At 39.1% G+C, this 134,398-nt stretch overlaps 2 protein-coding genes across 6 annotated transcripts; both read right to left on the bottom strand.

Annotated features, from left to right (window-relative positions):
• Positions 1-12,744: 12,744 nt before the first annotated feature.
• Positions 12,745-91,384, bottom strand: LOC122724426. Its single transcript, XM_043959375.1, has 3 exons — positions 91,285-91,384; positions 14,078-14,448; positions 12,745-13,265 (listed from the first exon to the last, which is right to left on the bottom strand). The coding sequence occupies exons 1-3, from the start codon at positions 91,382-91,384 to the stop codon at positions 12,840-12,842; spliced, it is 897 nt and encodes a 298-aa protein (XP_043815310.1). The 3' UTR covers positions 12,745-12,839.
• A 1,495-nt stretch (positions 91,385-92,879) lies between these two features.
• Positions 92,880-96,073, bottom strand: LOC110621331 (protein SLOW GREEN 1, chloroplastic). Of its 5 annotated transcripts, none has more exons than XR_006351823.1 (3): positions 94,912-96,073; positions 93,300-93,385; positions 92,880-93,209 (listed from the first exon to the last, which is right to left on the bottom strand). XR_006351823.1 is itself a non-coding variant. In XM_021765580.2 (2 exons), exon 1 carries the CDS (start codon positions 95,977-95,979, stop codon positions 94,933-94,935), a length of 1,047 nt encoding a protein of 348 aa, XP_021621272.1. In that variant the 5' UTR covers positions 95,980-96,073; the 3' UTR covers positions 92,880-93,209; positions 94,912-94,932. The 5 variants fall into 5 exon arrangements, 3 of the variants coding, with proteins under 3 accessions (XP_021621272.1, XP_021621273.1, XP_021621271.1); XR_002488969.2 differs by having other exon boundaries at positions 93,333-93,385; XM_021765580.2 differs by lacking the exon at positions 93,300-93,385.
• Between the last annotated feature and the right edge of the window lie 38,325 nt (positions 96,074-134,398).

The raw sequence follows: 134,398 nt of genomic DNA, 5'->3' as shown, positions 1-134,398 counted from the left end.
CTCAGTTCACCTCCAGGTTTTGGTGGAGTCTACAAACGGAAATGGGCACAAGGTTGGATTTCAGCACTGCTTTCCATCCACAGACAGACGGTCAGTCAGAAAGAACCATCCAGACCATTGAAGATATGCTGAGAATGTGTGTGTTAGACTTTGGCGGTTCTTGGAGGCAGCATCTACCTCTGGTGGAGTTTGCCTACAACAACAGCCATCATGCTAGCATAGGGATGGCTCCTTATGAAGCTCTATATGGGAGGAAGTGCCGAACACCTGTTTGCTGGGAAGAGGTAGGAGAGAAAACTCTTGCCGGGCCAGAGTTAGTTGAGATAACCAGCAAATTAGTACCTATCATTAGAGAGAGAATCAGAACAGCTGTAAGCAGACAGAAAAGCTATGCAGACATCCGTAGGAAGCAGATAGAGTTCCAGGAGGGGGATATGGTATTGCTTAAGGTGTCTCCGATGAAGGGAGTGGTTCGGTTTGGAAAGAAGGGTAAACTGGCCCCACGGTACATTGGTCCCTTTGAGATCTTGCAGAAGAGCGGACCTGTAGCGTATAAGCTAGATTTACCGGCTTCTATGGAACGAATTCACCCGGTATTCCATGTTTCTATGTTGCGAAGGTTTGTGTCAGATCCAGAGAAGGTTCTTAGTGAACCTGAGGTGGAAATCTTAAGTGATCTCACCTATGTAGAGCAGCCAGTGCGGATCCTTGACACCCAGATCAGAAAGCTGAGAAACAAGGAGATACCAATGGTGAAAGTTTTGCGGAACCACCACAACCTAGAAGAGTGCACGTGGGAGACTCGGGAGTCCATGCTCCAGCAATACCCATATCTGTTTTAAGGTTAGTTTTCCCCTTTTCTATGTGTTGATGTTGTGTTAGGGACATTCGGGGACGAATGTTCTTAAGGGGGGGAGAATGTAATACCCGGCTCGAGTCCGGCATCGGAATTCCTGTAGTCCGGTGGAATCTCGGGTGTCGGAACCCTCGAGAAGGGTAATACATATAGTTTTTCCGGTGTTTTTACTTGTTTTCATGTTTTGAAGTGTGAAAAGACTTGAGTTTTGAAAGAAAAGCAACAAGGGAGAAATGCAAAGGTTCGGCCGCCGAAGGTAACTTTCGGCCGCCGAACATTGCATGGTTGCGGCTTCACGTTCGGCTGCCGAAGGTGGTCTGGCCAGCCACCTATAAAAGGGCCAAGGGTCGGTGGAAGGAGGGTATTTCTCCTCCACTTGCAGCCAGAGGTGAGTTTCAGCCTCTCCTACGTTGACTTTCATGTTTTCCATGATTTTCATCAAATCTTTCAAGAGTTTTAAGAGTTTTGGTGATTTATGAAGGTTTTGAGCAAAAGAAGCAAGTTTGGAAGTTTGGAGCTTTGGAAGAGCTTTTCTTCATATCTCCACGTTAGGATCCTTCATCCTCAAGTTCTTAAGAGGTAAGTGAAGATCCTGAGCTTCTTTGATGGTTTTGAAAGGTTTTATGAAGTTTGTATGGGTAGTTTGCATGTTTAGGTTTAGGTGAGGTTTTTGGTGCTTTGTGGTGTTTCAGCATGTTGAAGTGTTATGTGCTATGTTTGTTTGGGGTTTTAGGGTAGTTTTAGACCCCTTTGTGCATATATATGAGTATATGCTAGTTGGGAGTAGTTGATATGCATGTTTGTAGGTTTTTGGGCAAAGTTTGCATGAAACAGAGCAGGGTTCTGCCCTTCGGGCAAAACCAGGTTCGGCCGCCGAAGGAAGGTTCGGCCGCCGAACCCTTTGTGGAGGCAGTTCGGCTGCCAAAGGTTGCCCCCGAAAGCTAGGCTTTCAGTTTAGAAAGGGACTTTCGGCTGCCGAAAGAGGGAGTTCGGCCGCCGAAAGTGTGTGAGTTTCGTCTCTGGACGAGACCTTCGGCTGCCGAAGGTGCCGCCGAACATGCATGAGTTTCGTCTCTGGAGTGGGGTTTCGGCCGCCGAACCTGCCGCCGAAAGTGCCCTGTCCAGCTTTCTTTTGCATGTTTTATGTGATGGTTTGAGGTTTGTTTAGAGGGGTTTTGGGGAGTTTCTTAGAGCTGTTCTTGAGTGAGTTTAGTCCCTCATTTGAGTCCACCTGTGTAGGTACGGACCAGAGGAATCAGGGACATCAGCAGTGAGTCCAGAGTCAGAACCTGCAGAGTCAGTTCAGAGAGAACTACAGGTGAGTGGAATTAACTTAATGTTTTAATATGAGAACTGAATATTTTCTCATGCTTCATGCATCATGAATATGCTATAGGGTGAGTGCATTAGTGTACACAAAGATGATGCATTGCATTTATCCTTGTACTTGGCATTGCTCCTTGTACATTGCTTATGTGAGACGGCACGGACTTCGTGAGGATTCATTAGCCCTCAGAGGAAAGACCTGGAACAGCCCTACGGGGACCAGGCACATGGTACTTAGGTACCCCAGATGAGATAGAGGGAGTTTTGATCCGTCCGGCCGAGGTTATGTGATTATGTGTTGCATTCCATGAGAGCATGTTTTATCACCTGTATTTGCCTATTCTACTCACTGGGCTATTGTAGCTCATCCCTCTCCCCTAACTCCAGTTGTGTAGGTTCAGAGGTCAGAGAGAACTCAGCAGGGTACAGGAAGAGTACAGAGTTTTGTAATAGCTAGTGTGGACATGTATATGTAAAGAGATCGTGTATATGTACAGTGTATAGCATAGTGCTTGATTTATAAGACTTGTAATCCCTTTGTGGAGTCACATGATCAGTTTATATATGTTTCTTTATTGTTGTATGTTTATGAGCAAAACCAGGCTTAACATTATGAGATTGATCCGCCTAGAGCCATGAGGAGCTCTAGTAGGGATTGGTAAAGCACAGAGAGAGTGCATGCACAGGTTAAGCCTTGGAATGAAGAACAGTTTTATGTTTTTACAGCAAATGTATGATCATGTATGGGATTTCACAGGTATACAGCCAGGATAGCAGGCTTACTACGGGTCCCGGCGACCTTAAGTCGATCTGGATCCTAGTGCCGGTGGCAGTTCGGTTTCCGGGCTGTTACAAGAGGGATCTGAATCTGAGGCAGAGGAGATGGGTAGAGCTGCTGAGTGACTATGATTGCAAGATTCAGTATCATCCGGGTAAGGCGAATGTCGTGGCAGACGCTCTAAGCCGGAAGTCACTAGGCAGTCTATCCCACATCTCGGCAGAGAGGAGGCCAGTGGTGAAGGAGTTCAACAAACTTATTGAGGAAGGTTGTAACGACCCGGAAACTGGTACCCCTCTGTAACGGCCCGAACCATCACTGGCACTAGGATCCAGATCGGCTTAAGGCCGCCGGGACCCGTAGTAAGCCGACTATACTCTCTGTGTACCTGATAAATCCCATACATGATATAAAACGACTTAACAATCCTGTAAAACTCTGTAGGCTTAACTACTGCTACTCAGATATGTTAATCTGAAAGGGCCCTCAGGGCCTATACCAGGGACTACCATCTCTGTGGTTCAAGGGATTGAAACCCTTTTCATCTGTAACACAATCCACTGGTATCTCATCAAAGCCATACATAAAGCCTACTCACACATTTCTCATCAAGAAACGTAAAACAGGATTCATGTACAAAGGGATTAATCATACATTACACTATAGCAGTGACACTAGGGAAAGCACAAGTCTATCCAGTATATGACAGTACATATCAATACATTACAATTAATCATTTAATTACATCATGTCCACTTTTCTATTACAAACATACATTCATGCATATCCTTCCTCTTTACTCTTGCTGACTTTGACTTCTCACAGCTAATCTCAGAACCTGCAAAACTGGGGTTAAGGGAGTGGGATGAGCTCTAGAGCCCAGTGAGGAGGAACAATAAAACAATTCATTCATTACATGCTCTCATGGAATGCATCACATCACAAACATATCATCTCAAGGATGAACTTGTCACCAATACCCCTCTACTACATGTTACAATATGTCCTGCTGTGCTAAGGAGACTAGGTCATCACCTGGACTTCTCTTATTTCTCTCATATCATAACATGTCCCACTGTGCCAAGGAGACTACGTCATCACCTGGACTTCTCTTATCTGATCTGACAGCCCAGCTGTCTAACTCATAGTACCAGGAGCGACCTGGACTATCCAGGGGCGACCTGGTATGGCTATCTCATGCCATATCTCATATGCTCTCATGGTGTCTCAACTGATATCAAGGGCTATGGATCATTCAACATTCATCCACACAAATATCATCTTATGCAATGCAGCATATTCGTGGATTCTAATGCAACACAACCTAATATAAAACATGGCATTGTATGATGCATGGATCATGCTAAGATATGTCATTTCTCAAGTTAAAACATTAAGTTAGTTCCACTCACCTGTAGCCTCTGCTTGGCTAACTCTGGGCTAACTAGCTCTGGACCAACTCTAACTCTGAAGCAGCTACTACTGCTAAATACCTCGTTTCCTCGGGTCCAACCCTACAATGAAGGACTCAAATGAGGTACCAAACATACTCTATATTACTGCTAAACATCTCCCCAAAACCCCTCTAGAATACCTCAAAACAATCACACTTAGCATACAAAAGAAAAACTAGACAGAACACATTCGGCTGCAGGTTCGGCGGCCGAATGCCCTGTCCAGAGCCGAAACTGGCATACCTGCGGCGGCCGAATCTCCACTTTAGGCGGCCGAAACTTCAAAAACACTCAAGAGCAAGCTGTGGCAGCCTAAGCCACCATGCCAGGGGTTCGGCGGCCGAATCCTCCCTTCGGCGGCCGAACCTGAGTTCATCCAGAACTCAGCTTCGTGCACTACCATCTTCTGCCTATCAACAACTCCTCTCTACGAGCATAACTCAACACCTCAACTTGCACATACTTTGGTATATGCACCAAGGGGTCCAAAACTACCTATTAACCCCAACAAACAGTACACATAACACATAATCATGCATAAACCATTAAATACATCAAAAACTAAACTCTAAAACCTAAACATGCAACTCTACCCTTAACCTCTTTAAAAGCTGTTAAAAAACCATTAAAACAAACTTAACGACTTCCCTTACCTCCTGAAATCAGAAGAGGAACAACCAAACTCAGCAACTCCTCCTCCAAAGCTTCAAACCCTCACAACTCTTCTTTTCTCTCAAAAACGTTCAAAACCTTTTGCAAATGATCAACCCTCTGCATGAGCTGCTTAAAAGCTTGCAGATGAGTCAAGGGAGACGTGGCCTAACCTCTGGTCATGATCTGGAGGTGAACACCTGGCCAAACCACGGACTGAGGAGCATGCACAACTAACCGACCACCTCAGCTTCGGCTGCCGAAACTGCATGCAAAACCATGCAACTTTCGGGGGCCGAACATAACCTTCGGGGGCCGAACATTGGGCACTTTCGGCGGCCGAACTTAACCTTCGGGGGCCGAACATGACAGAAACTCCTTTGGCCAATTCTCCACGAAATTCAACTCGTTTTCTACGCTAAACCTTTAAAACACTTGCAAATATTTTAGAAACCTTTCTCTTACCCGTCCAAAGACCTTTGACATCCTCAAATGCCACCGGACGGTAGGAATTCCGATGTCTGAATCTGCCGGGTATTACATTCTTCCCCCCTTTAAGAACATTCGTCCTCGAATGTTCACACAACAAACACATAGGCAAATAAGCAATTAAGGAAAGTCTAACACTTTCCTCTAAGAAGAGACACAGATATTACTGGAGTCAAACTCCTGGGTTATCTCCAATTCCTGACTCTGCTGACGCTTAACTGCTGAATCTGTGTCTATACTCTACACTGATTGCGTCTCACTGTTTCCAGTACCCAACTGACTTGGTTCTTTCATTTGATTACTGACTTTTCTCTTTTTTTGACTCTTCTCATCTTTTGTCACACTAGTCTGGTTACACTTTGCGTTACTCAACCCAGTCAGAGGAGCCATACCTCTAAGGAAAAACTAGATGCCTTGCCCGCCTTTCTTCTTCTTTCCTATACTGATTTTTGTTTTCTTTAACTCTCTTTCTAACTCTCAATATCTAGTTCCCAATTCTAAGATCTATCGTGGAGGATACACAGCTCCTCCTCGTTGTCTCCACAGAGCATCAATCCTGTGTGGGAACACCTGTCCTTGGTAGTGATTTTGTTCAACTGCTCACAGTCGTTACAAAATCTCAAAGTTTCATCCTTCGTTTCTCACACCGACACTGGAACATTCCAGAGTGAGGTACTAAGTCGAATGTAACCTTTCTCTACCAAGCTTTCCTGTCATACTCTGATCATGCTCTCTCTCTCTCTTTCTGTAGGTGCCATCCTGTCGGGTAGAAGGAAAGAAATGGTTCCGCGTCCAAACACCATTTCTATTCCACACTCTGACTCCCTGACAGATGGTAAACCTGACAGCTCATCTGGGAAACCATCTAGAGACTACGGGTATTGAGGCTAATTCCCCGATCTGACTACTAAACTCACTCACACGAGCTAGAACCCTCTGGTAACCTTTCTTGTGTATCTATGAGCCTGCTGGGCTGACCTCAAACCTCTAGGCACCTATACTCTGTCTCTTCCAAGGACTATTTCTGATCCATCCTAGCCTCTGAACTCTCCTACCTTGTCTCTACAGACACAGGTAGTATAATGAGTAAGTAGCCAATCTGCCCTAGAATGACATCAAATAGTCAACTCTAGAACCATAAGGTCAGCTGGATAGCTTCTACTCACTACAACTCTAAACTGATCTGATTAACTGACTCTGCTTCAGATGGATCATACCCGGGTCCATTAACCCAGAGAAAACACTCTAAGCCTAGAAGTTATCAAACCCACTCTAGTAACAGCTCACTAAGCCACAAGGAAGTAAAAACATGCGGGTTCAAAACAAACAGCATACACATCCGAACATCCACAAGTGAACATACTTGATGTCACTGTGTTCAATGTGATAGCTTCCGACTGAGTCAGGGTGAAGATCCGAGCTAAAGCTAACGGAACTTCCCTCGGGAATTTACTACTGGAAAAGCTAACCCTTTCCTCTGCCTCAATTACCACCTAATCCCAGACTAAACTGAACTTACTCTTAATCTTACTCTTTTCTTTCTTTGTTCTATTCTAGTTTACTTATTCTTCTCTTTTCCTTAAGCTGCTCACTTTCACTTACCCTTTTATTCTTTTCTTACTCTTCTATGTCTTACTCTATTCTCTGCCTTATTTCTTTTCCTTGAGGGCTGCACTCGGAGATGAGAGATCACTCTCCCTATACCTGGATAAAATCCAAGGCTATAGCATCTCATAGCAACACTCTCGAGTATCTTTCCTAGCTTACGAACCACTAGCTATTACTCAGTTGGCTTTTACCATCTCACTTATGCTACTGGTACCATCCTACAGAGAAGACTAGAAATGATGGGTATAAACACCATTCCTATCTCTCATTGAACTCTCTTAGCAGGTGGTAAACTTGATGACTTGTCTGGGTCAAAATCCAAAACTTTTCTTTAACTGCGGGCACTAAAATTGGTTCCCTTCCTACTCTGACGAACTGCTATACTCTCTGACAGAAGCACGAAACCTCTGATAACCTCTCTTAACTAGTTTACGAGGTTAGAGGGCTGATATTACATTTCAGGCATCTCTACACTGTCCCCTCACCATACCACTTGTGAGCCACCCTAATCTCTAAGCCTGACGACTCTGTCTCTGCTATCTCAAGCAAGACTATGAGTAGCTAGCCCATCCACCCCTAGAATGATGTCAATCAATCACTCTAGAACCACTAGGTCAGTTGGAAGGCACCTACTCACAACTAACACTGAACTACCACTGAACTCAACTGGCAGACTACCTCTGCCGCTGATGGATCACACTTGGGTCTATTAACCGAAAGAGGACAGTCTAATCCCTCAAGCACGAAGGAAAACAAAGCATCAGAGTCTCTAAGAGGAGACACATCAAAACATATGGAAGTGAAAAGTATCTGTTACCGCCCTGTCCGATGTGTCAGCCTCCTGCTGCGTCAAAGCGAAGATCCGTGCTGGTACTGACGGACCTTCACCTGGGGAACTTGTGAAAGAAGGAGTGATTCCGCTCCCTCTGCCTCTGCCCTGCGCCATAGCTAGCACTCCTGGCTGAACCACTCTATCTGAGGCTGTCTGATGGGACTGTGTTATCAATGTCACAGTGGAACACTCACGTGCTATGTGTCCCTCCTGTCCACACCTGAAACATGCTGTTGTCCCCACTAGACAGACTCCCTTGTGCATCCTACCGCACCTCGTACATCTAAACCTGTTCCAACCAGAACTTGAGCCATCACTAAAACCCATACTAGACTTGAATCTGTTCCAAAACTCTTTTTTCTTTGACCCTTTCAGGCCTCTCACTTTCTTTTTCTTCGTTGCAGCAGCCTTACCCAAAGGGAAACGATCACTATTCTCTGGGTCAGTTTCTATACTCATGTTTTCTGTCTGCCCTGGCTGCTCACAGTCACTCTCTTTATGCTCCCTTGCCCTATCTGGAAATGCCCATCCTGCAAACTCTGTAGCAAACTGCTCCCAGGATAAGCTTTCTATCCTCGGGTTTACATATTGGGTGAACCATTCTCTCGCTTTTTCACATTTCAATGTGACCCCTGCCATCTGAATGGCTCTACTCTCACTGGCTCCCAACTCATCAGTTATTAGCTTAACCATTCTAAGATACTCAATAGGGTCATCACCAGTCTCAAATCTGGGAACATCTAACCTCAAATAGTCTGTCATTTGCACCATACTTCCTCCAGGTGAATTAGGCCTAGGTCTTTGGACAACTGGGGCTACTGGTTCTACTGGTGGTGGTGGTGGAGGAGGTGCAACATTTCCTGGATTAAGGTTGACTGTACCTGGATAACCATAACCAAAGAAAGATGGAAACATAGCATACTGTGGATGTAACGGTGGATATGGCGGGTAAAAAGAAGGATAAGGCATCAAGGGAGGATATGGGTTATAACTAGGGAAACTCACTGTACCACCCATCGGATACCCTGACCCCCACGGGTAGGACGGATACTGAGGTGGAACGAATCTCGAGGCCTGAGTGCCTCCTTGGGACTCACCCACATCTCCTCCTAACCTAGTCATGCCAAAGCTACCATCTCTGCTCTGCTCATCCTCCTCTACGACTCTCACAAACCCTGACATACCACTCTGAACAACTCCCCTTCTACTCGCATCAACAGACCTCCTAGGGTCCCTTGATGTACCTTCTCTGCTTAAACTATCTGACATTGCCCTTTGCAGAACATGGAGATGAGCATCCATGTCCTCATCCTCCGGCGGAGCTCCATTCAATCTCATAGATCGACGAGTTCCTCTCATCCTGCCTCTGAAAAGCACAACATCACACAAAACATCAAATGATCCATGTGAAAACACATGAATCCTCAACACATATAGCTAACATATCAATAATGCACATGCATCTTATCATGGCATTTCACATCAGCATGCAAAATAGGACTACACATCTTATCCTAGTGGACATGATTGTACCTATTGTGCTTTCCTTCCTATACAAGACAACACCTCTTTCCGATGTGGGAGATCTCAACACACCGTACTCTTGAGGCCCTATGCTCTGATACCAATCTGTAACGACCCGGAAACCGGTACCCCTCTGTAACGGCCCGAACCATCACTGGCACTAGGATCCAGATCGGCTTAAGGCCGCCGGGACCCGTAGTAAGCCGACTATACTCTCTGTGTACCTGATAAATCCCATACATGATATAAAACGACTTAACAATCCTGTAAAACTCTGTAGGCTTAACTACTGCTACTCAGATATGTTAATCTGAAAGGGCCCTCAGGGCCTATACCAGGGACTACCATCTCTGTGGTTCAAGGGATTGAAACCCTTTTCATCTGTAACACAATCCACTGGTATCTCATCAAAGCCATACATAAAGCCTACTCACACATTTCTCATCAAGAAACGTAAAACAGGATTCATGTACAAAGGGATTAATCATACATTACACTATAGCAGTGACACTAGGGAAAGCACAAGTCTATCCAGTATATGACAGTACATATCAATACATTACAATTAATCATTTAATTACATCATGTCCACTTTTCTATTACAAACATACATTCATGCATATCCTTCCTCTTTACTCTTGCTGACTTTGACTTCTCACAGCTAATCTCAGAACCTGCAAAACTGGGGTTAAGGGAGTGGGATGAGCTCTAGAGCCCAGTGAGGAGGAACAATAAAACAATTCATTCATTACATGCTCTCATGGAATGCATCACATCACAAACATATCATCTCAAGGATGAACTTGTCACCAATAGCCCTCTACTACATGTTACAATATGTCCTGCTGTGCCAAGGAGACTAGGTCATCACCTGGACTTCTCTTATTTCTCTCATATCATAACATGTCCCACTGTGCCAAGGAGACTACGTCATCACCTGGACTTCTCTTATCTGATCTGACAGCCCAGCTGTCTAACTCATAGTACCAGGAGCGACCTGGACTATCCAGGGACGACCTGGTATGGCTATCTCATGCCATATCTCATATGCTCTCATGGTGTCTCAACTGATATCAAGGGCTATGGATCATTCAACATTCATCCACACAAATATCATCTTATGCAATGCAGCATATTCGTGGATTCTAATGCAACACAACCTAATATAAAACATGGCATTGTATGATGCATGGATCATGCTAAGATATGTCATTTCTCAAGTTAAAACATTAAGTTAGTTCCACTCACCTGTAGCCTCTGCTTGGCTAACTCTGGGCTAACTAGCTCTGGACCAACTCTAACTCTGAAGCAGCTACTACTGCTAAATACCTCGTTTCCTCGGGTCCAACCCTACAATGAAGGACTCAAATGAGGTACCAAACATACTCTATATTACTGCTAAACATCTCCCCAAAACCCCTCTAGAATACCTCAAAACAATCACACTTAGCATACAAAAGAAAAACTAGACAGAACACATTCGGCTGCAGGTTCGGCGGCCGAATGCCCTGTCCAGAGCCGAAACTGGCATACCTGCGGCGGCCGAATCTCCACTTTAGGCGGCCGAAACTTCAAAAACACTCAAGAGCAAGCTGTGGCAGCCTAAGCCACCATGCCAGGGGTTCGGCGGCCGAATCCTCCCTTCGGCGGCCGAACCTGAGTTCATCCAGAACTCAGCTTCGTGCACTACCATCTTCTGCCTATCAACAACTCCTCTCTACGAGCATAACTCAACACCTCAACTTGCACATACTTTGGTATATGCACCAAGGGGTCCAAAACTACCTATTAACCCCAACAAACAGTACACATAACACATAATCATGCATAAACCATTAAATACATCAAAAACTAAACTCTAAAACCTAAACATGCAACTCTACCCTTAACCTCTTTAAAAGCTGTTAAAAAACCATTAAAACAAACTTAACGACTTCCCTTACCTCCTGAAATCAGAAGAGGAACAACCAAACTCAGCAACTCCTCCTCCAAAGCTTCAAACCCTCACAACTCTTCTTTTCTCTCAAAAACGTTCAAAACCTTTTGCAAATGATCAACCCTCTGCATGAGCTGCTTAAAAGCTTGCAGATGAGTCAAGGGAGACGTGGCCTAACCTCTGGTCATGATCTGGAGGTGAACACCTGGCCAAACCACGGACTGAGGAGCATGCACAACTAACCGACCACCTCAGCTTCGGCTGCCGAAACTGCATGTAAAACCATGCAACTTTCGGGGGCCGAACATAACCTTCGGGGGCCGAACATTGGGCACTTTCGGCGGCCGAACTTAACCTTCGGGGGCCGAACATCACTACAAAAAAACAGTGATTTAGCGACCAAAATTTTGGTCGCTAAAAAGACAGATTTGGTCGCTATTACGAAATAGCGACCATTTAGCGACCAAAAAAATTGGTCAGTGTTTGGCCAGTCGCTAATTGATTTGCGACAATTTGAAAATTGGTCGCTAAAATAGCGACCATTCAGCGACCATTTTTTGGTCGCTAATTTGGTGTCCATGGTTGAAAATCAGTCGTCAAAATTTGGTCGCTACATGGTCGCTGATTTGGTCGCTATAATTTGGTCGCTAAATAGTCGCTGATTTGGTCGTTATACGTTGGTCGCTAAATGGTCGCTGATGTGGTCGCTATAATGTGGTCGCTAAATGGTCGCTGTTTCGGTCGCTAATTTGGTCGCTATTTCGTTGTTATTTGATCGCCTCAAGGAAGAGTATTTAGTCGCTGTATGGAAGTAAATTGGTCGTTAATTTTTGGTCGCGAAATGGTCGCCATTTTGGTCGCTAATTTGGTCGCTATTTCGTTGTTATTTGATCACCTCAAGGAAGAACATTTAGTCGTTGTGTGGAAGTAAATTGGTCGTTAATTTTTGGTCGCGAAGTGGTCGCTATTTTGGTCGCTATTTCTTGAGAATTTAGTCATTAATCTTTAATCGCAAAATGGTCGCTGTTTTGATCGCTATTTCGTCGCAAATTAATAGTAAAATCAAATATATATTTAGATTTTAATTTGCTTATGTGGCTGATTAATCACTAATAAATACTTTTAAATCTGATTCATATCATTTTTCCAATAAATTCATAAACCTGCTGAAATATCAATATGTACACACATTCCAATACATAAAACATCAAAGATAATATATAAACATCAACTTCATTTCATAATTGTGCAATCTAAAAATCCAAAACATTACTATAGTTCAAGACTAAAAAACTTAAAATATCTCAAAATACATAATTAATCCAAATAGTATCAAATTCATATCATAAAATATATTATTAAAGTCAGTGAGAAATGATATCATGCTAATCTATATGTGAATCACCAGGGGATCTTTGAGCTGGAGGCATATCAGATGTTGATGGCATCAATGAGGAAGACTGCTGTCCCATCCTCGTTGCCTGTAGTTCATCACGCATTTGAGCTATTATCTGATTTTGGTCTTCTACAAGTTTCTGCAAACTATTATACTTCTCATCAAACTTTGCTTCAATTTCCTTCTTCCATTCTGGTGATTGTGATGATGGAACATCTGTTGTTTTTCCCACAGTTCCTGTTTGAGAGAAGGCAGAAGATGCAGCACTACCTAAACCATAAACTCGACTTCCTTGCCATCCTCCTGCTGCAGCAATGAACAATTGATCCTCATTAATATTTCCTCCATCTCCTTCCACATGATCTGATCCCACATTCTGGCTTGAATGTTGTTCTTTTAGCTTCAAATAATTTTCCTAGAAAATCACAGAATAACAGTTCAATTTGAATACTAAAGTAAGGAATAATGGTAATACCTACAAGATATGACAATTATAATACCTGCAAGATATCACATTTACAATACTTGCAAGATATCATAATAGAAAAATCAATCACACAACTGAGAATCATAAACAATTTCCTTGTGAGAATCACCTAGATATCAGAATCATACTTGCAACTGAAAATCAATCAACAACTCATAATCAATCACACAACTGAGAATCATAAACAATTTCCTTATGAGAATCACCTAGATATCATAATCATACTTGTAACCGAAAATCAATCACACAACTCAAAATCAATCAACAACTAAAAATCAATCACACAACTGAGAATCTTGAACAATTTCCTTGTGAGAATCACCTAGATATCAGAATCATACTTGCAATTGAAAATCAATCACACAACTCAAAATCAAACATCAATCACACAACTCAAAATCAATCACACAACTGAGAATCTTAAACAATTTCCTTGTGAGAATCACCTAGATATCATAATCATACTTGCAACCGAAAATCAATCACACAACTCAAAATCAATCAACAACTCAAAATCAATCAACAACTCAAAATCAATCACACAATTGAGAATCATAAACAATTTCCTTGTGAGAATCACCTAGATATCATAATCATACTTGCAACTGAAAATCAATTACACAACTCAAAATCAATCAACAACTCAATCAATAACACAACTAAAAGTCAATCACATAGACATCAAAATCATACTTGCAAGATATTACTTAGAAAGACAACTTGTTTATATAGAAACTTACATAAACAAGTTCAGCTCGTTTATCAACAAATTTGTTGCGATCACTCTTCTTTGTATGGGTGTGGACAAACAACTCAGCTGCTGTTGGAGGAACTTTGTCTGTCTTAGCATTTTGTATGCGTCTTGCATGCTCCTCATGTGTTATGGACCCACCTGTATGTGTAGAAGGACCAGCTCCTGCACCTCCCTTCTCTGTTAGGCGGTTCTTTGAGTACTTCACTGACTTTGCTACATACTCTGGAGTACTCCAATCTAAATTCCATTTATCCCAGACTTCATTTGATATATAAGCACTCCTCTTTTTTTTCTTCTTTTTATTTGTCAGAAAGTCTTTGTATCGGGTAGCTGCTTTTTTATTCCATGCCTTCCTCACTATGATTTTAATTACAGTCAATCAGTGAAGTGTTGTTGTTCACAACAGTAGCTCAGACTGCATTTGCAGTAAGTGCTGCTGTGCATAGTGCACTGCCTGCAAGTGCATTGCTGGGAATTACCTTTTCCCAGCGAGAAAATCGTTTACCGGGTGAAGTCAATCCGTTGCCTCACATTCAAGTGTTTGGAGATAGTGAGTTTGTCTTAAAAATTTGGCAGAACGCCTTCAAAAAGAGAAGAAGACAAACTAGAGACCCTAAAGCAGCCCATACCAATCTCATGCACTCCAAATTCACAACAACAAAAACACAACTTCAGGCGGAGGTAAAATACTCATTGACTTTTCTGTAATATCCAACTAAATTTTTGTATTTATATTTTTATTTTTGACGGAATCTACATTAAAACTATATGTAATTATGCATTCTTTATAAAAAATATATATATATTTATCATAATAATTATGAAGATTAATTAATCAAATGTTAATTAGGTTGAATGTTGTTGGTGTACTATCCTCTTAATTAGGTTGCTGCTTTAGAAATAAGGGTTGGAGACTTTTACTACTTTTTATGATTTAAGAAATCTAATGTAAGTAGTTGAAAGTACTGTTTCTTGTCTTAGCTTTTGGATTTTTGTACTACCTGTTAAACTTTTATCCGTAAATTAGATTGGTTCAATTTATTTTAATATTATTTTTAATTTGAGATTTTTATGATTTAAATTTAAATTTATTAAATTAATTATTTATATATTTTAATCAAATCAAATTAAATTAGGCTAATTTCACAAATTATGCAGTCTTGTATAGTGTTTTTTATCAATCAAGATTTTGCAATTGCGGGATATTCTATGTTGCTATAATGTACTTGTAGATGAAAGAAAGAACTCAACAAATTGCATCATTAATTGAAAAATAAACATGATAATATCATCTCTGGAAATAAAAAAAAGAACTCCATGAAAACTTGCAAAATAAAAAGCATAACATATTTAAGTTGAATTATCAGCATTGCTAAATAATAAAATTTGTCATAAGGAAAGAACTCACAAATATTGAAGCTCTGACAAGTTTCCTAGTTCCCCTGGAATTAGGCCACTTAAGTAGTTACCCTGCAAGTATCTGTAGAAGACATATTTACAATTCACTTTGCAACCATTTAAAAGAAAAAAATGTAAATAAGATATTTGTAGAAGACATATTTATCTTGAAGTTTCTGGTGGCTCTCACATTTTACAGTCACTTCTTTGTGCTTACCTGGATTCTTTCTAACTGGAAGAGAATATTATAAAGGAAATGAGGGAAGTGGGACATAGACACACAGTTGCTTTATTAAAGAAAAGAGTATTTTCTAAGAGCTTAAAAGGAAGCATATATTAATTTGTGGTGGGAACTGTTTTCTTCTTGCACAGATTCTCGCTTGGGGAAAGGAGAACCACAGAAAGCAGAGTGGCAACTTGTCATTCATTGCCTTTAGCTGAATTCAGCCTTCAGGTAGCCAAGCAGCAGGCGAAGAACTCAATTTTTGTGGTAATATATAAATGAAAAAGAACCCACTTTGCAGTAAAAATGTTTCTTTCTTTTCCTTTGATTAATTAACCTAGCCATTCACTATGTATTCTAGGGTTTCACCAAGAGTCAAGTTTTAACTTTTTTAGCTTCTCAGCAATTAATTTCAATTCTAGTATTATCCCCTATTTCCTTCTTTTAAATGGGATCTTTCCCAAGTGGAATTTTTCTCAAGGGGAATCAAATCTAAGCAAGGACACAAAAGTATCATATCTAAGCAGACAACAACAACACTCTTGTACCTTTTCTTTCTGATATCCACTATGATAATAATGAAGGAATTAAAGTTATTAAATCATAAAGATATCCACTATACTGGGGGATCAAAGAAAAATCAAATTAGAGATCATGAAGAGATATGGAAAGATAGAGGGAAAATTGAAGACCTCATCATCTAGCTTTTCCCAAGTCTTCTACTTTCAATGATACATCTAGGTATTTTGGTGGTGTCCTAAAGTACATCGTAAAAAACAAAAATAAAAAAAAAAATAAAAAAGCAATGGGGCTTCAGCTTTCCCTTTCCCCAGCCTTGTACAGCCACAAACATCTTAATCTCACGTTTTCTCTAAATTGCAATTTAAGAAAAGGACCTAAAAAAGTTTGGATCTTTTGCCTAAAAGAGAAGGAAAATGTAACGCCCCGGAAATCCGGACCGCTACCGGCGCTAGGATTCAGGTCGGCTTAAGGCCGCCGGAACCCGTAGCAAGCCTACATACATCCTGTTTACCTGTTTAATCCCATACATGATCAACAAACATACATAAGAATTAAAAACTTTTCTTTTTCTTCATCCACCAAACTCAACCTGTGCATGCACTATATTCATCATATACATAAACATTAATCCCTCTGTGGGATTTCATCAAAGCCTCAATGGGCAATATATATCCTGTGTTGAGTTGGTTCACATATACATCATAAAATAAGATCATGTACATACCAAGGGATTAACATATACTATGGTCAAGCACAACTCTATCCTCAATAACATAATTACATAAATATAACTGTTCAAAACTTTACATTACATTCTTATCATTTGTCATGTCCACATACTCTAGCTATTACATACATATGACTTTTCTCTTCTTTTCTTCTCTATCAATCCCGTACCTGCAAACCTGGGGTTAGGGGAGAGGGGTGAGCTAAAAGCCCAGTGAGCAGAAACTAAAAACATTATATTAAAATTCATGCTTTCATGGAATGCATCATATCACAAACAATTCACATCAAGGGTGAACCTGTCACCAATTAGTCCCAACATAGTCTCGTGCCAGGCCGTAGCATGGGGTCCTGGTCTTCCTGTCATAACATACATAAAGTCTCGTGCCAGGCCGTAGCATGGGGTCCTGGTCTTCCTGTCATAACATATATAAAGCCTCGTGCCAGGCCGTAGCATGGGGTCCTGGTCTTCCTGTCATACATACATAAAGTCTCGTGCCAGGCCGTAGCATGGGGTCCTGGTCTTCCTGTCATACATACATAAAGTCTCGTGCCAGGCCGTAGCATGGGGTCCTGGTCTTCCTGTCATAACATATATAAAGTCTCGTGGACTAATTGGATCATACAGCATTCACCCACAACCACAAAATAAAATGCAATGCGACATATTCGTGAACTAATGCAATCAGCCTATTACATGTCATCATGATGCATGAAACATGCTCAAAACATTTAATTGCTTGATTTAAAACATTAAGCTTGTTTCCACTCACCTCTGGCTAGCTCTGACCAGACACTGAAGCAGCTCACTCACTGCTGGGGTCCTCGGTTCCTCGGGTCCGAACCTACACAGGTGGACTCCAATGAGGGACCAAACATATATAAACACAACTCTAATATATCCCCCAAAAACCCCCTAAAACATCATGAAAACATCACAGAAAATATGCATGAAATGGCTGAACAGGGCACCTTCGGCGGCACCTTCGGCGGCCGAAAGCCCCAGACAGAGACGAAACTCAGCTAGGTTCGGCAGCACCTTCGGCGGCCGAAAGTGCCAGACAGAGACGAAAGTCTCTTTTCGGGGGCACCTTCGGCAGCCGAAAGCTGCCTCCACAAGGGGGGGTTCGGCGGCCGAAACTCCCTTCGGCTGCCGAACCTGGTTTCTGCCAAACGGCAGAAACTTGGTTCGAATGAACCTCCTGCCTCCCAAAACCATAAATCATGCATATTTCTCAACTAAAACACACATACAAGTTCCTAGGGGCCTCAAACATGCATATACCCCATCTACAACACTTCATTCACACACAAACAAGCTACATTGCTCAAAAATCACAACTTAAACCCATAAACCTACACATGAACTAAACATGCCTTTAATCCCCAAAGATCTTCATAAAACTTGTGTCAAGCATAAAAAGAGTTCAAGATCGACCCTTACCTCTTGAAGATCGAGAGTAGAGGCGATCTAACTTGGAGTTGGAAGAGATTTAGCTCCTTGGGTCTCCAAGCTCAAAACTTGCTCAAAACTCGATTCAAAAGCTTAAAAACTTCAAAGCAAGATGAAAACTTGTTAAAACCATGAAAGATCTAGAGGAAACACTCAAGATCGAGGGAGGAACGGTGGAGACTCACCTTGGCCGACAATGGGAGAGAAAAAGCTCGCCCGTGCGGACCAAGGGGACCCTTTTATAGTGGCTGGCCAGGCCACGTTCGGGGGCCGAATGTGCCTCCGCATCCATGCAATGTTCGGCGGCCGAACATAAGGTTCGGCGGCCGAACCTGCACTTCCCTCACTTAGACTTTCGGGGGCCTAACGTGCCTCCCAAAGTCCATGCATGTTCGGCGGCCGAAAGTGAGTTTCGGCGGCCGAACCTGGGTTTTTCCTTAAAGAATTTTCATGCAAAAAACTTATTTAAAATCATACTTAAAACATTAAAATACATGAAAACATTTTATAAAAACATGCTTTTACCCTTCTAGAGGTTTCCGACACCCAAATTCCACCGGACGGTAGGAATTCCGATACCGGAGTCTAGCCGGGTATTACATTCTCCCCCCCTTAAGAACATTCGTCCCCGAATGTTCCTCAACTAGTACATGCATAGCGAAACAAACATAACATACACACATATAGCACATGGAACACATCTCAACTAACCTTAGAAGAGGTGGGGGTACTGCTGGAGCATGGACTCCCGGGTCTCCCAAGTGCATTCTTCCAAATTGTGGTGGTTCCAAAGGACTTTCACCATCGGGATTTCCTTGTTCCTCAACTTTCTGATCTGAGTGTCAAGAATCCGCACTGGCTGTTCAACATAAGTGAGATCCTCTTGGATCTCCACATCAGGCTCGCTAAGAACCTTGCCCGGATCTGACACGAACTTCCTCAACATGGAAACATGGAAAACCGGATGGATTCTCTCCATAGAAGCAGGCAAGTCCAGCTTGTACGATACATTCCCAATCCTTTGCAGGACTTCAAAGGGTCCAATGTACCGCGGAGCTAGCTTACCCTTCTTACCAAATCGAACCACCCCTTTCATCGGAGACACCTTGAGCAATACTAGATCCCCCTCCTGAAACTCTACCTGTTTCCTGCGGATGTCTGCATAACTTTTCTGCCTGCTGGTGGCAGTCTTTATCCTTTCTCTGATAATGGGCACCACCCTGCTGGTGATCTCAACAAGCTCAGGCCCTGCTAAGGACCTCTCTCCAACCTCTTCCCAGCAAACGGGTGACCTGCACTTCCTCCCATACAAAGCTTCATATGGAGCCATCCCTATGCTAGCATGATAGCTGTTATTGTAGGCAAACTCCACCAAAGGTAGATGTTGCTTCCAAGAACCGCCAAAATCTAGCACACACATTCTGAGCATATCTTCTATGGTCTGGATGGTCCTCTCTGACTGTCCGTCTGTCTGTGGATGGAAGGCAGTGCTAAAATCCAACCTAGTACCCATAGCACTCTGCAGACTCCGCCAAAACCTGGAGGTAAACTGGGGCCCTCTATCTGACACTATAGATACCGGAACCCCATGTAGTCTGACAATCTCCTCAACATACACCTGCGCTAACTTATCCACAGAGTAGTTGCTCCTAACTGGAATGAAGTGAGCAGATTTGGTGAGTCTGTCCACAATCACCCATATGGAGTCTAGTCTGTTGGATGTTGCCGGTAACCCCACTACAAAGTCCATAGCTATGTTCTCCCATTTCCATTCTGGAATAGGTAGCGGGTTAAGCATTCCAGCCGGCTTCTGATGTTCCAGCTTCACCCTCTGACATATTTCGCAGGCTGACACGAATTGTGCCACTTCCCTCTTCATAGCTGGCCACCAATAAACCTTCTTTAGATCTTGATACATCTTGGTGGCTCCAGGGTGAATGCTGTATCTTGCATTATGAGCCTCTCTCATAATGTCTCCTTTAAGCCCGATGTCATCTGGTACACATAGTCTGTTCCCATAGCGGAGGATCCCCTTATCATCGAATCTGAACTCACTATCTTTGCCTGACTGAACAGTCCTGGCAATCTTCACTAACTCTGGGTCCTCGTGCTGTTTCTGAGCCACCTGCTCCAGAAACACGGGGGTTACTTTCATCTGTGCAATCAAAGCACCTGTACCAGACAACTCCATCTGTAGACCCTCCTCAATGAGCTTATAAAATTCCTTCACCACCGGTCTCCTCTCTGCCGTGATGTGGGATAGACTGCCAAGTGATTTCCGGCTTAAGGCATCAGCTACTACATTAGCCTTACCCGGATGGTACTGTATCTTACAATCATAGTCACTGAGCAGTTCCACCCATCTCCTCTGCCTCAAGTTCAAATCTCTCTGACTCAAGATGTGCTGCAGGCTCTTATGATCTGTGAAGATCTCACATTTTACCCCATAGAGGTAATGCCTCCACATCTTGAGGGCAAAGATAACCGCTGCCATCTCCAGATCGTGTGTGGGGTAATTCATCTCATGCCTCTTTAGCTGTCTTGAAGCATAAGCGATCACCCTACCATTCTGCATCAACACACAACCCAAGCCTACTCTGGATGCATCACAGAATACTGTGAAGTCCTCATTGCTGGTTGGCAGAGCTAACACTGGTGCTGAAGTCAACCTCTTCTTGAGCTCCTCAAAGCTTTCTTCACATCGATCGGTCCACTCGAACCTCTGATTCTTTCTGGTCAATCTGGTTAAAGGAGCTGCAATTTTGGAGAAGTCCTGTACGAACCTCCTGTAATAACCAGCCAAACCCAAGAAACTTCTGACCTCTGTCACTGTGGTGGGTCTGGGCCAGTTAGTCACAGCCTCTACTTTCTTGGGGTCTACCTCTATTCCATTCTCTGACACTATATGCCCCAAGAATGATATGCTCCTTAACCAGAACTCACACTTGGAGAACTTGGCATACAAGCCATGTTCCCTCAAGGTCTGTAAAACAATCCTCAGATGATGGGCATGCTCCTCTGCATTCCTGGAATACACTAGGATATCATCTATGAAGACAATAACGAAGTGATCCAGGTATGGTCTGAATATTCTGTTCATGAGGTCCATGAATGCTGCAGGGGCGTTAGTTAACCCGAACGGCATCACAAGGAACTCAAAATGCCCATATCTGGTCCTGAAAGCTGTCTTTGGTACATCCTCTTCCCTGATCCGCAACTGATGGTACCCCGATCTCAGATCTATTTTGGAGAAACAACCCGCTCCTGCTAGCTGGTCGAATAGATCGTCGATCCTTGGCAATGGGTACTTATTCTTGATGGTGACTTTGTTCAACTGCCTGTAGTCGATACAAAGCCTGAGGGATCCATCCTTTTTCTTCACAAGGAGTACTGGAGCACCCCAAGGTGAGGTACTCGGTCGGATGAAACCCTTGTCTACCAGTTCCTGCAACTGTTCTTTTAACTCTTTCATCTCGGCTGGTGCCATCCTGTAGGGAGGGATAGAGATCGGTCTGGTACCAGGCATTAACTCAATTTCGAACTCTATCTCCCTAGCAGGTGGTAACCCTGGCAGCTCGTCTGGGAAAACATCTAAGAACTCACTCACCACAGGCACTGAGGCGGGCTCTCTAACATGACTATCCAACTCCCTCACATGAGCTAGAAACCCCTGACATCCCCTCCTAAGCAACCTACGAGCCTGAAGAGCTGAAATTAGACCTCTAGGTGTACCCCTCTTGTCTCCTCTGAAGACGACCTCTGACCCATCCTGACATCTGAACTTAACTACTTTGTCCCTGCAGTCCAAGGTAGCACCATGGGTAGATAGCCAATCCATCCCTAGAATGACGTCAAAGTCTGTCAAATCTAGAACCACAAGGTCGGCGGACAAGCATCTTCCCTCTATAAAAACTGGACTACACTGGCAGACTGACTCTGCAACTGACGGGTCACACTTGGGTCCACTGACCCATAGGGGACACTCTAACTCAGAGACCATCAATCCTAACCTCTGAACGGCTCTCGGTGCAATAAAAGAGTGAGATGCACCCGGGTCCATTAATGCATACACATCAGAACACCCAATGATGAGATTACCTGACACCACGGTGTTGGATGTGTTAGCCTCCTGCTGCGTCATGGTGAAGATCCTGGCTGGAGCTGATGGACCTTCACCTCTGAATCCTGCTGAGGAAGAAGCTGACCCTCTCCCTCTGCCTCTGCCACTGGCCTGTGTAGCAGCTGGAGCTACTGGCTGTGCCACACTTCCTGAAGCTGTCTGCTGTGTCTGTGCCGTAGGAACTGCTTTAGGGCATTGCCATGACATATGCCCCTCTTGCCCACATCTGTAGCAGGTCGTCGTCCCATACCGGCATAAACCCCTGTGTGGTCTACCACACTTCGCACAAGCTGCATTATCTGCCCCAGAACTAGAACTACTGCCAAATCCCAGACTAGACTTGACCTTGTTCCAGAACTTATTCTTCTTACCCTTGGGCTTACCCCATCTCTTACTGCCTGAAGCTGCTGCACTCAAGGTAGAGGGATCTAACCTTCCCCCTCCCGGAGTTTTAGAACCAGAAGCTTGTGCCACTGTCTGTTTGACTGTCCCCTGAACGATGGCACTAGCCTCCATTCTCCTAGCCATGTCTACTATGGCGTGAAAACTCTCTCTATCTGCTGACTGTACCAAGGAGGAATACCTGGGATGGAGCTTCATGATATACCTCCTCGACTTCTTCTGGTCTGTGCTAAGGTCTTGCCCAGCAAAAGGCAGCAACTCCATAAACCTGTCAGTATACTCGTCTACACTCATGTCATCGGTTTGCCTCAACTGCTCGAATTCTATCATCTTCAATTCCCTTGAACTATCAGGGAAAGCCCATCCTGCAAATTCATTAGCGAACTCCTCCCATGATAGGCTATCCACCCTCGGCTTCACATAGTTTTTGAACCATTCACGGGCCTTTTTGCATTTCAAGGTGAAACCAGCCATCTGAATGGCTCTACTATCATCGGCCCCAATCTCCTCTGTGATCATCTTGACCTTCTCCAAATACACAAACGGGTCATCACCTGACTCAAACTGGGGAGCACCCAACTTCATGTAATCTGTCATTTTAGCCTTACTTCCCCCAGATGAGCTAGGCTGAGGTATCTGGGTATCTGGGCATGTAGGTGCTGGTGGTGGTGGAGGTACAGCATCCCCTGAGGTAGGGTTTGCTGGATTTGGATAGTATGGTGGAGGTGGGTACACTGGGTACTGTGGATATGGTGGGTAGTATGGTGGGTATGGCATCTGTGTGGGGTAGGGGTTAAAACTAGGGTAATCCGATGTACCTCCCATCGAATACCCGGGATTTTGGGTGTAGGGCGGATAGTGAGGTGGCTGAACAAATCCCGAGGCCTGAGTGCCTCCTTGGGATTCCCCCATACCCTCTTCTGACATACTGACGCCCAAACTGCCATCCCTCCTTTGATCAACATCCATCTGATCCCCCATATCTTCTGACATACCTCCCTGCACTGTTCCTCTGACTGATCTGCTTCTTCCCAGATCTAAAGACCTTCTAGGGTCTCTCACTGCTCGGTCCCTGTTGGACCTACTTGACATTGCCCTAGGCAATGTTGAAGGACGGGCATCAGTGCCCTCGTCCTGAGGTGGTATTCCAGTCAATCATGCAGATCGACGGGTTCCTCTCATCCTGTTTTCTGAGAAACAGTAAACATCACATAAACATCAGCATTAAATGGTTCATGTCGGCAAACATGAACCTATCAGCTACATTACACACATAGCATAACATCATGGCATACCATACAATCATACAAGACAGGACTCCACATCCTATCCTAGTGGACATGATTTTTGCCTATTGTGCTTGACCTTCTATAACATCTATGAGCCCGACACTCTAGGTCCGACCATATGAACCTAGGGCTCTGATACCACTCTGTAACGCCCCGGAAATCCGGACCGCTACCGGCGCTAGGATTCAGGTCGGCTTAAGGCCGCCGGAACCCGTAGCAAGCCTACATACATCCTGTTTACCTGTTTAATCCCATACATGATCAACAAACATACATAAGAATTAAAAACTTTTCTTTTTCTTCATCCACCAAACTCAACCTGTGCATGCACTATATTCATCATATACATAAACATTAATCCCTCTGTGGGATTTCATCAAAGCCTCAATGGGCAATATATATCCTGTGTTGAGTTGGTTCACATATACATCATAAAATAAGATCATGTACATACCAAGGGATTAACATATACTATGGTCAAGCACAACTCTATCCTCAATAACATAATTACATAAATATAACTGTTTAAAACTTTACATTACATTCTTATCATTTGTCATGTCCACATACTCTAGCTATTACATACATATGACTTTTCTCTTCTTTTCTTCTCTATCAATCCCGTACCTGCAAACCTGGGGTTAGGGGAGAGGGGTGAGCTAAAAGCCCAGTGAGCAGAAACTAAAAACATTATATTAAAATTCATGCTTTCATGGAATGCATCATATCACAAACAATTCACATCAAGGGTGAACCTGTCACCAATTAGTCCCAACATAGTCTCGTGCCAGGCCGTAGCATGGGGTCCTGGTCTTCCTGTCATAACATACATAAAGTCTCGTGCCAGGCCGTAGCATGGGGTCCTGGTCTTCCTGTCATAACATATATAAAGCCTCGTGCCAGGCCGTAGCATGGGGTCCTGGTCTTCCTGTCATACATACATAAAGTCTCGTGCCAGGCCGTAGCATGGGGTCCTGGTCTTCCTGTCATACATACATAAAGTCTCGTGCCAGGCCGTAGCATGGGGTCCTGGTCTTCCTGTCATAACATATATAAAGTCTCGTGGACTAATTGGATCATACAGCATTCACCCACAACCACAAAATAAAATGCAATGCGACATATTCGTGAACTAATGCAATCAGCCTATTACATGTCATCATGATGCATGAAACATGCTCAAAACATTTAATTGCTTGATTTAAAACATTAAGCTTGTTTCCACTCACCTCTGGCTAGCTCTGACCAGACACTGAAGCAGCTCACTCACTGCTGGGGTCCTCGGTTCCTCGGGTCCGAACCTACACAGGTGGACTCCAATGAGGGACCAAACATATATAAACACAACTCTAATATATCCCCCAAAAACCCCCTAAAACATCATGAAAACATCACAGAAAATATGCATGAAATGGCTGAACAGGGCACCTTCGGCGGCCGAAAGCCCCAGACAGAGACGAAACTCAGCTAGGTTCGGCGGCACCTTCGGCGGCCGAAAGTGCCAGACAGAGACGAAAGTCTCTTTTCGGGGGCACCTTCGGCAGCCGAAAGCTGCCTCCACAAGGGGGGGTTCGGCGGCCGAAACTCCCTTCGGCTGCCGAACCTGGTTTCTGCCAAACGGCAGAAACTTGGTTCGAATGAACCTCCTGCCTCCCAAAACCATAAATCATGCATATTTCTCAACTAAAACACACATACAAGTTCCTAGGGGCCTCAAACATGCATATACCCCATCTACAACACTTCATTCACACACAAACAAGCTACATTGCTCAAAAATCACAACTTAAACCCATAAACCTACACATGAACTAAACATGCCTTTAATCCCCAAAGATCTTCATAAAACTTGTGTCAAGCATAAAAAGAGTTCAAGATCGACCCTTACCTCTTGAAGATCGAGAGTAGAGGCGATCTAACTTGGAGTTGGAAGAGATTTAGCTCCTTGGGTCTCCAAGCTCAAAACTTGCTCAAAACTCGATTCAAAAGCTTAAAAACTTCAAAGCAAGATGAAAACTTGTTAAAACCATGAAAGATCTAGAGGAAACACTCAAGATCGAGGGAGGAACGGTGGAGACTCACCTTGGCCGACAATGGGAGAGAAAAAGCTCGCCCGTGCGGACCAAGGGGACCCTTTTATAGTGGCTGGCCAGGCCACATTCGGGGGCCGAATGTGCCTCCGCATCCATGCAATGTTCGGCGGCCGAACATAAGGTTCGGCGGCCGAACCTGCACTTCCCTCACTTAGACTTTCGGGGGCCTAACGTGCCTCCCAAAGTCCATGCATGTTCGGCGGCCGAAAGTGAGTTTCGGCGGCCGAACCTGGGTTTTTCCTTAAAGAATTTTCATGCAAAAAACTTATTTAAAATCATACTTAAAACATTAAAATACATGAAAACATTTTATAAAAACATGCTTTTACCCTTCTAGAGGTTTCCGACACCCAAATTCCACCGGACGGTAGGAATTCCGATACCGGAGTCTAGCCGGGTATTACAACAAACCCCATCGACGGAATTCATATAAAGAAAAGGACACCATGATTAATAGTTTCTTTCAATCTGTAGCATGTACAAATACAGTGCTCAAGTGAAGAAGACGCTCAATAGAAGTTTCCGTTAACCAATAAAAGAAAATCTCAACTCATAATTAACTTGGAAAAACCAGTAAGCGAAGTGGGACATAGACTCACAGCGTTGAGAGCAGATGGACTGGAGAGCGACGGCCCAAGAGTACGTGAAGAGCGACGGTTGTGTGGAGACTGGAGAGAGAGACTAGAGAGCTACAGAGAGGTACAGTCGGCGACTCAGTGTTGCAAGCGAAGATCGATGACCCGAGTTAGCCGCAATGGTTAATCGGTCGATGATGTCGGGAGGAGAGTGGAGGTTGGAGGTTGGACGGTGGACAGTGGTGGAGCTCAGTGCTCAGAGGAGAAGAGGCACAGGGATGTGTGATGGGAGGGTGAGGCGGCGTTGAATTGAGATTACAGATTAGCGTCTCTACTCTCAGTGACTGAGTAAAATGGAAAAATAAATTAGGGATTTAGGGTTAGTTTCGTTAGTATAGCTAATTAGAGGGATTAGGGATTAGAGATTAGGAATTAGGGATTAGTAGGGGTTAGGGATGTAAACGGGTAGGGTATCCGCGAAAATTAAACTACCCGAATCCGAACCCGAACTCAATTTATATTAGTAATATTCGAACACGTTCCGAACCCGATTAAAAATTAATTTAAACTATCCGAATCCGTCCCAAATCTGATTATTATTGTCCGAATAAAACCCGAACCCGTTTAATCTTATATATTTTAATTAATAATTTGTATAAAAAATATTTTTCATTAATAATTTTCATTTAAAAAAATCTAATATTTCTAAAGAATATTTAAATTTAAATTTTTAAATAAAAATATATAAAAAAAATTTATAAATATTATTATAAAATATATTTTTTATATTAAATTAATTATTTATATAAACGGGTTCGGATAGTGGATACCCTGTACATAAAACCTGAATCTGATTCGAACCCGCAACGGGTATTATTTTTAAAACCCGAACCCATCTCAAACTCGATTATAACTACCCAAATCCGTCCTATTAGGGTTCGGTCGGATCGAATACCCGAAAATACCCGATCCGTTGCCATCCCTAGTAGGGGTGAACATTCGGTCGGTTCGGTTTAAAATCAAACCGAATCAAATAAATCGCAAATTAAAATTTTAGTGTTTATGAAAATCAAATCGAACCGATTTGGGTTAGAAATCGAATCGAACCGTACCGGTCTGATTCGGTTCGATCGGTTTCGATTTTAAATAATTTTTTAATTTTTTAAACTTTATTTTTAGTATTTTAAAATTTAATTAAAATATTTTAATCTTAATATAATTTAATTTCTCTATATTATTGAAAAAATATATTATTATCATTAATCGGTTCGGTTTGATTTTTTCATTTTTTCTGATCAAAACCGAACCGAATCGAAATAATTAAAAATTTTAAAATTAAAAACTGAACCGAACCGAAATATATAAAAAACTGAACCAAATTTTCAAAACGGTTCGATAGGATCAGTTTTTTCGGTTTGAACCGATTTCTGCTCACCTCTAGGGATTAGAGTTAATTTTATTAGGAATTAGAGATTAAAGATTAGGAATTAGAGATTAGAGATTAGGATTAGGGATTAAGGTTAGGGATTAGAGATTAGAGTTAGTTTTGTTAGGAATTAGAGATTAATTAGGAATTAGGGTTAAAAATTAATTAGGGATTAGAAATTAGAAATTAGGGTTAATTTTATTAGGGATTAGGAATTAATTAGGAATTAGGGATTAAAATTAGGAATTAGGTTAGAGTGTCCTTAAATTGTCAAAACGACGTCATTTTGTATACCGAATTAAAATCACTTAATATAAAATTTAAAATTTTAAATTAAATAAAATTTAATTAAAAATTAAATTAAAATTTTAAAATTGAAATGGTTGCTGATTGGTCGCTATTTAGCGACTAAATCAATTAGTCGCTAAATATGGTCGCTAAACATTCGCGCCATTAATTCCCGCTAAATTTAGCGACCATTTTATATTTGGTCGCTAAATAGCGACCAATTAACGACCAAAAATTGGTCGCTAAGATTTTTGTTAAATAAATGTATTATTTTGTTCATTTAGTCGCAGAATGGTCGCTGATTGGTAGCTAAATAGCGACCAAAAAATATGGTCGCTAATTTTGGTCGCAATTTCACAGTTTTTTTGTAGTGCATGACAGAAACTCCTTTGGCCAATTCTCCACGAAATTTAACTCGTTTTCTACGCTAAACCTTTAAAACACTTGCAAATATTTTAGAAACCTTTCTCTTACCCGTCCAAAGACCTCTGACATCCTCAAATGCCACCGGACGGTAGGAATTCCGATGTCTGAATCTGCCGGGTATTACAAAGGTCTACAGATGGAGTTGTCTGGTACAGGTGCCTTGGTGGCCCAGATGAGAGTAGCACCCGTGTTTCTGGAGCAGGTGGCTCAGAAACAGCATGAGGACCCGGAGTTAGTGAAGATTGCCAGGACTGTTCAGTCAGGCAATGGTAGTGAGTTCAGATTCGACAGCAAGGGGATCCTCCGCTATGGGAGCAGACTATGTGTACCAGATGACATTGGGCTAAAAGGAGACATTATGAGAGAGGCTCATAATGCAAGATACAGCATTCACCCCGGAGCCACCAAGATGTATCAAGATCTAAAGAAGGTTTATTGGTGGCCAGCTATGAAGAAAGAAGTGGCACAGTTTGTGTCAGCCTGCGAAGTGTGTCAGAGGCTGAAGCTGGAACATCAGAAGCCAGCTGGAATGCTTAACCCGCTACCTATTCCAGAATGGAAATGGGAGAATATAGCTATGGACTTCGTAGTGGGGCTACCGGCGGCGTCCAACAGAGTGGACTCCATATGGGTGATTGTGGACAGACTCACCAAATCTGCTCACTTCATTCCTGTCAGGAGTGGCTATTCTGTGGACAAGTTGGCGCAGGTGTATGTAGATGAGATCGTCAGGCTGCATGGGGTTCCTGTTTCGATAGTGTCAGATAGAGGGCCCCAGTTCACCTCCAGGTTTTGGCGGAGTCTGCAGAATGCCATGGGTACTAGGCTGGATTTCAGTACTGCCTTCCACCCCCAGACTGACGGACAGTCAGAAAGGACCATCCAGACTATCGAAGATATGCTTAGAATGTGTGTGCTGGACTTTGGCGGTTCTTGGAGGCAACATCTACCTTTGGTGGAGTTTGCCTACAATAACAGCCATCATGCTAGCATCGGGATGGCTCCATATGAAGCTTTGTACGGAAGGAAGTGCAGATCACCTGTTTGCTGGGAGGAAGTTCGAGAAAAGGCCTTGGCAGGGCCTGAGCTTGTAGAGATCACCAGCAGGGTGGTACCCATAATCAGAGAGAGAATCAAGACCGCTGCAAGCAGACAGAAGAGTTATGCAGACGTCCGCAGAAGACAGTTAGAGTTTCAAGAGGGGGATTTGGTATTGCTTAAGGTGTCTCCTATGAGAGGAGTGGTTCGCTTCGGAAAGAAAGGTAAACTAGCCCCACGATACATTGGACCATTTAAAATCTTGCAAAAGATCGGGAATGTGTCGTACAAGCTGGATTTACCTGCTTCAATGGAAAGAATCCATCCGGTATTCCATGTTTCAATGTTGAGGAAGTTTGTGTCAGATCCGAGCAAGGTTCTTAGTGAGCCTGATGTGGAGGTCCAAGAGGATCTCACCTATGTTGAACAGCCAGTACGGATCATAGACACCCAGATCAGAAAGTTAAGAAACAAGGAAATCCCGATGGTGAAAGTCCTGTGGAACCACCACAATTTGGAGGAATGCACTTGGGAGACACGGGAGTCTATGCTCCAGCAGTACCCTCATCTCTTTTAAGGTTAGATCTCTTTGTGTTTATGTGCTATGTATGTATGTTATGTGTGATACCTTGTTGTGTGCTAGTTGAGGTACATTCGGGGACGAATGTTCTTAAGGGGGGGAGAATGTAATACCCAGCTAGACTCCGGTATCGGAATTCCTACCGTCCGGTGGAATCTCGGATGTCGGAGGCCTCTAGTAGGGTAGAATCATGTTTTCATAAAATGTTTTAAGGTATTTCATGGTTTTAAGTAAAATGGAAATGAGTTTTCGCATGAAAACAACCTTGAAGGAAAACTCAGGTTCGGCCGCCGAACCTCAAGTTCGGCCGCCGAACATGCATGCCTTCGGGAGCGCCTTTAGGCCCCCGAAAGCATAAGTGAGGAAAGTCCAGGTTCGGCCGCCGAACCTCAAGTTCGGCCGCCGAACATGGCATGCATGCGAAGGCACATTCGGCCCCCGAACGTGGCCTGGCCAGCCACTATAAAAGGGTCCCTTAGCCGAAAACGGGCGAGCTTTTCCCCATTTTCGGCCAAGGTGAGCTTTTCCGCCGTTCCTCACCATCCTTGAGTTCTTTCCTTCAAATCTTTCAAGATTTTCACAAGCTTTTACTTTGTTTTGAAGATTTTCAAGTTTAAAGCAAGTTTTGGAGCTTTGAGGTTCAAGAACTCAAAATCTCCCACCTCCGAGTTTAGGACGTCTCTCTCTCGATCTTCAAGAGGTAAGAGCCGATCTTAAGCTCATTTCATGTTTAAAATAAGTTTTATGCAAGATCTATGGGGTAGAATGCATGTTTAGCTCATAGTTAGGTTTTTGAGTTAATGATATGATTTGAGCAATGTATGTTGGTTTGTGTTGTTGTTGTGTGTTGTAGTTGGGGTTTAAGTTAGCTTGAGGCCCCTAGGAACCATTGTATGGATTTTTGCATGATTAGGATGAGTTATATGTATGTTGGTAGAGTTAGGAGGCAAATGTGCATAATGAGAGCCAAGTTTCTGCCCTTTGGCAGAAACCAGGTTCGGCAGCCGAAGGAGCTTTCGACCGCCGAACGTGGCTGGGGAGACAGGCCTTTCGGCTGCCGAAGTTGCCCCCGAAAGGAGACTTTCGTCTCTGTCTGGGACTTTCGGCAGCCGAAGGTGCCGCCGAACATGCATGAGTTTCGCCTCTGTCTGGGAGTTTCGGCCGCCGAAGGTGCCGCCGAACCTGCCTGACTTTTGGCTCTGGAGGGACTTTCGGCCGCCGAACCTGCCGCCGAAAGTGCCCTGTCCAGCCATTTCTTGCATGTTTTTATGTAATTGTTTTATGATGTTTTAGGGGGTTTTTGGGGAGTATATTAGAGTTATGTTTATGTATGTTTGGTCCCTCATTGGAGTCCACCTGTGTAGGTTCGGACCCAAGGAACCGAGGACCCCAGCAGTGAGCCTGCTGCTACAGAGTTTGTCAGAGCTAGCCAGAGGTGAGTGGAATAAACCTTAAAGTTTTAAAATAAATGAAGTATGAATTTTGAGCATGATCCATGCATCATGAATGCCATGAGATATAGTAGGTTGTTTGCATTAGTATTCACGAATATGTTGCATTGCATTTATGATGTTGATGTGGATTGGTCATTGGATGATCCTTTAGTCCTCATATGATATGATGATGTTATGGCATGATATGGTATGGAAGTCCAGGTTGTACCCATTCTACGTCCCTGGCACGATGTAAGAGGAAGTCCAGGTTGTACCCATTCTACGTCCCTGGCACAGTTGGACTGTATGATATGTTATGTTAAGAGAAAGACCGGTTGTACCCATTCTACGTCCCGGCACAGTTGGACTATGTAGAGGACTATTGGTGACAATACCATCCGAGATGTGATTAGTTGTGATGTGTTGCATTACATAATGGCATGAAATTTTAATATATGATTTCACTATTCTGCTCACTGGGCTTTGTAGCTCACCCCTCTCCCCTAACCCCAGATGTAAAGGTACAGGGTAGACCAGGAGGTTAGCCAGAGTTTTGAAGTATGTGTATGTAATAGTTAGATGGTGGACATGACAGTTGTACTAATGTAATGTAAGAGATTACAGTATATTATGTAATGAGGTATATTGAGGTTATAGATGTGCTTGACCCTGTGAGTATTGTAATCCCTTGTTGATGCATGATCTTAGATATTTGATGATACAGATGTAAGCCAACTCATCTCATGTTATAGTGCTCATTGGGGCATTGTTGAGATCCCACAGAGGGGTCATGTTTATGGTTATGTAATGTATGTTCAGGTTGAGTTGGATGTATGAAAGAAAAGTTTAAATTTTTATGCATGTTGTTGATCATGTATGGGATTATACAGGTTTACAGGTTTATGTCAGGCTTGCTACGGGTCCCGGCGGCCTTAAGCCGATCTGGATCCTAGCGCCGGTAGCGGTCCGATTTTCGGGTCGTTACATCCTTGTTCCTTAGCTGTCTGATCTGCGTGTCCAGAATCCGCACTGGCTGCTCTATATAGGTGAGATCCGTAAGAATCTCCACCTCAGGCTCACTCAAAACCTGATTCGGATCTGACACAAACTACCGGAGCATAGAAACATGAAATACCGGGTGAATTCTCTCCATAGAAGCAGGTAAATCCAGCTTATATGACACATTCCCGATCCTCTGCAAAATCTCAAAGGGTCCAATGTACCGTGGAGCTAATTTACTCTTCTTCCCAAAACGAACCACTCCCTTCATTGGAGACACTTTCAGCAATACCATACTACCCTCCTGAAACTCTAATTGCTTCTTGCGAACGTCTGCATAACTTTTCTGTCTACTCTGAGCTGTCCTGATTCTATCTCGAATCAAGGGCACCACTCTACTCTGAGCTGTCCTGATTCTATCTCGGATCAAGGGCACCACTCTACTGGTCATCTCTACTAACTCTGGCCCTGCAAGAGCCTTCTCTCCTATCTCTTCCCAGCAAACAGGGGATCTGCACTTCCTCCCATACAAAGCTTCATACGGAGCCATCCCTATGCTAGCATGATGGCTGTTATTGTAGGCAAACTCCACCAAAGATAGATAGTGCCTCCAAGAACCGCCAAAGTCTAACACACACAGTCGAAGCATATCCTCTATGGTCTGGATGGTCCTCTCTGACTGTCCATCAGTCTGTGGGTGGAAAGCAGTGCTAAACTCTAATCTCGTGCCCATCGCACTCTGCAGACTTCGCCAAAATCTAGAGGTAAACTGAGGTCCTCTATCTGAGACTATCGACACTGGAACACCATGTAATTTCACAAGTTTTGAGCTTTTAAAACAAGTTTTGGAGCTTGGGAGACTCAGGAGCCCATTTGCTTGGATCTCCGAGTTTAGGTTGTCTCTCTCTCGATCTTCAAGAGGTAAGAGCCGATCTTGAGCTCAATGTATGTTTCTAACAAGTTTTAAGTTGATTTATGGGTGGAGATGCATGTTTAGGCTTATTGATGAGTTTATGGGTTTTGATGCTTTGATGAACAATGTAGCTTGTTATGTGTTGTTTGAAGTGTTGTAGATGGGGTATATGATAGTTTGAGACCCCTAGGTGTAATGTATGTGAAGTATGCATGTTGTAGAGCAAGATTATGCATGATTAGAGGTTTTGGGAGGCAAGAGGTTCGTTTGAACCAAGTTTCTGCCCTTTGGCAGAAACCAGGTTCGGCAGCCGAAGGGAGTTTCGGCCGCCGAACCCCCTTTGTGGAGGCAGCATTCGGCTGCCGAAGTTGCCCCCGAAAAGAGACTTTCGTCTCTGTCTAGGGCTTTCGGCCGCCGAAGGTGCCGCCGAAAGTGCCTGACTTTCGGATCTGTCCAGGACTTTCGGCCGCCGAAGGTGCCGCCGAAAATGCCCTGTTCAGCCATTTCATGCATATCTTTATGTGATTATTTCATGATGTTTTAGGGGGTTTTTGGGGGTATTCTTAGAGTTATGTTCTAGTATGTTTGGTCCCTCATTTGAGTCCACCTGTGTAGGTTCGGACCCGAGGAACCGAGGACCCCAGCAGTGCTAGCTGCTTCAATACCTTGTCAGAGTCTTTAGAGCCAACCAGAGGTGAGTAGAATAAACTCTTAAGTTTTTAAAGTAATGAAATATAAATTTTTGAGCATGTTCATGCATCATTTATGCCATGTGATATTTTAGGTTGTTGCATTAGAAATTTCACGAATATGTTGCATGGCACATTATGTTATTGATGTGGGTAATGCTGGATGACCCAATAGTCCCTGACAGGAAGTCCAGTGAGCCTTTGACTACGCCCTGGCACAGAGTTATGATGACAGGAAGTCCAGTGAGCCTTTGACTACGCCCTGGCACAGAGTTAAGATGTTATGATCACAGGAAGTCCAGTAAGCCTTTGACTACGCCCTGGCACAGAGTTAATATGGGACTATTTGGTGACAGGTTTACCCTTGATGTGGCTTGTCTGTGATGTGATGCATTCCATGATCGCATGTATTTTAAATGTTTTATTATTCTGCTCACTGGGCTCTTGTAGCTCACCCCATTCCCTTTACCCCCCAGGATTGCAGGTTCTGGCTAGACCAGGAAGTGTAGAAGAGTAAAGTTTCCAATTATGTAATAGAATGGTTAGATGTGGACATGATGATCTGATGTATATTGAAAAAGTTTTGAAAGGTCATGTAATGTAATGATATGATTTTGAGGAATAGAGTAGTGCTTGACCATATGTGTTTGTTATCCCTTGATACATGATCTATAGATTTTATGATGATGATTATGTTTAACCAGGCTCAATGTATGTATGAAATACCCCATTGGAGTATATTGATGAGGGCTCTAGTGGAGGTTTATGTTATGTTTATGAGAATGCACAGGTTGAGCTGGTTGATGTATGAGAAAGTATACAGGTTTACGAGTATTGTATGATCATGTATGGGATTGAACAGGTTCGCAGGTTATATGTCAGGCTTGCTACGGGTCCCGGCGGCCTTACGCCGATCTGGATCCTAGCGCCGGTAGCGGTCCGGATTTCCGGGGCGTTACAGAGTGGTATCAGAGCCCTAGGTTCATATGATCGGACCTATAGTGTATCGGGCTCATAGAGGTTATAGAGGGTCAAGCACAATAGGAAAATCATGTCCACTAGGATAGGATGTAGAGTCCTGTCTTGTATAATTGTGTGATATGCTATGATGATATGCTATGTGTGTAATGTAGCTGTGAGGTTCATGTTTGCCCACATGAACCATTTAATGATGATGTTTACGTGATGTGTGCTGTTTTTCAGAAAACAGGATGAGAGAAACTCGTCGATCTGCACGATTGACTGGAGTACCACCTCAGGACGAGGGCACTGATGCCCGTCCTCCAGCATTGCCTAGGGCAATGTCAAGCAGGTCCAGCAGGGACCGAGTAATAAGAGACCCTAGAAGGTCTTTGGATTTGGGCAGAAGCAGATCTGTGAGGGGAACAGTTCAGGGAGGTATGTCAGAAGATGTGGGAGATGATATGGATGTGGACCAGAGGAGGGATGGTAGTCTTGGAGTAAGTATGTCAGAGGAAGGTATGGGGGAGTCCCAAGGAGGCACTCAGGCCTCGGGATTTGTTCAACAACCTCAGTACCCACCCTTTCCACATAATCCCGGGTATTCGATGGGAGGTACATCGGATTACCATAGCTTTAGCCCTTACTCCACACAGATGCCATACCCACCATACTACCCACCATACCCACAGTACCAAATGTATCCACCTCCTCCCTACTATCCAAATCCAGCAAACCCTACTACAGAAAATGTTGCACCTCCTCCACCACCAGCAGCACCTACTGTCCAAACAAACCAAGACCCTAACCCTAGCTCGTCTAGAGGGAGCAAGGTGAAGATGACTGATTATATGAAGTTGGGTGCTCCCCAGTTTGAAACAGGTGATGACCCGTTTGTGTATCTGGAGAGGGTCAAAACAATAACAGATGAAATTGGAGCTGATGACAGTAGAGCCATTCAGATGGCTGGTTTCACTTTGAAATGCAAGAAGGCCCGTGAGTGGTTCAAAAGCTATGTGAAGCCAAGGGTGGACAGTCTTTCATGGGAGGAGTTTGCTAATGAATTTGCAGGATGGGCTTTCCCTGATAGCTCAAGGGAACAGAAGATGATAGAATTTGAGCAATTGAGGCAGACTGAGGAGATGAGCATAGACGAGTACACAGACAGATTTATGGAACTGTTGCCTTTTTCCGGGCAGGATCTGAATACAGATCAGAAGAAGTCAAGGAGGTATATCATGAAGCTTCACTCCAGGTACTCCTCCTTGATTCAGTCAGTAGAGAGGGAGAGTTTTCATGCCATAGTGGATATGGGCCGAAGAATGGAGGCTAGTGCTATCATCGAGGGGAAAGTCAAGCAGTCAGTGGCACAGCCTTCTGGTTCAAAGACCCCAGGCTCTTCTTCTTTGAGTGCAGCAGCTTCAGGTAGTAAGAAATGGGACAGAGGCCACAGGAAGTCAAAGAAGAACAAGTTCTGGAACAAAGTCAAGTCCAGTCTGGGATTGGGGAGTGGCTCAAGCTCTGGTGCGGACAATGCAGCATGTGCAAGGTGTGGTAGGCCACACAGGGGAGTATGTCGGTTCAGGACGACAGCCTGTTACAGATGTGGTCAGGAGGGGCATATGTCTCGAGAATGTCCAAGAGTAGCCCCGATGGCACCGTCCCAGCAGACAGCTTCAGGGAGTGTAGCGCAGCCAGTAGCTCCAGCCATGACACAGGCCAGTGGCAGAGGCAGAGGGAGAGGGACAGCCTCTTCTTCAGCGGGTTTCAGAGGTGAAGGTCCATCAGCACCAGCACGGATCTTCACGATGACACGGCAGGAAGTAGATGCATCTAACACCGTGGTGGCAGGTAATCTCATCATCGGGTGTTCTGATGTGTATGCATTGATGGACCCTGGTGCATCTCATTCTTTTATTGCTCCGAGGGCCGTAGAGAGGTTGGGATTAATGGTCTCTGGGTTAGAGTGTCCTCTCTGGGTCAGTGGACCCAAGTGTGATCCATCAGTGGCAGAGTCAGTCTGTCAGTGTAGTCCAGTTTTTATTGAGGGGAGATGCATGTCCGCCGACCTTGTAGTCCTAGAGTTGACAGACTTTGATGTCATTCTAGGGATGGACTGGTTATCTACCCATGGTGCTACCTTGGACTGCAGGGACAAGGTAGTCAGGTTCAGAGATCAGGATGGGTCAGAGGTCGTCTTCAGAGGAGACAGGAGGGGTACACCTAGAGGTTTGATCTCATCTCTTCAGGCTCGTAGGTTGCTTGGGAGGGGATGTCAGGGGTACTTGGCTCATGTGAGAGAGCTAGACAGTCAGATTAGAGAGCCCGCCGCAGTGCCAGTGGTCAATGAGTTTTTAGATGTGTTCCCAGACGAGTTGCCAGGTTTACCACCTGTTAGGGAGATAGAGTTCGAGATTGAATTGATGCCTGGAACTAGACCGATCTCTATCCCTCCCTACAGGATGGCACCAGTTGAGTTGAAAGAGTTGAAAGAGCAGTTGCAAGAACTGGTAGATAAGGGCTTCATCCGACCGAGTACCTCACCTTGGGGTGTTCCAGTGCTGTTTGTAAGAAAGAAGGATGGATCCCTTAGACTTTGTATCGACTACCGGCAGTTGAACAAAGTCACTACCAAGAATAAATACCCATTGCCAAGGATCGACGATCTATTCGATCAGCTAGCAGGAGCGGGTTGTTTCTCCAAAATAGATCTGAGATCTGGGTATCATCAGCTAAGGATAAGGGAAGAAGATGTGCCGAAGACAGCTTTTAGGACCAGATATGGGCATTTTGAGTTCCTTGTGATACCGTTCGGGTTGACCAACGCCCCTGCAGCATTCATGGATCTCATGAACAGGGTTTTCAAACAGTATCTGGATCACTTCGTTATTGTCTTCATAGATGATATCCTAGTGTATTCCAGAAGTGCAGAGGAGCATGCCCATCATCTGAGGATAGTCCTGCAGACCTTGAGGGAACATGGCTTGTATGCCAAGTTCTCCAAGTGTGAATTCTGGTTGAGGAGTATCTCGTTCTTGGGGCATGTAGTGTCAGAGAACGGAATTGAAGTGGACCTCAAGAAGGTGGAAGCTGTAGCTAACTGGCCTAGACCCACTTCAGTGACAGAGATCAGAAGTTTCTTGGGTTTGGCTGGTTACTACCGGAGGTTCGTTCAGGACTTCTCGAAGATTGCAGCTCCTTTGACCAGATTAACTAGAAAGAATCAGAAGTTTGAGTGGACAGACCAATGTGATGAAAGTTTTGAAGAGCTTAAGAAGAGGTTGACTTCAGCACCAGTGTTAGCTCTGCCATCTAGCAATGAGGACTTCACAGTGTTCTGTGATGCATCCAGAGTAGGCTTGGGTTGTGTGTTGATGCAGAATGGCAGAGTGATCGCTTATGCCTCTAGACAGTTGAAGAGGCATGAGTTGAATTACCCCACACACGATCTTGAGATGGCAGCAGTCATCTTTGCACTCAAGATGTGGAGGCATTACCTCTACGGGGTAAAATGTGAGATCTTCACAGATCATAAGAGCCTGCAGCACATCTTGAGTCAGAGAGATTTGAATTTGAGACAGAGAAGATGGGTAGAACTGCTCAGTGACTATGATTGCAAGATCCAGTATCATCCGGGCAAGGCTAATGTAGTAGCGGACGCCTTGAGCCGGAAATCACTTGGCAGTTTATCCCACATCACGGCAAAGAGGAGACCAGTGGTGAAGGAGTTTTACAAGCTCATGAATGAAGGTCTACAGTTAGAGTTGTCTGGTACAGGTGCTTTGATAGCCCAGATGAGAGTGACACCTGTGTTTCTGGAGCAGGTGGCTCAAAAGCAGCACAAGGACCCAGAGTTAGTGAAGATTGCCAGGACTGTTCAGTCAGGCAAGAGTGAAGAGTTCAGATTTGATGATAAGGGGATCCTCCGCTATGGGAACAGACTATGTGTACCAGATGACGTGGGATTGAAAGGTGACATTATGAGAGAAGCTCATAATGCAAGGTACAGTGTTCACCCAGGAGCCACCAAGATGTATCAGGATCTGAAGAGAGTGTATTGGTGGCCAGCTATGAAGAGAGAAGTGGCACAGTTTGTGTTAGCCTGCGAAGTATGTCAAAGGGTGAAGCTGGAACATCAGAAGCCGGCTGGAATGCTTAACCCGCTACCTATTCCAGAGTGGAAATGGGAGAATATAGCTATGGACTTCGTAGTGGGGTTACTGGTGACGTCCAACAGATTGGACTCCATATGGGTGATTGTGGACAGACTCACCAAATCTGCTCACTTCATCCCTGTCAGGAGTGGCTATTCTGTGGACAAGTTAGCGCAGGTGTATGTAGATGAGATCGTCAGGCTGCATGGGGTTCCTGTTTCAATAGTGTCCGATAGAGGGCCCCAGTTCACCTCCAGGTTTTGGCGGAGTCTGCAGAATGCCATGGGTACTAGGTTGGATTTCAGTACTGCCTTCCCTCCACAAACAGACGGACAATCAGAGAGGACCATCCAGACAATAGAGGATATGCTTAGAATGTGTGTGCTGGACTTTGGCGGTTCTTGGAGGCAGCATCTACCTTTGGTGGAGTTTGCCTACAATAACAGCCATCATGCTAGCATCGGGATGGCTCCATATGAAGCTTTATATGGAAGGAAGTGCAGATCACCTGTTTGCTGGGAAGAGGTAGGAGAGAGGTCCTTAGCGGGACCCGAGCTAGTAGAGATCACCAGCAGGGTGGTGCCCATAATCAGAGAGAGAATCAAGACAGCTGCAAGCAGACAGAAGAGTTATGCAGACATCCGCAGACGGCAAATAGAGTTTCAAGAGGGGGATTTGGTATTGCTTAAGGTGTCTCCAATGAAAGGAGTGGTTCGGTTCGGGAAGAAAGGTAAGCTAGCTCCACGGTACATCGGACCCTTTGAAGTCCTGCAAAGGATTGGGAATGTGTCGTACAAGCTGGATTTACCTGCTTCAATGGCAAGAATCCATCCGATTTTCCATGTTTCCATGTTAAGGAAGTTTGTGTCAGATCCGGGCAAGGTCCTTAGTGAGCCAGATGTGGAGATCCAAGAGGATCTCACTTATATTGAGCAGCCAGTACGGATCATTGACACCCAGATCAAAAAGCTGAGAAACAAGGAAATCCCGATGGTGAAAGTCCTTTGGAACCACCACAATATGGAAGAATGCACTTGGGAGACACGGGAGTCTATGCTCTAGCAGTACCCTTATCTTTTCTAAGGTTAGTTCCCTGTGAGTGTTTACGTGCTTTATATGTATGATATGTTGTATGCTGCTATGTGCTAGTTGAGGATCATTCGGGGACGAATGTTCTTAAGGGGGGGAGAATGTAATACCCGACTAGACTCCGGTATCGGAATTCCTACCGTCCGGTGGAATCTCGGATGTCGGAGACCTCTAGAAGGGTAAAATCATATTTTTATGAAATGTTTTAATGTATTTCATGATTTTAAATATGATTTTAAAAGAGTTTTTGCATGAAAAGTCTTTGGAGGAAAACTCAGGTTCGGCCGCCGAAAGTCAGGTTCGGCCGCCGAACTTGCATGCGCTTCGGGAGTGCTTTAGGCCCCCGAAAGCATGAGTGAGGGAAGTCCAGGTTCGGCCGCCGAAAGTCAAGTTTGGCCGCCGAACATTTCATAGATTCGGAGGCACATTCGGCCCCCGAACGTGGCCTGGCCAGCCACCTATAAAAAGGGGACTTAGCCGAAATGGGTGAGTTTTCTCCCATTTTCAGCCACAGCTAGCTTCCAACCTCCCTCTCCCAAATTTTTTTTTTTTTTTTTTTTTTGTTCTTCCTCCAAATCCCCACCATTTTTCTTAATTTTTGAGCTTGCATTGAAGGTTTTGAGCTTTTAAAACAAGTTTTGGAGCTTGGGAGACTCAGGAGCCCATTTGCTTGGATCTCCGAGTTTAGGTCGTCTCTCTCTCGATCTTCAAGAGGTAAGAGCCGATCTTGAGCTCAATGTATGTTTCTAACAAGTTTTAAGTTGATTTATGGGTGGAGATGCATGTTTAGGCTTATTGATGAGTTTATGGGTTTTGATGCTTTGATGAACAATGTAGCTTGTTATGTGTTGTTTGAAGTGTTGTAGATGGGGTATATGATAGTTTGAGACCCCTAGGTGTAATGTATGTGAAGTATGCATGTTGTAGAGCAAGATTATGCATGATTAGAGGTTTTGGGAGGCAAGAGGTTCGTTTGAACCAAGTTTCTGCCCTTTGGCAGAAACCAGGTTCGGCAGCCGAAGGGAGTTTCGGCTGCCGAACCCCCTTTGTGGAGGCAGCATTCGGCTGCCGAAGTTGCCCCCGAAAAGAGACTTTCGTCTCTGTCTAGGGCTTTCGGCCGCCGAAGGTGCCGCCGAAAGTGCCTGACTTTCGGATCTGTCCAGGACTTTCGGCCGCCGAAGGTGCCGCCGAAAATGCCCTGTTCAGCCATTTCATGCATATCTTTATGTGATTATTTCATGATGTTTTAGGGGGTTTTTGGGGGTATTCTTAGAGTTATGTTCTAGTATGTTTGGTCCCTCATTTGAGTCCACCTGTGTAGGTTCGGACCCGAGGAACCAAGGACCCCAGCAGTGCTAGCTGCTTCAGTACCTTGTCAGAGTCTTTAGAGCCAACCAGAGGTGAGTAGAATAAACTCTTAAGTTTTTAAAGTAATGAAATATAAATTTTTGAGCATGTTCATGCATCATTTATGCCATGTGATATTTTAGGTTGTTGCATTAGAAATTTCACGAATATGTTGCATGGCACATTATGTTGTTGATGTGGGTAATGCTGGATGACCCAATAGTCCCTGACAGGAAGTCCAGTGAGCCTTTGACTACGCCCTGGCACAGAGTTATGATGACAGGAAGTCCAGTGAGCCTTTGACTACGCCCTGGCACAGAGTTAAGATGTTATGATCACAGGAAGTCCAGTAAGCCTTTGACTACGCCCTGGCACAGAGTTAATATGGGACTATTTGGTGACAGGTTTACCCTTGATGTGGCTTGTCTGTGATGTGATGCATTCCATGATCGCATGTATTTTAAATATTTTATTATTCTGCTCACTGGGCTCTTGTAGCTCACCCCATTCCCTTTACCCCCCAGGATTGCAGGTTCTGGCTAGACCAGGAAGTGTAGAAGAGTAAAGTTTCCAATTATGTAATAGAATGGTTAGATGTGGACATGATGATCTGATGTATATTGAAAAAGTTTTGAAAGGTCATGTAATGTAATGATATGATTTTGAGGAATAGAGTAGTGCTTGACCATATGTGTTTGTTATCCCTTGATACATGATCTATAGATTTTATGATGATGATTATGTTTAACCAGGCTCAATGTATGTATGAAATACCCCATTGGAGTATATTGATGAGGGCTCTAGTGGAGGTTTATGTTATGTTTATGAGAATGCACAGGTTGAGCTGGTTGATGTATGAGAAAGTATACAGGTTTACGAGTATTGTATGATCATGTATGGGATTGAACAAGTTCGCAAGTTATATGTCAGGCTTGCTACGGGTCCCGGCGGCCTTACGCCGATCTGGATCCTAGCGCCGGTAGCGGTCCGGATTTCCGGGGCGTTACAACTCTACACTATTACAATTCTCTTTTCTTTTTCTGCACTTTGCTGAACCTTCCCTGTACACTGTACATTGAACCTGCAAGACTGGGGTTAAGGGAGTGGGATGCTCTATAGCCCAGTGAGTAGAACAGTAAAACAATTCATTAAAATATGATCTCATGGAATGCGTCATAACACAGACAAACCACATCAAGAGTAAACCTGTCACCACATAGTCCCAGTAACTCTGTGCCAGGGCGTAGAATCGAGCACCTGGTCTTCCTGTCATATATGTATATGTGCATATAACACCTCTGTACTTACCATTGCCAGGGCGTAGTCAAAGGCTCCTGGTCTTTACTATACCTGCCAGGGCGTAGTCAAAGGCTCCTGGTCTTTACTATACCTGCCAGGGCGTAGTCAAAGGCTCCTGGACTTCCTGTCTGAGACTATTGGATCATTCAACATTCACCCACATCAACAATAACTATGCAATGCAACATATTCGTGGATAGTAATGCAATCAACCTATTGTATAATTATGATGCATGAGATATGCTAAAACATTCCATTGTGCAATTAAAAGAGTTAAGTTTAGTTCCACTCACCTCTGGCTATCTGGACTGACTGACTCTGCAGGCTCTGTACACTCTGGAGCAGTACTCACTGCTGCTCTCTCTGGTTCCTCTAGTCTGTACCTATACAGATAGACGCAAATGAGGGACCAAACTAGCTTATGACCAACTCTATTAAACTCCCCAAGAATCCCCTTAAACTCACTCTAATATCCATGCAAAGCATGCAAAGGAAAGCTGGACAGAACACTTTCGGCGGCAATTTCGACGGCCGAAAGTCCTCTCCAGAGACGAAACTCAAGCACCTTCGGCGGCCGAAACTCTACTTTCGGCAGCCGAACCCTTTCGGGGGCAAGTTTCGGAGGCCAAAAGGCACTCCAGAGACGAAAGTCTCTAACCTTCGGCGGCACCTTCGGCGGCCGAACTTCCCTCCAGAGCCGAAAGTCCAAAAGCTTGGGGGCAAGTTTGGGCAGCCGAAACCACCTCCTCACACCTCTTCAGGGGTTCGGCGGCCGAATGTACCTTCGGCAGCCGAACCTGAGTTCATCAGCAGGGCAGAAACTTGCCCTGCCTCTCGCTCAATGCACAAAACTCACTCCACCTCACACACCTCAATCCTTCCACTTGCATACACTCATGTATATGCTCAAAGGGGTCAAAAACTACCTAAAAACCCCAAACACACAACACAAACAACACAGAAACAAGCTCTATGCACAAAATCATCAAAACCTTACAAATACATCAAAACCTTACAAATAACCCTATTCATGCAACTCTCTCCATAAACCCCATAAAACCTTCAGAAAACATAAAAACAAGCTCAGGATCTTCACTTACCTCTTGAAATCAAGAAGATGAACGATCCTAACGTGGAGTTTTGGAGCAACTTGCCTTCAAACTCTCCAAACTTCAAAACTTTGAGTGTTTAGCTTACAACCTTCAAACAATCATGAAAACTAATCAAATCTTTGCATGATTGAATGAAAACATGAAGAAAGACTCACAAAGGGCAGGATCTCACCTCAGAAGACAAAAGAAATGGTGTTCTTACCGCTTCAACCGACTGAGGGCCATTTATAGGTGGCTGGCCAGACCACCTTCGGCGGCCACACGTGAAACCGAAAGCCATGCATGTTCGGCGGCCGAACCTGGCTTTTCTGCCTTGGTTCATTTCACTCAAAAACTCACTTCCTTATGCATAAAACTTGATAAACATAGCAAAACATTATAGAAAAACATAAATCTAACCCTTCTAGAGACTTCCGACATCCCGGACTCCACCGGAAAGTAGAATTCCGATGCCGGACTCTAGACGGGTATTACACTTTTCTTCTTTTTCAAATCAGAAATATCACTATCATCACTAATACAAAGACTGTCTAACTCTGCACTAGTTGAGTCTATAATACCCGACTAAACTCTGGCGTCAGAATTTTCACTTTTTGACGGAATTTTCATCAGAATTCGAAATCCCGAAACTGAAATCTTTATAAGGGTAAAATAAGATTTTCATAAAATGAATTTGAAATTTTTGAATCGTGTTAAAAGAAAAGAAAAGAGAAAAGAGAAAAGAGTTTTAGAGGAATCTCTAGGTTCGGCCACCGAACCTTCAAGTTCGGTCGCCGAACGTGGTTTCTTCAGCCATCTATAAATAGCCATCAGCCCGAAAATAAGAGATTTCTTTCTCTATTTTCGGGCATTCTCTATTTTCGGACAGAGGTGAGTTCATACACCACCTTTGTCATTTTTGCTGAATGTCTTCAAATCCCTCAAAGAATTCATATTTTTTCTACTGTTGTTTTGAAGATTAAGTGGTGTTTCAGAATCCTAGCTCTTAGAACCCTCGGAACTCTTTTATCCATCTCCAAAACCTCCCATTGCTTGCTACCACCTTAGTGTTCTTCAAGAGGTAAGTTGGATCTTCACCTTTCTTCTACTTTCTAAAGGTTTTAGCAAGTTCAATAGGTGTTTTAGGGGGTTTGTTGATGCATGGAAGTTAGTTTTTCTTTTAGTTGATAGGTTTGAGCATAGGGTTGATATGGACGTTTTTCTCTTGGGTTTTGATGATGCATGTTGAGGTTTAGACTAGATCTAGATATCCCTTATGCATGTTGAGGGTGTGTTGTTGCTTTTAAGCTTTTGCATATGTGTGTGGAGGATTTTAGGAGGCTGCATGTTTAGGACAGAATCGGGTTCTGCCTTGCTGGAGAACTCAAGTTCTACTGCCGAACCTGCTTGGGGAGGCAACCATTTGGCCACCTAAACTGCCCCCGAAGGTTTCAACCTTTGGATCTGTGACGAGCTTTAGACTGCCAAATATGCCCCCGAAGGTTTTTGACCTTCAGATCTGTAAAGAGTTTTAGGCCGCCGAACCTGCCCCCGAAAGTTTTGACTTTCGAATTTGTGAGGGACCTTTGGCCGCCGAACCTACCGCTGAAAGTCCCCTACCCAGCCTTTTTCTACTTGATTTTTATGTATTTTATGGTATGTTTTTAGGGGTTTCTTGGGGGGTTTTTTAGAGTATTATAAAAGTTATGTTTGGTCCCTCATTTGAGTCCATTTGTGTAGGATCAGATTTGGGAGACCGTAGAGGCCTGCAGTGAGATAACTATTTCAGTTTTAGGCAAGCGTCAGCCAGAGGTGAGTATAACTGAGCTGATTTATCATTTCAAAGGAATTAAAATTTTATAAGTATGCTCATGCATCAGAATGCCATATATATGTAATTAGGTTGTTTTATATTAGAACTCACGAATATGATGCATTGCATAGTTATTATTGTTGTGGATGGATGTTGGATGACCCACTAGCCCTCGAGTATGTTATGATGGATACAGAAGTCCAGGTCGAGGCTCATTCTACACCCCTGGCAATATGTAAGAGAAAGTCCAGGTCGAGACCCATTCTACGCCTCTGGCATTATGAATATGTTATGATATGTTTAAGAGGAAGTCCTAAGGAGCACCCATTGTGGGCCATGCACTATTGAAATTTGTAAAGGGTTACTGGTGATAAATCCATCTTGATGTGAATTGTTTGTGTTGTGATGTATTCATTTGATCATACGTTTTATTAAACTATCTTTTTTATGTTCTGCTCACTAGACTCTTATAGCTTATTCTTTTCCCCTAACTCCAGGTTTGTAGGATCAGAGTTAGTTCGGGGAAGAAGACTAAGTTGCTAGTATAGCCTTTTGTAATAAGATAGTTGTGGACATGTATTGTTTTATGGATTAGAATTGCATTTTGCCCTAGTATTTGTCCTTATAACCCATGTTTTCATGATCCTTTATTTAAAAGTTTTAAGTATGAGTTTATGTTTGAACTGAGCTTGAGGCATGTTATGTTGACCATACTGGAGCATTTGATGAGGGCTCTAATATGGGTTTTATGTTTTCATTTATGATGCATGCATAGGTCGAGCCTTGGTTCATGAAATGATTAGTTTTTTTTATATCGTGTGATAATGTGTGTGATTTTATCAAGTGTAACAGGATGTATAGTAGGCTTGTTACGGGCTCCGGTGACCTTAAGTTGATTTGAACCCTAGTGCCGATAGCGGTCCGGTTTCCAGATCGTTACAGAGTCATCATATTCACTAACAACTTCATCTTCATCACCAATATGTGTGCAATCATTATGGACAATGCACCTTATTATCACCTATATCATCAACTTTTTAAACCCTATATGACTTTCTATTTTTCATTGCAGCTATAAATTCTTCATCATCAGTAAGAAATTCATCATCTAAAATCTCATTAGATGAGTTATCCTCTTCAGTGTTACTATATGGAACATATTCATCATCCTCACTACTATCATTATAAATGGGTGCATCATTTAAAGATAATTCAGTTTAATTTTCATTGCAAGTGTTTTTACCCATTCCACCCTCAACTTCTGGGGCATTACTATTGCTACCTACTCTGGTGGACTTATTAATATTTGTATTTTCTCTAATGCTATCATTGTACTCCCTAAACTCTATGAAAATCTTGAGAAAACCAAATTCTTCACCTTCTTCCCACATTTGCTTCACCTCAACATCATTATAAACTAGGATTTGGTAGTCTCAACTACCCTTAAGTTTGTAGTACACTATCTTACATAACTTACTATATCCAGTCTCTCTACACTTTTTAACTATATTATTATAACCCATTTTACTCGTTCCCTCCAACCACCAGCAATAATTGTCCCTCCACTATAAGTATATGGTGGACTCTTAGTAAACCTACCACCGATGTGAACCTCTATAGGGCAACAGTCACAATGATGCAAATAATAATAATAAAAAAATTTATTAGTAAGTCTACTAATGGCTAACTTCATACAAACAAACAAAAAAGTACAACATCAAAGGATATAGTAACAATGCATGTTGAAAATCAATAAACAATTGAAAGCTACTTTATTTTGTAACAATGCATGTATCCATGTGTATAAAAAACTAAATAAAAATATTTATCCTTTCTTGATTTTATTTGGATCAGGATTCTTAATCATGGTGGTAAAGTTTTGGATCATTTCTGCTTTGTAGATCACTCACCACGACCTTGTACCCTCAAAAGCTTATCCTTCACTAAAGATGCTCTACCTTCTGTGGTTTTTAATCAATGTAAATTCAGCTAAAACCTTCGATTGTAGAGCTTTCTCTCCTATTTCTATTTTTGTTCTCACTATAAAAAATCTTCAAATTACCAACGGATTTTACCAACGGAATTTAATCCGTTAGTAATTTTAACGGATTTAGAAATCCAATGGTAATTCTTAAGATAAAAAATTTTATATAAAAATTTATTAATGGATTTGAAATCCATTGGTAATCTGTTGATATTATTAATGGATTTCAAAATCCGTTGGTAATTTATAAATATATAAAGTAAGTAGTGTTAAAATTTACAAATGAACTTAAAATCCATTAGTAAATTCGTTAGTAATTCACTAATGATTTCAATCTGTTGATAAATTTAAAAAAGTGTTTCAATTACTAACAGTTCCAAATTCATTACTAATATGCTTAGAAAATTAATAATAAATTTAGAAACCTGTACTAAATTTTATTATTAAATTAATAAGTAAAAAAATATTGAATTTATCCATGGATGCCATCCATTAGTAAATCCATTGGTATAGAATCCATTGGTAAATTTAAAATAAAATCTCGCATAAAATTTTCACGTTCTTCTATTAAAAACTCATATTTTTTTGTTACCAACGGATTTTAAATCCGTAGTAATTCTTGAAGGAAAAAAACCTTTTTTTTTTTAATTTAGTAACGGATTGTGTCCGTTACTAAATTGGTTTCACGTTTATAAATATAACACTGCATCCTTGCCTTTTATCGTTCATTCATTTTATGTTTTCCTTCCTTTCATTTTCTTTCCCTTTATCTTGTTTTCTTTCTCTTTTTATTACTTTCTTTCATTTCACTTTCTCGTTTCATAATTTTTTTTTATCATTTTTCTCTATTATTTTCCTTTCATCTCCTATCTTTTTTTTATCTCATTCTCTTTTTCTCTTCTATTATTTTCTTCATTTTTCTCCATAATTTTCCTTTCACTTTCTCTATTTTCTTTTCCATTATTTTCTTCTATTTTCTTTTCCATTATTTTCTTCTATTTTCTCTCATTTTCTTCATTTTTTCTATAATTCATTTATATTAATTTCTCTCATATTATTTTATTCTATCATTTTCTTTTTATTGATATTTTCTCTTTATTTTTTTTCTTCTATAATCATTTGTTTCTTTTTTTTTCATTTAACTAATCATCTTTTTACTCTACTTTCATTTTGTAATACCCGGCTAGAGTCCGGCATCGGAATTCTACTTTCCGGTGGAACCCAGGATGTCGGAATCCTCTAGAAGGGTAAGAATTATGTTTCTAAGTATTTAAGTATGTTTTATAACTTATTTTAGTATGTGTTCCTGTTGTAAAGAAAATGAGTTTTTGAACGAAAAGCACCAAGGAGGAAATGCCAGGTTCGGCCACCGAAGGTAAAGTTCGGCTGCCGAACATTGCATGGTTTTGGTTTCATGTTTAGCCGCCGAAGGTGGTCTGGCTAGCCACCTATAAAAGTCCCTAGGTCGGTGAATGGATATGATTTTCTTCCATTTTCACAGACAGAGGTGAGACCATGATCTTCCTTGGGTGATCTTCATGTTTTCTTCAAATCTTTGAAAGTTTTGATGGGTTTTATGTTGTTTTGAAGGTTTTGAGTTAAAAACCCAAAGTTTTGAAGTGTGGAGACTTTGAGGGTGAGTTGCTCCATAGCTCCACGTTGGGATCGTTTATCTTCTTGTTTGTAAGAGGTAAGTGAAGATCCTGACCTTCTTTGCATGGTTTATGAAGGTTTTATGGAATTTATGGGTAGAGATGCATATTTAGGGTAAGTTGAGGTTGTGGTTGATTTGTGGTCAAAGCATGTTTATGTGTTGAGTTGTGATGTTTGCTGGGGTTTTAAGTGAGTTTTGGACCCCTTTGTGCCTATACTTGAGTATATGCAGGTTGTGGAATTGTGGTTTGCATGTTTGAGGGAAGTTGGGTAAGATTTGCATGAAGCAGAACAAGTTTCTGCCTTACTGGAGAATCCAGTTTCGGCCGCCGAACATGCTAAGGAGGTGGTTTCGGCTGCCTAAACTTGCCTAAGCTTGCCCCCAAAAGTTTGGACTTTCGGCTCTAGAGGGGGGTTTCGGCCGCCGAAGGTGCAACCGAAGGTTAGGGACTTTTGTCTCTGGAGAGGACTTTCGGCAATCGAAGTGCCGCCGAAAGTGCTTGAGTTTCGTCTCTGGACGGGACTTTTGGCCACCGAACCTGCCACCGAAAGTGCCCTGTCCAGCCTTCTTTTGCATGTTTTATGTGATTGTTTTAGGATATTTTAAGGGGGTTTTGGGGAGTTTTATTGAGTTGTTCTTGAGCTAGTTTGGTCCCTCATTTGAGTCCACCTGTGTAGGAACGGACCAGAGGAACCGAAGAGAGCAGCAGTGAGCACGGCTTCAAAGTCAGTTCAGAGTCAGCCAGAGGTGAGTGGAACTAACCTTAATATTTTAAATTGAGAAATTAAATGCTTTTAGCATGTTCCATGTATCATGATATGAAATAGGTTGAGTGCACTAGAATACACTAATGTGACGCATTGCATTATTCGATACTTGTACGGATCAGACATAGTTTGGATTCATTAGCCCTCCGAATAAAGTCCTGAGGAGCCCCATTGAGGGCCGAGCACAGAGCACCATAGGGTGCGGAATAAAGTCCTGAGGAGCTCTTTCGCGGGCCGGGCACAGAACAGAGGGATTTTTGAATCTGTCCGTCTGAGATGGGTGATTTACTTATGATGTGATGCATTCCATGTGAGCATGTTTTATTAAATTGTTTTATCTGTTCTACTCACTGGGCTATAGTAGCTCATCCCTCTCCTTTAACCCGAGTCTTGCAGGATCAGAGTTAAGGGGATGTTCAGCAGGGTACAGGAAGAGTAAAGAATTTGGTAATAGTATAGTGTGGACATGTACTATTGTAAAGAGATGTAATAGTTTTGTATAGAGTTTAGTATTGTGCTTGACCTAGTTGTTTTGTAAATCCCTTTGTATATACATGGTTGGTATATGTTATTGAAATGTTTGATGAGACAGGCTTAACATTGTATGAGTTTAACCCGTCTAGAGCAAGCTCTAGTAAGGGGTTCTTTAGTATAGAAATAATGCATGCACAGGTTGAGCCTTAGTACAGAGAAAAGTTTTATGTTTTGACAGAAAATGTATGCATGTATGGGATTTTACAGGTCCACAGAGAGTATAGCAGGCTTGCTACGGGTCTCGGCGACCTTAAGTTGACCTGGATTCTAGCGCCGGTAGCAGTCCGATTTTCGAGTCGTTACACATTTTTTCTTCCTTTTTATAATTTTTATTTTTCTATCATTTTCTTTATTTTTCTCTTTTTCTCTTTCTCTTTTATTATTTTCTCTCATTTATTTTTCTCTTATTTCCACTTTCTATTTTATATATTTCTAATAAATATCAGATATAAATTAAAAACTTAGTAACAATAATACTATACTTTTATATTTTATTAAATTAATAATAAATAATAATATTAATAAAATTTATTATTTAATTAAAATAATAATTATTTTTAAATTATTTAAATTTCTAATAGATTTTAATTTGCTAACGGATTTATCAACGAATTTCAGTAAATTATTTTTCTCTCAATTTACTAATAGATATAAAATCCGTTAATAATAGTAATAAAAATTCTCTTAATAAAACTGTTAGTATTATTAATGAACTTGAAATTCATTAATAAAAATTTATTCACGAGCTTGTAATAATAAATCATTATTTTTATTGGATTACCAACGGATTAGTATGAAAATTTCTTGGAACTGTTCTTTCAACTCCTTTAACTCGACTGGCGCCATCCTGTAGGGAGGAATAGAGATAGGTCTGGTATCAGGCAGCAATTCTATTTCAAACTCTATCTCCCTACCAGGCGGTAGTCCTGGAAGTTCGTCTGGGAAAACATCTGGAAACTCTCGAACTACTGGTATTACGGCTGGTTCCCTAACCTGACTGTCTAGCTCTCTCACATGAGTTAGAAACCCCTGACAACCCCTCCTAAGCAAACGACGAGCCTGAAGGGCTGAAATCAAACCTCTGGGTGTACCTCTCCTGTCTTCCTTAAGTTTTCTTCATGTGTTCATTAAATCTTGCAAAGATTTGATTGATTTTGATATTCTTTTGAAGGTTTTTGAGCTAAAAACTTGAAGTTTGACGTTTGGAGGGTTTGAATGAGAGTTGCTCCAAAACTCGACTTCAAAATCAATTTTTAGGGATTAGATGAATTAGAGATTCTTTAGGGGTTTTTTTAATTTCATCTTAATTTTATTTTCTAACCACAGTTACTTTACTAATTTAACTATGGTAATTAAAAATTATGATTAAAAAATAATCATAGTTGATTATGTGTACAAAGAGGTCCACCTTTAAGATTTAAAAATGCCATGCGGTAAACCACCTCAGCAAGGACACTCTCCTTAAATAGGATTTTAAATTAAAATAAAATTTATAAAAATTTTAATTTAGATATAATTTAATTTTAAGATTAAATCGCAAAAAGACGCAAATTCAACTTTAATTTGGTAGTAGAAAGTTTGGTCATTTGATGGTTGTAGATTACGAAAGCAAAGGCCGTAAGTAACAAATCAATCTGTTTTATTTACTTTACGAAAAATATTTACACATTTATTGATATTTGAGATTATTAAAAAATTTAATTAATAAAAAATTTTTAATTAAAAAAATAATCATTTAAAAAGTAACCTTTTAACACAAAAGTAAATTATTTTTCATAATTTAAAAATTTTATATTAATACTGCTATATATAAATTTATTAATAACTTTTATTTTAAAAATTACTATCAAACAATAAAAAAAAAGTTATTAAATTAAAAAGTATTTTAAAATATTTTTCTAAATTCAAGTTATTTTTCGAAAAAGAAAAATGATGGCTAAACATAATTTAATATTTTATTTTTAAAATTATTGTTAAATATTTACTATATATGTTTCTATTAAAAATAATTGAATTAAAAAAAATAATTAATTAAAATTTTTTTTTTCGAATCATAAATTCTTAAAGAAAATGATTTTTTTTTTTAAAAAAATATTGTTAAAAAAATAAATAGAGTGAAAAATAGGAAAAGAGGTTCCAGTTTATCTTATCTAATTTTTGGAGTTAACCCCTAGTAATATCAGATATAACATTTAAACTAGAGAACCAATACAAAATTTATATTTTGTGTAATGGAATATATTTTTCAGAAAATATTTTTTATATTATCAGTGTTTGTACACTTAAAAATTAGTTAACAGAAAATAATTTTTATCAATAAAAAATTAAATTATTTTTAAAAAATTAAATTATTTTAAAAAAATAATAAATTTATCTATTAAAAAAATAAAGTCATTTTTCGCCTCTTAAAATTTTTATTAAAACATTTATTTATAAATTTATTAATAAATTTTATTTTTTAAATTAAAATTAAATAATAAAAAATAAATTATGTTGTTGAAAATATTTTTCACCGAAAATATTTTTTATAAATATAAATTATTTTTCATAAATAAATAAAATCTTATAAAGAAAAATACTCCTCTATTCATTATACCATTAAATTAATATAAACCTAAAGCTCAACTACAACTTATAATAATCCGAATTTTATTATAATCTCTTTGAATTCTATTAAGACAATATTAAATAATATGAAATCGGTTAAAATGTTAAATTTATAGTAAATAATAAAGCGGGCTAAAAATATTAATTTTTTAAAATTTATTTTTAAATTATTATTAATAACTATATAAAATCCCACATAGGTACGTTATATAAATTAGATTCAATTGAATTTGAATTTAAAATTAACCATAGTAAAAGGTAAACATAAAAAAATAATGAATTCTAATATTATTTGAATTTAAGATGGATTTGAAGAGCTATTGCTAATTTATGCTAAAATCAGTTGGATCTCGATAATAATAATATTGATCATAACAATTTTAAAATTGTTATTAAGTTCTTCGATTTCTAAAAAATTAATTAGTTCATTTTTAATTCACTCAACTACAATATTTTTATATTTTTAAAATTTAATTCTTTAATTTTTTTATTTAAAAAAATCATTAGTTGAAATGAAATATTTATAATGTTTAAAAAAAATCATAAAAAATATAAAGAAATTTGTGAGCACCAGATGAGAAAGTTGGCATTAGTAAGTTGGTAATTCTAATTGAAAAATATTAAAAGATATTTAAAAAAATCATTAAACAAATTTAATTGAAAAATATTACACTATTAAATTTAGCATTAGAAAGTTGAGTATCACTCAAAGATTTAATAAGTGCATCTGAATAAATTTGAGAGATCTCATATTTTACTCTTTTAATTTTTAATTTTTATTTCAAAAAAAAGTTAGAATAATTGGTTTTAGATTTACAGAAACAAAGACTGTATGTAATACCCGGCTAGAGTCCGGCATCGGAATTCCTATAGTCCGGTGGAATCTCGGAGGTCGGAACTCTCTAGAAGGGTAATAGGTATGTTTTCTAAGTATTGTGAATCTGTTTTAATGTGTTAAGTATAAAGCAAATGAGTTTTTGACTGGAAAACACAAAGGAAGGAAATGGCAAGTTCGGCCGCCGAAAGTGAGTTTCGGCCGCCGACCCTTGCATGGTTTCGGAAACACGTTTGGCCGCCGAAGGTGGTCTGGCCAGCCACCTATAAAAGACCACATGTCGGTGAAATGGATAGAAATTTCATCCATCAGCCGCCATAGGTGTGTTCCTCTCCTTCCTCATGTGATTTTTATGTTTTCCCGTAAATCTTTCAAGGTTTTGAAGAGTTTTGTGTTTGTTTTGAAGTTTTGAGCTACAAGACCAAGTTTGAGAGTTTGGAAGCTTGGGAAGGTTGGTTCTCCATCTTTCCACGTTAGGATTACCTATCCTCACGTATTCTCAGAGGTAAGGGTAGATCCTGAGCTTCTAGCATGTTTTCTAAAGGTTTTATGGAGTTTTTATGGGTAGAGATGCATGTTTAGGTTAAGTATGGTTGATGTGAGTTTTGTGCAAAACTATGCTTATGTGTTGTGTTGATGTTGTTGTTTGGGGTTTTTAAGGTTAGTGTTGGACCCCTTTGTGCATGTACATGCGTATATGCGAGTTGTGATTTGGATGGTTACATGTTTGAGTGTGTTTGGGGGAAGTTGTGCATGAGAATAGCAGGATTCTGCCTAAATGGCAAATCCAGGTTCGGCCGCCGAACGTGCTACGGAGGTGGTTTCGGCTGCCTAAGCTCGCTCCCGAAGGTTTGAACTTTCAGCTCTGAAGCGGGGTTTCGGCCACCGAAGGTGCCGCCGAAGGAAGAGACTTTCGTCTCTGGAGTGCCCTTCAGCCCCCGAACCTTGCCCCCGAAAGTAAAAGTTCGGCCGCCGAAGGTGCTTGAGTTTCGTCTCTGGAAAGGACTTTCGGCCGCCAAACCTGCCGCCGAAAGTGCCCTGTCCAGCCTTCTTTTGCATGCTTTATGTGATTGTTTTAGGATGTATTCGAGGGGTTTTGGGAAGTGTTTTAGAGATGTTCTTGAGCTAGTTTGGTCCCTCATTTGAGTCCACCTGTGTAGGTACGGACTAGAGGAACCGCAGAGACCAGCAGTGAGCACTACACCAGAGGTAACCAAGTTAGACCAAAGTCAGCCAAAGGTGAGTAGAGCTCAACTTCATCTTTATTTTAAAGAAATTAAATGCCTCAAGCATGTTCATGCATCATGCAGTAGATTGATTGCACTAGTTTCACGAATATGCTGCATTGCATAATATGATGACTATGATGATGTGGATGGACCAAGGCGACTCCAATAGCCCTAGAGATATTGTAAGACCTGGCCGGGCCAGGCATACAGATGTTGTAAGACCTGGCCGGGCCAGGCATACTGATACTGGAGGGAGTTTTGGTGGTCATGTCCATCCGTGATATGAAATGTTTGTGATGTGATGCATTTCATGAGAGCATGTAATTCATGAACTAGTTTTCAGTGTTTCTACTCACTGGGCTTTATAGCTCACCCCTCTCCCCTAACCTAGTTTTGCAGGTTCAATGTGCAGGGGAGTCTAGCAGGGTACAGGAAGAGAAAGAGTTAGAGATGTGTAATAGCCTAGTGTGGACATGTAATGATGTAAAGAAAAATAATGATGTAAAGAGTTGTAATGGTTTTGTATAGTATTGTGCTTGACCCAGATGTAATGTAAATCCCTTTTTGTATACATGGTCTATGATGTATATGGCTAGTTGATGAGTATGGATGACCAGGTTTGACATATGCTGTGTGGACTCAGCTAGAGCTTTGATGAGTACTCTGGCAAGGGGAGTCTGTGTAATGAGTTAGTGCATGCACAGGTTGAACCATGGTATGAGATAGCAGGAGGTTTTCAGTTTTACAGGTTATGTTAAACATGTATGGGGTTTTACAGGTACACAGAGAGTATAGCAGGCTTGCTACGGGTCCCGGCGACCTTAAGTCGATCTGGATCCTAGCGCCGGTAGCGGTCCGATTTTGGGTCGTTACAGATTGGTATCAGAGCCATAGGTTCATATGGTCGGACCTAGAGAGAGAGTGTCGGGCTCATAGAGGTTAAGTAGGTCAAGCATAATAGGAAAACATGTCCACTAGGATAGGATGTTAGTCCTGTCTATATGATGATGTGAAATGCTATGCTTTTATGCATGTGCATTATTGAGATGTGATGTATGCTAATGTGCTATGTGTTATGTGTTGTTTTCCAGAAAGTTAAGATGAGAGGAACTCGTCGATCTGCACGATTGACTGGAGTCCCACCAGTGAATGAGGGCTCAGATGCTCGTCCTCCTGCGTTGCCTAGGGCAAGGTCTCAGAGATCAAGAAGGGAGGGTACGTCAAGAGACCCTAGACGGTCTTTTGATGAGAGCAGAAGAGGAGCAGATAGAGGAGGGAGCTCAGAGGAAGTGAGGGAGGCTATGGATGTGGACCAGTCAAGAGAGGAAAGCATGGATATGGGCAGGTCTGAAGAGGGTATGGGAGAGTCTCAGGGAGGCGCTCAGGCCTCGGGGTTCGGTTATCCACCCTTTCCATCGGGCCCAGGGTATCCGATGGGGGTACGTCGGATTACTCTAGTTTTACCCCATATCCTACCTACATGCCTTATATGCCTTATCCTCCTTTTTACCCACCATATCCCATGTATCCACCCACACCTTTCCATCCCAGTGCAGTATACCCAGAGCCAAGTTCAGCACCTTCTGCTCCACCACCAGAACCAGAACCAGTAGCTCCAGTTGTCCAAGCACCTCAGCCTAGCTCATCTGGGGGAAGTAGGGTGAAGATGACAGAGTACCTGAAGTTGGATGCTCCCAAGTACAACACGGGAGACGACCCTTTTGAGTACCTCAGGTTGGTTAAGATGATAACCGATGAGTTAGGAGCTGATGATAGCAAAGCCATTGAGATGGCAGGGTTCACACTGAGATGTAAGAAAGCTCAAGAGTGGTACAAGAATTATGTGAACCCCAGGTTGGACAGTATGTCATGGGGAGAGTTCACCAATGAGTTTGCAAGGTGGGCTTTTCCTGACAGTTCCAGGGAGCTGAAAGTGATAGAATTTGAACAGTTGAGACAGACTGAAGAAATGAGTGTAGAGGCATACACAGATAAGTTCCTGGATCTGTTACAGTATGTGGGTCAGGCTTATGACACTGACCAGAAGAAGGCAAGGAGATATACCATGAGACTTCATCCCAGGTATTCCTCCTTGATTCTTCCAGCAGAGAAAGAGAGTTTCCACTCTATAGTGGATGCCGCCAGGAAGATGGAGGCAAGTGCCATTATTCAGGGGACAGTAAAACAGCAGGACGCACAGTCCTCGGGTTCTAAGACCCATAGTGCAGCAGCTTCAGGCAGCAAAAAGGGAGAAAAGTTCAAGGGCAAGAAGAATAAGTTCTGGAGCAAGATTAAGTCTAGTCTGGGAATGGGTAGTGGCTCAAGCTCTGGCACAGGCAGTACAGTGTGCATGAGATGTGGAAGGCCGCACAAAGGAGTTTGTCGTATGGGATCTACAGCCTGCTTTAAGTGTGGGCAGGAGGGACATTTTGCTCAGGAATGTCCTCAGTTGACCTTTATGGCACCATCCCAGCAGATGAGCTCAGGCAGTGTGGCACAACCAGTAGCTCCAGCCATGCCTCAGAGCAGTGGCAGAGGCAGAGGGAGAGGGTCAGCCTCTTCTTCAGCAGCAGGTTCCCGAGGTGAAGGTCCGGTAGCCCCAGCACGGATCTTCACTGTGACTCAAGAGGAGGCAAACACGTCGAATACAGTGGTGTCAGGTAATCTCATACTTGGGTGTTCTGATGTGTATGCTTTGATGGACCCCGGTGCTTTTCACTCTTTTATTGCTTCGAGAGCCGTGGAACGATTATGTCTGATGATCTTAGAGTTAGAGTGTCCTCTTTGGGTCAGTGAACCCAAATGTGACCCATCAGTGGCAGTGTCAGTCTGTCGCTTCAGTCCAGTGTTCATCGAGGGTAGATGCCTTCCAGCTGACCTAGTGGTTTTAGATTTGACGGATTTTGATGTCATTCTAGGGATGGATTGGTTATCTACATATGGAGCTACCTTGGACTGCAGAGACAAAGTAGTTCGTCTTAGAGACCAGGATGGGTCAGCATGTGTCTTCAGAGGAGACAGGAGGGGTACTCCGAGAGGTTTGATCTCAGCCCTTCAGGCTCATCGTTTGCTTAGGAAGGGTTGTCAGGGGTTTCTAGCTCAGGCGAGAGAGCTAGATAGACAGGTTAGGGAACCAGCCTCAGTTCCTATAGTCCGAGAGTTTCTAGACGTTTTCCCAGATGAGCCTCCAGGACTACTACTTGATAGGGAGGTAGAGTTTGCAATAGAAGTGCTGCCTGGTACTAGACCTATCTCTATTCCTCCCTACAGGATGGCGCCAGCAGAGTTAAAAGAGTTGAAAGAGCAGCTACAGGACTTGGTAGATAAAGGTTTCATCCGCCCTAGTACCTCACCTTGGGGTGCTCCAGTGCTTTTTGTTAGAAAGAAGGATGGATCCCTCAGACTTTGTATCGACTATCGACAGTTGAACAAGGTTACTACCAAGAATAAGTATCCCCTACCTAGGATCGATGATCTATTCGACCAGCTAGCTGGAGCAGGTTGTTTCTCTAAAATAGATCTGAGGTCCGAGTATCATCAATTGAAAGTCAGAGAAGCAGATGTGCCAAAGACAGCTTTCAGGACCAGATATGGGCATTATGAGTTCTTAGTAATGCCGTTCGGGTTAACTAACGCCCCTGCCGCATTCATGGATCTCATGAACAGAGTTTTCAGTGAATATCTGGATCACTTTGTGATTGTCTTCATCGATGACATCTTAGTGTACTCCAGAGATGCAGAGGAGCATGCCCAGCATCTGAGGATAGTTCTGCAGACTCTGAGAGAGCATGGTTTATATGCCAAGTTCTCAAAGAGTGAGTTTTGGTTAAGGAGCATTTCCTTCTTGGGGCATGTTGTATCAGCAGAAGGTATTGAGGTAGACCCCAAGAAGATAGAAGCTGTAGCTAACTGGCCTAAATCCATCTGGGTTTGGTAGGTTACTATAGGAGGTTCTGTAATACCCGGCTAGACTCCGGTATCGGAATTCCTACCGTCCGGTGGAATCCCGGATGTCGGAGACCTCTAGAAGGGTGGAACCATGCTTTCATAAAATGTTTTCATATTTTTAATGGTTTTAAAGTATGAAACTAAATGAGTATTTGCATGAAAAGTCTTTGGAGGAAAACCCAGGTTCGGCCGCCGAAAGTCAATTTCGGCCGCCGAACATGCATGCGTTTTGGAGGCACGTTAGGCCCCCGAAAGCATGAGTTAGGAAAGTTCAGGTTCGGCCGCCGAAAGTCAAGTTCGGCCGCCGAACATTGCATGGATGCGGAGGCACATTCGGCCCCCGAACGTGGCCTGGCCAGCCACCTATAAAAGGGGCACTTAGCCGAAATGGGCGAGCTTTCTCCCATTTTCGGCCACAGCAAGTTTCCGACCTTCCCTTTTTCAACTCTTGTGTTCTTCCTCCAAATCTCTTCCATTTTTCTTGAGTTTTAAACTCACATTGCAAGTTTTGAACATTTAAACCAAGTTTTGGAGCTTTGGGAACTCAGGAGCTCATTTTCGTGAATCTCCAAGTTTAGGTCGTCTTCCTCTCGATCTTCAAGAGGTAAGGGCCGATCTTAAGCTCCTTATATGTTTCAAGTAAGTTTTATGCTAGATCTATGGGTAGAAATGCATGTTAGGTTATATGTTGAGTTATGGGTTAATATTGATGTTTTGGTCAATGTGTGTTGATTGTGGGTGTTTGAAGTGTTGTAGTTGGGGTATTTGATGTTTTGAGGCCCTTAGGAACTTGTATGCATGTTTTGGTTGAGATATATGCATGATTGGTGAGTTTGGAGGCGAAAAGGCACAAAGGAGCCAAGTTTCTGCCCTTTGGCAGAAACCAGGTTCGGCAGCCAAAGGCACTTTCGGCCACCGAACATGGCTGGGGAGGCAGGCCTTTCGGCTGCCGAAGATGCCCCCGAAAAGAGACTTTCGTCTCTGTCTGGCACTTTCGGCCGCCGAAGGTGCCGCCGAACCTACCTGAGTTTCGTCTCTGTCTGGGACTTTCGGCCGCCGAAGGTGCCGCCGAAAGTGCCCTGTTCAGCCACTTCATGCATATCTCTATGTGATATTTTCAGGATGTTTTAGGGGGTTTTTGGGGAATGTATTAGGGTTATGTTTATGTATGTTTGGTCCCTCATTGCAGTCCACCTGTGTAGGTTCGGACCCGAGGAACCAAGGACCCCAGCAGTGAGCCAGCTGCTACAGAGTTTGTCAGAGTCAGCCAGAGGTGAGTGGAACTAAACTTAACCTTTTAAATTAAGAAATGAAATGCTTTTATCATACTTCATGCATCATGATCATATTATAGGTTGTTTGCATTAGAATCCACGACTATGCCGCATTGTATTGTTGTGATAGATGATAGTGGATGGACATTAGGATGATTCATTAGCCTTCTGAATACGAAGTCCTGTGGTGCCCATAATAGGGCCAGGCAATACGAAGTCCTGTGGTGCCCATAATAGGGTCGGGCAATACGAAGTCCTGTGGTGCCCATAATAGGGCCGGGCATGGAGTTGAGGGATTTTTGAATCAGTCCATCCGTGGTGTGATTTGTTTGTGCAGTGACGCATTTCATGATAGCATGTTTTAAATATCCTTTTTTTATAGTTCTACTCACTGGGCATCTAGCTCACCCCTCTCCCCTAACCCCCAGGTTTGCAGGTACGGGATAGATAGAGAAGACAAGAAGAGAAAAAGTCATAAGCATGTAATAGTTAGTTTGTGGACATGACAATTGTATTATGATGAAATGTAAAAATATTCAGGATGTTATGTAATGAGGTTATTGAGGATAGAGTTGTGCTTGACCATAATATATTGTTAATCCCTTTGTATATACATGATCTTATGTTATGATGTTTATGTAAACTAACTCAACACAGGTTGTTTTGCCTTTAAGGCTTGATGAGATCCCACAGAGGGACTATGTTATGTATATGTTCAGAGTATGCACAGGTTGAGTTAGTTGATGACAGTATGTATGAGGAAAAGTTTTAATTTTTATGCATGTTGTTGATCATGTATGGGATTATACAGGTTTACAGGTTATATGTCAGGCTTGCTACGGGTCCCGGCGGCCTTAAGTCGACCCGGATCCTAGCGCCGGTAGCGGTCCGGATTTCCGGGGCGTTACAGAGTGGTATCAGAGCCCTAGGTTCATATGGTCGGACCTAGAGTGTCGGGCTCATAGATGTTCTAGAAGGTCAAGCACAATAGGAAGGTCATGTCCACTAGGATAGGATGTTGAGTCCTGTCTTGTATGATGATGTGAAATGCCATGATTTTGTACATGTGCATTGATGATATGCTATGCTATGTAATGTATGTGATGAGGGTTCATGTGTGCCCACATGAACCATGTGATGCTAATGTTTGCTTGTTATGAGCTGTTTTTCAGAGAATAGGATGAGAGGAACTCGTCGATCTGCGCGATTGACTGGAGTGCCACCTGAGGATGAGGGCACGAGCGCCCGTTCTCCTACATTGCCTAGGGCAATGTCTTATAGAGCCAACAGAGAGAGAGTGTCAAGGGACCCTAGAAGGTCTTTTGATGCTAGCAGAAGGGGGACAGATAGAGGAGGAAGTTCTTCGGATGTGAGGGAGGTCACAGGAGAGGATCAGAGGAGGGATGGGAACCTGGATGTGAGCATGCAGGAAGAAGGGACAGGGGAGTCACAGGGAGGCGTTCAGGCCTCGGGGTATGGTTTTCCACCCCATTATCCACCCTTCCCACAGGGTTCAGGGTATCCGATGGGAGGTACATCGGATTACTCCAGCTTTAACCCCTACCCTACCTACATGCCCTATCCACCTTTCTATCCACCCTATACACAGTACCCAGCTTATCCACCCTCACCCTTCTATCCAAACCCGGCAAACCCCACCTCGGGGAATGCTGCACCTCCACCCCCACCACCTACAGAACCAGCAGCCCCAGTTACTCAACCTCCTAGACCTAGCTCAGTCGATAGGAGCAAGGTAAAGATGACAGATTACCTCAAGCTAGATGCTCCCAAATACAAGTCAGGGGATGACCCCTTTGAGTATCTGAGAGTAGTGAAGACAATAACTGATGAGCTAGGGGCAAGTGACAGCAGGGCCATTCAGATGGCAGGGTTCACTTTAAAGTGCAAGAAGGCACGGGAATGGTTCAAGTGTTATGTGGACCCGAGACTAGACGGTATGACATGGGAAGAATTTGCGAATGAGTTCGCTGGATGGGCTTTTCCAGACAGTTCTAGAGAACTGAAAATGATTGAGTTTGAGCAACTGAGGCAGTCAGAGCACATGAGTGTAGAGGAGTTCACGGATAAATTCTTGGAGCTATTGCCTTTTTCAGGGCAAGCTCTAGATTCAGATACTAAGAAAGCCAAGAAATATGTTATGAAGCTGCATTCCAGGTACTCCTCGTTGGTTCAGTCAGCTGAGAGAGAAAGTTTCCACACTGTGGTGGATATGGCTCGAAGAATGGAGGCAAGTGCTATAGTTGAGGGGTCAGTGAAGCAGTCAGTGACCCAGTCTTCAGGGGTTAAGACCCCAGGCAGAGGAGGACCAGGTTTCTCTTCTCAGAGCTCAGGTAAGAAGAGGTGGGATAGTACCACCAAGAAGCCGAAGAAGAATAAGTTTTGGAACAAGTTGAAATTCGGTCTGGGATTTGGCGGTGGCTCGAGCTCAGGCTCAGATGGTACAGAATGCGAGAGATGTGGAAGACCACACAGGGGAGTGTGTCGAGCTGGGACTAATGCATGTTTCAGATGTGGACAGGAGGGACACATAGCTCGGGATTGTCCTAGAGCGCCTTTTATGGGCCAGCCCCAGCAGACAGCTTCTGGTAGTGTGGCACAGCCAGCAGTTCCAGCCACAACTCAGGGCAGTGGCAGAGGTAGAGGGAGAGGGGCAGCCTCTTCTTCTGGTTCCCGAGGTGAAGGTCCATCAGCTCCAGCCAGGATCTTCACCATGACTCAGCAGGAGGCTAACACATCCAACACCGTGGTGTCAGGTAATCTCGTCATTGGGTGTTCTGATGTGTATGCATTAATGGACCCGGGTGCATCTCATTCATTTATTGCTCCGAGAGCCGTTGAGAGGTTGGGTCTGATAGTCTCTGGGTTAGAGTGTCCCCTATGGGTCAGTGGACCCAAGTGTGACCCGTCAGTGGCAGTGTCAGTCTGCCAGTACAGTCCAGTTTTTATTGAGGGAAGATGCCTCTCCGCCGACCTTGTGGTTCTAGATTTGACAGACTTTGACGTCATTCTAGGGATGGATTGGCTATCTACCCATGGTGCTACCTTGGACTGCAGGGACAAGGTAGTCAGGTTCAGAGATCAGAACGGGTCAGAGGTCGTCTTCAGAGGAGACAAGAGGAGCACACCTAGAGGTCTGATATCAGCTCTTCAGGCTCGTAGGTTGCTTAGGAAGGGATGTCAGGGGTACTTAGCTCATGTGAGAGAGCTAGACAGTCAGGTCAGGGAGCCGGCCTCGGTGCCAGTTGTCAGAGAGTTTCAGGATGTCTTTCCTGATGAGCTTCCAGGTTTACCACCTGCTAGGGAGATAGAGTTCGAGATAGAGTTGATGCCTGGAACTAGACCGATCTCTATCCCTCCCTACAGGATGGCTCCAGCCGAGTTAAAGGAGTTGAAAGAGCAATTGCAAGAGCTAGTAGAAAAGGGTTTCATCCGACAGAGTACCTCACCTTGGGGTGCTCCGGTCTTGTTTGTGAGGAAGAAGGATGGATCCCTTAGACTTTGTATCGACTACAGGCAGTTGAACAAAGTCACTACCAAGAATAGGTACCCTCTGCCAAGGATCGATGATCTATTCGACCAGCTAGCAGGAGCGGGTTGTTTCTCCAAAATAGATCTAAGATCGGGGTACCATCAGCTAAGGATAAGGGAAGAGGATGTGCCAAAGACGGCTTTCAGGACCAGATATGGGCATTTTGAGTTCCTTGTGATGCCGTTCGGGTTAACCAACGCCCCTGCAGCATTCATGGATCTCATGAATAGAGTATTTAGCCAGTACCTGGATCACTTCGTTATTGTCTTCATAGATGATATCCTAGTGTATTCCAGGAATGCAGAGGAGCATGCCCATCATCTGCGGTTGGTCTTGCAGACTTTGAGGGAACATGGCTTGTATGCCAAGTTCTCTAAATGTGAGTTCTGGCTGAGGAGCATTTCGTTCTTGGGGCATGTAGTGTCAGAGAATGGTATAGAAGTAGACCCCAAGAAGACAGAAACTGTGGCTAACTGGCCTAGACCCACATCAGTGACAGAGATTAGAAGTTTCTTGGGTTTGGCAGGTTACTACAGGAGGTTCGTTCAGGATTTCTCAAAGATAGCCGCTCCTCTGACCAGACTAACCAGGAAGAATCAGAAGTTTCTGTGGACCGACCAGTGCGAAGAGGGTTTTGAAGAGCTTAAGAAGAGGTTGACTTCAGCACCAGTGTTAGCTCTGCCATCTAGTGGAGAGGACTTTACAGTCTTTTGTGACGCGTCCCGTGTGGGACTGGGTTGTGTGCTTATGCAGAATGAGAGGGTGATTGCTTATGCTTCTAGGCAGCTAAAGAAGCATGAGTTGAATTACCCCACACATGACCTTGAGATGGCAGCAGTAATCTTTGCACTCAAGATGTGGAGGCATTACCTCTATGGGGTGAAATGTGAGATCTTTACAGATCATAAGAGCCTGCAATACATCCTGAGTCAAAGAGATTTGAATTTGAGACAGAGGAGATGGGTAGAGTTGCTGAGTGACTATGATTGCAAGATCCAGTATCATCCGGGTAAGGCGAATGTCGTGGCAGACGCCCTAAGCCGGAAGTCACTAGGCAATCTATCCCACATCACAGTAGAGAGGAGACCAGTGGTGAAGGAGTTTTACAAGCTCATGGAGGAAGGTCTACAGTTGGAGTTGTCTGGTACAGGTGCCTTGGTTGCTCAGATGAGAGTGACACCCGTGTTTCTGGAGCAGGTGGCTCAGAAACAGCATGAGGACCCGGAGTTAGTAAAGATTGCCAGGACTGTTCAGTCAGGCAATGATAGTGAGTTCAGATTTGACAGCAAGGGGATCCTCCGCTATGGGAGCAGACTGTGTGTACCAGATGACATAGGGCTAAAAGGAGACATTATGAGAGAGGCTCATAATGCAAGATACAACATTCACCCCGGAGCCACCAAGATGTATCAAGATTTAAAGAAGGTTTATTGGTGGCCAGCTATGAAGAAAGAAGTGGCACAGTTCGTGTCAGCCTGCGAAGTGTGTCAGAGGGTGAAGATGGAACATCAGAAGCCGGCTGGAATGCTTAACCCGCTACCTATTCCAGAGTGGAAATGGGAGAATATAGCTATGGACTTCGTAGTGGGGTTACCGGCGACGTCCAACAGATTGGACTCCATATGGGTGATTGTGGACAGACTCACCAAATCTGCTCACTTCATTCCTGTCAGGAGTGGCTACTCTGTGGACAAGTTGGCGCAGGTATATATGGATGAGATCATCAGGCTGCATGGGGTTCCTGTTTCGGTAGTGTCAGATAGAGGGCCCCAGTTCACCTCCAGGTTTTGGCGAAGTCTGCAGAATGCCATGGGTACTAGGTTGGACTTCAGTACTGCCTTCCACCCCCAGACTGATGGACAGTCAGAAAGGACCATCCAGACTATCGAGGATATGCTCAGAATGTGTGTGCTGGATTTTGGCGATTCTTGGAGGCAGCATCTACCTTTGGTGGAGTTTGCCTACAACAACAGCCATCATGCTAGCATCGGGATGGCTCCATATGAAGCTTTGTACGGAAGGAAGTGCAGATCACCTGTTTGCTGGGAGGAAGTTGGAGAAAAGGCCTTGGCAGGGCCTGAGCTAGTAGAGATCACCAGCAGGGTAGTACCCATAATCAGAGAAAGGATCAAGACTGCTGCAAGCAGACAGAAGAGCTATGCAGACGTCCGCAGGAGACAGTTAGAGTTTCAGGAGGGGGATCTGGTATTGCTTAAGGTGTCTCCAATGAAGGGAGTGGTTCGCTTCGGGAAGAAAGGTAAACTAGCCCCACGATACATCGGACCCTTTGAAATCTTGCAAAAGATTGGGAATGTGTCGTACAAGCTGGATTTACCTGCTTCAATGGAAAGAATCCATCCGGTTTTCCATGTTTCAATGTTGAGGAAGTTTGTGTCAGATCCAAGTAAGGTTCTTAGTGAGCCTGATGTGGAGGTCCAAGAGGATCTCACCTATGTTGAACAGCCAGTACGGATCATAGACACCCAGATCAGAAAGTTAAGAAACAAGGAAATCCCGATGGTTAAAGTCCTGTGGAACCACCACAATTTAGAGGAATGCACTTGGGAGACACGGGAGTCTATGCTCCAGCAGTACCCTCATTTCTTTTAAGGTTAGATCCCTATGTGTTATGTGCCTTGTATATGTGTTATGTTCTTTGCCATGCTATGTGTGCTAGTGAGGAACATTCGGGGATGAATGTTCTTAAGGGGGGGAGAATGTAATACCCGGCTAGACTCCGGTATCGGAATTCCTACCGTCCGGTGGAATCCCGGATGTCGGAGACCTCTAGAAGGGTGGAACCATGCTTTCATAAAATGTTTTCATGTTTTTAATGGTTTTAAAGTATGAAACTAAATGAGTTTTTGCATGAAAAGTCTTTGGAGGAAAACCCAGGTTCGGCCGCCGAACATGCATGCGTTTTGGAGGCACGTTAGGCCCCCGAAAGCATGAGTTAGGAAAGTTCAGGTTCGGCCGCCGAAAGTCAAGTTCGGCCGCCGAACATTGCATGGATGCGGAGGCACATTCGGCCTCCAAACGTGGCCTGGCCAGCCACCTATAAAAGGGGCACTTAGCCGAAATGGGCGAGCTTTCTCCCATTTTCGGCCACAACAAGTTTCCGACCTTCCCTTTTTCAACTCTTGTGTTCTTCCTCCAAATCTCTTCCATTTTTCTTGAGTTTTAAACTCACATTGCAAGTTTTGAACATTTAAACCAAGTTTTGGAGCTTTGGGAACTCAGGAGCTCATTTTCATGAATCTCCAAGTTTAGGTCGTCTTCCTCTCGATCTTCAAGAGGTAAGGGCCGATCTTAAGCTCCTTATATGTTTCAAGTAAGTTTTATGCTAGATCTATGGGTAGAAATGCATGTTAGGTTATATGTTGAGTTATGGGTTAATATTGATGTTTTGGTCAATGTGTGTTGATTGTGGGTGTTTGAAGTGTTGTAGTTGGGGTATTTGATGTTTTGAGGCCCCTAGGAACTTGTATGCATGTTTTGGTTGAGATATATGCATGATTGGTGAGTTTGGAGGCGAAAAGGCACAAAGGAGCCAAGTTTCTGCCCTTTGGCAGAAACCAGGTTCGGCAGCCGAAGGCACTTTCGGCCGCCGAACATGGCTGGGGAGGCAGGCCTTTCGGCTGCCGAAGATGCCCCCGAAAAGAGACTTTCGTCTCTGTCTGGCACTTTCGGCCGTCGAAGGTGCCGCCGAACCTACCTGAGTTTCGTCTCTGTCTGGGACTTTCGGCCGCCGAAGGTGCCGCCGAAAGTGCCCTGTTCAGCCACTTCATGCATATCTCTATGTGATATTTTCAGGATGTTTTAGGGGGTTTTTGGGGAATGTATTAGGGTTATGTTTATGTATGTTTGGTCCCTCATTGGAGTCCACCTGTGTAGGTTCGAACCCGAGGAACCAAGGACCCCAGCAGTGAGCCAGCTGCTACAGAGTTTGTCAGAGTCAGCCAGAGGTGAGTGGAACTAAACTTAACCTTTTAAATTAAGAAATGAAATGCTTTTATCATGCTTCATGCATCATGATCATATTATAGGTTGTTTGCATTAAAATCCACGACTATGTCGCATTGTATTGTTGTGATAGATGATAGTGGATGGACATTAGGATGATTCATTAGCCTTCTGAATACGAAGTCCTGTGGTGCCCATAATAGGGCCGGGCAATACGAAGTCCTGTGGTGCCCATAATAGGGCCGGGCAATAACTCCGAGTACGAAGTCCTGTGGTGCCCATAATAGGGCCGGGCAATACGAAGTCCTGTGGTGCCCATAATAGGGCCGGGCATGGAGTTGAGGGATTTTTGAATCAGTCCATCCGTGGTGTGATTTGTTTGTGCAGTGACGCATTTCATGATAGCATGTTTTAAATATCCTTTTTTTATAATTCTACTCACTGGGCATCTAGCTCACCCCTCTCCCCTAACCCCCAGGTTTGCAGGTACGGGATAGATAGAGAAGACAAGAAGAGAAAAAGTCATAAGCATGTAATAGTTAGTTTGTGGACATGACAATTGTATTATGATGAAATGTAAAAATATTCAGGATGTTATGTAATGAGGTTATTGAGGATAGAGTTGTGCTTGACCATAATATATTGTTAATCCCTTTGTATATACATGATCTTATGTTATGATGTTTATGTAAACTAACTCAACACAGGTTGTTTTGCCTTTAAGGCTTGATGAGATCCCACAGAGGGACTATGTTATGTATATGTTCAGAGTATGCACAGGTTGAGTTAGTTGATGACAGTATGTATGAAGAAAAGTTTTAATTTTTATGCATGTTGTTGATCATGTATGGGATTATACAGGTTTACAGGTTATATGTCAGGCTTGCTACGGGTCCCGGCGGCCTTAAGTCGACCCGGATCCTAGCGCCGGTAGCGGTCCGGATTTCCGGGGCGTTACAGGTTCGTTCAGAACTTCTCAAAGATAGCTGCTCCTATGACCAAACTGACTCAGAAGAATCAGAGGTTCGTGTGGTCGGACCAATGTGAAGAGAGCTTTGAGGAGCTAAAGCAAAGATTAACATCAGCACCGGTGTTAGCTCTGTCTGTCAGTAATGAGGACTTCACAGTGTTCTGTGATGCGTCCAGAGTGGGATTGGGTTGTGTTCTGATGTAGAATGACAGGGTGATTGCTTATGCTTCGAGACAGTTGAAGAAGCACGAGTTGAATTACCCCACCCATGACCTAGAGATGGCAGCAGTTATTTTTGCACTCAAGATGTGGAGGCATTACCTTTATGGGGTTAAATGCTAGATTTTCACAGATCACAAGAGTTTACAGTACATCTTGAGTCAGAAAGAGCTGAATTTGAGGCAGAGAAGGTGGGTAGAACTGCTCAGTGATTATGATTGCAAGATTCAATATCATCCGGGTAAGGCGAATGTTGTGGCAGACGCCCTAAGCCGGAAATCACTTGGCAGTTTGTCCCACATAGCAGCAGAGAGAAGACCAGTGGTGATGGAGTTTTATAAGCTCATCGACGAAGGGCTACAGCTAGAGTTGTCTGGTACGGGTGCGTTGATAGCACAGATGAGAGTGACACCTGTGTTTCTGGAGCAGGTGGCTTAGAAACAGCATGAGGACCCTGAGTTAGTGAAAATTGCCAGGAATGTTCAGTCAGGCACTAGTGCAGAGTTCAGATTTGACAGTAAAGGGATCCTTCGCCATGGGAATCGACTATGTGTACCAGATGACATGAGGTTGAAAGGAGATATTCTGAGAGAAGCTCATAATGCAAGTTACAGTGTTCACCCTGGAGCCACCAAGATGTATCAAGATCTGAAAAGAGTGTATTGGTGGCCAGCTATGAAGAAAGAAGTGGCACAGTTTGTGTCCGCCTGTGAAGTTTGCCAGAGGGTGAAACTGGAACATCAGAAGCCGGCTGGAATGCTTAACCCACTGCCGATTCCAGAATGGAAATGGGAGAACATAGCTATGGATTTTGTAGTGGGCTTACCGGCAGCGTCCAACAGGTTAGACTCTATATGGGTGATTGTGGACAGACTGACGAAATCTGCTCACTTCATCCCTGTTAGGAGCAACTACTCTGTGGATAAGTTAGCACGGGTTTATTTGGAGGAGATCGTAAGGTTGCATGGAGTCCCAATGTCTATAGTGTCAGATAGAGGACCTCAGTTCACCTCTAGATTTTGGCGGAGTCTGCAGAGTGCTCGCAGGGTACAGGAAGGGAAAGAGTAAGAGATGTGTAATAGCCTAGTGTGGACATGTAATGATGTAAAGAAAAATAATGATGTAAAGAGTTGTAATGGTTTTGTATAGTATTGTGCTTGACCCAGATGTAATGTAAATCCCTTTTTGTATACATGGTCTATGATGTATATGGCTAGTTGATGAGTATGGATGACCAGGTTTGACATATGCTGTGTGGACTCAGCTAGAGCTTTGATGAGTGCTCTGGCAAGGGGAGTCTATGTAATGAGTTAGTGCATGTACATGTTGAACCATGGTATGAGATAGCAGGAGGTTTTCAGTTTTACAGGTTATGTTAAACATGTATGGGGTTTTACAGGTACACAGAGAGTATAGCAGGCTTGCTACGGGTCCCGACAACCTTAAGTCGATCTAGATCCTAGCGCTGGTAGCGGTCCGATTTCGGATCGTTACACTGTAAGTTACAAATCAATGGCCACTAAAAATAGTTTACTATTTCGGTTTTTAAATTATTTTGCAAGTTTTTTAAAAAAAATATTTATTTTTATAATTTTTTTAGTATTTAGAACATTAAAAAAATTAATTAATAAGAAAATATTTTTCAAATTAAAAACAAAATTAATTAGTTTTTAAGAAAAATAATTTTTTATTTCAATAAATTTTTTTTAAACATTTTGAGAATCTCACTATTATTATTAAATCTATTAATATCATTTATTTTTTTAATAATATAACTGATATTTTTCGCAAATCATCATAATTCTTACAATATGGACCTGAAAATAAAAAATAATAATAATAAAATAATGACTAAACTATAAAAAATAGATTGATGTGATCTGAATTATTGAAATTTAAATTTAATATATTTTAATATAATAATTAAACAATAAAAAATAAATTATTTTATTAAAATAATTTTTAAAAATGTTATTCATATAGAAGTTATTATTGAAAAATAAATAGAGCCTTAATGAAAAAAATGGCACCCTTACCCAAATAGTTTATCTAATTTTTGGAGTTAACCATTGAAAGGTATTAACCTAAACTCAACTGCAAGTAGAAATGATAATGAATTGGATAGTTTCCCACATATGATCTATCCAGCCTATTCAATCTATGTTAAGATCAGGATTGTGTATGATTTTTGAAATTTTGAATCAAACTAAAAAATTTGTCAAAATTAAAAAAGAATTAATATCGTAATAATTGAACTAAATTTATTTAACTATTTATTTGTAATTCTGATTTTTTATAAAAATTGTACCAAATTAAAATTATACCGAAAAATTGATTTTATATATATATCTTTTAAATAATTTTAATAATATTATGATTATATTATTAATTTCAGTAATATATTTTATATTTTAAATAGTTTCAATATAATTTTATAATTTATATTACTAAAATTATAAGATTCTATTTTAAGGATGAATTCGAATCCCTAATTAATGAATTTAAATTTAAATTTTATAAATTATTAAATAATATAAAATAAATAAATTATAAATAAATAAAAATATAAACAAAATAATTATGTGAGAGTTATTCTAAATTTAATAAAAATTTAGTTAATTATGTGTGCATATACACACTTTTTGATTATTTTTATATTTAATATTATTTAATTATTTTTATAAATTAAATTATTTATATAATTTAAATATATTTTTCGATCTTAACTATTAAATAATTATTAAAAATATTATAAAATAATTATATAATCTAATTAATTATTAAAATGTTTTATTTGAATAGGTTATATATATATATATATATATTATTTCAACTATAAATATATTAATTACTTTATAGTTTTTAATTATATCATACGAGTGAATCACACCTTAATAATATAATATATTTTTATATTTAATTATATATATATGTTTGTATTAAAAATATATAATTACTCACTCCGCTTTTCATTTATTTTTTTTATTTTAAAATTATTATTTACTTTCTTTATTTATGTTATAATAATATATAAATCTCATATTATAAATCTATTTTTTTATTTTATTTTTAATAAATTTATCTTAATATCTCTTAACATTTAATAAAATTTAATGTATTTAAGATGAATTTTTTAATTTATATGAAAAAGTAACGGGGATAAAATTTATGAGACGGAAGGATAATATATATAAAATATATATTAATATTGATATTATTATTGTTTAAATTTTAATATTTATTATTTTTATTATTATTTTTATATTAATTATTTATTATTTTAAAATAAAGGCAAGAATATTATAATTTTATTTATAAAAATTAAGATTTAAATTGAAATTAAAATTAAAAAAAATTAAAATAAAAACTAAAATCGTATCCAAATTACTTGTGTGAAAATTTAGTCCAATTATTTGCGAATGATTTAAGTTTTATGTGTCAAATATTCATTATTTAAAATTTATTTTTAAGTAGCTAAATTTATTTATATTAATTAAATATAAATATATATATTTTTATATCAATATTTATAAATTCTTTTTATGTTCTATTCAAAAAATATATAAAATTAACGAACTGAAATATTGTTGGAGTTTTAAGAGGATTTTTTTAATCAGGCGAATAGTATTTAAAGTTATTTTTTTTAATTTTTTATTTGAAATTTAAAATTTAATTTTTTAACTTAAAAAATTTATATCAAAAAATAAAATCATATATAACTTTACAATAATTTATTTATTTATTTTTTACTAAATATATACTTACATATTTATATTTTAACAGTTTTATTTCTTAAATATTTTAATTTTAATTATGACTTGATAAATATTTAAATTTTAAAAAATATTATTTTTAAATCATTTAAAAATAATTTTTTTTAAATTTAAATAATTTTTTGAAATATTATGTTTAACAATAATTTTTTTAAAATTTAAATACTTAAAAATAATATTTTTTTAAAATTTATATGTTTAAAAATAATATTTTTAAAAATTTAAATATTTATCCGATCACTATTAAAAATGAGATATTTAGTAAGTTATTATTAAAAATAATTTTTTTAAAACTATGTATTTAAAAATTTAGATATTTAATACGTCATTATTAAAAATAATTTTTTAAAATTGAAGTATTTAAAAATAATATTTTTTAAAATTTATATATTTAAAAATAATATTTTTTTAAAATTTTGATATTCAGTATCTCACTATTAAATTCCATTTCAAACAATTTGTAGTTAAAAATACAAATTAAATGGGAAGAAAATTGCAGGTGTGCTACTGTTATCACGGCCGACTGCAGTGACAAAATCAACCTACATCTGCATGGCGTGCTAGGCTTTGGAAGTGGGACCTACATAATGACAACAAAAGTAGTGGCAGAATCTCCGCCAATAGCGGGTGGGACTCACTGCCACCGAGAATCGCTGCATAAACAAAAATCATAAAAAAGCACCGGCAATTCCGAGCTATGTCATCTCAGACGGGAACATACACTTCTATTTCCAAATTATTTATAGGTTAAACTCTAATTTAATTATTTGTTAAAAAAACTCTAATTTAATTAAAACTTTTCACTCATTAAATTTATGCATTAATTACTTATTTTTAGATACCAATGATTTGATTTTTATAATTTTTAGAAAACTAGTAAAGTAATTCCTGATAGTTAGAGTGGTTTTATTTGATTCACAATTTAACCCTTCTAATTTTATATATTTTAACAATTTAATTTTATTATTTGTGATGACATGGATACCACATTATTTTTGGTGAATAATATGACACTACAAGATATGCCACATCATTTTATTTAATTTTATAATTTGTGATGATATGGATACCACATTATTTTTGGTGGATAATATGACACTACGAGATATACCATATCATTTTAGAAAATAGAGTGGTATTTTAAGTAATTTCTGTATTATCTAATTGTCATGTGATTTTTAAATATAAAATTTTAGAAGTACATATTTTGATTGTCTATAAAATAAAATTTAAGTTTTTAATGTTAAAAGTATTAAAATTTTAAAATATATAAAAAAAATTAGAAAAAAAACAGAAAAAAAATAGAGATAGAGACATACACATGCAAATAGGAAAATGTAAAGCTTTTGGAGAGAGAAAGATAGAAAGAGGGAGAGGAGAGACATGGAGAGAAAAAAAGATAACCGATATGAATTAGAGAGATAGAGGAGGAGAAAAAGAGAGAAATAAATTGATAGATAGGAGAGTCACTTTATTTTTCTTTATTCTCTTAGGTCTCCTGTCTTAATCCTATCTTTTATTTATTAAATTAACTAAAGTGAAAAAAAAGAGAGAAGAGTTTGATAAAAAAACAATCAAGAGAGGTTGATAATTTTTTTTTTTTATCTCTTTCAAACTCGTCTTTTTTTTTTCCTCTGTCACTCATTATGAGTATCATTTTATTCATATCTCTCAACTATGTCCCTCTATCTCTCACGACGTATATTTATATTTTTCATGTTTTTCTCTCACTCTGTCTCTTAATCTCAATAGAGGGTAAGGGATATGGAGAGACAAAATTAGGAAGATTGTTGAAAAATTTATAAATCTTTTAGGATTGAAATAAAATAAACAACAATCTAAATTTTACCTTATGTCATATAAACCATGCATAATTACGTATTATTTTATGAACTATGTATATAATTTACAGTTTAAGGGTTATCTGAATTTGCAGTGTATTCCACAAGAACCCAAGTATCTAGATATCCTCAAGTTCCACGACTAACGCCCTTTTGTTCCATGTAAATACAGGAGATCACCCGACACATACAGAAGGTAGCCCGAAATCCATGAGAAATAGCCCAACTAAAAAAATAAATTGAAAATAAACTTTTTGTTCTCCCATCAAACTATTTTGATAATTGGTAGTCTCTTTGAAAAGGGAGAGAGCATAGAAAATTTTTATTAAGAACATACAAATATTTTTTCTTCATAAGGCAAAGAAAGCATTCTCTCTTGATTAACTATCAATTTTTGAGAATAGAATATTATTAGTTGGTTGGCATAACTACCCACAAAGGAGCAATTACATGGCAGAAGGCCATGTAAATGCTAAAGGTTCGAATTTTAAATTTTTTTCTTTTTTCTTTTTAATTTATATAAAATAAATTAAAACTGGATTATCGTAAATAAGATATATAACCTTATTTCGGGCTTTTTATTTTGACTTTATCTTAGGTGTATCATTTGTTTTATTTTCCACTCACACATGATAGGGCATGATGATATGTACACTGCAATTTTCATACTTAACAAATAGACTGTGTGCCCTGTGCATACTTCAAGAGCTCAAGTATTATATGTTTGTTAGGGTAATATAACTATTCGAATGGCGAAATTCAGAGTCGTTGCAGTAAGCAATACTCTAGATAATTTATCATATTAGATGTTCATATAATCTCAATTATTTTTTTTTATATCCATAATTATGTTTTATCCACAGATAAATATAATTGAGTAGTCAATGAACATAAAACTAATGTAATACTTCCATATGATCTTCCTCATCTCTCAATACTCTCAACCTTAATTCAATTTGCTTTTCTAAGAATATGTCATTAGATCGCATCATTTATAATCATCTGATAATATCTTAAAATAACAAACATTAAATTAAATCTCAAGTAGCATATTAGAGTCCTAAGAGTATTAGTAAGATTACTTATAATGTTTAGGGTCTCACACATTAACAAGTAGAGATCAATGCTTGTACTTCCATCATTGGTTATAAGCGTATGTGGTATGAATCACATGCTACGATATCTCTTTCCATTCATAATGGAGCATATGTTTCTATTTAAGATACCGTACAAATGATAATAATCATTGTAAAATACAATGATCTTCTACTATTATTTTCAATCTCTTTGAGATAACATCTCGTATTATAAGTTTTTTAGCTCTCAATTTTATCCATAGATAAAATAAAACTTATAATTATCTTGTGTTTTATTATCTCACTAGATAATAAAACCAATACCGTGTGAGGAGATATTTATTATCTATTTGACATACTTCTCGTAATTATATCCCTGATATGATATAGTATGTATGAATTGCACAATTACAATTAATAATTTAAATACATTAACTCATTGTCTTACCCTCTACGCTAAGTCAATGACTTCACAAGTCTATATAAAACGTCTTTTATACTAGTTTTCATTCGAAGATCTAAAGTCATTCCATATGTAGAAAAAGCTTCTATTTTATGGGGATCTATATCCCTAATATATTAAATTATAACTTTTTTACTACTTAAAAAAATATATCTTGAGATAGATTTATTCTCATTTAAATCTACTCTCCCTTTTGCATCCCTATAGTCTCCTACTTGCAGACTATTTTCTTGATAACATTATGAATAATCTAATATCTATCTAAAATATCTCTATATCCATTTCACAACATCTAGTGTGCTTGCCTAGGGTCAGATTGCTTAACTATACTCATATGATAGAACATATCAAGTCTTGTACACTTCATAGCATATTTTGGACTCCTGACCTCATTCTTACATGGAACATTTTTATTTGAGTTCTCTCTTTTGGAGTTTTAAGACATAAACTATGACTTAAAACTTTCACTTTTAAAAAAAATGAGTATCTCTAGGTTTGAAATTTTGCATATTCAATCACTGTAATACTTACATGACATATTGCTCTTAAAAAGAGACAATAATTTTCTTAATGATCCCTTAGAATCTTGACACCAAAATTATATGTAACTTCTTCATCCCTTTCATCTCAAAAGATGATAACCAAACCTTAATAGTTGTGATATACTCAGTCATTTCTAGCTATTAATATGTTGTCTACATACAATGATAAGGTTACTAATATATTCTTGGATCTTTTACTTATATTCCCATGATTCTCATTAATCACAGTGAAATCATAAAATCTGATGGTATTAAGAAATTTATTATACCATGGTCCCAAAGACTATTTAAGGCATTAGAATGATTTCAAGAATCTACACACTTTGTATTCTTGGCTATTTATACCGAAACCTATAGACTGTTCATGTAACGACCCGAAAATCGGACCGCTACCGGCGCTAGGATCCAGGTCGGCTTAAGGCCGCCGGGACCCGTAACAAGCCTAACATGAAACTTGTAAACCTGTATAATCCCATACATGATCAACAACATGCATAAAAATTAAAACTTTTCTTTCCATATACATCAACCAAACTCAACCTGTGCATACACTGTACATAACATAAACATAATCATGACCCCTCTGTGGGATCTCATCAATGCCCCAATGGGCGATACATCATACGTTGAGTTGGTTTGCAAACTCATCATAAAATATTTAAGATCATATATTAAAAGGGATATCTTAAACATATAGTCAAGCACAACCTCTAATCCTCAAGTCATTACATACCTAAAACTGTACTTTTACATAACATTATTACATTTATCATGTCCACACTATCTATTACATACACATGACTTCATTACTCTTATGGATCTCCTGGTCTACCCTGTACCTGCAATCCTGGGGAAAATGGGAGAGGGGTGAGCTACTAGAGCCCAGTGAGCAGAAAAATAAAAACATTTAAATCATATGGATCATGGAATGCATCACATCACAGCTAATCACATCAAGGATGAACTTGTCACCAATAGGCCTCTACATAGTCCAACTGTGCCAGAACGTAGAATGGGTCCTGGTCTTTCCCTTACATAGCATAACATAACAGTGTCCAACTGTGCCAGAACGTAGAATGGGTCCTGGTCTTTCTCTTACATAGTGCCAGAGAACGTAGAATGGGTCCCACTGGTCTTACATTCCGTACCGTACATATCACATCGTCATATCATAGATCGAGGGCTTTGGATCATCCAACGTTCATCCACATCAATCAACAATAAAGTATGCAAGGCAACATATTTGTGAATTCTAATGCAAACAACCTAATACATCTCATGGCATTCATGATGCGTGAATCATGCTAAAAAGTCCATTATTTGCTTGAAAACATAATAAGTTATTCCACTCACCTCTGGGTAGCTCTGACCAGACACTGGAGCAGCTGACTCACTGCTAGGGTCCTCGGTTCCTCGGGTCCGAACCTACACAGGTGGACTCAAATGAGGGACCAAACAAACATGAACATAACTCTAAACTACTCCCCAAAAATCCCCTAAAACATCATGAAACAAACATAGAAAACATGCAAAGGAAGGCAGAACAGGGCAGGTTCGGCGGCACCTTTGGCGGCCGAAAGTCCCAGATAGAGACGAAAGTCTCTTTTCGGGGGCAACTTCGGCAGCCGAAAGGCCTGCCTCCCCAGCCATGTTCGGCGGCCGAAAGTTCCTTCGGCTGCCGAACCTGGTTTCTGCCAAAGGGCAGAAACTTGGCTCCCTTAAGCACCTTTGCCTCCAAAACTTCCAATCATGCATTTAGCTCAACCAAAACATGCAAATATACATACATTGGCTCCTAGGGGCTTCAAACTAACTTAAACCCCAACTACAACACACAACAACAACACAATCCAACATACATTGCTCAAAACATAACATAAACTCAAAAACCTAACTATGAGCTAAACATGTATTCTACCCCATGGATCTTGCATAAAACTTACTTTAAACATGAAATGAGCTTAAGATCGGCTCTTACCTCTTGAAGATAGAGAGAGAGACGTCCTAAACTAGGAGGTGGGAGATTTTTGAGTTCTTGAACCTCAAAGCTCTAAAACTTGCTTTAAACTCGGAAATCTTCAAAACAAAGTAAAAACTCATGAAAATCGAGTAGGATTGGAAGGAAAGAACTCAAGATCGGTGAGGGACGGCGGAGAGCTCACCTTGGCCGGAAATGGGGAAAAAGCTCGCCCGTTTTCGGCTAAGGGACCCTTTTATAGTGGCTGGCCAGGCCACGTTCGGGGGCCGAACGTGCCTCCGCATGCATGCCATGTTCGGCGGCCGAACTTGAGGTTCGGCGGCCGAACCTGGACTTTCCTCACTTATGCTTTTGGGGGCCTAAAAGCGATCCCGAAGGCATGCATGTTCGGCGGCCGAACTTGAGGTTCGGCGGCCAAACCTGAGTTTTCCTCCAAGGTTGTTTTTATGCAAAAACTCATTTCCAATTTACTTAAAACCATGAAATACCTTAAAACATTTTATGAAAACATGTTTCTACCCTACTAGAGGCTTCCGACATCCGAGATTCCACCGGACGGTAGGAATTCCGATACCGGAGTCTAGCCGGGTATTACATTCCCCCCCATTAAGAACATTCGTCCCCGAATGTTCCTCAACTAGCACATAGCATGGCATAAAACATAACATACATACATAGCACATAAACACATAGAGATCTAACCTTAAAAGAGATGAGGGTACTCCTGGAGCATAGACTCCCGTGTCTCCCAAGTGCATTCCTCCAAATTGTGGTGGTTCCACATGACTTTCACCATCGAGATTTCCTTGTTCCTTAGCTTTCTGATCTGGGTGTCCATGATCCGTACTGGCTGTTCAACATAGGTGAGATCCTCTTGGACCTCCACATCAGGCTCACTAAGAACCTTACTCGGATCTTACACAAACTTCCTCAACGTTGAAACATGGAAAACCGGATGGATTCTTTCCATTGAAGCAGGTAAATCCAGTTTGTACGACACATTCCCAATCTTTTGCAAGATTTCAAAGGGTCCGATGTATCGTGGGGCTAGTTTACCTTTCTTTCCGAAGCGAACCACTCCCTTCATAGGAGACACCTTGAGCAATACCAGATCCCCCTCCTGAAACTCTAACTGTCTTCTGCGGATGTCTGCATAACTCTTCTGTCTGCTTGCAGCAGTCTTGATTCTTTCTCTGATTATGGGTACTACCCTGCTGGTAATCTCTACTAGTTCAGGCCCTGCCAAGGCCTTTTCTCCAACCTCTTCCCAGCAAACAGGTGATCTGCACTTCCTTCCATATAAAGCTTCATATGGAGCCATCCCGATGCTAGCATGATGGCTGTTATTGTAGGCAAACTCCACCAAAGGTAGATGCTGCCTCCAAGAACCGCCAAAGTCCAGCACACACATTCTGAGCATATCCTCTATGGTCTGGATGGTCCTCTCTGATTGTCCGTCCGTCTGTGGATGGAAAGCAGTGCTAAAATCCAACCTAGTACCCATGGCATTCTGCAGACTCCGCCAAAATCTGGAGGTGAACTGGGGCCCTCTATCTGACACTATCGAAACAGGAACCCCATGCAGCCTGACGATCTCGTCGACATACACCTGTGCCAACTTGTCCACAGAATAGCCACTCCTGACAGGGATGAAGTGAGCAGATTTGGTGAGTCTGTCCACAATCACCCATATAGAGTCCAATCTGTTGGACGCCGCCGGTAACCCCACTACGAAGTCCATAGCTATATTTTCCCATTTCCACTCTGGAATAGGTAGCGGGTTAAGCATTCCAGCCGGCTTCTGATGTTCCAGCTTCACCCTCTGACACACTTCGCAGGCTGACACAAACTGTGCCACTTCTTTCTTCATAGCTGGCCACCAATAAACCTTCTTTAGATCTTGATACATCTTGGTGGCTCCGGGGTGAATGTTGTATCTTGCATTATGAGCCTCTCTCATAATGTCTCCTTTTTGCCCTATGTCATCTGGTACACATAGTCTGCTCCCATAGCGGAGGATCCCCTTGCTGTCGAATCTGAACTCACTATCATTGCCTGACTGAACAGTCCTGGCAATCTTCACTAACTCCGGGTCCTCATGCTGTTTCTGAGCCACCTGCTCCAGAAACACGGGTGCCACTCTCATCTGGGCCACCAAGGCACCTGTACCAGACAACTCCATCTGTAGACCTTCCTCAATGAGCTTGTAAAACTCCTTCACCACTGGCCTCCTCTCTGCCGATATGTGGGATAAACTGCCGAGTGATTTCCGGCTTAAGGCGTTTGCCACAACATTCGCCTTACCTGGATCATACTGAATCTTGCAATCATAGTCACTCAGCAGCTCCACCCATCTTCTCTGTCTCAAGTTCAAATCTCTTTGACTCAAGATGTACTGTAGGCTCTTATGATCCATGAAGATCTCACATTTAACCCCATAGAGGTAATGCCTCCACATCTTGAGTGCAAAGATTACTGCTGCCATCTCCAGGTCATGTGTGGGGTAATTCAACTCATGCTTCTTTAGCTGCCTAGAAGCATAAGCAATCACCCTTTCATTTTGCATCAGTACACAACCCAGTCCCACACGGGACGCATCACAGAAGACCGTGAAGTCCTCACTACTAGCTGGCAAAGCTAACACTGGTGCCGAAGTCAACCTCCTCTTATGCTCTTCAAAACTCTCTTCGCACTGGTCGGTCCACACAAACTTCTGATTCTTCCTGGTTAACCTGGTCAGAGGAGCTGCTATTTTCGAGAAGTCCTGAACGAACCTCCTGTAGTAACCTGCCAAACCCAAGAAACTCCTGATCTCTGTCACTGAAGTGGGTCTAGGCCAGTTAGCCACAGTTTCTGTCTTCTTGGGGTCTACCTCTATACCATTTTCTGACACCACGTGCCCCAAGAACGAAATGCTCCTCAGCCAGAATTCACACTTAGAGAACTTGGCATACAAGCCATGTTCCCTCAAAGTCTGCAGAACCAACCTCAGATGATGGGCATGCTCCTCTGCGTTCCTAGAATACACTAAGATATCATCTATGAAGACAATAACGAAGTGATCCAGGTATTGACTAAACACTCTGTTCATGAGATCCATGAATGCTGCAGGGTCGTTGGTTAACCCGAACGGCATTACAAGGAACTCAAAATGCCCATATCTGGTCCTGAAAGCTGTCTTTGGCACATCTTCATCCCTTATCCTTAGCTGATGGTACCCGGATCTCATATCTATTTTTGAGAAACAACCCGCTCCGGCTAGCTGGTCAAATAGATCATCGATCCTTGGCAGAGGGTACCTATTCTTGGTAGTGACTTTGTTCAACTGCCTGTAGTCGATACAAAGTCTAAGGGATCCATCCTTCTTCCTCACAAACAAGACTGGAGCACCCCAAGGTGAGGTACTCTGTCGGATGAAGCCCTTTTCTACCAGCTCTTGCAACTGTTCTTTCAACTCCTTCAACTCGGCTGGGGCCATCCTGTAGGGAGGGATAGAGATCGGTCTAGTTCCAGGCACCAACTCTATCTCGAACTCTATCTCCCTAGCAGGTGGTAAACCTGGAAGCTCGTTTGGAAAAACATCCTGAAACTCTCTGACAACTGGCACCGAGGTTGGCTCCCTGACCTGACTACTAAGCTCTCTCACATGAGCCAAATACCCCTGACATCCCTTCCTAAGCAACCTACGAGCCTGAAGAGCTGATATCAGACCTCTAGGTGTGCCCCTCTTGTCTCCTCTGAAGACGACCTCTGACCCGTTCTGAGTTGTGGCTGGAGCTGCTGGCTGTGCCACACTACTAGAAGCTGTCTGCTGGGGCTGGCCCATAAAAGGTGCTCTAGGACACTCCCGAGCTATGTGTCCCTCCTGTCCACATCTGAAACATGTATTAGTCCCAGCTCGACACACTCCCCTGTGCGGCCTTCCACATCTCTGGCATTCTGTACCATCTGAGCCTGAACTCGAGCCACCGCCAAATCCCAGACCGGATTTCAACTTATTCCAAAACTTATTCTTTTTTGGCTTCTTGGTGGTGTTATCCCACCTCTTCTTACTTGAGCTCTGAGAAGAGAGACCTGGCCCTCCTCTGCCTGGGGTCTTAACCTCTGAAGACTGGGTCACTGACTGCTTCACTGACCCCTCAACTATAGCACTCGCCTCCATCCTTCGAGCCATATCCACCACAGTGTGGAAACTTTCCCTCTCAACTGACTGAATCAACGACGAGTACCTAGAATGCAGCTTCATAACATATCTCTTGGCTTTCTTCGTATCTGTATCTAGAGCTTGCCCTGAAAAAGGCAATAGCTCCAAGAATTTACCTCTACACTCATGTGCTCTGTCTGCCTCAGTTGCTCAAACTCAATCATCTTCAGTTCTCTGGAACTGTCTGGAAAAGCCCATCCAGCGAACTCATTCGCAAATTCTTCCCATGTCATGCCGTCTAGTCTCGGGTCCACATAACACTTGAACCATTCCCGTGCCTTCTTGCACTTTAAAGTGAACCCTGCCATCTGAATGGCCCTGCTGTCATTTGCCCCTAGCTCATCAGTTATTGTCTTCACTACTCACAGGTACTCAAAGGGGTCATCCCCTGACTTGTACTTGGGAGCATCCAGCTTAAGGTAATCTGTCATCTTTACTTTGCTCCCATCGGCTGAGCTAGGTCTAGGAGGTTGAGTAACTGGGGCTGCTAGTTCTGTAGGTGGTGGAGGTGGGGGTGCAGCATTCCCCGAGGTGGGGTTTGCCGGGTTTGGATAGAAGGGTGAGGGTGGATAAGCTGGGTACTGTGTGTAAGGTGGATAGAAAGGTGGATAAGGCATGTAGGTAGGGTAGGGGTTAAAACTGGAATAATCCGATGTGCCTCCCATCGGACACCCTGAACCCTGTGGGAAGGGTGGATAATGGGGTGGAAAACCATACCCCGAGGCCTGAACGCCTCCCTGAGACTCCCCTGTCCCCTCTTCCTCCATGCTGACATCCAGATTCCCATCCCTCCTCTGATCCTCTTCCATAACCTCCCTCATATCTGAAGAACTTCCTCCTCTATCTGTCCCCCTTCTACTAGCATCAAAAGACCTTCTAGGGTCCCTTGCCACTCTTTCTCTGTTTGCTCTACAGGACATTGCCCTAGGCAATGTAGGAGGACGGGCGCTCGTGCCCTCATCCTCAGGTGGCACTCCAGTCAATCGTGCAGATCGACGAGTTCCTCTCATCCTGTTTTCTGAAAAACAGTACACATCACACAAACATTAGCATCATATGGTTCATGTGGGCACACATGAACCCTCATCACATATACATCATTCATATCATAGCATCAATGCACATGTATATAATCATGGCATTTCACATCATCATACAAGACAGGACTCCACATCCTATCCTAGTGGACATGATCTTCCTATTGTGCTTGACCTTCTAGAACATCTATGAGCCCGACACTCTAGGTCCGATCCTATGAACCTAGGGCTCTGATACCATTCTGTAACGACCCAAAAATCGGACTGCTACCGGCGCTAGGATCCAGGTCGGCTTCAGGCCGCCGGGACCCGTAGCAAGCCTAACATGAAACCTGTAAACCTGTATAATCCCATACATGATCAACAACATGCATAAAAATTAAAACTTTTCTTTCCATATACATCAACCAAACTCAACCTGTGCATGCACTATACATAACATAAACATAATCATGACCCCTCTGTGGGATCTCATCAATGCCCTAATGGGCGATACATCATACGTTGAGTTGGTTTGCATACTCATCATAAAATATTTAAGATCATGTATTAAAAGGGATATCTTAAACATATAGTCAAGCACAATCTCTAATCCTCAAGTCATTACATACCTAAAACTGTACTTTTACATAACATTATTACATTTATCATGTCCATACTATCTATTACATACACATGACTTCATTACTCTTATGGATCTCCTGGTCTACCCTGTACCTGCAATCCTGGGGAAAATGGGAGAGGGGTGAGCTACTAGAGCCCAGTGAGCAGAAAAATAAAAACATTAATCATATGGATCATGGAATGCATCACATCACAGCTAATCACATCAAGGATGAACTTGTCACCAATAGCCTTCTACATAGTCCAACTGTGCCAGAACGTAGAATGGGTCCTGGTCTTTCCCTTACATAGCATAACATAACAGTGTCCAACTGTGCCAGAACGTAGAATGGGTCCTGGTCTTTCTCTTACATAGTGCCAGCGAACGTAGAATGGGTCCCACTGGTCTTACATTCCGTACCGTACATATCACATCGTCATATCATAAATCGAGGGCTTTGGATCATCCAACGTTCATCCACATCAATCAACAATAAAGTATGCAAGGCAACATATTCGTGAATTCTAATGCAAACAACCTAATACATCTCATGGCATTCATGATGCGTGAATCATGCTAAAAAGTCCATTATTTGCTTGAAAACATAATAAGTTATTCCACTCACCTCTGGGTAGCTCTGACCAGACACTGGAGCAGCTGACTCACTGCTAGGGTCCTCGGTTCCTCGGGTCCGAACCTACACAGGTGGACTCAAATGAGGGACCAAACAAACATGAACATAACTCTAAACTACTCCCCAAAAACCCCCTAAAACATCATGAAACAAACATAGAAAACATGCAAAGGAAGACAGAACAGGGCAGGTTCGGCGGCACCTTCGGCGGCCAAAAGTCCCTCCAGAGTCGAAACCCAGGCAGGTTCAGCGGCACCTTCGGCGGCCGAAAGTCCCAGACAGAGACGAAAGTCTCTTTTCGGGGGCAACTTCGGCAGCCGAAAGGCCTGCCTCCCCAGCCATGTTCGGCGGCCGAAAGTTCGTTCGGCTGCCGAACCTGGTTTCTGCCAAAGGGCAGAAACTTGGCTCCCTTAAGCACCTTTGCCTCCAAAACTTTCAATCATGCATTTAGCTCAACCAAAACATGCAAATATACATACATTGGCTCTTAGGGGCTTCAAACTAACTTAAACCCCAACTACAACACACAACAACAACACAATCCAACATACATTGCTCAAAACATAACATAAACTCAAGAACCTAACTATGAGCTAAACATGCATTCTACCCCATAGATCTTGCATAAAACTTACTTTAAACATGAAATGAGATTAAGATCGGCTCTTACCTCTTGAAGATAGAGAGAGAGACGTCCTAAACTCGGAGGTGGGAGATTTTTGAGTTCTTGAACCTCAAAGCTCCAAAACTTGCTTTAAACTCGGAAATCTTCAAAACAAAGTAAAAACTCATGAAAATCGAGTAGGATTGGAAGGAAAGAACTCAAGATCGGTGAGGGACGGCGGAGAGCTCACCTTGGCCGGAAATGGGGAAAAAGCTCGCCCGTTTTCGGCTAAGGGACCCTTTTATAGTGGCTGGCCAGGCCACGTTCGGGGGCCGAACGTGCCTCCGCATGCATGCCATGTTCGGCGGCCGAACTTGAGGTTCGGCGGCCGAACCTGGACTTTCCTCACTTATGCTTTCAGGGGCCTAAAAGCGCTCCCGAAGGCATGCATGTTCGGCGGCCGAACTTGAGGTTCGGCGGCCGAACTTGAGGTTCGGCGGCCGAACCTGAGTTTTCCTCCAAGGTTGTTTTTATGCAAAAACTCATTTCCAATTTACTTAAAACCATGAAATACCTTAAAACATTTTATGAAAACATGTTTCTACTCTACTAGAGGCTTCCGACATCCGAGATTCCACCGGACGGTAGGAATTCCGATACCGGAGTCTAGCCGGGTATTACAGTTAATGTAAATTTTAATTCTCCGTTTGAGAAAAAATAGTCTTCACATCCATTTGATATAATTTAAGATCCAAGTTAGCAACTAATGCATTTAAACAAAAAATAACCTTATCAAGATAAACCTCACAACAAGTTCAAAATAAATCCTTATAATTCCTTTTTTCCTATTGTATGTACCCCTTTAGCTACCAAACAAGTTCTATATCTCTTAATACTGTTGTCAGCCTTACCCTTAATTTTGAGAATCCACTAATTTTCAATCGCCTTACGTCCTAATTGCAACTCTATATTGACTAACTCTTTATTAACTCTATTTCCCATTTCATTGTTCTAATCCATTTTTTTCTTAGCTGAAGATCTAAGAGCTTAAGAAACACATTTCTCAGCTCATCTCTATCAGGAGTAACATAAATATTTTTCCTTCAATCTCAAAATGATAACTAGAAATCCTTATATGACACATTCACTGTAGCTGAGCTTGATCTATTGACTCATCAATATGTATGTTGCTCCCATTTGACCAGATTTGATGACTAAACTCACTTCAAGATACAATTATGAAACTAATGATCATATTCATCTATATCTATATTGCTCCCACTTGGACATGTGTTTGTAAAAAATTTTCATAGTGAAAGCAGTCTGGTCACGAATTTAATTTAGAGATAAAACTTATCGTATCTCCATATGCTTGAGAAAAAAAATAAAGAATGTGATCTCCTGTGATTCCAACTCAGTTAAACTTCCATTCTCTTGCTCACTAAATAATACATAACTGCTCAGAGGTATCTTGGATTGGAAAGAACATATTCTTCCCCTTGGTCTCTAAATTTATACAAAAGTTCGTGAGCAATTTTACAACCATATGGTTTTAAAATCCACAAACAAATTTGTGTTTAATCCATAACTCATATGGAGTGGAAGTTACTGATTATGTGAGTATTAAGTTCAATAGTGATTACTAATAATGTATCACTCTAATAAATGATTGACAAAATTAGCTCATCTCATTATTAACCTAACCTAATATGATTTTATTTCTCTTTTTTGTTACACAAATTCTAAATTGCTCTAACAGAAAATTTCTATCTCGGTTGGTTCTTAATGTCTTTACTTTTTTTGCTAATTGATTCTCAACTAAATTCGAAAATTTAATGAAACAACTTAAAGTCTCAATTTAATGAGATATCAAATAGACATAACCATATCGAGAGTAATCAGTAATTACGAAATAGATGCCCCTTATGTCTAACCCCATATACATATAATCATAATTATTAGAAAAGATTAAACACAATAGAAATTCAACTCTTAATCCTAGTTAACTTCAAATTGAGCAAGATTTATGAGTGGACATATCTACTTTGTTAATATTACCTAGTAGGCCCACTTTGACTAATTGTTACATATCTTTTAATCTATATAGCCAAGTATAGCATACCATATATTTACATCATTCATAGACATATCAAAAGATTAAAATAGGGAAAAAATATACTATTGAAGTTACATATAACTTTTAAGCCAATATGAGTATTCATGAAATATTTAGAACCACTAGAACTTATACTTAAAATAAGTTTATACCTAATTCATAAAAAATTAAAAAAAAATTAAGCTTAATCAACACCAACACAAATAATAAATTCCATTGAATTTATATAACAAATTCGATATTATATAGGAACAAGATTCACTTACTATATATAGCAAGCTCGCAGATGCTTAAGCCATTCACCTCCACTTTTAAGTTATTTCCTAACAAATATATAGAAGAAGACATCAAAATTCCATAAAGGTATTCCGATCTTATTCTATACAGTTAAGACATTTGATTTTAGCAATGTTTTTATTCTTTTATCTGAAAGGACCTTTGCCTTTATTGTTGTTTCTTATTAAGCTTAACTTTTTCTATCCCATGCTATTTACTACCTTGATGTTTTCACTAGTTCTCCTATCTTCTTTAAGAATTAGAGCTACTTATGTACACTTTTGTAGTCATTAGATTTAAACGCAGAAGTTCCTACTGTAGCTCTAAGAAGCGCATAATATTTTTCATATACTTAACATGGACATTGTGGGTAAATAGTATTTTTCATGGGATCCTAGGTATTTGGACAAAGAACATATGACCGCTTAAACATTATATTAATCAATCAAAATATGACGAGCATCTTTTAGCTAATTTACTATACTACTCATGATCTTAAGACGTATTCTTATGTCATGATAAGAACTCTTCTTATAAGCTATAAGATAGATGAGCAAGATTCCTTCAAACTTCACTTTCAGGTACAAACCATATGTTTGTTGTTAAATCATATTATTTGTAAACTCAAGTATAATAATATCATGCATATTGCTCACTAAAGTAATGTGAGCAGTTGAATTCATTTCTTCCAAACATCATATGCCTCACGGTCCAACCTATGTTAGGCCATGTTGTCCTATTCTAATATTTTCATAACTAGGTTAAGAGATTTTAGAACTCCTAGTTTCTCAAACACATACTAGATTTTTTTACTTTAGATTTTATAGTTATTCTCATTTGGTTTCTCTCACTTATTAAGATAAGTTAAAAAAATTTAGAAACAGATATTATTCTTAATCAAAACTATGGAAATTTATGCACATGAGTTAATATCTTATATCTTAGTTCATACATATACTAACCTTAATAATAATGAATTATATTAATAATTATTTTATGTTAAATTTTAGGGTCAAAAGTTTACTATATTTTCAATTATCGTTTAAAATCCTAATGTATTATAAAAATTAATCATAATTAATTATGTTAAGGTTCATGTGTTAAATTACTTATAATTTAAGAGTTTTAAAATATTTATGATTAATATCCAGAAACATCGACTCATACATCATATATTAGTATATGATATAAAAGTAATGAACAATAAGGAATTCATGAAATAAAAATAATATTGTTTATTATAAAATTATCCACCGCAACATCAACAAACTACATGAGATAATAGTAATTTTCAAAAAAAAAATTATGTTTAATATAGACTTGAGATATAAGAATAGAATATTCAAAAAAATATGTATAGAATCCTCTCTAGTTAATTCAGATAACAGTGAATTCTAAAAAATTTTGACTTAACTATAGACCTATTATTAAGTCTTGATAATCTTATCCAAATACACATTGTCTTATTTACAACCTATTTGAAATATTCACTAATGAATTTCAATACAAGGCGACAGTAGGATTTGTTGACATTCTCCTAAATACAATCCAAAATTCCTTTTAAATTGAAATTAAACAACATGATATCCTTAAAGAAAAACACATCTTCCTTTAATTAAAAAAATATCTTCCTTTATTTTATTAAAAAAATATTTTTTTAAAAAAATTTATCATTAACATCGATGATAAACTATACTTGATGATTTATCTTATTTCAAGTGTCTATAGGATTCATTTTGGTGATCATCAGCTATTTAATTATCTCATCTGCATAAACCCTTTGCTCTATAGAAGTGTTTGTACAGAGTCATAAATGACTTTATCCCATTAGAAATAAGTATTATATTTTTTATACATATACAAAATTAAATAAATAAATAATGATCCAAAATAAAAAAATTGATAGACAAAAAATTTAGAAAACTTTTCAAAAAAAATTATTAAAATAAATTATTTAATAATAATTTTAAAAAATAATTAAAAAATAATTACATAAAAAAATGCCTAATTTTATTTTTAATATAAACGTCACTATTTCATTTTTTTTAAAAAAATTTAGACCAGGAATTTTTTTTTAAAATTAATTCCTTTTTCTAATTTGGGCTTACTAAATATCCAAGCCGTGCCCCTGGCTCAACCCAATGTACGCGTCTGGGAGCACGCACCCGCAGGCCCATCATGCAGCCTTGCGCGCGACTTTGGGTTCCCAGGCTCAGCGCGAATTGCCTGGGTTGCTAGCACGCGGCCTAAGGCCAATATGCGCATAGCGTTTGGGTTGCCGGTGCGTGCGCGTCTAGACTCCACAGGCCCAGCGCGCGAGCGCCCGATTTGTAGGCCTGAGCTTGAATCCCAACGCGCTCGCCTGTTGTTGAGTTCAGGCCGCCCAACGCGCGACCACCTTCTAAACTCCTAATATTTTCTTTTCTTTTTCTATAGAGCATTTTCGAGTGATTTTAATCATTATGTCGAGTGATCTTAATCATCATGTGATATTAAATTTTAACAAAAACTAATAAATTCTAGATTTTGGGTTCATCAAACTTTTACGGCAATTAAAACATACTTTATAAACATTCTTAAAACAAAAAATTTATGCAAAAAATAATTTCAATTTTCATCGATTATATTTCAATCAATATATATCGAAAAAACCGTTAAAAAACTTATTTTAAAAAGATATGAATATTTTCAAATTCCATGACCAATATCATTTTGTTTCACTTAAACACAAAAGGTAGTCCGACATTCACGAAAAATACCCCAACTAAAAAAATAAATTGAAAATAAATTTTTTATTCTCTATCAAATTATTTTATAATTGATAGCCTCTTTGAAAAGAAGATAACAGATAAAATTCCTATTAAAATCGATAAATTTTTTCTTCAGAAGAAAAAAAGAACATTCTCCCCTAATTAATTATCAATTTTTTAGGATAAAAGATTGTTGGTTGGTTGTCGTAACTACTCATAAAAGAGCTGTTATAACCGCTGAAGGTTTGAATTTCAATTTTTTTTAATTTATATAAAATAAATTAAAATTAAACTATCATAAATAAATAAGATATAAAATTTTATTTTGATTTATTTTGATCTTTTTATTTTTTGCATAATTTCAAGATAGTTTTAAAAAATTATTTATCAACTTTTCTCCCACTACCTCTCTATTTTGTTTTATCATACTCTCCCTATTTATCTCTATTTTATATCTCTTTATCTATATATTTGCATGAATCATTGACTATGTCTCTCCCTTTTTATTATTTTTTTAAATAAAATTTTCATTTATTTTAAAATTTTAACTTTTTTTATCATTCAACGCTTGAAGTTTATTTTATAAACCATTCAAGACATGCACTTTACTTATCAGTTCATGCAAATTACATAACTAAGATAAAACTGAATGCTCAGAATCTGTCTCCCCCACTCCATCTTCATCATTTGGTATAATTTATTTTATAATAAAATAATTTAAGTAATTTTTTATAAATTAATTTAATAATTGAATTATTTTATTTAAAAAAAAACTTATTAAAAAAAATCAATCAAAATGATCAAACTTAGGGTAAATGATCAAATAATTGAACTATGAATTTTGAAATAAATAAAAACAAAATTTAAAATGAAAAACGATGGCTTATTTTTTTATACTTTTCCTAAATATTTAAGGGTACATCCTATATATGCAGATGCCTTAGACGTGATTCTCCAGGCAAGGAAACCAACCAAATCAATGAATAGCAGTGGCCACAGATTACCAGAAATTTCAGAAATGAACTTAATTTTCAATGGAATTCATAGAAAACAAAGACCTCTCTGCTGTTGAGGTTTCCCATATACATTAATCAGCATCTCAGATGACAGTACGCTTTTATAGCATAATTAATTTATATTTCAGTGATTTTTAACAAATATAGTCACTCGAATACAAGGAAATAGCAAACACCAATTCAAGGCCAGTGGCACATCCAATCATACCTAATGAGAGGCGTCTTTGTGCCCCGGATGCTGTAACCATTTGACAGAGTTTCTCATTTTGCTTTGTGTTTTGCCATGATTAGGAGAAAATAATGAAGCCAGCTGACAAAACAGAGCTTAAATAAAACATATACAACTTCAGTTCCAGTGAGAAAGCATATACCTAATTGAAAGACACTGAAAAAACTGATGTGATTGTCAATTACTGGTAGATGCAGCTTGCAGTGTAGAGGATATACCTGCTTGTAGACCTCGTTATCTTCCTCATTGAGCATTTGCAAAAATTTCTGTTCTACTCCCATGTAAAAACTAACAATATAAATTCCTCCAACAAGACAAATTTGAACTCCACAATTTTGTTTAAATCTATTCAACAAATTTTATCTACTCATATGCTTCGTTTCAAATGCTTCTTTTTACAAGAAAATAATTCAAATGAATTCTTATAAGATTATGCATGATTTTAAAAAGTTAAAATGGTTTTTCCCAATTAAAAAGAACTGATTTCTTTCATTCCAAAAATAAAATTGATAGAAATGAAATTAATTGAATTGAATTCTTATAAATTTTTTGATTTCAAATAAGGAGTTGCTTGCTACTTTTCCACAATGAAAATTAAGATACCATGCTTCCACTTGAAGACTCATCTGAAAACAATAGTATTCCTTCTGTTCCAAGCTTATCCTTGTAGAATCTACATATTCACTACATCTGCTCTAACAATTAGACCAAAGAAGTAACATTTTCCTTCCCAGTTGACACAGAAAGTTTGACAAAAGAAGCAAATACATCCAGGCTTTCCTACAATTCTCATCTGAATAAAGAAGTGTGTTCTTTCTGTGTTCATATGTGTTCATTTGGGCAAAAAAGTCATATGCGTTCCCAAAGTTGAAAGGAGCAGCAGCAAACAGGCCAACATGCTCATTGGCCGAAGCACATTCACTTCATTTTCCTTAACTCAGGTGAGGGCTAATTATATAGCTTGGCAGTTCTTTAGCTTCAAGAAAATCAATCCCTAGGGCATAAGGGAGGTTTTAAATGCATAATATGGCAATATGGCTGACTAATAGCAATACTGAGGTTCAGGCGAAACTAATATGACCAAGCATAGCTAAAGGATCAAACAAGAATTTGCAACTAAAAGCATAGATGTTTCATCCCATTGTTTCAACTTATTGGCACACAAAACATATCAAAGATGGGAGATTTCCAAATTTCTAAACCAAGGATCAAAATACATATCAACACGCGCCTACGAAAACCACTATAAAATTGTTCAAGGAAAAACTTTGCAAAAAATGATCAATAAGCGTTTTCAAAAACGACACATTTCCACTAAATTTAGATAAACTATTTAGTAGTCATAATCAATTGATCCCAAAATCTCAATAAATATGGCACCATAAATGAAAATCAAGGGTGTAAATAAACTATAACCAGTCCTAAGGGTTTGTTTGGCATTGCGAGGAAAACACTTACTTAAATTTATTAGTTAAAAGAGATTAAAATTTGAACCAAAATTACATTTGCCATATTTTACTCCTAAGAACACCAAAATAATAAGTCTTTTTCCGAACTACTTTTTTCAAATTTCTTCACCATCAACCACAATACCAGACAAGCTCTAATTCTAAATAACTAGCATGTCAATTACACACTACTTGCTACTTAACATACAGAAGAATGCCATAAAAATGAGAATTTAGACGTTCATTGAAACTACCTGTAACTAGATGAGTGAAATCTGTATTAAAACTATATCCAAATGTTTAGCAAATCCAAAACAAAGAACTTCCAAAAAAAAGCTACTACCCTCACCTAATTTTTTTCCCAATCCTCTCAGTTGCTAAACCCTGCTTCCTCCCTCTTGACCTTCTCCGAGAAGAACTTTGTTGCAAACATGTTATCAACGAAAAACTCCCTGTATGGATGATTCTTAGGGACAAGCTTCCTAAACTGCTCAAATTTTTTCTCTGCCTCATCCTTCTTCCTCAACAGAGTATATATAATTCCCTGGCACAAATATGGCCTAAAATCCCTTGGTTCCTCCTTCACCAATTCCTCATAAACCTTCAGAGCTTCCACATATTTCTCTTCCATCACTCTAATTTGTGCAATTAGTAACTTAAAATCCCTCAAATCAGATTTTTTCTTCTCTTTCTTGCATTTATTCATCGCTGCTTCAATTCTTTTTATCACCTCATCCAATGGATTCCCAGATTCAGAATGTGCCATTACTAGACCATGATAAGCTTCCACCCGAAAAGGATCTTTTTCTAGTATTTCCTCGAACCCCTTTCTCGCCGATTCAAATTCTCCACTGTAGCTATAAAGTTGAGCTTTTAGCAACGGCCATTCATTCTCATTGGGCTCCAGCTCAATTAAGCGGTCCAAGACTTCGATTGCTTCAGGAAGCTTCCGGCCTTTGATCCTAACCTCCATTAGGGATCGCAGAGCTTCAGTATCATCAGGATGTCCAGCCAAATGCTCCTCAAGCACTCGTTCTTGTTCTTCAAATGATGATCCACTTTCCTTAGATGATTCCTTGTTGGGCTCTACGGTGGCTGGCGTGACTACCGGTGCGGCAATTGCGGGTTTAAGCTGGAGTCGCGAGAAGAGGATTGCAGCAGCGGCAGTGAGAGTGATGCTAGTGGTTTTGAGAAGAGGGTTTAGGGTTTGAAGAAGTGAAGGTTGATGGGTTTGCCGTGTTTTATGAGAGCGACAAGATGTGGCTCTAATGGAGGAAACTTTGAACGGTGATGATGATAGATGAGGTGGGGTCCTGAAGGAGAGGAAAGATATGGGTTTGGAGAAGGATGGACGGTGGGGATTGAGGGAGAAATGGCAGGGTTGACCAGAGCACAACGCTTTAGCAATGGAATCCATCTTTGGTAGAGAGGGAAATTGCAGATGAAGGGGAGAGAGGCTAAAACCCTGACGATAATGGGGGGTACACGGGGACGAAGAAAACGATCAAAACCCTGGACAAGGAGAATATGTTATTTTTGGACGCCGGCTTCTAATGGAACGGTGTCGTTTCTTTGTGTTGTGTGATGATTTATGGGCTAGCCCTTGATCCGGCCCATTGACCTAAAGCATTATATTTTTTATTGCATATTAACATTATTTTTTTTTATCTTAAAATATAAATATCATTCATGAACCAATATGAAGATACAATCTATTATGAGCTAACAAATCACATATGTCAAGAGGAGGATTAGTAATCCAACCAGAAGCAAAAAGACCACAGCTAATGTTACAAGCTAACCAATAAGCACATCGATTAGATTCTGTAAAAGTAACCCTGAAGGACTATGAAGGATAGGAGGCTCTTATGGACAAGATATCATGAATAATAGGTTCTAGTTCCCGCACAGGAGGAGAAGAAGAAGCATTCACGGCTTGAATAAGCTACAGACAATCTGATTCAAAAATAACATTATGAAACCTAGCCCTTGACATCTTCTCCCATTTCTTCCAGTGAATAGATGCTTTATCAAAATCTTGATTCCACCAAAACTTGGAGCAAAACTTATTGAGATCATTAATAACACCCATTGGTAACTTGAAAACAGACATCACATAGGTTGGTATGGCTTGAATGACTGCTTTCATAAGTACTTATTTGCCTACAAAGGAGAGGAACTTGTACTTCCAACTATGAATCCGTTTTACCACACGATGTCTCAGGAATGTAAGAGCTTGAGCCTTTGATCTTCCACAGGACATCGACAGACCAAGATACTTTAACAAAGAACCAGAGTTAGGAATATGCAAACTTTCAGAAATTTGTCTTTGAACATGGATTGGAGTATTCTTGCTGAGTGTTATTTCAGATTTTCTTTGGTTAATACTTAAACCTGACATAGTACTGAAACATTCAATAATCTCCTGTAAATTCAAAGCCTCCTACATTGTGGCTTGTCCAAACAAAAGAGTATGGTCTGCAAATAGGAGATGTGTCAAGGTTGGGCTTATCCAATTAATTTTAAAACCCCCTATAGCCTGCTGAGAATAAGCGTATACCAACATATGAGATAGAACATCAGATACAATAAGAAATAAGCATGGCGATATAGGGTTGCCTTGGCGAATTCCTCTAGTAGGCTGAAAATAATTCGAAGGAACCCCATTTATGATCACTGCATATTGAACAATTGAAATGCATTGATGAATCCAAGAAATCCATTTTGAATTGAAGCCTATACACCTCATAATTTGAATTAGAAAATTTCAGTTGACACTATCATAGGCTTTACGGAGGTCTACCTTGATAGCCATTGTTGTTTTCCTTCCCGTCCTTCTCTTCTTAAGAGCATGAAAAGCTTCCTGGTCCATGAAAATATTGTCCTGAATACATCTGTTAGGAACAAATGCAGCTTGCAACAGTGTAATAATATCCTGAATCCAAGGTTTCAATCTATTAGCCAATATCTTTGAAATGATTTTATACACAAATTTACAAAGACTAAAGGGCGGTATTCAGCAAACGATTGAGGAGCATTTGATTTAAGACAATATGGGTTTTGTTCACTTGTGGGGGTAAAACACTAGAATGAAAAAATTCCCTCACCAATTCAACCACATCAGCCTTAATTACACTCCAGTAGTTTTGATAGAATAAGCCTTAGAAACCATAAGGTCTAGGAGCTTTGAGAGCCCCTAACCCAAAAACAACATATCGTACTTCCTCCTCCCTTACAATCTTGCATAGATCCTGATTCATTTGCTCAGAAACCACATTAGGAATTACATAGGCAAGCTCTCCAGAATTCATCACAGGCTTATTTTGGAATAAATCATTAAAGTAAAGAAAGGCTTCATGTCTGATACTTACTTCATGATTCAGCCACTGCCCATCTCTACCCTTTATGAGTAATCCTGTTTCTCTTTCTTCGACTATTAGTGGATGCGTGAAAAAATCTAGAATTTTCATCTATTTTATATAGAGAATTTAATTCTCCATTAACTCCCTAAATGTCTGCTGAAAGATCATTTTCCATGGTAGAAGATTTGAGGAGATTTAATTGATTTCATAACTCCAAAATTCTTCTTTGAGTATTTCCAAATTCACGACGACTCCAATCAGATAGAAACATCTGGCAAGTCTGCAATTTTTGTACAAAATCCCAGTTACCAGAAGCAATCCAGCGCATTGTCGAGTAGTTTGCTCACAATTTAGAGAGAATGTCCATTTTAATTCAAAACAGAATAGATGTTGATGCCGTTGAATATGATTCTGAAGAGAGAGAATCAGAGGGTGAGGATCAGATGCCATAAAATTACCATGCAACGAGTGATATTGAGGAAATTTCAATCGCTATTCAGCATTAGCTGTAGCTTCATCAAGTCTTTCCATGACTCAATTCAATGGGGATTTTTGGAATTTTAGGATTAAAAAAAAATATTCAGCATTTTAAATTTAGCTCCAAGTTATTTATTAATTTGGTGTTTATCGCTCATACTGCGGTCAAACTCCATCCCTATCAGAACTTGACGCTTTTGTTAAAAACGCCATCTGAAATTTTTTCTATTTTTTAAAAACATGTTAGCCATCACAGATCTTCCGCCAGCCAACATTTGAATTTTTTTATTTAAAAGTCTTAGCCTGGCGCCAGGCCAAGACTTTTATTTTTTATTTTTTTAAATATTAATATATTATAATAATATATTTATATTATATTAATTTAATAATATTATTTATATTATATTTTTTATAATAATAAATATTTTTGATAATTTTTAATATATTAATATTTAATATATTTTATTATTAATATTAAATAAAAATTTTCTGATATTATATAATTTTTGTTTCATAAATTTAATATTATATACCAATTAATTGCAATTAAACATGTAAGTAATATAATAAAATATAAATGTAATTTTTATCATTCTAAACATTTATATTAATTAATTAATTTATTTATTTATTTCTTACTTAATTATTGTGATTTTATATACATATAATTGCAATATAAAATTAATAATATTATATAATTTTATTATTATAAAATTAATATTATTGTATGATCGAATATATACTGTTGTACGAGATTAATCTAATAAAATATAAATTTAATTTTTATAATTTTAAATAATTGAATAATTTTATAGTGGGATAATATCATAATTCTAAATATTTTGTTTGTTATTCATTCCTATATATTAAAATAATAAAATATATAAAATACAATAATTATATGTCAATAAATTTATAATACAGTTTTATAAAATAAATATTATGTTATATTAATATAGTAATATTACAATTAAATAATATAGTTATAAGTTTATTGATGAATAGTTATTATATTTTTTTAATTACAGTATTATAAAATAAATATCATATTATGATTAGAGCGTATTATAAAATAAATATTATGTTATGATTAGAACGTGTTAGGGTTTTAGGATTTAGGGGTGTAGGGTTTAAGTTTTAACAAAAGATGACAGAAGGTCAATTATATGGGCACGTTCCAACAAGCTCAAGGCACAATTTCAAATTTATGTACAAATTTGGATTTCACGAGAATTCCAAGAAGACATGTTGATCAAGGTTGGGGAAGAAATTAAGAAGACGCCCAGATGTTTATGTTCATTGCAGCTTTCAAGTTAAGAATACTAGTATTTAGTCAAATTCACAAGTATAAGTTCAACTAAGTAGGTTTGGACTTAATTATTTTTGATAGATGTGTGGACCTCTTTTAATTATGTTTTCGGCTTTATTATGGGCGAATATGTATTAAGTATGCATGTGCCTCGTTAATTTTTCATGTGCTTGCTTATTCTAACTTATAGTCAAGCGTGTGGGTCTATGTTTAAGTCCAATTCGCCTCAAACATTAAGGGCTGAATTTTTTTTTCTTTATATATTAGGATTAGGTTTATGAGTTATTTAAGGATTTTAAAAGTGCAATTAGTGTAGGACTCATTTTGAGCTAGATACTCTAACTAATTAGAATTTTAGCTTGTTTTGTCTTCTAGACTTAGGATTGGGTATTCCCACTAGGATTAGGACGTGGTCAAGAGTATAAATATAGTTTTTTTATTCTTGTAAATAGCAGATTTACTTTGATTAATATTATTGAGAGTTTTTCACTAAAAAACATGGATTCTTGCTGATTTTATCTTAAGGATTGATTCAACTTATCAAGTAAGTATAAACTTGTAGTATTAATTCAATTCTTGTGACGGGTGTCGAATCCGTCAATTTAAAATTTACTTCTCTTTTCTTAATTGATAAGAACTTGTAGACAGAGTAAGTGAGTATCGATCCATAGAGAAATTTAGATAACCAATTTGAAATAGAAGGGTAGTTTAATACAAAAAGTGAGAAGAGAATTTTTTGATAAAAGTGGTTTTGCCCTGTGGAAGCCGGTAAAAATAAACTTAAAAGAAAAAATAAATAATGTAATTGAAAATTGAGAAACAAATAATTAATTAAAACTTTCAGTTGAAGGTAATCAAATTGAGGTGTTTTGTAGATGATTATTGGTTAGAAAAAATAATTCATGTTATCATCTATTGTTTGGTTATAGTGGTCAAACACGCGAATCCCACCAATTCTTCCTTATGAATAAATTAATTCGCTTCGCGCTTAAATTAATTCCTAGTTAACTAACAACTCCAACAAGCGTGTAGATTTAATTAGTCAACTGCATCAAGAGAGAAGAATCCAAACTTGATCAATAAAAACATGTGTTTTATTTAAATCAAATCTGTTAATTTTTTAATATAAACTAATATGTTAATTGCTACTTGTTATTAACACAATTAAATAATTACATATTTAATTAGATTAATTAGCTATAAGTTGTTTTTCCAAGATATTCAATAGATCTCTTGAATTCTCAAGACAACAACAACAGAGGTGATATTTCTCGAAATCAGAAATTGACAAAAAATAAAAATAAGATAAAGAGAGTTAAAAGTGCCTAACTTCATAACTTGAACAAATCTCAATTTAATTTAACCTTCAACTGAAAATAAATGTTTAGCCAAAAGAAGAAGATGGAGAAGAAAGTGGGGGGAGGGGGGCAGCAAGAGAGGAAATGAGAGTGAAAGATAGAATATCCTCCCTAAGTTTAATGCTAGGTTATATAGGCATAAAAAGATAAAACTTAACAATTTAAAATAAAATATACTATTTCTATATTATCTTTATCCTAATTTTTATTTCCCATCGCCTTGAACTACAGGTTTGGTCAAGATTGTAACTTCCAGTATAAAAAAAAAAATTAATTCAATATTTTTTCTTCCTTTTCTCAAGTTCTGCCTATAAACCTGTCCAAAATTAAAATTAAATTAAAATTAAATCTTTATATCAAAATTACAGTAAAATCAAGAAATTAAATAGAAAACAATTGTGAGTTTTGCAACTCATCATCTTGCTACCTTATTTATACTCTTTGTTATCAATTTCTTGCTGATTTGGGGGTGAAAATTTTTTTTATATTGAAAGGTTTTTTTTTATATCGATTGAACTTCAATTTGGAAACATCCAGTTTTTTTTATATTGATTGAACTTAGATTTGGAAACGTCTATTGGAACGAAGGTGATTTTTGCTTTGTTCTTGAATTGTTGCTGTATAATTTTTTGTATCAAGACCTAGATTTTAAATTAAATATTTACTTTTATTTTTGTTTGGTTTTAATTATTTTAATTAGTTATCGCTCTATTTCTAAAATTACAAAAAAAGAGTTCTTATTTTTATTTTCTCTTTTGACTGAAACTTGAAATTAGATGATCTCCTTTAATTCTTGTCTATTTCATGCAATTTTTGTCTTTGAAATCCTTAAAATATTAATTATGATATTATAAAAAAAAAAAAAGAAATTCCTTCTGTATGCAAAACTCAAGAAGGAATCGGTTATAACAACATTCTTCAATTTATAACAACATTCTCCAACTAAGAGTGTCAAAGTGGTTGTCAAGAGACAACAATAACCTCTTCTCTTCGTAGATAACTCAAATGGTTATAAGTCAAAAGAACCGTAAAATTATTTAAGTAATCCTTAAAAATTCTTTTTATTCTTTTCTATTCTTTTTTTTTTTGTTTTAATTTTAAATTTATTTTTTTTATTTTTAATTAATAATTGCTTTTTACAAAAAATTATTTTAATTTAATAGTGACTATTAATACATACTTAATACATTTATAATTAATATTAAAAATTTATTATATTTTTTTGTTAATTTAAAAAAAGATAATTTTTATATTTTTAATAATAAAAAATTATGTAAAATTCATATTTTAAATGTTACAAAAGTATTAATTGAATTCTATATTTTTAATGAATAAAAATGATCATTATTTATAAAAATAAATATTTATTTTTAGTTTAAAAATAATAAGAATAATTAATAAATTAAATCAATTTAAATTTTATTATTAATTTGTCTAATGTAAGAGATATCAATTGAATTTTATTATATTTAAATTGATTTCAAACAAATAATTTTTTTTCAGAAATGAATTGATAGAATTCAATTCTTTTCTTAGAAAAATTGCATACTGATGAAGCGAGATCCAGCAGAAAGTTCAGATGATGACACTTAAACAGGGACTCAATTCAGTGGGTTGACCATTGATCCATGATTGGCTCCTTTAGGTCCCTCCGTATTTGATCTTGAGAAAGAGGACCATTTTCAGGGTTCTTTTGTGAGTATATGAATGAGAGAGACTAACTTCTTGGGGAATTTATCCCTGGGAGAGAAAAAGAGAGAGAGAATCTGTCGAGGGAGGCTAGTTCAGGGATATGTATACCCTAATTCCCTGCTTTATGTCCCATCAGATTGAATGGTGGCGTGTTGTGATTGGCGTGTCAAACGGCTAGCAGTCAACTAATCAATGCGGGATCGTTTTGTCCATACCCTTTGTCTGGTGTGTCAGGCGGCTCATAATTTCTGAGCAGGCTTAGCCTACACCCTTTGGCAGGTGTGACAGATAGCTGGACAGCCTTTTCGTACACGCATTTAATACCTTGGAAAGGGCTAGAGGGACTGAGCATTGCATAGGAAGTCAGTGTCTTGCCCTGATTTTCTCAGGTTTGTGTTTGACTTATCTGACCTATATAAAAGCATGCTTCTTCTAGTCATTGAGGTCGGTTGTTTCTGTATTCAAATGCCTCCTGTGTGGTACGAATCTTAAAGTGGTCGACCTGGTCGTTCCGGGTATTAGTAAAGTCTGGGAGACTTGAGACGTGATTTTCATATTTTGTTGGTTAGGCTTTTCCTTTTCCTAGTCAGACCGGATGGCCTAACTCATTGGATCTTTTCGTATATTGTGTATACGTATCACAATCCAATGGGCTCTATTTTTTATGTGTTATTAGATGTTCTTTCGCTTCTCTGAGGGTTATTTATGACGGTTGAAGAAGCAAACCGTGTTCAGCGCTTTATTGCCAAGTGTTCATCTATTAATCCCCTTTGAGTCATGAGGAGTTCCTATAAGTACACATGTCATGTGCGCACGTCCTCCCAGACGTGTCTTGATGGTTGTTGTCGTTTGGGTCACCAAAATGCAGTGCTTTATATGCTTATTAATGCCTGATTTCGAGTATAAGTATAGGGCTTTTGCCTTTACTTTTCCATTTTTGCTATTCTTGTTGCAATTGCTCGTTATTCCTAGAGTCATTCCCATTTTTTCCTTCTTCTTCTTTCAAGCTTTTCAAACTTCAGGTACACATCCTTCTTCTAATGGCTCCTCTACCATATCCTCGGGTGGAGAAGACAGTTTCTGGAGTTACCCCTATCTCTCTTCGAGAAGCTTTTTCCAAATCCTTTCTCTCTGTACAGACCCATTATGTTCGGGCTCTGCATTCTAATGAGTGGATTGCTCTGCTCTCTTTCCCCCCTTCTCCTGAGCTAGTGGACACCCAGTTCGAGAGGATACTTGTCTTCTACTTAAAACAGATTGATTATGGCCTTTCCTTTTCCATCTCTAGGTTTTTCATTCCATTTTTAGGTTTTATCGAGTCACGCTTCGGATGTTGACTCTGAATTCTATCTTATTCATGAGTGCCTTTGAGGTAGTGTGCTGAGCTTAGGGTTTTGTCCCTTCCTTAAATTTGTTCCGGGCCCTCTTCAAGGTTTTAAAGGTCAACAATGACTTACGAAGTGTGCTGAGCTTCTGCGACAGGAAAAATCTGGCCATTTTCACCTGCCATAAAGATTTCATAAAGCATTAGGTGGAAAGTTTTGCTATAGTCGGAGCTAAAGGGAGCTTCAACTGGGGCTTAGAGTTAGGATGGGGAGTTTTTGACTCTTCCTAAAATGCTTTCTCCTTCCTTTCCGAGTGGGAGCAGTTATACTTTACTCAGATATCTTTTTTTCTTTTCAAATATGATGTTTTCAAGTGTTTGGACATCTGTCCAGGGGAGGATTTTTATGCTGCTGGTATTGACCATTCTTTTGTTGCTTCTTTCTGTTATTTTATGCTTTTATTTATTTTTGGTGCTTTTTTCAGCTTCTATAATACCCATGGAGGACATTTCGACCCCTCAGAATTTTTCTCTCAATCGAGATGCTATCCGGGCTGCTAGGGGTGAGCATTTAGTCAGTTCGGTTCAAAACCGAACCGAACAGAATAAATCAAAAATCGAAATTTTAGTATTTATGAAAACCGAACTGATTTTGGTTAGAAACCGAATCAAATCAAATCGGTCTGATTCGGTTCGATTCAGTTCGATTTGATCGATTTTGATTTTTAATAATTTTTTTATTTTTTACACTTTATTTTTAATATTCTAAAATTTAATTAAAATATTTTAATATTAATATAATTTAATTTCACTATATTATTGAAAATAACATATTATTATCACTAATCGGTTCGGTTCGATTTTTTTGATTTTTTTATTGATCAAAACCAAACCGAACTGAAATAACTGAAATTTCTAAAATTAAAAATCGAACCGAACCGAATTGAATAAAAATCAAACCGAATTTTGAAATTAATTCGGTTCGGTCGATTTTTTTGGTTTGAACCGAATACTACTCACCCCTACAGGCTGCGGTTGAAGCCTTCAAGACTCGGAGAACTATAGATGTGGTGGTTGAGATGCTGGTGGCTGAGCCCGTCCCAGCTCAAGCCACGCCTCCCTTATCCTATGCTAGGGTTAGCATGGGACTGGCCTTAGTCAGCTCTGATCAAACTGCGATCATGCCTATTGTGGCTGAGGATGCTCTTGCTCTCGGGAGTAGCTCAGAAGTTGCTATAGTGAGAGCAATGGTCAACCTTGATAGTTTTTCTCCTGCCGAGGAGGTCGGTGAGAGCTTGAAGCAAAAGAATTCTCACTTGAGTCAAAAGACGACCACTACTGCTATAGAGATAGATGGAAAAAAGAGAAGGCTGGTGAAGGAGTTCGAGCTGGTCTCTTCTTTGAAGGAGACTTCATCTTCCTTGCCTCCGAGAAAGTCCTCCTCAGATAAAGCGAGCAAGGGAAGGGTAAGGAGAGGGTGTCTTACGGAGCCATTGGTGATCTTCCAACTGCCTTAATTTCCAATGAGTCAGGGGTTCATTATCAACTGAGCCCTGAGTCCTCACCTACTTTAATTTCTGAGCTACTCAGTAACCATGTCTTTAGGGTGTCCCCGAGTCTGGCTTATCCTCGGTTGATGGGCACAATTTGCCAGATAATTGGGTCTACTGAGTAGTTGGTTTCGTTTACTGGCTGGGATAAAAAGGATCTTTTTGATGCCTCTAAAAACAAATTCTTCTTGTAAGTGTTCTTACTCTTTTTTCTTGCTTTTGGATTTTTTGGTCATTTCTGACTTCTCTTCTTACTCTGTAGCTTCTTGGTGCTCTATTGGAGCTGGAGGTTAAAAAAGCCAATTGTTGGGAGGCTATCCTCTATGATATTGAGAAAGCTAAAGTGGAGGAGGCTGCTCGAGTAACTGCCGCATTGAAAATCCAATATGAAAAGGAAATGAGTCTATTGGAGGGGCTTCTCAGAGACAACCAGGTTCAAGGTGAGAAAATTGCCCTATTAAAAGTGCAAATTACTGAAGAGAGGTCTACCGCAGAAGCCAAACTTGCTCAGGAGAAGGCTTTTGCGAATTAGAGGGAGAAAGGCCTTTCAGCCTAGTCTGCCTATATTGAAAAGGAGATGCAAAGGTTGTTCGAGGAGTTGGGAGAGGTTAAATTGGAGTTGAGCAAGGTTTGAGGGGACTTGAGTGCTTTTGAGGCCATAAAGAGGCAGCTCGAGAGCGAGGTCCACGATTTAACTGTACGATGTAAGGACTATGAGAACAAGATCATGGATGCTCGGGAGAACACTGAGTTGGTCATCCGAGGCCATGTTAATAAGTATCTAAAGTCAGATGAGTTTAAAGGCAAGGTTTTTGAACAATCCACTCGCTTCTATGCGATGAGTTTGATCATTCGCCTCCTCAAGACTCGTGAGTCTCCAACTATCCCTCTCAGCACTCTTCGTACCATAGAGTATGATTCTGATGGTGAAGAAGTGTAGTATGGCCCTGACGACCGTGCTCTCCCCAAAGTTCATCCCCTGTTCCTGTTGATCAAGGTACCAGTCAGGTTGGTGATGGTCCACCTGTGCTTGAGGCTGTAAATGCCCATTCTGATCCTCTTTTGGAAGGTGATATTGTAGTAGATCTGACTGTCGTGACTGCTGATGTTCCAAAGTACACCTCTGAAGTTGAGCCCAATTTGACTGGTGATCTTGCTTCTTCTGGGGAGATTTGAAGATCTTTTCCCATTTTAAGAGTTTCTATTTATACATGTGTAACAATTTTGTGTTTACTTTTGTATTTTTGATTTCTGTAATATATATTTTTATTTTCAATGAAACGTTTTCCTTTAGTTGTAACTTGATGCTTAATATGCTTACTTTTCTGTTTAGATTTTTTCTGTGGGGCATACTCAGCCGTGTCTTTTGTTTATATAAAATCTTAATGTATCGTTAGGTGGGCAGGTCATTTTCGACTTGTCTTAGCCTTGATGGCTTGCCGTCATAATTGTATTTTAAGATTTTTATAAATGAAAGAAGTAGTAACTAAATTACTCAATGAAGATCATACTTAGGACTACTTATAAATCATTGTTTGTAAAAATTTCCACCTTTTGAGCGCTTCCAAGCATTTTTTCTCTATAGTGTTATCTGGTCACTTAGCCCTAGGTTTGCTTCTGGATTCTTCTACCCTTAGTCTATTTCAGAGCATTTTTATTCTTAAATGTTTTCTAGGCTCTTAGTCCTGATTCTCTATCTAAGCTCTTTGGCTCACAGTAAGCTTTCAAGCTCTTTAGCCTTGAGTTTTCGCTCGAGCTCTTTTAGCTCTCTATATATTACTTTGGGTTTTTTAGCTTGGACCTTATTTTGAGCTCTTGTAGCTCTTGTAGTGTTTTGAGCTCTTTAGCCTTGATTCGTTATTCGAGCTCTTTTACTCTGTCATCTTCTAGGCTTTCCATCTTGATTTTTGTCTGAGCATTTCGCTCAAGTGTATTCCGTCATTTTTCCCCTATATCTTAATCTGAGCATTTTGCTTTTAAGTTTGGACTTTTTCTTGTGTTCTCTGTGGGGCATACTCAGCCCTGTTGTTTATATGAAATCTTAATGTCTCATTAGGTTGGCAGGCCATTTACGACTGGTCTTAGCCTTGATGTCCTAGCGATATGGCGAGACTTAAAATTCATATAAACAAAAAAATGACAAACAAACTTGTTGATAAAGGTTATTGCAGAATTATTATAAGTTGCTTTTGAGCATCCTTCGGGCATTTTCGCCTTCGTGTATATTCCAGGCCCTTAGCCTTGATTTTTCGCTTTCGAGCTCTTCTACTTATGGGCTTCTTCCGAGTATTTTTGCTCTTCTATGCCTTCTGGATACTTTGGCCCTGATTGTTTTTACACCAGAGGTCATTTGACAGGTTTGTTTTATTTTGGTTGGCCTCTGGGCTCTTTATCCTTGATGATGATTTTTTTTAGCACTTTACTCTTGTGCAACTTCCAGGCTCTTTGTCCTTAAGTATTTTTCGAGCATTTTTTACTCTTGCACGTCTTCTAGGCTCTTCTTCCCTTAAACGATTTCAGACATTTTTTCGCATTTTTTGGGCACTTAGCCCTAAGTTCATTTTCGAGCATTGTTACTCTTTCGTGCCTTCTAGGCACTTAGCCCTGAGTTAGCTTCCAGGCTTCTTTAGCCCTAATTCTTTCATTGAGATTTTTGGCTCTCTAGTTAGCTTCTGGGCTTCTTTAGCCCTGATTCTTTCTTTAAGCTCTTGGGCTCTCTGATTAGCTTCCAAACTTCTTTAGCCTTGATTCTTTCTCTGAGCTCTTTGGCACTCTCGTTAGCTTCTGGGCCTTTTTTCGAGGATTCAGACTCGTGGCCTTACTGGCATTTTCATGAATCAGGCGTGTGGTCTTTTTTTTTATTTGTAAAAATTTATCTACAAAATAAAAACCTGCACATAGTATATATAGCGAGAACGCTTGTCGTCAATTAAATAATATTTACTAATGAATATTCTCATACAAGATACTTATCTTTATGATTTGGGCTCTTGGCCTTTCTTGGTATTTTCGAGATTCAAGCTCTTACCCTTACTGGCAATTTTCGATATTCAAGCTCATGGCCTTACTAGTGATTTCAAGGATTCATGCTCGTGACCTTATTAACGATTTTTGAGATTCAGGCTTGTAGCCTTACTAACGATTTTTGAGATTCAGGCTCGTGGCCTTACTGGTGATTTCAAGATTCAGGCTTGTGGCTGGCGATTTCAAGATTTAGGCTCATGGCCTTACTGGCGATTCTGGGGATTCAGACTCGTAGCTTTACTGGTGATTTTTGAAATTCAGACTCGTAGCCTTACTAATAATTTTCGAGATTCAGGCTTGTAGCCTTACTGGCGATTTCTGAGATTCAGATTCGTGGCCTTACTGGCAATTTTTGGGCTTATTAGCCTTTCCCTTACTATTGAAATTTATCTGCAAAATAAAAGTTTGCACTACATGTATACATATAACAAGAACATTCATTGTTAATTCGGTAATATTTGTTAAAGAATATTGGAGCGTGCAATATACTTAGCTTTATATTATCATTCGGGCTCTCAGCTCTGGTCATCCGGCACAATGCTTTTTTGCCCTCTATTTTCTTTCGAGCTTTTTAGCTTTAGCTAGCTCTGTGATTTGCTGGTTGACTTTCGGGCCATTCAGCCCTACTTCTCTTTCCAAGCATGCATGCTTTTGCATTTCTTCCGGGTTTTTTTCCCTTCTGCATCTTCTAAGCTTTTAGGCTCATGGCCTTACTGGTGATTTCAAGATTTAGGCTCATGGCCTTACTGGCGATTCTGGGGATTCAGACTCGTAGCTTTACTGGTGATTTTTGAAATTCAGGCTCGTAGCCTTACTAACAATTTTTGAGATTCAGGCTCGTAGCCTTACTAACAATTTCCGAGATTCAGGCTTGTAGCCTTACTGGCGATTTCTGAGATTCAGATTCGTGGCCTTACTGGCAATTTTTGGGCTTATTAGCCTTTCCCTTACTATTGAAATTTATCTGCAAAATAAAAGTTTGCACTGCATGTATACATATAACAAGAACATTCATTGTTAATTCGGTAATATTTGTTAAAGAATACTGGAGCGTGCAATATACTTAGCTTTATATTGTCATTCGGGCTCTCAGCTCTGGTCATCCGGCACAACGCTTTTTTGCCCTCTATTTTCTTTTGAGCTTTTTAGCTTTAGCTAGCTCTGTGATTTGCTGGTTGACTTTCGGGCCATTCAGCCCTACTTCTCTTTCCAAGCATGCATGCTTTTGCATTTCTTCCGGGTTTTTTTCCCTTCTGCATCTTCTAAGCTTTTAGCCCTGATTCTTTCGAGCATTTTTCCCTTGGGTGATTTCTAAGCTTTTAGCCCTAACTCTCTAGGCTTTCTCCTACTTCTAAATTTTCTCTAAAAAATAAAGACATGCACAAAGTATACATAATGAGAATACTCATTAATTTGAATAGCAAGATACTTAGCCTCATATTTCAACCTGAGTACAAATGTTAATTTTATGCAACCACATCATCTCGTATAATTCAAAAGAATCTAATAAATAAAGTTTCTCATGCATAAATCACTTTCCAGCTTTTAAATTATAAAGCAGCATGTTTTAAATAGATATTCTTATTCTCAGTGGATTCATGCTAATATTGATCACAGATAAGAGCTTTTAAGCTATTTCAATAAACTATAATATTTCATGTTCACATACACAAGGCTTTTCACCTAAGGTTTTAAATTTTTTGACTAGTTCACAATAGCAAAAATACTTTGAGTTAAAGAAAATAACTGTACAGTTTGGGTAGCTCGTGAACGTCACTTCTCTTCCATGGTTGATGGATCACCCTTGTGTTGTTCTTTCTTCTTACATCAGCATTTTTCTCTATCCGATTTTTGCCGTGTGGTTTTTAGATGCAACTGGTGATTCCTGAGTCTTTCACCATCTCCTTTTCTTTCGATCTCTCTTATTGTTTGGTTGTTAGCTTTTCTTGGTTTGCCATGTAGATCTCAATGGATTTTGTTTGGAAACTCCGGTGATAGGATAGTCTCCTTCATTTCCCACAGACGGTGCCATTTGATGAAGTGAGATCCAACAGAGAGTCTAGATGATGACACTTGGATAAAGGCTCAATTCAGTGGGTTGACCGTTGATCCATGATTGCTTCCTTTAGGTCCATTTGTGTTTGATCTTGAGGAAGGGGACCATTTTCAGGGTTCTTTTATGAGTATACGAATGAGAGAGATTAACTTCTTAGGGAATTTATCACTGTGAGAGAAAAAGAGTGAGAAAGAGAACCTGTCGAGGGTGGCTGGTTCAGGGATATTTATATCCTGATTCCCTACTTTATGTCCTATTAGATTGGATTGTGGCATGTTGTGGCTTGCGTATCAGACGGCTGGCAATCGACTAATCAATGCGGGGCCATTTTGTCCATACCATTTGGCTGGTGTGTCAGACGGCTCATAATTGCAGAGTAGGCTTAGCCTACACCCTTTGGCAGGTGTAACAGATAGCTGGACAATCTTTCCACACGCGCATTTAATACCTCAGAGAGGGCTAGAAGGACCGACCATCGTGTAGGAGGTCGGTGTCTTGCCCTGGTTTCCTCAGATTTGTGTCCGGCTTATCCAACCTATATAAAGGCAGTCCCCTTCCGGTCATTGAGGTTGGTTGTTGTTGTGTTCAAATGCCTCATGTTTAGTACGAATCTTAAAGTTGTCGACCTAGTCGTTTCGGGCATTAGTGAAGTCTAGGAGATTGGAGGTCTAACCTTCATATTCTGTTGGTTAGACTTGTCCTCTGTCTGGTCAGACTAGATGGCCTGACTCATGGAATCTTTTCGTATCTTGTATACATGTGTCCGATTCAATGGCCATATTTTTTTGTATTATCACATACCAAACAAAAGCATATTCTTAATTTTACCAAACACAAAAATTAAGAAAAAAAAGTTCAATTTATTTTAATTTTCTCAAAAATTACCATTTCAAATAAAGGATAAAAGAAATTTGATTTTTAAATTATATTTTCCTTTGAGAATATAAATCTAGGTTTTCTTTCATCCTTTTTAGTTTACTGTTTTTAGTTATACTAAGAAGATTTGTTTATTAAATTTCTAAGTTTTGTGTCGAATGCTGAGACATATATATGGTTGTATAAGAAATTTTTCTACTTATTAAGGATGTGTTATTTTTATTGTGATTTTCTGTTTTTTATTTTTTATTTGATAAAAAATTTATTCAGTTGGAAGTTTTGTGTTTTTATTTTTATTATTTATTAGAAAATATTTTTAAAATTAAAAATTAAAAATTAAAAATTACAAATATTGATTTTCTTACTACATATTTTATTCAACCCTTATTTTTCTTCGCGACTTTTATTATATTATTATAGGTAATTTACAAGAATATCTTTGAGTTATTTAAATACAATATTCTGTAAGTATAAAAATTAAAAATTAAAAATAATAATTTTAATTTTTCTCAAAATTTTTTTTTATGCTCTGTAAGTATAAAAATTAAAAATTAATTTCTATACTTAATTAAAAATTAAAAGTTAATTTTTATATTTAAATATTATAATTGAAGTCCATCTAAATAGATTTATATAAGTATAAAAATTTTTATACTTAATTAAAAATTAAAAATTATTATTTTTTTTATATTTGCATATCATAGTTGAAATCCATTTAAATTGATTTTTATAAATATAAAAATTTGTATACTATAAAATATTAATTTTTATATTTTAAAAATTAAAATTATTTATTATAATAACGAATATAAAAAATAATGAATGAAATCCATAAGTTCATGGATCTTTAAAATTAAAATAATAATCTCTTAATTTTTTTATTATTAAAATAATAAACAAAAATTATTTTTTATTATAAAAAATATTAACCACTTAAAGAGATATTTTGATCATTTAGAGACATTTAGTCTCCAATCAATGGTCAAGTAATGACAAATGTATTTTTTTTTTTTGTTTATAAAAGACTATTTTGTTAGATAAAAATTAAATTTAGGAATTAATTTATTTTCAAAAATTTAAGAGAAACTACGGTTTTTATCAAATTTCAGGTACGTCACTATAAATTAGCTTATTGTTCTTACCAATTTCAAAATGTCATCTTCATTTTTTAAAAATATACCTTCATTCAATTAATTTATAAAATATAATTTTATATTATCATAAAAAAATTATTATTTAATCGTATAGTATGGAAAATCCATTAATTAATTTTTTAAATTTTAAAAATACATTAAAATATTTTTAAACTTTTAAACAATATACTAATTAGTCATTTTTTTAAAAATTTTACTATTTAGTCATTGTAATATAAAAAAATTTATTAATTGATTTCACAGTTCTGTAAACATGTTTACTAATTATTTTTACTATATTAAATAAATTTTATTTTTTTTTAAAAAAATTTACTATTTAATCTTTATAATATTGAAAAATTCATTAGTTGATTTTTCGATTTTGAAAAATACAAAAAAACATCCTTTTGACATATTAAACAATATATTAATTAGTGATTTCATTAGTTTAGCTGTTAAATATTTTATTACTTAATTTCTATGAAAATATTATTAATTGATTTATCAGTTTTATAAAAAATTTATTAATTATATTTTTTGTGTGGAGGATATTTTAAATAATTTTGTAATATTTAATATTTAAAATTAATGAATATATTAATTATTATATTCTTTAAACCCTGAAGAATATTTTAAGTTATTTTTCAAAATCAATCGACTAATTAATGATTTTTCTATACTATAAGGACTAAATAATATTTTTTTTATTTTTGCAATACTTAACGGCTAAAATTAATAAAGGGACTAACTAGTAAACTTTTTAAAAGTTCAGAAAATATTAATATTTTTTTCAAAATCGAAAGTCTAACCAATGAATTTTTCTATATCATAAGGATCAAATAATAATTTATCATATTATAATATCATATACTTTATAAAAATTATTTATTATTTATTTTTATATGCAACCATTTATAAAATTATTTATATACTTATTTTATCATTAAATATCATATTTCAAAAAAATATTTTACTGCTTATGTTTATATAAAAAATTATAAACTTATTTTTGTACAAATAGTTTTAAGAAGTAAATAATAAAAATAAAAAACTATTTTTAATTTAAAAAAATAAAAAATAAAAAATAAAAATTTACAATATTATCAAATACTATTAAGTTTTTTTTTTTAGTTTTATTATCTTGTTTGACTGTGGGTACTTCAAGGAAATCAATTAGGCATAAATATTTCATGTATCTTTTTTAAAGTTCAATCTCTCCGTTTATGCTTTAAGTATGAAATTTTCACTATGTCATAGTGTTTTTATTGAATCAGAATTGAAGTAAGAAGCAAAACTTTGATGTGTCTTTTCTGTGGGACAAGGACTCATACTAAACTTTTAGATCCTTTTGTATGTAAATGTTTACTAAAATTAGTCCAAAAAGCTTGACCAGTATTTTCTTTTTCTTGAAAAAAAAGTTTGAGAAGAAAAAATATAAAAAAAATTAAAAACTATGGATTTTTAATTTGAAAAATCACAACCTCTTGAATTAATCTAAAATTACTAAATTATAAAAAGTGATTTTTTTTTTGAAAAAAAATATTTTTTATGGCTTATGTATCTATAAGAAAATAATAAAAAAAATAAAATGAGTATTAGCATAATTTTCTCCAATTTTAATTTTGAATTTGGATAAACTTTTAAAAATTTTGAAAATTTAATCTATCCTGTGAAGATTTAAACCTGAAAATAAGTTCAATTAAGCTCATATGAAAGATTAAATAAATTCAATTCAAATTTTTAGGTCAATTAAGATTCTGTATTTTTGTTAATAGTCAAATAAGTCCTCACACATTATAATATTATTTGTTAATAATAAAATATTATTTTTTATAATTTAAAATATAAAAAATTTAATATTTTAATTAATATAAAATTTTTAAAATATATAAAAAAAATAAATAATTTTTAAAATTATAAAAATGAAATTTTATTAAAAAATAATTTTATTATTAATAAATAATATTTTATTATTAAAAAAATAATATTATAAAAAATAAGGGCGTATTTGGCCCTTAACTAAAATACAGAGGTTTAAAAATATTAAATTGAACTCATTTGACCTTTGAGTAAAAATATAATGGCTTAATTGGCGCAGCCGGTGGTGCCGCAGCAGTGCGCAGCAGTGCCCTACCAAAGGGAAGCTCCTCCTTCCGCTCCTGTTAATTGGACTTATATTCATTTAAAGTTTTAAATTAAATTGATAACAATTAAGAATAAATTAAATATTAAAATAATATAATTTTGTGATATGCTATTTATAACTTTTAAAAAAAAACTTTAGCAATAATAATGGAGGTTAAACAAATTTAAAAGTGTAGAAAAAGAGAAGAAAAGAGGAAGAAAGAGGCACAATTATGGTTTTACTAGCCAGTGAGAGGAGGTTTCGGCTTTTGGGCTTCCTCTCCTCCGCTCGCTCTTTTTCTTATTTCGATATAGTTTTAGTTTGTTTAGTTTTATTTTGAGAATGCATGTGTTGCTATGTGGGTTTATTGGTATACGTAGTTTTTGAATTTTACGTTTAGAGTATTCAATTTTTGCTCGAAAGACGACTATTGATTATTGATGTTAATAGTTTAAAACCGTACTGTTACGTTGGGTTATCACGCTCCCATCAAATTCTATCGCGTCTCAGTGCAGTTTCTCATCTTGTTGAAGACTCAGGCTTATTTCATTTTGTTGGGCTGGTTGGATGGCGAGATAGCTTTAGTTGTCGGCTTAGATTAAGTTATAGCAGTGTGTTTTAGTTTGCATTTCTTTTGGTTTGTGCTTTTAGCCATTTACTTGGTTTTGCATGTCACTGTCTTTGTATGGCTTTTACTTTTTTGGGTGTACGTGGTGTGTTTTTGCTATGGTCCAGTTGTTTCTTCTTTCTTCTCCAATAGCAGTGGAGATGATGGATCGATTGTGTCGTTTGAGTTTCAATCGACTTTGAGTTGTGGGCCTATGAATTGTACGAATTAGACTACATTTCTACTGTAGTTTGGATTACATGATAAAAATTTAAAAAATTTAAAAGCTTGCCATTAAAATAATGCTTTATTAATTGTAGCCTAAAAAATTTCCAACTGTCATACATTATCCATTTAATTTTGTTGATAGATATATATTTAATTTAAATTTAATATTTCAAATAAATAATATATATTTTATGCATATACGATATTTAAATTTAAAATTTTATATAAATTTAATACAATTTACGCTATAAAAAATTTTCAAATTATTAAAAGATTTTACTAATAAATTTTAATTCGTTAATAATTTTAACAGATTTATAAATGAATTTAAAAATTAATTGATAAATTTTAATATAAAAAATTTTATATAAAAATTTATCAACGGATTTAAAATTTATTAATAATTTATTAATATTATTAATAAATTTTAAATTTTATTGATAATTTATAAAGATATAAAATAATTTATATTAAAATTTACTAATTGATTTAAAATTCGTTAATAAATCAAGGTAATTCAGTAGCGAATTTTAATCTATTAGCAAATTTAGAAAAGTATTTAAATTACTAATGGACTCTAAATCTATTAGTAAAATTTTATATTAAATTAATAAGTAAAAAAATGTTAAATTTACTAATAAATACCATCCGTTAATAAATCTGTTATAAATTTAAAATAACATCTCGCATAAAATTTTTATTTTTTAAAATTTATATTTTCTATTACTAACGTATTTACTAATAAATTTTAAATTCATTGATAATTTTTGAAAAGAAAAAAAATTTGGTTTTTTTTTAAATTTAATAATGAATTGCAAATCTATTAGTAAATCCATTAATAATCTACATTTATAAATATAAGAATATCTCTTCTCCTTTTATCACTTATTCATTTTATCATTTTCATTTCTTTCATTTTCTTTCATTTTCTATTATTTCCTTTCATTTCACTTTCTCCTCTCATATTTTTTCTTTTCATTTTTTTCTATTATATTTCTTTTATCTTTTATCCTTTTTTATTTCATTCTCCTCCCTCTTCTATTATTTTATTTATTTTTCTTTTTCATTATTTTCTTTCATTTCTTCTATTATTCTTCATTTTCTCTATAATTATTATTCATATTATTTTCTTTTATCATTTTCTTTCTATCTATATTTTTTTATTATTTTTTTCTCTATTCCTTTTCTCTTTTTTTTCTCATTTTTTTAATAATCGTTTTACTGTACTCTCATTATTCCTTTTTTTATAATTTTTATTTTTCTATCATTTTTTCTTTTTCTTTTTTTTTATTATTATTTTCTCTCATTTACTTTTCTCCTATTTTCACTTTCTATATATTTCTAATAAATATTAAACATAAATTAAAATTTTAATAATAATAATAATATAATTTTAAATCTTATTGAACTAATAAAAAATAATATTAATAACAAAATTTATTATTTAATCAAAATAATAATTATTTTAAAATTATTTAAATTTTCAATAAATTTATTAATAAATTTTAATTCGTAATATTCAAATATATTATTAAATCATTTTTCTCTTAATTTACTAATGAATTTAAAATCCGTTAATAATAATAACAGAAATTTCGTTAATAAATCTATTAATATTATTAACAGACTTGAAAGAGGTTTTTTAATAACGGATTATAATCCGTTAGCCATTTATTTATCAATAGATTTTTAGAGGATTATCGATTCTGAAATTTTAAATTAAATTTTAAATTAAATATATTTTTTTAATTATTTTTTTAAAAAAAGGCTTATCATCAAATTATTAAAATTAAACTTTAATTATTTGTATACCTTCATCTTTTTTTACAGTATCTTTATCTTCTATGCAATTTTTACAATTAAATGGATAAAAAATTAGTGTCTGAAATTTTTGAGTCCACCGAGAAGATAGAAACAAAATAAAGCAATAATGCAAAGAAAAGGTACAATTTTAAATTATTTTCTTTGATTTATATAATTAAAATAAATATTTAAATGTTTATGGATATATGAAATGCAGATTAACTAAAAAAAGGCAAGAAAGTCATATTATTATATTATATTTTATAAAAATAGAAAAATAATTAAAAAATTATTTAGAAACGGAAGTTTAATCAGAATTTTGAGATGCATATAATTAAATTATATATTAGTATTTAGTATACATTTTGATAGACATAGGTTTTGAATTTATCCTTTAAAATTTTTTAACTATTTAATCTCGCATTATTTTTAACACTATAAAACTTAGACAATATTGAGTTTTTATTATTTTTTATTTCAAAGATTTTCATACTAATTTTAAAATGAGATTTAATTTTTCTTTTCATAACATTTTAAAATATAAACAGATACTATTTAAAAAAGTCAAATTTCTCTGATTATTATTATAATAATAGTTTAAAATAATAATAATATTTTAATAAATAGAGTATTTAAATATATTTGAAATTATTCTCTATTAACTACAAATCACATGCTGTATTAGAGATCTTTAATTAATTTTAATTTAAAATTCACGATCGATTATTTGTACTATTGGTTCACCGATTTATTTATAGTATTAACTAATATAATTTTTTTATTTGCTTGACTTATACCCAACGCACTGTAACTACATCAATTTCAAAATTTTGTTGTATTTTGCAGCCATATAATACATTATATTTAAATTAAAAAAATATATTATTAATAAATTTATATGTTATAATTTTAAAAATTAGCATATAAGACATAAACATTTAAATATATTATAAAATAAATAAATAAAACGTGCCATGTACGGAATTGCAACTAGCTTCTTATAATAAAGAAAAAAGGACGTAGATGTTGAAGGAAAATAAAAAAGAAATTGCATTTACTTTTCAATTATTGTGCACCTTAATTGAACCCGTTTACAAATAATTTTATTTTATTGATACATAAAGGATAAATTGGAAATGCAATTTTTTTTTGACTTATTTATAGAAAGTAAAAGAAATAAAAGCTCAAATCTTAATCCATAAATTTAATATCTTAATCGCTAAACTATATCAGATTTAACTCATTTGACTTTTTGTTGTTATTAATTTTATTTAAAAAAATGTGAATTTTGAAGCAAATTAAAAACGAAAGGTAATATTTGCTTATCCCTAGCATTCAAAGACGAATAAAAAAATATTATTATGTACTTCTCTTTTTGACTCGCACTTTCAATTTCACAAATATTTTTGTATTTAATTTCATTTTAATGTAAATTACATAAATATAATTGTTTTAGTTTTTTTTTTTAATATAATTGCTATAGCTATATCAAAAATTTTAAAATAAATAATATAATATTAATTTATATGTTAGCAGCCAAATAGTCAACAATAATAATTAAGTATCGTGTAAAGAATGCCACAAAGTTAAAAGTGGCAACAGTTACGGGCTATCTAGGTCAAGTCTATTCTATATCTTTCATTATACATTTAACTAATTTAAAATATTATATATACCAATGTTATAATAAATTTTATTTATAAAAGTATATCCGTGGCTTACTATTAATTGAATATTTATATATATTAATGCATATGGAATTTTTTAAACTAACTGTCTCTATTTTTTTTTTTTATCTCTTTTAGTTTCTAAATATTATAATAATTTTTTTAATTTTATTTTCTCTATTGAATTATTCCTATTCATTTAAATTAAATCTGACTTTTTAATTTATTTTATAAAAAAAAAACACTTTTTCCTATATTTTTTAAATGACTAACAACTCACAAATTGTTGTTAAGTCTACTGTCAACAAGAGGGCACATCATCTGTTCTACCCTAATAGTGAACAGAACACTCCATCTATGGTCAATGAGGCAAAACTTTATAACCTGAATAATGAGCAGATGCTCCAATACATTAAAAAGTTGTTGGCAACTCTCGAGCACTACAAAACTCGGGAGGAGGCCACATCTCCTAGAATAAGGGAAGATTTTTCCTTTGCAACCCCGAGAACTCGGACGGAAGCGATTCGAACACAGTCCAAAAGGACGGCCAAGCTGGAGGACAAGGAGTCGTTGGGCGAGACTCCAAAAGATATCGGCTGAAAGTTGGTCTGTGCTGTATAAAGGTACCAGAAGGTGTAGGAGGAAGACTATGGCCTAGACGATACTTCGTCCTTGTCAGAAGAAATCCTTGCAAAGTCTTTTCCTACAAAATTCAAGCTGTCTAGTTTGGATAAATACGATAAGATAGCAGACACCAGGAGTCACCTGGCTATGTTTAGAACAACAATGCAGCTTCAGGATGTCAATGATTTTGTGCTGTGTCGAGTGTTCCTATCCATACTCACAGGTTTGGCTCATAAGTCGTACCAACATCTGAACCCAGGTTCTATTCAAAATTTTATTTAGTTTGCTATGATGTTTAAATATAAATTTATTACCTACATACCTCCTAAAAAAGCTATCCTCAGACTTGTGGGAGATAAGTCAAGAAAAGAGTGAGTCTTTAAGGAGGTTCATCTCATATTTCAATGCTGAGATAATACAGGTTGAAGAGCTAAATCACAAAATAGCATGTGAGGCATTGAAAAAGAAACTCATAACATCAAGTTCAAGGACTCTTTGATCAAAAACCTTGCTGCTATATCAGTAGTTGATGGATAAAGCTAAGAAGTACATAAAGTTGAATGATGAAGTCCAGGCATTGAGGGAAGATAAGAGCACGAGTCAAAATAAGACCCAGAAGCCAGAAAGGCGAGGGTATAAAGGAGACCACATGAATTATCTAGTTTCCCAAGGAAGGGACGACCGACGTAAGTACAAGAGTTATGCACAATTGAATGCCTCACGAACACATATTTTAATATGGATCAAGAAAAACAATAAAGAGGTCAGATGATCCTCCAAACTCAACCCTAAGAAACCCGATAGGCGAGATAAGACCAAGTACTATCATTTTCACGAAGATCACGGGCATACAATAGAGGAATGCCGACAGCTAAAAGATGAAATGGAGAGATTGATAAAGGATGGTACAATTTGAAAGGTTGACCGAAAAGGTAGAGAGGAAAGGAGACTCAACCCTGAGGTAAGAACTCTTAAAAGCACCATAGATAGTGAACCCATTGGAGTTATACATGTGATCGCAGGTGGCCCTAATGATGGCAAGGGCAAGAACAAGCGTGTTGCTGAGTACGTCTTGTCCATAGAGTAGGAGTCATATGAAAAGCAGGCAATAAAGTTCGAACTTGCAGATAAGGTGATGGGATTTTTTCGCCATGACCTATTAGTCATAAGTTTCCGTTTAAACAAGCATGACGTGAGGAGGATCTTGGTCGACATAAGTAGCTCCGTCAACCTTATTACTCTAGATATTTTTAATAAGTTAGGTTTAGACAAGAATAACCTTGTTAAGGTCTCCTACTCATTAGTGTGATTAGGGGACAAGACCGTGACAGTGTTGGACACCATTAATCTCCCTTTTGTGGTAATGAGAAACATAAGCGAGAGCTATATATAGAGTTCGTAGTGGTAGGCATTCCACTCACCTACAATGCAATACTTAGTCGCTCAATTTTAAATTATCACGGGATAGTTATTAACATGGTTGCTATATATTTAAAGCTGCCAGCTCTAGGAGGATCACCTGTCGTTTGAGGTAGTCAGAAATTAGCACAGGAATGTTATAAGGACTTAATGGAAAGCCTCGAGAAGGTAACGATGCCCATCAATCTACTGGAAAAACCGAATTCTCATATGAAGAGCCAACAGAACCGATAGAAGTTTAGCTAGAAATTGATAAAAAGGTACACTTTGGAATTGCATTAAGCAACGAAGTAAAAGATAGTTTAATAGAATATTTAAAATGTAGAATGAACACTCTTTCTCGGTCTTTAGAAGATGAAATAGGTGTTGACCTGACTTTATTCACCCATAAGCTTTCCATCGACGAGACAATAAAACCAGTACCGCAAAAGAAAAGAAAATTTATACCGGAGAGGCAACAAGTGATTAAGGAGGAGGTTAACAAACTCTTAAGTGTAGGACTGATAAAAGAGGTCCAGTATCCTACATGGCTCGCCAATGTAGTACTGGTTAAGAAGACAAATGGAAAGTGGAGGATGTGCATAGAATTCGCTGACCTGAACAAGGCATGTTCAAAAGATCACTATCCACTCCCACCCATTGACAGGATATTAGACTCCACCTCAAGGCACGCAATGTTCTCCTTCCTTGATGCCATTTCAAGTTACCACAAGATTTTAATAGAACTGGAGGATGCAGAAAAAAACTGCTTTCATCACCAATGAAGAGGTTTTTTGTTACAAGATAATGTCGTTCGGGTTAAAGAATGCAGGGGCCACCTATCAAAGGCTGGTGTCGGACATTTTCAAAGATTTGGTAGGAACAATGGTGGAAGTATATGTGGACGATATGGTAGTGAAAAGCCGAACCTTAGAAGATCACTTAGGCGATGTCCAAATGGTTTTTGACTTATTGGATAAGGCATGTATGAAATTTAACCCTGAAAAATGTACTTTTGGGGTAAGGGCTAGAAAAGTTTTAGGGCATATAGTCTCTAAAAGAGGCATAGAAGTAAACCCATAAAAACTTAAAGCCATCCAAGATATAAAAGCATCCAGGTGCATAAATAATATACAAAAGTTAAATGGGCAGATCATAGCTCTTGGCTGGTTTAAATTGTGCTCAACCAAGAGGTGCCTTCCATTCTTTAAAGCCTTAAAAGGCAAAAATAAGATTGTGAGGGGGGAGGGGAAGAGTGCGTGAAAGCATTTGAAAATTTGAAAATTTGAAAATTTTTTTATCATCCTCTCTATTAAGATTGCCCATCGAAGGCAAGGTGTTATTTTTCTATCTATCTGTTATACAGGAAAAACTGAGCTTTGTGCTCGTACGAGAGGATGAGAGTGAGGAAAGCCCGTTTGCAATGGTAGCCAGGTCTTGAAGGGGGTAGAGTTGAATTATTACCCTCTCAAGAAGTTGGCTTTCACAGTCTTAATGTCTGTCACAAAACTGTGTCCCTACTTTGAGTCTCATACTATAGAGGTAAGGACAAACTATCCCTTGTGAAAAGTACTTCACAGGCCAAAATTTTCAGGGAGATTATTCATCTGGGCGATGATGCTATCAACGTATTATATCAGGTATGTCCCAAGAAATGCAATGAAAGCCCATGTTGTAGCTAATTTTATTGCAAAAATGACTCCACCCCTAGAGACCTTAGAATCGATTGAAGAATGGAAGATTTGGACGGATGGTGCATGTGGAGCTGGGGATTCTAGGATCAAAATCCTTCTACAAAATTAGACGGGAATAAAACTCCTTTACACAGCAAAGCTCGCCTTCAACCTATGAACAATGTAGTTGAGTACGAGGCTATGATTATGGCACTAAGAATTATCGTGAAAATAGGTATACAAAAGTTAGTTATTTTTAGTGACTTACAATTAGTTGTTAATCAGGGAAAGTCTAAATTTCAAGATCCTAATCTTGTCAAATATGAAGAGAAAGTCTGGTTCTTAATAATGATGATCAAAGATAAGCAGGGCGAATGTGAATTTCATCAGTTGGCAAAAATGGCGGCGACAGGAGAGCAGCACTTGACTCGGTCATTCCAGTTTGAAGAACTACATACTTCGATAACCAATGAAAAAGAGTCGTTACCCATTGAAGAGGGAGAATTGTGGATGATGCTTGTGTACAGGTTTTTAATAGAAGACGAGTTGCCAACAGATGAACTGTCGGCCGAACAGGTAATAAGAAGGTCCTCTAGATATTCACTAATAAATGGTTGGTTGTACATAAGGTCATCAACACAACCATGGTTACGAGGCGTACGGAGAATGATAGCCGGAGTATCCTCAAAGATATCCATGAAGGATACTGCAAAAGCCATGAAGGATACTGCGAAAGCCATGAAGGAGCTCGAAAGATCGCCTGAAAGGCATTCAGGTAAGGATATTACCGGCCAACAATAATGCATAATGCAAAAGAACTTGTCCAAAAGTGCCGGCGGTGTCAAGTGCATGCCAGCATTTCGCGAAATCCCAGTGAGATGCAAGCAGAAAATGGAAGCCCCTGGCCCTTTTTTCAATGGGGTTAGAAATCCTTGTCCCATTCTCAAAAGCAATTGGGTCAAGAAAGTTCGTGATTGTGGTAGTGAACCATTTAAGGAAATGGGCGAGGCAAAGGCATTCATGTCTATCACCACGCAGCAGGCAATCTCCTTCATTAGTAAAAACATATTTACCCGATTTGGAATCTCTATGATAGTTATCACTGATAATGGAACTTAGTTTGTGAGTTTCAAGTTTAAAAATTTTTGCAGGAAATGGAAAATTGACTTAAGATTCAACTTACATACCATCCTCAAACCAACTGCATGACTGAGGTGACAAACAGGATAATCCTACAAGGTTTGAAGAAAAGGCTCGACAAAGCCAAATGCAACTAGCCTGCGGAGTTGCTTTACATCCTTTGGGCATACGAAATAGCCTCGAGAACAGACACAGGGAAACCCTATTTTTCACTTGTATTAAGGGGTCGAGGCAGTAACTCCCATGGAGGTCCAAGTAAACAGTTTTAGGACCCAGCACCCCGAGTCCTCAGGGGACCCCGAGAAGATGTAATTCAACCTTGATCAAGCTAAATTTTTGCAAGAACAAGTTGCAATTAGAATGAAGGTCTACAAGAATAAGATGTCCTAGATGTTCGACAGTAAAGTCAAATTATGAGTCTTTAATGTTGTAACGACCTGGAAACCGGACCGCTACCGGCGCTAGGATTCAGGTCGACTTAAGGTCGCCGGAACCCATAGCAAGCCTACTGTGCACTCTGTGTACCTGTTAAATCCCATACATGATCATACATTTCCATAAAAATTTTGATCTTTTTCATTCACCAAGCTTGACCTGTGTATGCACTATCTCTGTAAAGATAAACCCCATACTAGAGCCCTCATCAAATGCTCTAGATGGGTCATTATTACATATATCAAGCTTGGTTCTCATCATAAAACATCATAAAACATAATATAATGAGCATGTACAAAAGGGATTAAACAAACTCTAGGGCCAAGCACAATACTATAACTCTGAATACATTACATCACTATACATTATCTCTTTGTACAATACATCATGTCCACTACTCTATACTGTTACATAAACCTTTACCCTTGCTGATACTCTGTCTTCTCTCAGGCCCTGAAAACATGGGGGTTAGGGAGAGGGGTGAGCTACTAGAGCCCAGTGAGCAGAACCATAAAAACATTCAATAAAACATGCTATAATGAAATGCGTCACATCACAAGTAAACCATATCAAGGATGGACTGATCCAAAAATCCCTCTGCTCTATGCCCGACCCTCAAAGGAGCTCCTTAGGACTTCTGTTACATACAAATAAACTCTGTGCCCGGCCCTCGGTGGGGCTCCTCAGGACTTCTGTTACATAGAAACAATATCCAGAGGGCTAATGGATCGTCCTGTTGTCCATCCACATCAACAACAAATAATGCAATGCGTCATCTTAGTAAACACTAATGCAATACATCCTAATAGAAACATGGCATTTATGATGCATGAAACATGCTAAAACTTGCATGAAACATGCTAAAACTTGCATTTAATTTAAAAATATAGTTCTGTTCCACTCACCTCTAGCAACTACTGAACAGTCTCTGTATCTCTAACTCTGTGGGCCTCCTTAGTTCTTGGGGTTCTCACCTACAAAGGTGGACTTAAATGAGGTACCGAACATACTCTAACATAGCTATGAACATTTCTCCAAAAACCCCCCTAAAACATCATAAACATGCATGGAAAAATGGGCAAAGGAAGGCTGGACAAGGGTCTTTCGGCGGCACCTTCGGCGGCCGAACCCCTTTCCAGATCCGAAACTCATGCACTTTTGGCGGCACCTTCGGCGGCCGAAAGTCCCTTCTAGATCCGAAAGTCCAAACTTTTGAGGGCAAGGTTTAGGGGCTGAAAGACCTTCCAGAGCCGAAAGTCACCCACCTTCGGCGGCCGAAACTCTCCTCTAGAGCCGAAAGTCCAAACTTTCGGGGCAAGTTTAGGCGGCCAAAACAGTCTTCATAAGGGGTTCGGCGGCCGAACCTTGCTTCGGCGGCCGAACCTAAGTTTCCCAGACAGAAAGAACCTGTTCCAAACTCAATTTCCCCTCCAAAACCTATAAAAACACCCTCAACATGCAACCAACTTCTCATAACCATGCATATACCCTTATCCATGCATATTGGGGCCTAACAACTAGTTTAAACCCCACAAACCACATCAAAGCATCACATATAGCATATGATCAACATATACTCCAACTTCTAGATCCACTCTAAACATGCCATCAAACTCTCTTAAACCCTTTAAAACATGCTTAAAACATAAGGGGAGGTGAGGATCCATGCTTACCTCTTGAAGATCGAGAGGATTGATGGTCCTAACTCAGAGATGTAGAGGGAAACGATCCAAAATCTCCAAGTCTATCAACTTTGCCTTCTTTGCTCAAAACTTCAAAAACCAAGTTAAAAACTCATTAAAGCTTGCATGATTTGAAAGAGAACTTGAAATCCACCAAAGGAGGACAAAAACCTACCTTTGCATGAAAAGAGAGTGAAAACACACTCCATTTCCGGTCAAAGGAGCTTTTATAGGTGGCCAGCCAACTCCCCTTCGGTGGCCAAAGCTGCATGCAAACCTCCACCACATTCGGCAGCCGAAGTGGGGATTCGGTGGCAGCAAAACCATGCAACTTTCGGTGGCCGAACTTCACTTTCGACGACCGAACCTGGTAATTGCCTCCTTGGTCTTTTCCTTTTCAAAACTCAATTTTCTTGATAAAAAACATAAAAACATGTAAAAACATTTTGAAAAGCCTTTGTTTTACCCCTATGGACGGCTCCGACATCCGCGAATCCCGGATTCCAACGGAGATTTCACCGGAAAAATAGGAACTCCGATGCCGGGGTCTAGCCGGGTATTACATTCTCCCCCCCTTAAGAACATTCGTCCCCGAATGTTCCTCTCTATCATATGCATACTATAACCATAACATGAACATAGCATAAAAACACAAAAGAAAACATAAACTCTAACCTCAAAAGAGGTAGGGGTATTGCTGGAGCATAGACTTTCGTGTCTCCCAGGTACACTCTTCGATATTGTGGTGGTTCCAAAGGACTTTCAGCATTGGGATTTCCTTGTTTCTCAACTTTCTGATCTGAGTGTCTATGATCCGCACTGGCTGCTCTACATAGGTGAGATCTCCTAGGATCTCTACATCTGGTTCACTCAAAACCTTTCCTGGATCTGACACAAACTTTCATAACATGGAAACATGGAAAACCGGATGGATTCTTTCCATAGAAGCAGGTAAATCTAACTTGTACGACACATTCCCGACCTTCTGCAAGATCTCGAAGGGTCTGATGTACCGTGGAGCTAGCTTACCTTTCTTTCTAAAATGAACCACCCCTTTCATTGGAGACACCTTAAGCAATACCAGATCACCCTCCTGGAACTCTATATGCTTCCTGCGGACATCTGCATAGCTCTTCTGCCGACTAACAGCAGTTCTGAGTCTCTCTCTGATAATGGGCACCACTCTGTTGGTAATCTCTACCAACTCAGGCCCTGCTAAGGACCTCTCTCCAACTTCCTCCCAGCAAATAGGTGACCTGCACTTCCTCCCATAAAGAGCTTCATATGGAGCCATCCCTATGCTAGCATGATAGCTGTTATTGTAGGCAAACTCCACTAAGGGTAGATGCTGCCTCCAAGAACCGCCAAAATCTAGCACACACATTCTGAGCATATCCTCTATGGTCTGGATGGTCCTCTCTGTCTGTCCGTCAGTTTGTGGATGGAAAGCAGTGCTAAAGTCCAACCTTGTGCCCATAGCATCCTGCAGACTTTGCCAAAACCTAGAGGTGAACTGGGGTCCCCTATCTGACACTATAGAAACGGGAGCCCCATACAGCCTGACAACTTCTTCAACATACACTTGCGCCAATTTGTCCACAGAGTAGCTACTCTTGACAGGGATGAAGTGAGCAGATTTGATCAGTCTATCCACAATCACCCATATGGAGTCTAGTCTGTTAGACGTTGCCGGTAACCCCACCACAAAATCCATAGCTATATTCTCCCATTTCCATTCTGGAATTGGCAGTGGGTTAAGTATTCCAGCCGGCTTCTGATGTTCTAGCTTCACCCTCTGACATACCTCGCAGGTTGACACAAACTGTGCCACTTCTCTCTTCATAGCTGGCCACCAATAAACCCTTTTTAGATCCTGATACATCTTGGTGGCTCCAGGGTGAACACTATACCTGGCATTATGAGCTTCTCTCATAATGTCTCCTTTCAGACTGATGTCATCTGGTACACATAACCTGTTCCCATAGCGGAGGATCCCTTTGTCGTCGAATCTGAACTCATCACTCTTGCCTGACTGAACAGTCCTGGCAATCTTGACCAACTCTAGATCCTCATGCTGTTTCTGAGCCACCTGGTCCAGAAACACTGGTGTGACTCTCATCTGAGCTATCAAAGCACCTGTACCAGATAACTCTAACTGTAGCCCTTCATTAACGAGCTTATAGAATTCCCTCACCACCGGCCTCCTCTCTGCCGTGATATGGGACAAACTGCCATGTGATTTTCGGCTTAGGGTATCTGCCACGACATTTGCCTTACCCGGATGGTACTGGATCTTGCAATCATAGTCACTAAGCAGTTCTACCCATCTTTTCTGCCTCAAATTTAACTCTCTCTGACTCAAGATGTGCTGCAGGCTTTTATGATCGGTGAAGATCTCACATTTAACCCCATAGAGGTAATGCCTCCACATCTTGAGTGCAAAGATCAGAGCTGCCATTTCAAGGTCATGTGTAGGATAGTTTATCTCATGCTTCTTCAGCTGTCTAGAAGCATAAGCAATCACTCTGTCATTCTGCATCAACACACAACCCAATCCCATCCGGGATGCATCACAGAACACTGTGAAGTCTTCATTATTGATAGGCAGAGCTAACACCAGTGCTGAAGTCAACCTTTTCTTTAGCTCTTCAAAACTCTCTTCACACTGGTCAGACCATATAAACCTCTGGTTTTTCCTGGTCAATCTGGTCATAGGAGCAGCAATTTTAGAGAAGTCCTGAACGAACCTCCTATAGTAGCCTGCCAAACCTAGAAAGCTCTTAATCTCTGTCACTGTGGTGGGTCTAAGCCAGTTAGCTACAGCCTCTATCTTCTTGGGGTCCACTGCTATTCCTTGGTCTGACACAACATGCCCCAAGAAGGAGATGCTCCTCAGCCAGAACTCACACTTGGAGAACTTGGCATACAAGCCATGCTCTCTCAAGGTCTGTAGAACTATCCTCAGATGATGGGCATGCTCCTCTGTATTTCTGGAATACACCAAAATATCATTTATGAAGACAATAACAAAGTGATCTAGATACTGTCTGAAAACTCTATTCATGAGATCCATGAATGCTACAGGGGCATTAGTTAACCCGAACGGCATCACAAGGAACTCATAGTGCCCATATCTGGTCCTGAACGCTGTCTTTGGCACATCCTCTTCTCTGATTCTCAACTGGTGATACCCTGATCTCAGATCTATTTTAGAAAAATAACCTGCTCCTGCTAGCTGGTCAAATAGATCGTCGATTCTGGGTAGAGGATACTTGTTCTTGGTAGTGACTTTGTTCAACTGCTTGTAGTCGATACAAAGTCTAAGGGATCCATCCTTCTTCCTTAAAAATAGCACTAGAGCACCCCAAGGTGAGGTACTCGGTCGGATGAAACCCTTATCTACCAACTCTTGCAACTGTTCTTTTAACTCTGATAACTCTGCTGGTGCCATCCTGTAGGGAGGGATAGAGATCGGTCTGGTACCAGACAACAACTCTATTTCGAACTCTATCTCCCTATCAGGTGGTAGTCCTAGAAACTCGTCTAGGAACACATCTGGAAACTCTCTGACTACGGGCATTGAGGCGGGTTCCCTAACCTGACTATAAAGCTCTCTCACATGAGCTAGAAACCCCTGACACCCTCTCCTGAGCAACCTACGAGCCTGTAGGGCTGATATCAAACCTCTAGATGTACCCGTCCTGTCTCCTCTGAAGACAAACTCTGATCCATCCTGATCTCTGAACCTGACTACCTTGTCTCTACAGTCCAAGGTAGCACCATGTGCAGATAACCAATCCATCCCTAGAATGACATCAAAATCCGTCAAATCTAAAACCACAAGGTCGGCTGGAAGGCATCTACCATCTATAAACACTGGACTATAACGGCAGACTGACTCTGCCACTGATGGATCACACTTGGGCCCACTGACCCAAAGGGGACACTCTAACCTAGAAGTCATCAAACCCTCTCTCTCTATGGCTCTCAGAGCAATAAATGAATGAGAAGCACCAGGGTCCAATAAAGCATACACATCAGAACAACCAATGATGAGATTACCTGACACCACGGTGTTAGACGTATTAGCCTCCTGCTGTGTCATAGTGAAGATCCGAGCTGGAGCTGATGGACCTTCACCACGGGAACATGCGGAAGAAGAGGTTGTCCCTCTCCCTCTGCCTCTGCCCTGAGTCGTGGCTGGAGCTGATGGCTGAGCCATACTGCCTGGAGCTGCCTGATGAGACGGTGCTGTAAAAGCTGCCCTAGGACACTCACGAGCTATGTGTCCCTCCTGGCCACATCTGTAACATGCTGTAGTCCCAAACCGACAGACTCCCTTGTGCGGCTTACCGCACCTCATACACTCTGAAACCTCTGTGCCTGAGCTCGAGCCACCTCCTAATCCTAGACCCGACTTTAGCTTATTCCAGAACTTGTTCTTCTTTGGATTCTTAGTAGAACCACTCCACTTTTTACTGCCTGAAGCCACTGCACTCTGTGAAGAGGGATCTGACTTTTCCCTACCTGGGGTCTTAGAACCCGAAGACTGTGCCACCTGCTGTTTAACTGTTCCCTGTATAATGGCACTAGCCTCCATCTTTCGGGCTATATCCACCACTGTGTCGAAACTCTCCCTCTCTGCTGCTAGGATTAAGGAGGAATACCTAGGATGAAGCCTCATGGTATATCTCCTAGCCTTCTTCTGATATGTGTCATAGGCCTGACCCACATACTGCAGCAACTCCAAGAACTTGTCAGTATACTCATCGACACTCATATCATCTATCTGCCTTAACTGCTCAAACTCTATCATCTTTAGCTCTCTGGAACTATCTGGAAAAGCCCATCCAGCAAACTGATTTGCAAACTCCCCCCAGGTCATGCTATCCAGTCTAGGGTCCACATAGTTGTTAAACCACTCCTTTGCTTTCTTACATTTCAGAGTGAACCCTGCCATCTGAATGGCTCTAGTATCATCTGCCCCCAGCTCATCTGCTATCATTTTCACCATTTTGAGATACTCAAACGGATCATCTCCTGGTTTGTACTTAGGAGCATCCAGCTTTAGGTAATCGGTCATCTTTACCTTGCTCCTCTCAGATGGGCCAGGTTGAGGTGTTTGGATAACAGGGGCTACTAGTTCTGCTGGTGGTGGAGGAGGTGCAGAACTCCCTGGAGTAGAGTGTGCTGGACTGAGGTAGAAGGGTGAGGGTGGATACATGGGGTACTGTGGATATTGTAATACCCGGCTAGACTCCGGTATCGGAATTCCTACCGTCCGGCAGAATCTCGGATGTCGGAAGCCTCTAGTAGGGTAAAACCATGTTTTTATGAAATGTTTTAATGTGTTTTATGTTTTAAGTATGAAAGAAAATGAGTTTTTGCATGAAAATGGCTTTGGAGGAAAACTCAAGTTCGGCCGCCGAACCTCAAGTTCGGCCGCCGAACATGCATGCATTGCGGGTGTGCTTTAGGCCCCCGAAAGCATAAGTGAGGGAAGTCCAGGTTCGGCCGCTGAACCTCAAGTTCGGCCGCCAAACCTCAAGTTCGGCCGCCGAACATGGCATGCATGCGGAGGCACATTCGACCCCCGAACGTGGTCTGGCCAGCCACTATAAAAGGGTCCCTTAGCCGAAAACGGGCGAGCTTTTCCCCATTTTCGGCCAAGGTGAGCTCTCCGCCGTCCCTCACCCATTTTTGATGTTGTTCCTCTAAATCTTTCAATATTTTCACTTGTTTTAACTTGGTTTTGAAGATTTAAGCTTTTGAGCAAAGTTTTGGAGCTTGGAGGTTCAAGAACCAAATCTCTCCCAACTCCGAGTTTTTGGGTCGTCTCTCTCAATCTTCAAGAGGTAAGAGCCGATCTTAAGCTCGTTTTATGTTTTGAATAAGTTTTATGCAAGATCTATGGGTTAGAATGCATGTTTAGGTTATGGTTATGTTTATGGGTATAAATGTGTGTTCTTGAACAATGTGGATGCTTGATGTGTTGTAGATGGGGTTTATGATGGTTTGAGACCCCTAGGAACATGTATACTTGCGTTTGTTTGTTGTAGAATAGGTTTGATGCATGTTTGATAAGTTTGGAGGCGAAATGTGCATTGGGAGCCAAGTTTCTGCCCTTTGGCAGAAACCAGGTTCGGCAGCCGAAGGAACTTTCGGCCGCCGAACGTGGCTGGGGAGGCAGCCTTTCGGCTGCCGAAGCTTGCCCCCGAAAGGAGACTTTTGTCTCTGTCTGGCAGTTTCGGCCGCCGAAGGTGCCGCCAAACATGCATGAGTTTCGTCTCTGTCTGGGAGTTTCGGCCGCTGAACCTGCCTGACTTTCGGCTCTGGAGGGACTTTCGGCCGCCGAACCTGCCGCCGAACGTGCCCTGTCCAGGCCTTCCTTGCATGTTTTTGTATGGTTGTTTCATGATGTTTTAGGGGGTTTTTGGGGAGTAGTTTATAGTTATGTTCAGGTATGTTTGGTCCCTCATTTGAGTCCACCTGTGTAGGTTCGGACCTGAGGAACCGAGGACCCCAGCAGTGAGTTCAGCTGCTTCGGTGTTGTCAGAGTCAGCCAGAGGTGAGTGGAACTAAACTTAATCTTTTAAATTAAATGTTTTATCATGTTTCATGCATCATGGTTGTGCAATAGGATGATTGCATTAGTTTCCACGAATATGCCGCATTGCATCGATTGTTGTTGATGTGGGTGAATATTGGATGACCCAATTAGTCCATGACAGGAAGACCAGGACCCCATGCTACGGCCTGGCACTATGTAAGGAAAGACCAGGACCCCATTCTACGGCCTGGCACGGTTATGAGACTCGAAGACCAGGAGCCCAGAGGAGGCCCTGGGGAAGTGGTAAGTAATGTATGTTATGACAGGAAGACCAGGACCCCATGCTACGGCCTGGCACTATGTTAACTTGGACTAATTGGTGACAAGTTCACCCAACCCTTATGTGAATTGTCTGTATTATGATGCATTTCATTGGAGCATAGTGTTAATATGTTTTATAGTCCTACTCACTGGGCTTTTAGCTCACCCCTCTCCCTTACCCCCAGGCTTGCAGGTACAGTATAGAGCGGGAGTCCGGATAGAGTAAAGAAGTCATGTTTATGTAATAGCTAGCAATGGACATGATCAAATTGTAATGTAATGTCTTAAGTACAGTATAGTTATATAATGATGTTTATGGATGATTAGAGGTGTGCTTGACCATAGATGTTGTAATCCCTTTTAATACATGATCTTGGTTATTTTATGTCATTTATGTAAACCAACTCAGCATTTGTTGTGTCACCCATTGGGGACACTGATGAGATCCCATAGAGGGATCAATGTTATGTTAATGTATATGCACAAGTTGAGTTTGGTTGATGTATATGGAAAGAAAAGTTTTAATTTTTATGTATGTTGTTGATCATGTATGGGATTAAGCAGGTTTTCAGGATGCATGTCAGGCTTGCTACGGGTCCCGGCGGCCTTAAGTCGACCCGGATCCTAGCGCAGGTAGCGGTCCGATTTTCGGGTCGTTACAGAATGGTATCAAAGCCCTAGGTTCATATGGTCGGACCTAGAGTGTCGGGCTCATAGATGTTATAGAAGGTCAAGCACAATAGGAAAGATCATGTCCACTAGGATAGGATGTGGAGTCCTGTCTTGATTAATGATGTGAAATGCCATGATGATATGCTATGATATGTGATGTATGTGATGCAGGTTCATGTGTGCCCACATGAACCATATGATGCTAATGTTTGTGCTATGTGCACTGTTTTTCAGAAAACAGGATGAGAGGAACTCGTCGATCAGCAAGATTGACTGGAGTGCCACCTGAGGATGAGGGCATGAGCGCCCGTCCTCCAGCATTGCCTAGGGCAATGTCTAGTAGGTCTAACCGAGATAGAGCAGCAAGAGACCCTAGAAGGTCTCTGGATCTGGGTAGAAGCAGATCAGTCAGAGGAACAGTTTAGGGAGGAGCGTCAGAGGACGTGGGGGATGACATGGATGTAGAGCAGAGGAGGGATGGCAGTCTGGGAGTTAGCATGTCGGAGGAAGGTATGGGAGAATCCCAAGGAGGCACTCAGGCCTCGGGATTTGTTCAGCCACCTTACTACCCACCCTTCTCACAAAACCCCGGGTATTCGATGGGAGGCACATCGGATTACCCTAGCTTCACTCCTTATCCCACACAGATGCCATACCCACCATACTACCCACCATACTCACAGTACCCAATGTATCCACCCCCACCTTACTATCCAAATCCAGCAAACCCTACCACAGAAAATGTTGCAC

This window comes from Manihot esculenta, chromosome 8 (genome assembly GCF_001659605.2).
Source record: "Manihot esculenta cultivar AM560-2 chromosome 8, M.esculenta_v8, whole genome shotgun sequence".
Taxonomy (NCBI): domain Eukaryota; kingdom Viridiplantae; phylum Streptophyta; class Magnoliopsida; order Malpighiales; family Euphorbiaceae; genus Manihot; species Manihot esculenta.
Note: the sequence above shows the minus strand (reverse complement) of the source record. Positions and strands in the feature narration are given on the sequence as shown.

Coding starts and splice junctions, on each gene's coding strand:
- LOC122724426 (XM_043959375.1), bottom strand. CDS start 91,384: ATGCGCATATTGGCCTTAGGCCGCGTGCTAGCAACCCAGGCAATTCGC. Junction 14,449..91,284: donor GCTGCATGATGGGCCTGCGG/GTGCGTGCTCCC, acceptor TTAAAATCATAG/TGAGGAAGGCATGGAATAAA. Junction 13,266..14,077: donor AACGAGCTGAACTTGTTTAT/GTAAGTTTCTAT, acceptor GTGATTTTCTAG/GAAAATTATTTGAAGCTAAA.
- LOC110621331 (XM_021765580.2), bottom strand. CDS start 95,979: ATGGATTCCATTGCTAAAGCGTTGTGCTCTGGTCAACCCTGCCATTTC.